Consider the following 136,439-nt stretch of genomic DNA (forward strand, 5'->3'; position numbering starts at 1 on the left):
TTTCCATATGGCACACTAATTATAACAGAGAAATTAGCCAAGACTCAGACATTTTGTAATGTATCTGTCCCAAACTACTGATTCGTAAGACCAGTGAAAATATCAGGATTTTATCTTTCTGAGACATTTTAATGTGGCCTGAAAGTCAGTTGGACAGTCCTTCTTTTATTAAAATAAATAAATGTAAAAAATCATTATGTTCAAACTTTGTACCATAAAATCTGCATGTAAATCGTCCCGTGTTGACCTGTGATGGAACGACCCTGTTAGTAATATCTCATCATTATCACGTCGACTGCTGTAACAGAAGAAGAGCGGTCCAGTGTCTCGGTGTACTTTTGTAACCCAGGGTGCTCCTGATACTCCTTCTGTGGGCTCCTTAAACAGTGCTGGCTGCTGGTTGGAGGCCCGGCTGCTCTGCATTAAGATTCAAGGCAGCGTTCCCGACAATCTGCCAATTTTGATAAACGGCTCAACATTTTCTCCAAATCCAGGACGGCTGAAGTCTACCCTCTCTTCCAGAGGGGATGAATCCGAAATGCTGACGATCTGACTGTTTTTGGTTTTTGTCAGAGATGAAAGTGAAAAGTAGGGAAATTTTGGAAATATATCCTTTTTGTAGCTCAAGAAGGAAAGACGCTGAATTCAGGGAATGCAGTTAATAATAATAATAATAATAATAATAATAACAATAATAATAATAATAATAACACCAACTTTATTTATAAAGCGCTTTCAAACAAAGTGCTGTACAACTATTTGAAACTAAAAAGATAAATAAAATAAAAGCGATACGGGTTAGACATTAAACTGTCATTATGTTGTTGTTATTATTATCTTACTATGTAGATTATAAATTAAAATAACACTGCAATTAAAACTGCTGAAACAGAATCAGAAACATGTCTGAGAGATAAGGACCCCCTTATCCCTTCCTCCACCCACGACCAGTTCTAGGTTCCCTCCTGCACGCCCCACCACTCTAAAAATCCTATTAACGGCCCTGCAAAGGCCAGGACGTGGACAGAGAGCAGCTTCCCACGCGAAAGGCCAATTTCTAACGTTTTCATGGTCGTGGTTTTACGCTGTCAGCCGTGGTTAACGTCAGGGAAAGACTGTGGTCCGATTTAATCCAGAAGAATGGGACTTTATCAGCATTTAGACAAAACCGCCTTCTTTCCATAACTTTACTTAAAGTTCTTTCATTTCCTAACCGCAGATCAGATTGTGGAATATGAATCGTGGCCTCGGGCGTGCAAACATCTCTCTGACTTTTACCCAGCGGCTCCTTTTACTGCCTCGGTGTAACCGTGAGAACAGCGACTCTGCTGCTCCTCTGGGGAACATCAGCGATGTGATGAAGCAGGTCTGAGTGCTGCTGCTTCTGATCTTAATAAAGTGAAGTGCTGTAAAACACTGAAGCTACAGCCGCTCTCCAATAAACCAATGCCATGCTGGATTTTCAAGAAAATATCCTGCACATGCACATCTTTAGGCAGGAATATTTCAGCTCAACATTTAAAGGAGAGAGTCACTCAATCATTTAATGTTGCTTTCGTTGCCGGGAGAGTTGCCCGGACCTGGTTTACGGTTACAGACGCCGTTAACTGTTCCCAGATGGCCCGCAGAGGTTCAGGTCCAGCCCGGGATCGGGACAGGCGCACAGCGTTAAAGGGCTTTTCCACAAACAGGTGAAGCTCTCACAGCGGCGCAGAGCTTCAGCTTAACCTGGATATCTTTTTCTTATCTGGCTTCGCTCACCCTAAAATCATCGGTGAGGCTGAGACGTCTCATGGGGTGCTTATCAGCTCGATAAATTAACCCCGGGTTTCCCACTCTGTGTGTGTGTGTGTGTGTGTGTGTGTGTGTGTGTGTGTGTGTGTGTGATAAGATGAAGTGTTTTTAGCTGAAAACTGCTACATGGATAACGTCTATTTAAAGCCTGAAAACACAAATCTGTCAGGGGACAGAGGTCCAGCTCATCATCGTGCATTCCTTTACAGTAAAGTGTAGATGTGTGTGCAAGACCATTTTACCCAGCTGACGTGTCTGACAGCAAATACAGAGCAAATTAATATTTTATAATAAGTCAACAAATACGAGGCTTAGGCGCCCTGGTTTGCATTATATCACTGTGTGAGCTCAGTGCGGCTCCAGCATGAGTCTGTAATCTTTTCCAGAGACGAGCTTTCTGAAATTTCCATCGCTGCTCATCGCTGAGCAGAGACGAGTGTCTGCTGCCTCCTAGTGGAGAAATCAGGGGACAAGCTGAGACGTTGTCCGGTCCATACATGACCTCAGCAGAAATGTGCCCTAATTTATAATGAATTACTCCAGGGATGTGTTCATATGGCGTTATTTTTGTGCCACTATTCTGAGCGCACGTAAAAAAAATTTGAGCGCACGTAAAACAAAAGTCTGCAGGTGCAAGTGTTGCATTTTGAGGAGAAATTTATTTTGAGCAAAGAAAAGCTAAATCTGACTGAACAAAATTCATTGCTGTGTGCAAAAACTGTATTTCAGTGTTTGCTATGTGTTTTGTGGCACAAATATAACGGTGTAGAGAAAGAGTTGAACGGCACGGGCAGAAATGTTGAGAGCGCGAGCAACATGTTGCGAGCGAGCGCAAATGCAAAAACTGAGTGAGAGGGGCTGCTGTTGTGTGTGTGTGTGTGTGTGTGTGTGTGTGTGTGTGTGTGTGTGTGTGTGGCAAAGTGTTTCTGCGCGGTGTACCAGGGGCACGAAGAAAAGTTGTCGTACCATAGGCACGAGGAGTGTGTGTGTGTGTGTGTGTGTGTGTGTGTGTGTGTGTGGATAATAGCAAACACGGAAATACAGTTTTTGCACGCAGCAATGAATTTTGTTCATTTAAATTCAGCTTTTCTTCGCTCAAAATAAATTTCTCCTCAAAATGCAACACTTGCACCTGCAATTTTTTTACGTGCGCTCAGAATAGTGGCACAAAAATAACGCCATATGTTCATGGGCTCATACACAGGTGTGCAAAAGTCGAACCCCTTCACTCCAGGAGAGTGACGTGTTAATAACAGAAGGATACCCGAAGTTCAGCATCTTTCATTTACAGTCAGCGACTCCTTCAGTTAAATATGAAAAGATTTCATTCAAGTCCATCATGGGCAGAAACTAGCAGCTAGTTAACAGTGAAGGTCTAAACTAAACTAACCTTCACCCCTTTAAGTTCAATATCATTGCTAAATTAGTTTAACACTAAATGATCTACTCATGAGTGAGTGAAGCCTCAAAAGCTGACTTAACAACTGAAGCTCCTTTTAATTCTGCTAGTTAGGCTCAAAATGGTTAACTAACTCATTAATTAGGCAGAACCAAAGTATCCACTAGTTACGAGTTTTGACTTTAAAGGTGAGATTTTAGTTCATTACAGCAAAAAAATCCAAGTAGGTAACTAGTAAAGGTAAAAATGATGAGCAACGAACTAGTTAAGCTCTTTTTTCACTTACCGGTAAAGTAGCAAGAAAAGTAAGGCTCAAAGTGTGCAGTTCACTGGAAAGGCCACTAGTTAATTAGTGAAGATCCCTAAGCTGATTAACTTGTTACTCTTTTAGTTTGATCTTTGAGATTACATACTACTTAACCTACAGTTAACTAGTATCTTTAGTACAACTTTGAGACAAATTGTGACTTTGCTCCCTAACTTGTCAAAATGCAGATCAGCTAACTGTGAAGGCAGCTATGTTAATTAGTGAGATGTTTACTAGTGAGACCCAGATGTCCACTTGTTGCGCTCGCACATATGAAATCTGTCCCAGGGTGTTTTCCCCGTCCTTTGCTCCGTTTTGCGATTTTGTTGAACTGGTTGAAGAAAGAAATCGTCCTGTGTCTGCAGCACGTTTCCCACATTTAAAATGTTGTGCGAGCGTGCAAAGACATTTGGACCATCTATGCTCCGCATTGCTCTCTATCAAAGCTGAAATGGCCAATCAGACGTGCAGCATGTTTCTCCTCCTGACCGCTCGCAGCTGCATGTGTGCCACATCTGCAGCTGACATAGAATCAGCGCATGCTTGAAACCAGAGCAGGAAACTCCCACCAGGAACAGGGTTTTTCATACTTTGTACCATCTAGACATTTACTTTTTAGTGAAGCTCAGAGAACATTGATGAACCTGTTTGGTGCACAGCGCCACCTGCAGGTACCGTCACTAACCCTTTGGGGTAGAGTGGTAGGAAGGATGTGCAGGTACAGAAATGGACTTTTGTAAAACCTCTTAAATGAATCAGCCTTTGTGTGGAACAACGTGACCATGCACAGTTTGTGAAGAGAGGCAGAAACGTGATCATGCTCTGGCCCTTTTATTATGGGACAGGACAGATGGTCTGATTGGAGACAGACGGTTGTGTTTGTGTTTCAGGAGGTTTCTCAGTCGGTGCTGTCAGTGTTGGAGTCTCTGCAGCTCGCAGACGGCTCGCTGCTCTCCACGGCGGCAAACTTCACCTTTCTGCTCGGCCTCTGTGGACACAGAGACACCAGTGATCATTGTCATCATCATCATCTACAGGGTTCCAGTATCCAGGGAACCTGGGAGTGCTGAGTGTGCACTGAAGAGCATTTTGTGAAGAGTTCTTACATTCAGCATCTTTGAATACCAGGATGTATCACTACAAGGACACCTGAGCTCCCTCCGTCAACTCACCTGTTTGTCTGCCGGCCTTCTCAGGTAACGAGAAATGTTGTCCAGGCGACGCTCCGTCCTCTCCCAGTCATCCAACCACAGCTGGCGGCGATACTCTGACTGGCGAGATGTGATTCGTTGGTAGATGGCCTGATTCTGATGGGTGACCAACAGAAGCTCGTGCTTCCTCTTGTTCGCATTCAGACTGGAAAAGATGAGAAATCAAAAGAGAAAACATGACACAGAGGACGCTGCTGTACGGAAACCCAGATACCCGTGAACGACTTCATCGTGAACACACCTTACCTCCTCAGGTGGTACTGGTTCCTGTGGTCCACGAGGCCTTTGGAGGAAAAGATGTCGGCTAGTTTGGAGGCCAGGAGGTGATTGTCCCTGTCGACGACTGACAGACGCTCATCCTGCAGCTGAAGCACAGAAACAGAGAGAGTGTGTGTGTGTGTGTGTGTGTGTGTGTGTGTGTGTGTGTGTGTGTGTGTGTGTGTGTGTGTGTGTGTGTGTGTGTGTGTGTGTGTGTGTGACCTGCAGTTTTTTCAGCTTGAGCTGGATGTGAGCTGGTGTCCTGTTGCCCTTGGTGTCCACTGCAGGCAGGGCGGAGTTCACCTGCAAAGGTAAACCCAGGTCACTGTGACTCACCGGTTTATAGTTTTGTTTTTATTGTGAAGGATAATAAAACCAGTTTTTATTGGCACATCATCCTGGGGGGGTGTAGGTGTTTTAGCATCCCCGAGTCTTCAATTGTGTCATCGTTCTGGTTGTCCTTGTTTAGACTTGTTTCACAGTCCTCTCTTCTTGCTCACGACCTGGTTTCTCTTCATAGTCATTCATATTTAATTCCTGCCTCCTGTGACTCGTTGTTAAGTCTCTGTGGTTGATGTTCTTGTGTTTTGGTTGTCAGTAGGACCTTTATCTTTACTCTGTGTTCAGTTTTACTTCCCGCTCGTCTCGTCGTCTTGATTGTGTCCAGCTGTGTTTCCCTGGTTACCTCACGCGTGTTGAACCCCTCGGCCTGTGTCTGTTGCTGTGTCCTGTTTCTCTGTGTTACTGGAGTTTTGTCTGCTTCTGTTCAGAGATGTCTTCTATCATTTCTATAATCTAACACATTAGTGTTAACTTTTGTCAGAAGCCTCTGCATCATCTCTCAGATTGAAGCTCTGTAAAATAAAAGCTGTGGCCTGTGGCCCCACCTCCTCCACCCAAGTTTCTGATTAATGTGCCATCTACAGTTTAGCTGTTTTTGGTTGAAAATGTGAAGGTCAGTTGATACGAGCTAATATTATGATAGTAACATGTGCAGACATTTAATGTCAATTAGAAAAATTAAACCAGTCAATTTTCACTTTGCACCAAAACCAACTCCGTTAACAAGCGAGCATTTGGCTGGAGTGTGGGGCCTCCCTGCTGCTGCGGAGTCGGGGCGGTCTGCTTCTCCCCACCGCAGGGAAAAGGGTAACACCACCTGGGTCTGGGTGCAGTTTCCCCCTCCAGGGGCAAGGGTACCTAGACCCGGTTCTTAGAGTACGCTTGGGGAGTGTGATTGTGCGTACAGTGTCTCTCTATGTCTGTCTCCACGTTGGTTGAGTGTTGAGTAAGTGCATATGAGAGCATGAGGGTGGGAATGGATGTCTGTATCTGTGTGTGCCTGTATGTCTGTGTCTATATGTCAGGTCGGGTATCAGACGCCACCTCTCTGGGGACATCTCAGGCCCTCCAAGGTTTGGAGGCCTATCTCCCCCCACCACTTCCCCTGCCGGTGGCGGACGCCCTCAGACATCGGTGCGTTGGTGGTTCTTTGTGTCCGGGGATGGGCGTCCAGGTACACACCGGCTCACTCCTTGGTGGCTGCTTATCGGGGCCTGGAGCCTGGGGCTCGCTCGGGCCACTTCGGGGGTGGGGTGCCCTCGGCCTCTCGGCCTGGGGCTCGGTCACTCTGGCGCAGCTGGCTGCCGGCGGAGCTCACGGGCACGTCACTGCAACCCCCCCTGGCTTCTGCTCCGCGGCTGCTGAGTGACCCCTCATCTGGGACTCTCCTCAGCTCTTTCTGGGACAGTGGCGCGGCTGCCCCTCTGTTGGTCTTCCTTGGTCTCTTGTGTTCTGAGGGCCTCTGGATGTCTGGAGTCTTGATCTCCTCCATACCTGCTTCATGCCCTGGAGGACGGGGCTGTGGCCCCCCCACACCCTCTAGCAGATCATTACATGAAGGAACCTTTTAAAAACAAGCGCGTCCATGCTCACAGGTGTACACACGGGTGCTCACACACACAAACTACACCCTTTTTGGCTCCTACCTCAAAGCACACTGTGCGCTGTCGATCTTACGTGCTGCACAATAATGTTTAACATTTAGTATTTACTGTTATATTCACATAGATCATCGTGATGTTGTTTATTGTATTGCTCTCGTTTTCTTCTGCTTGTTTTCTTTTTTCTTTCTCAACAGGTGATCCAGGTGATCGATAGATGGATTTTTTTTGTCTGCTTATTTAGTTGGTTTTTGTTTTTTTGCCCTTTATCCCCGTCCCTCTTCCCCGCTGTTTTTCCCCCTCTTCCTTTCTCTCTTTTCTTTTCCTCATTCAAGTCTGTCCCGTATCTAGCAAGTGAAAATAAAAAATAAAATAAACAATAAAAGGTGAATCAAATAGACCATTACGGCGAGGCTGGGATGGTCCATTTGGTAAAGTAAATCCGTTGGGCATCTTTCTTCGCCTTTAGACAATAATTCTGATGCAAAAGAGCCAAACGGGACAGGCAGAAAAAAACAAACAAAAAAAACAAGCGAGCACTTAAAGCAGAGGAGGTATGTCAAAGCTGCAGCTCCTCTACTGTCCAGCAGGGGCTCCACACTGAGTCAGTCCCCATAGACTTTCATGTTGAAACTTTACAGCAGGAATAACCGTGTTTATATCCTGATACCGAGCCCTAGTTTGGCCTCTAATCTAAACCAGTTTCCACCCGTCCTTCATTATCACCTCCATCTGTAGCTCCTTCAGTCCCACCTCACCTGAATCCAGCTCTGATGGAAAACCAGCACAGAGCCCTGTGTGTATCAGTGGCACCTTCCACCGTTCATCCTCCACCCTTCAGCCTCACCACCGTTCATCCTCCACCCTTACCTTCCTGCGGTGGTTTTCGTAGTTTATCTGGTCCCATCGCTGCTGCAGGTAACGGTTGGTGACGGGTTTCAGAGGCTGGTATGACTTGTGCATGTTTCTCAACTGGTGACAACCTGCAGCTCTATCCACCTCAGCAGGAGGTGTGTGTGTGTGTGTGTTTGCAGCCCTTGCAGGTTGTCACCATGGAGATGTACCCCTTTGTGCCATTGCAGCCAGGTAAGTTTCCTATTAATTATTACTGAGCTTATCCTCGAAACTATGCTGAGCACACACACACACACACACCTGGGATGACCGTGCTTACTTACACCAGCTGAGTTGTCTTTTAACTTTGTGTCTGAACACACGTCACGCTTTTGCATTTTGTTTATGCTTCATTTTGGGATTTCTGCTCACTCAGCTCTGGTCCTGACTTTGTCTGGTTTCCTTCCTTTTTTCACCAATTCTCCAAGTGGTTGCAGTAAGTTTGTTAATGGGGTATCACAAGAAAATGAGCCTATCATAAATAAGAACCAAACAAAGTCAGTCATGGACTACCTTAAAATTCATTGAGCTTCATGTGCAGAGGAAGGAGAAAGGAGGATGAAGATGGGGCTGCCAGGCAAGAGGAAAAGAAGAAGATCTCAAGGAGGTTTGTAGATGTAGTGAAGGAGGACTGGCAGCAGGTTGGCTGCTGGGATAGGAGGAGATGGAGGCAGATGATCTCCTGTAGCGACCTCTAAAGAGAGCAGCTGGGAGAAGAAGTGCTCAAACCACTGTGAGGCATCTTACAGGGGAGTCGGCTTGAATGGCTAAACATGGATTGTTGTTCATGTTCATCTAAAATCTACACAAAAGGTTAGAGCAGGGGTCGGCAACCTGCGGCTCTTTAGTCCTTTTAGTGGTTTAGGAAAATAATTTTTTTTTTAAGTATTTAGCTGAAGTGTATTTTATGTATGTTAGTTCTTTTTTAACTTGTAGTTCTAAATTGGAAGATTGTTGTGATATTGACATATAAAAATAAAATTATATTTTATTATTTTTTCATCGCTCAAAATAAGCGTCACACTCGCGGAAGCCGGTGTAGCCGCCGAAACGCCGTGCATTTATCGAGACTTTCAACCCCAGGCAGGCCAATTATGGATGTTCGGATCCACATTATGTCAGCAGCTCCACCGTGAACTATGTTAAAACAAACACCGCTCACGCCTCACAGACGACAGCTTACAGTCCTGTAAAGATGAGGTGACTTCGTACGGCCCCGATCTGCAGACGCTGTGCGCAGAGGTTCAGGAGCAGAAGTCCCGTTGTAAACATATCACGGCAGACCCGACGATGTTTGCATGAACACGCTTTGCAGCATCTCTTTATTGACCACTTTTCACACACGGTTGCTGTACGCACACAGCCGGTGTTAAAGCTCACAGCCCGACACACAACAACACAACAGCACAGACGTTTGTCGTGTCCAAATTCATGGGCTGCTTCCTCCTGAGGCCGCATTTGTTGACCGATTACGTCACAGCGACGCGCCGAAGGCTGTCCAAATTCGTAGACTCCTCCGAATGCAGCCGACAAATGCGTCCTCCTTCTCCCCGAATTTGAAGGATGGGTCGGGTGTGTCCTTCGTGGCCCACCATATCCCAGAATTCATAGCGCGGCCCAGCCAAACTCCAGTTTCCAACAATGGCGGCCGCTACTAAGTTTTGAAATTACTCATACTAATCTTTCTGGGTCACAAAATAAACTTTTAACATATTTTCAGGCGAGAAAGTAGCTGTGTAAACATCAAATATCTGCTCGGTTTATCAAGATATCGCATATTTGCAAAAGTGCTTCGACGTTTTCGGAGACGTCTGCTACCCACCAGCTCGATAGCGAGCCGGGAGCTCGAGGGTTACTGATGCGGCCGAGAACGGCACAACTCCCGGCACATCATTTTCAGATCACCGCGGACTTTCGCTGCTCGGGTTAAACGTAATATATAAGTCACTTAGACAACCCAGAAATGTTATTGTTGGGCTTTTTTCAGTGTTTTGTTTGTTCGTGAGTAAATCGGTTTGGCTGAGATTAAAGTGATTAGATTAGATAAAATAAAACTTTATTAATCCCCCGGGTGGGTTCCTCCTTGGTTTTTACACAGCTGACTAAACGTCAAACAGAAAACTGATTAAACAGAAGTATGAGACAGTCGAGAATTTACGCCAGTGTCCTGTTATATCTTAGATAGCAAGGAGCAGACGGCTCGAGACAGCGGTGACGCTAATCTGAAGGGTAGACCGTCCAATTTCACGGCCGTTTACTTCTGGCCTACCCGACCTTCTGAGGACCCGGCCCACGTAGACCGCGAAGGCCGGGTCCTCAGGAGGATGCAGCCCATGAATTTGGACACGACCGTTAAGGCGGCGAGGCGTGATTGCGGGTAGTGATGCGCGAATCATGAACGAATCGTTCAATACTCGAGAATCACTTTACTGACTCATGAATCATGATTCACAAGCCCAACTGACTCACTGACTCATCCCTGTTGCTGTTAGCAGCAATGTATCTAGCTTATAATTAAAATTGTGGAGAAAAACACAACATCCAGTATCGTAACAAAAACATTTCTGCTCTGAACTGGAAGAAAAAACCCTGAGTAGAAGCTCACATCAAGACAATATAGCTCCTCGGTTCACAGTAGCATCGCTCTGCTAACATGCTAACAGCACATTTGAGCTACTCACCCCCTCCCTCCTGGCTCACAGCTTCTTCTTCTTCTTCTTGGTTGGCAACCAATGTTAAGGCGCATTACCGCCCCCTGGCTCACAGCTCAGTGGACATTTAGATGAGAAAATATATATTTAACACATTTAAGGAAAATACTAATAAAATAAAAATAAACAAAATAAATGTTTATTAAGCAGTTTTGATAGGAAATTGCTTAATTTTTAGAAATGTTTTTGCTCTTTTTTGCTCTATAAAATAGTTGTTTTCTTTTAGAATCACTCATCTTAGCAGTAGGATTTACATGAAAAGAGAAACAAATTAAGTTTGAGTGAAAATGTACATTTTTTGCACTCTCTGGTCAACTGACTCGGTGAATCAAATGACTCAAAAAATCTGATTCACTTTGGTGAGTGACTCATTAAAACTCAATTCAGTAAAAAGAATCAAATTTACCATCACTAGTTGCGGGTGTCGCTCAGGTGCGTCCTCCTCCCCTGCAGCAGCGCTGCAGACCACGCCCCGTCACACACATTAACCAGGTAAAATACATATTTAGGCAGAATTTTGCAAATATCTATTTTTCATTTTCAGCACATAGTGCTTTTTTCCAATTATTTTTTTTAAAAGTCAGGTCAAGGCTCCAAAAGCCCAAAGGCAATATAACAGTTTTTGTTTGCTGGATCATTTTAGTTCAGCTGGGTGTTTTTGCTTTTGTTATATTTCATAAAGAGTTCAAAATGTGTTAATTACATAAATAAAATGTAATTTTCTCTGTAGCACTTCATGGATTTCATAAGCAACACACCTTAGTTGTTCACACAAAGCACAAAGGTAAAAAACAATATATACAGTGTTATCTTCATTTTACGTGTAAAAAAGTATTTGCGGCTCCCGGTGTTTTCTTTTGCGTGGAAATCGCATCCAAATGGCTCTTTGGGTGTTAAAGGTTGCTGACCCCTGGGTTAGAGCATATGGAACTACATCATGTAACATCCGTCCATTTTAAGTCACTGATCTGGGTCGTGTGGGCAGCAGATGCGCTGAGATACATAACCTCTCCATCATGTCCTGAAACCACCCTGGAGTCTCGTCCAGGTAGGACATGCCCAGAGCTCCTCACCTAGCAGGCATCCTGGTCAGCTGACTCCAATCAGTAACAAAGAGCAGCAGCTGTGCTCTGAATGACTGAGGTCCTCGCTGACTCCACGACTGCTGAATCCTCTGGAAGAAACCCGTCTATGCTGCTTCCATCCTCCAGACTCACATCGATGCCTCTGTCAAGCTCCTGCTCGTCTCTCCCCTCAGTCATGAATAGGACCTGAGATACTTAAACTCCAGGCATCCGCTCATCCCCAACACGAGCTGTCTATCCTTCTCTCTGAGAACCAAGCATGACCTCAGAAATGGTGGTTACCGTCCTCACCCCTGCACACATGTCTTCAACCCACCCAAGCTTGCGGTCATCACTTGATGAAGCCAGAAAGACCAGATCATCTGTAAAAAGCAGACCCTGAGATCACCAAGCCCGACACCTTTCACCCTGCACCGAGAAATTCTGTCCTCAGAAATTAGGACATGATGACGAACAGCAGCCCTGAATAGCAGCGCCTTTGGCTCCCACGCAGACTCAAGTCTCTCTGATACTGAGCTGACCACAAGTGACCACAGCTCTGACAGCCTGGCTGAGTGGTGTTCTTCTTCTTAAAGAGGGGAACCACCACCCTGGTTAGATAATCCAGCGGCACTGTTCCCGACGTTTAGAGCCGTAAAGAACATCCAGGCCAGGGGCTCAGTCACAGGTAGTTCTGCATCTTTGATGATGCAAACACAGAGGACTGGAGGTCCTTTTGGCTGCTTTACAACAGGAAGCGCGCAATTGTGGCTTCACTGGATCCAGACTTCCTGGGACTCTCCACAGTGAACGGTTTGGTTCACCTTTAACTTCTGCAGCCCATCTGAGTGTTTGGAGCGACCCCTGCTGGTCAGAGAAATGCCTCCTGGCCTCTTAGCTCCGGGCTTTAATAAGTTTCCCTTCCATTCACCTGTTTCTCTCAGCGGTCAGCTTTGGAAACCTGCTGCACAGCCGCGAGCAGATCGGGATGTAAAGCATGAGCAGAGCTGGAGTTTAAACTCTGAGGAGATAATGTGGATCCCTCCGCGGACTGCAGCCCAGAGACAGCACGGAAATAATGACGGCAGACAAACAGCTCTCTCCTTTTATTGAGCCGTCAGCTCCAGTTAAGCTGAAGGGGGAAAGTGTGCATCGGCCAGCGCTCTGCCTCTGAAGAGGATTGTGTTTCTTGGCTGGTGCGGCTGCTATGAAACCAGAACCTCAGTCATCTATTTCACAGCCGGCCGTAGCTGATGCTCTTCTCAAATCTGTGAGTACATAACGGTGCAGTTAGCTCTGCTGCAGCGTCACTTGTGTAGGAAGAGGCCTTTTTAAGGAGCTGAAGCTTTGTAAGGAGGAGCAGCAGGTTTATTATCAACAAGTCTGACAAGAAAATCGACCGACTTTATGAAAGTGCCTCTTACAGTGGGGCTTACGGCCACCTGTTTTCACTCAGCCTTCACGATGGATGGATTTGGTTTGGAGTTTCCCTGACGAAGCCCCCGCAGAGCTCCGTATCAGCTCCACGGGCTTTATCTGTTCACTCTATTTCTAATTCGCCACGCTGGCAGACTGTCACTCCGAATCACCACGCAAACATAATCCTGATTGATTCACAGTCTAATTTCAGGTGGCACGTGATTAACTCATCAATCACGTCTTCCCACACACTCCAAACACCCCGCCGAGGGGCAGAAGGATGCGGAAGCAGTTTTTTTCTCGCCCTTTATTTAGTCTGATGCGTGCCAGGTGAGGTGAATCTGTGGACTCAAACATGAACAATTTGCTGCAGTTATCAACGACAAAACTGCAAACCAATAATCAAAACAACTAAATAATTGATGCTGAATAACTGTTGAGCGCCAAGTAAGTTTACCTTGTGGCTCAGGAGCAACTGAAGTATTTGTTTGAAGTATTTGTGTGTTTTTCCAGTTTTCCTTTTTTTTCCTTGTTATGGCCACTTCCAGGTCTGCCAGGTTTCTAACAGCTCTCCTAAAAGGTGTCCACTGTCATTTCAAACATGTCTGTAGTTGTTTGAACCATCAACCAGCACAGATCAACAGGGAGCTTCTGGAAGTATGAAGCAAAGAATGTGCAGCTGAACTGAAGAATCCACCTAAGTAGCCGCTTTACTGTTGATCTGGTGAATAGCAGTGTTCATAACAGATCATCTGCAGAGGAATGGCTTATTGAAGAGTTTCAGTCAGGTTTCAGAGCTCATCACAGCACAGAAACAGCTTTAGTGAAGGTTACAAATGATCTTCTTATGGCCTCTGACAGTGGACTCATCTCTGTGCTTGTCCTGCTAGACCTCAGTGCAGCGTTCGATACTGTCGACCATAATATCCTATTAGAGCGATTAGAACATGCTGCAGGTATTACAGGTACTGCACTGCAGTGGTTTGTATCATATCTATCTAATAGACTCCAGTTTGTGCATGTAAATGGAGAGTCCTCTTCACACACTGAGGTTAATTATGGAGTTCCACAGGGTTCAGTGCTAGGACCAATTCTGTTTACATTATACATGCTTCCCTTAGGCAGCATCATTAGAAGACATAGCATACATTTACACTGCTATGCAGATGACACCCAGCTCTATCTGTCCATGAAGCCAGATAACACACACCAAGTAGTTAAACTGCAGGAATGTCTTAAAGACATAAAGACCTGGATGGCCGCTAACTTTCTGCTTCTTAATTCAGATAAAACTGAGGTTATTGTACTCGGCCCTGAAAATCTTAGAAATATGGTATCTAAGCAGATTCTTACTCTGGATGGCATTACCTTGGCCTCCAGTAACGCTGTGAGGAACCTTGGAGTCATTGTTGACCAGGACATGTCCTTCAACGCACATATTAAACAAATATGTAAGACTGCTTTCTTCCATTTGTGCAACATCTCTAAAGTTAGAAATATCCTGTCTCAGAGTGACGCTGAAAAACTAGTTCATGCATTTATTACTTCCAGGCTGGACGACTGTAATTCATTATTATCAGGAAGTCCTAAAAACTCCCTGAAAAGCCTTCAGCTAATCCAAAATGCTGCAGCAAGAGTCCTGACAGGGACTAGAAGGAGAGAGCAGATTTCTCCTGTTTTGGCTTCCTGTTAAATCCAGAATTCAAAATCCTGCTCCTCACATACAAGGTCTTAAATAATCAGGCCCCATCTTATCTTAATGACCTTGTAGTACCATATCACCCTATTAGAGCACTTTGCTCTCGCTCTGCAGGCCTACTTGTTGTTCCTAGAGTATTTAAAAGTAGAATGGGAGGCAGAGCCTTCAGTTTTCAGGCCCCTCTTCTGTGGAACCAGCTTCCAGTTTGGATTCAGGAGACAGAAACTATCTCTGCTTTTAAGATTAGGCTTCAAACTTTCCTTTTTGCTAAAGCATATAGTTAGGGCTGGACCAGGTGTCCCTTAGTTATGCTGCCAGGGGATTCCCATGATGCATTGAGTTTTTCCTTTCCAGTCACCTTTCTCACTCACTATGTGTTAACAGACCTCTCTGCATTGAATCATACTTGTTATTAACCTCTGTCTCTCTTCCACAGCATGTCTTTATCCTGTCTTCCTTCTCTCACCCCAACCAATCACAGCAGATGGCCCCGCCCCTCCCTGAGCCTGGTTCTGCCGGAGGTTTCTTCCCGTTAACAGGGAGTTTTTCCTTCCCACTGTCGCCAAAGTGCTTGCTCATAGGGGGTAAATGGACTGGACTGGTTCTTATATAGCGCTTTTCTACTCATCTGAGCACTCAAAGCGCTTTACACAACTTGTGCATTCACCCTTTCGCACAAGCACATTTTTCTAAGTGCTTTATAGCTAACATTCACACACATTCATACTCCGATGGATGCATCGGAGAGCAATTTGGGGTTAGTATCTTGCCCAAGGATATTTGGCACGTAGACTAGGGGAAGCCAAGAATCGAACCACCAACCTTCCGACCAGTGGATGAGCTGCTCTACCACCTGAGCTACAGCCACCCCATATGATTGTTGTGTTTTCTCTGAATCTATTGTTGTATGATCTACTGTACAATATAAAGCACCTTGAGGCGACTGTTGTTGTGATTTGGCGCTATATAAATAAAATTGAATAACTAAAACCTTTAATATGTTCTGTAAAGAATTCAACTCAAGAAGGTTGGAAGTCGTTCACTGTGGATACTGGGATTTGTGATGCATCATGGGATGAGAAGGTCCTTCGGTGTTTAAAGTCTTGAATCATTCTTCATTTCCTTTTATTTTGTAGGAAAATGAGAAATGGGTGGAGTGGTTTGATGACACCTGTGCAAACATGAAACTGCAATATCTTTGTACAATTCTAACAAGCTTAAAAGTCAATATTTGGCATGAACACCTTTTCTGTGAGGATCTTCAGGAACAGTTCTCCAGGCTTCTTCAAGGACATTCAAAGTTCTTCTTTGGATGCTTCTGCCTTGTGTTCTGTTCTCTGTCAGGATGATCCCACACTGCTTCAGTGATGCTGAGGTCTGGCTCTCATGGTGTTCCACTGGGTATTTATCTATCTAAGTATGCTTTCACTGCACTGGCAGTGTGTTTGGGATCACTGTCATACTGAAAATGAAGCTGCTGCACATCAGATGTTTCCAGATGTTACTGCAGGGTGGATTAGCACTCTAGCACCCACAGTTAGAGGTCATTTTTAAGTTTTGTGTGATGGTAGATGCCCCACGTCATCACAATAACACCATAACGTTTTTCAGAATCACACACTGCGTGAATAAATCTTGAACTCAGATTTTTACCAAAGATTTCAGCCAATTCCCTTCAATCATGTAGGTAAAGATAATAAAACACACTACACCGTTTTATTATGTCATGGTCATAGGTCAAAGGTCAAAGGTCAGGTTCACAAGAATTGGGAAAAAAACTTTTGTTTCCACTGGATCAACTCCAAACACAAAATAACTTTCTTTGTTTTAATGCTTTACAACATTATTATTTCAAAACATTATGTGGCTCCACAATAACACAAACATTCATATACTACACCAGATTACATATTACCGGTGTTGACATCAGCACAAAGTGTCTGTGAAGGTTCTCAGTCATCCAGGTCATCGTAGTCAAAGGAGCTTGCAAAGAAAAGCGTCTGGACTTCTTTAAGTTACTTGAAGACGTTTCACCTCTCATCCGAGAAGCTTCTTCAGTTCTAAGGTCAAATAACATCAGCACAAATAACCAATGAAAACATGCAGAATTCCACAAAGCAGGCTGATGGCAGCATGTTAAGAACATCATAAAGCACGTTTCATGAAGTTTCATGAAGTTTCAGTGCAGCCCCTGCCCTTCAGGGGGAGTTGCTCTCTGAGCTAGTGTAGGTGTGTTTTAATTATAAACAGATACTTAACCCAGATTCAGAAAATGACTGTGTGATTATATATTAATAATAGTATTATTAATGTGTAAGAAGTAAAATATGGCTTACTGTAAACCCGAGGTGTAAGAATGAAATACAAGCTTAAAACGGCTGTTGTGTGCGCATGCGCTGACTCCAGGTCCAGATCCAGCTGTCCGGGCTTTGGCTGCATTGTACTCAACAGCCATTTAGCCCCGCGGTGCTGTTTGTCTGTCTGCCGCTGTCTGTGCTTCTGTTAGTGGGAATATCGCCGATGTGGGAACTCTGGGAATATCACAGTGCTTCACGGAATGCCTGGAACTAGCTGCCCCCCCAGCCAGCGCGGAGAAGCGCCCGTTAAACGTCGCCGTTCGCAGCCGCTCTTCGCTTTTCTCCGGGATGTGACCGTGTGATGGCTGCGGTCCAGTGAGCTGGGAGCACGTTGACTGGTCCGCCTGTTTGCCCAGCAGCTTTCGGAGCTTGTCCTCATCGTTTCACCGGGATTTATCGCAACCTATGGAGTGTACATGAATATTGGTCGGACAGGGATTCCAATCGGGGTAAGTGGGGGCCTCGGAGGGGCACCCTGTCTGGGTTTTGGATCCACTTCTTTAAAACGCGGGATAGCCTGCTAGCTATCCTGGGGGTTAGCTCAGGAGGCTAACTGCCGTCTTTGTCTGGAGAGACCGGGAAGCATGCGTCCATCATCGGACACGTCCTCGCCTGACCCTCGCCTTTACCCAGCAGCAAAAATTAAAACCTCTGTATTAAGCCAGACATATTTGCGGATATATTTAACGGTTTGCGTCGCGGTCACGGGGTAAACTGTTCGCAGTGAGCTGCCTGTGATGCACAGAGCTTTTGAAGCATCGCTGTGATGTTTTTGAGCTTCTGCAGTATTTCATTATCTCCTGATGAGTGATTTGATCAGAGCTCTGGTGTCCTGTCAGACACTGTAGCCTGCTGCTTAATAAAAGCTGCCCCGTCAATGAGAAAACACCACCCGCCGAGAGGTGGTGTTCAACGGTTGTCCGATAATGGATCACGGGGACGCTGAAAGCGCCGCATCGGTAATTGTGTCCACCAGGCGACCAATAGGACGTCAGGTTACCCGTTACACGCACTGAGTGTGTCCTGCGTGCTGTCGGTGGGGCTGGGTCCAGCTTCAGTGGCTGCTGTGAGGGCTGCGGACCGTCATGATTGTTTTAAAGTTCAGCAGAGAAGGCTAAATTCTACCTGGCTGGGCTGAAAGTAGCCTGCGTCCGATAATGGATCTCGCTAGCATTGCAGCGGGCCACGGTGGGCCTCGGATTAGCTAGTTAAGCTGTGCTCGGTACCTGCGTGTTAATCGGTGCTGGAGGTGAAGCCCTGATGCCCCAGAGTGTGGCTGGTGACAGTTTCAGGGCTTTAAAGTCGCCGTGGGGAGGTGTTAGCGTGTTAGCTTTGTGCTAGCATGCAGCGAACTGAGCTCCCGATAAACCCAGCTAACATGAGCTAGCACCAGTTAGCTCAGGTGGCTCCGGGTTTAGTTCTAGCACGCATATCCTTCTTTTACCCAGCTTCACACACCCAGAACCGTACGACTTGCTGCCCCAAAGACACACACATGCAAATGTGCAGGAGGTGCTAGCGAAGGCGATGTTTGAAAGCTAGCCACATGATGTAAATACCCCCCTCAGATGGATTTTCTGGATCTGCTTTGTTTGTCACTGTGATGCACAGTTCCTAGAAAAGTTGTAGTTGGCATGAGTGAATTAAGCCTCCAGCAGCAGCACGATAAATGTCACATTATTGTGGTTGTGTAACATTAGGTGACTGCAGGCCTATAAATGTACTGTATGTGGGCTAACCTGCTGGACTGAACTCACTGTAGTGCTCTAATCTCGCTCTGAAGCAACACCTGCATGTGTGGAGACACACAAAAGGACACAGCAGGCGTTGCATCGTTATCTTTGTAGTAAGTACTCTGACACTAATGGGAGGTGTGTTAATCTGATGGGGAAATCAATAGATTAGGAGGTCGTGGCTTCTAATCTATTGATGTGTGTTCACGGGCGTGAATTCACCACCTTTGTTTTTGTGTCCTTAACACGAGTTTAACATGTGCTGATTCCTGCCCGTGTCCATGAAAGGAGCAACTTCCAAAAGTGTGAATCTGGAATTTATTCAACTCGTGATGATTGTCAGTGACTTTGGTTTAAAATTTAAAATACAGTCCGTACTGAGAAATTGTTCTCTGGGATTTCTGAAGGTCTTGCAAAGTTCTTCTTTGGACATTAGCTGCTTTTTCACTTCACTCATTTTAAATCCAGTCCTTGTACCTGACCATTTTCAGAGTCATGCTTTTTTGTTGTTATTGTGTTATTGTTTTGTTTTTTTGAGCGTTTCTACTCTGAATCATTCAAGCATAAAAGGGCTGGAAGGGTGAACCAGTGTTGTGTGTGTGTGTGTCTGTGTGTGTGTACATAAGACGCCTGAGCAAAGATAACTCAGATGTTTTAAGTTACAAATTAAAGCTCTTTGTTATGATAAAGATACCAGTTTGACATATAATAGCGTTTATGAAAACTTTGCACATCTCAGCGTGGTGTGCGGTGTTTCCTTAGGAATCGTAAATGGACTGATTCTTATAGAGCACTTTTCTACTCTCCCGGAGTACTCAAAGCGCTCTATACAACATGTCACATTCTCCCAGTCACACCCATTCTCACAAGAACTTTCTCTATACTTAGTGCTGTCTAACTACACACACACACACACACACATTCATACTCCGATGGATGCATCAGACACAACTTGGGGTCAGTATCTTGCCCAAGGATACTTGACATGCAGACTGGAGGAGCCGAGGATTGAACCACCAACCTTCCGATCAGTAGGTGATCGGAAGGTTGAGCTACAGCCACCCCTGTGAATGAATGTGAGAAAACTGGATAAGTGGAAGCAAAAAAAAGGTTTTTAAAAACTCTTGTTCTTAAGAAAGAGGGACAGATCCAGCAAAGACCTGATGCAGGCCCTGAGAGATGCATCTGGACCTTCAGCTGATCATCTACTGCTCACTGAAGCTTCATCAGAAATGGTCTCAGTGGCAGGACGGCTCTCAGGAAGCCATTCTTAAAGAAGTAAAGCAGGAGGCAAGGCTGAGGTGTGAAAGTTACACAAGAACTGGACTGAAAATGGGTCTGATGGAGCGAAAGATACAAATCATGGTCCGTATGTACGGAGGTGGTCAGGAGAGAGGTCCGACAGTGAGAGTCTGCAGCCGTGTGTGAAACACGGTGGAGGCTCTGTCGTGGTTTGGCCTGCTGTTCAGCCGGTGCTGTTTGTGACCGTAGAAAAGTACCGTCAGTTTGATCCACCCTGCAGTAACATCTGGGAACATCTGATCGGCAGCTGCTTCATTTTCAGCAATAATGATCCCAGACACACTGCCAGTGCAGCGAAAGCACACCTGGACAAAACACACACAGTGGAAGTCCATGGTGGTTAGGTGTTAGGTGGTTAGGCAGGCCTCTTCCATTACTAGGTTTACCCTGGGGCTTCCTCATGCCCAGCTGGAACACCTTACCCCGGAGTTGAGAGCCTCAACTGGCTCCCATCGATGTGGAGGAGTAGCAGCTGCTTGAGAATAACTCCTCACCCTATGCTAACACGTTGGAGGAAGCTTATTTCCACTGCTTGCATCCGACGTCTCGTTTTGTTTTTTGAAATGACTAGCATGGCCAGTGCTGACTAGTGATAATAGTGACAACTAGCAAAGTAGTCCCACACATCCCTGCTACATAATCTGCTTTTCTTGATTAGTTCCAAATCAAACCAACTTTTTCTCGATGCAAAGTCTAAAGAAGACGGCCGGGCAGTTGCGATGTTGCGTCTGTGACACTGGAACAACCGTAATTTTGGAACCAGATGGTTTTAGGTTGGAAACTAGGGGTGTGTTTTGATAATCGATTTATCGATTAAAATCGATTCTGGCTTGGATAACGTGATATCCATCCATCCATCCATCCATTTGCTACCGCTTATCCTTTTCAGGGTCGCGGGGGGTGCTGGAGCCAATCCCAGCTGTCATAGGGCGAGAGGCGGGGTACACCCTGGACAGGTCGCCAGTCTGTCGCAGGGCCAACACACAAGGACAGACAACCATTCACACTCACATTCACTCGCACATTCACACCTAGTGGCAATTTGGATTATCCAATTAACCTATCCCCACAAACGTGATATCGATTCATTAAAATCCCGAATCGATTTTTTTAATATTAATTTATTTTGCCCGAAACGCCAGAATCTCAGGTTAAACCTCACATTTCAACAACCACCAAATAGCTAAAACAGTAAATGAGAGCAGGAACACGGCTTCTGCACAAAGATGTAAACACAAACCGCGGAGCCGCCGATGGATCAGAATCAGTGAGATGTCGCCTTTCTCACCTGACGGCACGGACACGGTCGGGGCTGAAAGCCAACAGCTCGCTGATTCTGATCTGTCGGCGGGTCGAGCTTTGTGTTTACATCCTTTTTGCGCTGATTCTAAAGCTGTTAGTTTGATCTCTCTCCAAACAATATTGACTGAACCAGCAGCAAAAGAAGATCCAAACTATGCTTCACATAAACATCGTCATGAATTCACTCTGACTTTTGCTGTTTTTCTTCCACCAGGATAAAATCACACTACATGCACAGCGCTCTCTCTCTCTCTCTCTCTCTCTCTCTCTCTCTCTCTCTCTCTCTCTCTCTCTCTCTCTCTCTCTCTCTCTCTCTCTCTCTCTCTCTCTCTGTACTTCAAGAACAGTTTCCCGTCTAAAAATCTGTTTTCTGCATTATTCGCTTGCTTGTTACGCACAAGTCTACCGTTGTTTACAGGCTGTCGGCCGATGTTTTTTTCCCTTTTACTTACTTCTGAAAAGAAAACCTAATTTCTGCCGTTCAGCAGGCTTCTGAACAAATGTAAACTTTTTAAAATCATGCAAAATACAAAACGCCGTGTCTCTAATAAAACCGCTGTGACTTCAGAGGTGACGTTCATATGCTGATTAATGGTTTTCTTTTATTTTTGATGTACTGCAGAATATTTTTATAAAATCCCAGGCCAGGAAAACCACCTTCATGTGTTTCTGTGTTTTATCTTCAGCTGCTTTGACACAAAGGCCTCTGCTGTGATGCTCACACCTTTGATAAAGTCTTGCGAGTGTCAGCTTCCTTTTTATAGATACAAAAATATGTAAATGTGCTGATCTGGATTATAATATTTCTGACTGTCTGAGGCAAAATTTCCCAGATTTAAATCGAATCGAATTGAATCAAATCGTGGATCGAATCGATTCTAGAAATCAGTGACGATACCCAGCCCTAGCACCCTATGCATATAAATTCACCATATATATCCTGCAAAAATGTCTATGCCTATGCCCTATTGGAAACCCCCATTGAATTCATTGTCGAGGCAAATTAAATAATATCTTATTTAAAGCATTAAAGTGTATATACGTACTACAATAACGGTTGTTTTGCAAGTTTTTCCTGGTGAGATTTCAGTGTACGATGATGCACAGCCGGCCCACAGCGAGTGACTTTTCCCACTGTGTTTGTTCACAGCCAAAGTCCTGATTTATACAAAATCACCGTTGACGTAAGTCAAAGCCGTCAGGTAGAAATTTGTAAGCCGTGTGTGGCTAAAGTTATCTAGGGGAAAAAACCCTTAGACCACAGCATGAAAGTGGGAGTTGTATTGTTTTTTCAGTGTGTATTTAACATGCAGACCTATTCTAGTAACCCCTGTCCTCATTGGTTATCTTGAGCAGGGCAGTTACTGCTCTGTTGCTGACTCTCAGACCTGATAAGCTGATGCTTCACAGTAAACAAGGACCCAAAACATGCTGAGAAAGCAACCAAAGAGCAGCCCAAGAGAAAGAAGGGCAGTAGTGTTAAATGTCTGAGTCGATCAGCGGACTTCAGGCCGGCTCGGCATCCAAACAGAAGACGCCACCGTGGACAGAAAGACCCAGAAACGGGCAGCAGCTGAGGCGCCTGCAGTAAAGGTCTGTCTCTCAGGGAGGAAGCATGTCGAGTATGAAGTGTATTTTCTGACTGAAGTCACTTTTCGCTGTAATGTTTGAACACGTTAACGGTTAAACAGGATGCGGGTGTTTCCACTTCTGGCTCTGACAGTTGCATGACAGAGCTCTGCAGGCGAACCGTTCTGTGTTTAGTTTGTTTTCTGGCGGTTGTCGCGTCGGGCCCAGGAGGCGCCGCTCTTCACTTCACCCTCATCACCTGAACTGTGACTAAACCGATGAAGGTTTGCACGTGCGGTTCAGAGATGTTTGATTCTTCAAAGTAAGTAAGGAGGAGTCACAAACCCGTCCTGAGTCTAATCTTAGAGACAGTTTGGGTGCATGAAACGTGGTCGTCCGTGTGCAGCATGTCAACAAACAGCCAAGCAGAGTCAGCCTTCCAAACTGTCCACAGAAAACAAAACAGACACTGAGTAAATAACTGGAAAGCAGGTGGAAAATTGTTGGAAACTACAAGGAAAATTATGAAAGGAACAATAATCAATGACTAATCTAAAATGACTGGAAGCTGTTCAAAATTAGAGGAAATTATGAGAGAAACACAGCAAATGACTCATTAACATCAGAAAGGAAAATATGAAAAATGATTGATGGACAGGGTTGGATGACTGAGAACCTTCACAGACAGGCAGGGTTGGAACAAACTGCTGTAAAGCATGGAAACGACGACACGTGAAATTATTAGAAAGAACAAGAAAAATGTAAAAACAGCAGGAGCTGCTGCGGCTCGCCACGGCTCCGCTGTATTAGGACCCATAATGTCAATCGGTAGAAATCAGGCGTGGACAGCAACAGGGCTGGAACCGCGTGGGCTGACCTCTGACCTGTACCGGTGCGCTCACCCTCACGATCTCGTGTTGTGTTGGGGATGTTTTGTTTAGCTTGAGGTTGAACCTTTGGCCTCGAGGTGTTTTTAACCACATGGTGTCGTCACGCTGCTCAAAGATGTTTAAGAGCTTCTGTTCCTCAGTTTGAATTTCAGGATTTTGAATGAACCCTGTCTGTGGCTTCATCTGTCAGTATAAGTTGGATTGTTTTTGCCAGCTGTCCCTCACAGGAGCACTTTGTGTTATCGTCATCATCAGTGTCCTCAGCACTGTGTGTCTGCTGTAAGCACCTCAGCGTCTGACCTGTTTTCACTGGCTGTAAATCCCTTTGCTCCACTGCAGCCACGGTTGGGTGTTTGCACCGTGTCTTCACATGAACTGGCTGTTAGCTGCATGGGAGTTTTTCTTCAGACTGCCAGACATTTTTGTTTCTTAAATGCAGAGGAGAGGATAATAAACAGCTGAAGCACTTGTAGATAAATGACGCCTGAATCCTGCTTTAATGGCCGTGTAATCATTAATAATTGTGCAAGGAGGATTCTATAAGAACATTTAAAGCTCGTAAAGTGGAAAACATCTGGACTAAACTGAGTATCGGGATTAATGTTGAATATGTCGTGACCGATGTCCTCGTGGGTGCTGATATCAGTATCGATCAGAGTTGGCTTGTCTTTGTTTTTGGGGTCAAAATGTGCATTTATTTTATTTTTATAAGCCAAATGTAACTTGGCTTGAATAAATGAAACCTTAATTAAAAAATGTTTTACGTCAGTGACAGATTTTGTCGTTTTCTCTTACTGGACGGTCAAACTTGGTGCTGTGTGGTGCAGCATTGATGCGACAGCATGTGAATGCAGAGCCAGAGTTACTGATACCAGTAACTATCTTATAAAGGCAGCTGTAGGCAGAGCACCGCGTCATGATTTATGAGCTGAATCCCCGTCAGTCTGAACACATATGAATGATCACCAAGTCAGTTTTACCAATATCGGTGCCAAACCGGTACTTTTGAAACGGTGCCGGTGCTTAAACGGTGCTCGAACCGGTGCTTAAACAATGGGGAACACAAACTTTGTCCTAAAGCCTCTCATGTGTAGCTGGGTTTTTTTTTTTTGTAAAAAGATAACAATGTTAGCCTTTTCTGCAGCTTTAGGGCATATATGGTTTCACTCTATCAAACAAGAAGACAGCCGCATGTAACTACGACGGTGTTTGCTAGTTCACCTTACATGCATTAATGTAATAACGTGGTTAGCCTCCTCAACGTAAATTACACACGAACAACATTAAACTACTCACGCAGAGAAGAACGGCTGCTGCTGCATCATCATCCTCATCATTTCTGCTACACTGGCAGGGCTAGGGGCCAGGACTCTCCTCTTCGGGTTCTTGGGGGATGTTGCTAACTCCGGGTCTGATAACAGGCAACACACCCGCACTCGGTGTGAGGTCTCGCAGCAAGCTATCAAATACGGTGCATTTCTCGGCCTTTGCACAGTATCAGCTTAAAGCACTTGTTGCAGGCTGCTGAGTTTGCATCTTTTGCTGTGAAGTACAGCCAGACTTTGACCGCTTCGCCTTGGGCATTTTTAATCTGTAGCTCTGCTCTAAAAGAACGTACGTACTAACTAGGGCTGCCACGGTTAGTCGACTAGTCACGATTACGTCGACTATAAAAATCGTCAACGACTGATTTAATAGTCGACGCCTCGTTTGAAGCTTTGTAAGATCACAAAAGACGCAGGAATAAGTAGTAGGATTTAAGAGTGTAATAACGGACTGAAACAGAAGATGGCAGCACTGCATGTACAAGGATGCCAGCTGCCGTTAAACCCCGAAGAAGAAGAAGAAGCTGTGTCCCAGAATTCATAGCGCGGCCCAGCTCAGTTTACAACAATGGCGGCAGCTAGTTAGTTTTAATATTACTCTTATTATTCTTTCTGGGTCACAAAATAAACGTTTAACATATTTTCAGGCGAGAATGTAGCTGTGTAAACCTCAAATATCTGCTCGGTTTATCAAGACACCACATATTTTCAAAAGCGCTCCGACGTTTCCGGAGACGTCTGTTACCCACTAGCTCGATAGTTAGCCGGGGGCAAGGCTCACTAGAGCCGTGAGAACACCGGACTCCCGGCAAATCGTTTTCAAACCCACCGCAGTCTTTCGCTACTCAGGTTAAACATATATGAGTCACTTAGATAACTTAAAAATGTTATTGTTTGGCTTTTTTTATTGTCTTATTTGTTCCTGAGTAAATCTGTTTGGCTGAGATTAAAGTTATAGTTTTTACACAACTGAATAAACATCAAGCAGACAGCTGATTATCAGAAGTGTGAGATGCTCGAGAATTTACTCCGGTGTCCTGTTATATTTTAGATAGCAAGGAGTTTATTAAACTTCACTGAAACAATCTGCAAATTTCATTAAAATTTAATAAACTATCATCTTGTCTTTATTTTTAGTTAGCACAGACCTTAAACACTTAAAGCTGTAAGCTAATGATAGTTATATAAGAGCAGATGCTGCTGGTGCAATAAGCTGTACGTTTTACGTCCAATGGATGATGATCTGATTAGTCGACTAATCGCAAAAATAATCGCTGACTAGTCGACTATCAGAATAATTGTTTGTGGCAGCCCTAGTACCTGGGCCCACCTACTATCCTTGGAAAGGTTAAATGATTGGCTAGAATCCAAAGTGTGTGACATCTCGGGAAAATAAAGCACCGAAATGTGCGCTGCTTTTCGGTCTGGTTACTACCGTTTATGTCAGAACCTACCCATCCCTACACCTGGAGTGTGAATGTCCATGCTCACCTCTGTTCAGTATGTCTTCAGTGGAGACTAGAGCAGGGCGATATGGCCAAAAATATTTGTCACGATATATATTTGAACATTTTTGATAACGATATAATTGATGTGAGACAGTATACAACTCCACAACTTCACTAGCACAAAAAAAACCCATCCCTTTATTTTCACTTAAACAAGCAGCTGTTTTTTATGTACATTAAAGCTATATAAACATTTAACAGTGCAAATGCAAATTCCTCGCTGAAAGTTTAACCAAAAGGCATTTCCAGTAGAAATGTGCTGACATATCCTGAGCATAACCATGTATAATATCCACTGAAGTTAAAAAGAGGAGCTTTGCAACATGAAACTGCAGTGTGACAAATAAAAAAGTTAAATATGTATTTTTTGGACCGTAAGGTGCTCGGGATTATAAGACACATTAAGCGAAACAAAGCAGTCAGATAAATCTGCTGTTTAGTTTTCTGTCTTTATTTATGTTGGAAGTGGTAGCAGAGCTGTACCTTTGAATTTTTTCAGAAATCTCTCAGTCAGAACATGCTATATCATGCTTAGGTAACTAGCAAAACTAGCGAGCTAACTTCCTGCTAACTTCTAACTCCGTTAAGTGTAATAAATTCTGTTTTCATGGATGCCTGGATGTTAAACTTAATTGTTACACCTGATAAAGCAGCAACGCTGATGATTTTATTAAAGATGAAAGAATTTAGACCGTTTTTAACTCTTAGTGTTCGTTTGACTTTGGGACCTGAAGGGGCGGAGTTTTGGACCCAGATTACTCCGTGAAGCTCCTCACTACGGCAGCCGTAATGCTCTGACAATCCATCAAGCAGTGCGGCTTACCAAAGCTGTACTAAAACATTTTTAACAGATTTCTGCAGCCAAAATCGGTTCGAGGTCAGTAAGCACAACCAGAATTCGTACATAAGGCACACTCTCGATTTTTGAGAAAATTAAAGGATTTTAAGTCCTTCTAGTGTGGAAAATACGTTATACAGAAGAAAAGAATATATCGTTACCGCACATGCTTCAAATTATATCACGATATGGATTTTAGGCCATATCGCCCAGCCCTAGTTTTACCGTTAAATCACAGATAGATGCAAAGTATGCCGGCCGATGTGGGGGCAACGCTAGCTTTCCCAGCCTCGTCTTCCTCCTCCTGCAGCGCTTCACAGAGGATGCCCGGCAGCCTGTTAATCACCGCGGCGTGGATTCAGCCTGTGTGGGACGTGTAGCGTAGAGAGCGACGCCCGGGCCAAGTTTCCGTCAGAACGGCGGGTTTGATTCTGTCCTGCTGCTGGGGAAAAGCCCGGCTGGCTGAGCTCTGTGCCGGAGCCAGAGCTTCTCAGGGTGGATTTTCACAGAAACAGGCTCCTCTTTCTCTCCAGCCGCTGGAGGTCTCGCCACCTCGCCGCCTTTAATTAAGTGTGGCATTGGAGGCAGTTGAGCAGAAAGTCTGATCTGAGAGGAGCCCGGCGGTATGAATGCCAGCAGCTAATCCACTCAGTCATTTTTGTACAGGCAGATTAGGAGTCTGTGCAAAAAATGGTGTTTGCTGCCTTTGGAGGTGCAGCGTGGGTAACGTCACAGCTTTTTAATGTGAAGTTTGATTGTTTTTACTGATAAAAAACAAACAAACAATCAGCCGTAGCAGGAGAACAGATGGCTTAGCCTTTTCAGGGTCTCTGTAGATCTGACAGGAACCTTTCTGTCTCCAGAAACGTCTTTCAGTTACTCCTGGGTGATTCCTCGCCATTCCCAGGCCTCCAGAGAGCCCCACGGCCAGCCAGGACCCCCGGTAGGCCTCCAAAGCAGGGCTTTCCTAGCTTTATTAATCAGTTTTACACTCAAACAAACGAGAGAACACGTCAGAAATGAGAGGTTAATTAAGTAACAATCAGCTGAGAATGACAGCCCAGTGAGCATCAAGGACAAACCTCAGAGGTCAGATATTTATTTATCCACAGGTCATCACGTGTAAAATAGATTTCGTTATCTTCTGTTTTTGAGCCATGCTTCTGTTTGCTGCAGTGCGTTTTGATTTGCTCTCCTTACACAAATTCACTGAGTCGCTGAACCACTTGTCGAGGTGGGAGTCACCCCACATCCCCACGATGTTATCGCAGTACTTCAGTCACGATGTGACATTGTTAACATAATGTAAAATGTTAGAATGGCGAATGTTGCATTAACATATCTTGAGATTTATCACTTTTTTCCAACAGCAAGTTACGTCCTCAAAGCTAAACATGGTTAGCATCTGTTTGATTCCTTAACATAAGTTTATCTCAGTGGTTTTGGTTTTTTGTCGTCAGTCAGCGATTGAAAGAGGCCACGTTTGTGATACTACAGCAGTTAACTGCTGAATCAGTGAACATCACATGTCTGTTGTTGTCTACATGCACAGGAAGTCACATTTAACTCTTCCTGTTCTCCAGGAATACAACCGGGATACAACCAGCTGCCGAGCCGAGTCGCCTTGAGTTGTGCTCGGTGACAGAGCCTCATGTCCGCACGCTGACCGTCTGTCTGCAGATGGTTCCCGTCTATCAGGCGACCTGTGCAATCCAAGTGAGTGTGACTGCAACGATTCATCAAGTAATTCCAATTATTTGATTGTAAAAAATTCTCTTTGCGTTTAAGCCGTTTTATTAAAACGAGCGTTTCTCCCACATCTGCTAAAAGCAGAAACGTTTTTATGAAACACTGAGAGCACAACAGCAGCAGGGACGACGGCGCTGGCACAGTTTAACGTGGGGGCGGAGACTGTTTACACACCACGTACTGTCACGCTGCGTTGAGGCTGAGTGAAAGAAAACAGCAGCGCTGTTGCTGTGATCACCATTAAAACCTTTACTGTGGAAACGTGAAAGCTTCTAAGTTTAAGCTTGATGAAGGCTGACGGCAGGCTGCTATTTTACAGAGAGGCAAACAGGGGTGAGTCTAAAGGGGGGCGTGGGGTGCCCGGCTGCTGTAACAGCAGCATGAAAACTTCGCTAACGTCAGAAAGCCTGCCAAGAGACGGTACAGGTCAGTTTTTATGCCGTAGTTTTGACTGCATATTTGTTTTATTTTATTTGACCTTTGACTCTACTTGACATTATTTATATATTTTTGCATTTAAGAAAATGTTTTTAATATGGTGCATAAATACATCCAAAGGTTTAGTAGTTGTTTTGACAGATAAAACATGGTTTTGGGTGTTTATTATTGTTTATTAATAAGACAAAAGCATTTCTCTTCCAGTAGGGCTGCTCGATTATGGCAAAGATGATAATCACGCTTATTTTCACTGACATTGAGATCTCGATTATTTGACGATATTTATTTAACAATAACAATGTTTTGAATAATGACTTTAAAGATTGTCAAAAAATAATATAAAATAGTGCAAATACTGATAACAGTGCAAATGTTTGCAATATAAGAAATAAATGAAAAATGTAAACATCTGTGTTTAGTGAACTTTGCAGTGTTGCTCTGTGGTGCAGCTACGACACCGTAGCAAAGTTTACACACTGTGTCTACTTGATCCACGTCTGACTCGAACCCATAATGTTTCCAACCACTGAAGTTTTTTCACCTCTCTTTTCAACCAACAGCAGTCACTCTCCTCTCCAAATAACTTCTGCTTAGCTTTCCGAGCTTCCCTCGGTCCTCTTAATCAGCGGTCCCCAACCCCCGGGCCTCGGACCGGCACCGGTCCGTGAGTCGTTTGGTACCGGGCCGCGAGAGTTGAGGCTCAGGTGTGAAATGTATAGTTTTCAGGGTTTTTATCGGTTTTCAGCGTTATTTTGTTATCGTTTTTATCGTTTACTCGGTTTTCCTGGGTCTTTTCACGTGTGTTATGAATAAATCTTCTCTTTTTCGGTACCGGTACTAGTTTTATTTTGTTGTATTTATCCGCCACACCTTAAAGGCCGGTCCGTGAAAATATTGTCGGGCATAAACCGGTCCGTGGCGCAAAAAAGGTTGGAGACCGCTGCTCTTAATTGTTGTGACGCGTGTTCGAAATGCAGAGAGGTGCGCTCGATTTGCCACACGGAGCAGCGCGAGAGTAAAGCAGGAGGGAGGGGCTAATAATCGGCTCAGTCATTTTTAATGATCGTTGAAAGCCCAGATCGTAATCGAGATTAAAATCCGATTAATTGAGCAGCCCCATCTTCCAGTTAAGTGATGGGGTAATCGATGGTTGAATGTTTGTCAAACTGAGACTCTGTTTCTGTTTTATAGTAATATGTGACATTTGCAAAATAATCACTTGGTAAAGGTTTGAACTGAGTCATGGATGGAGGAGCGTCTGATGGCTCAGCTTTTGGAGTTTGGCACCGGCCTCGGTCGTGGCGTGTTCGGCTCGCTGTTGCTGGTGTTTTCTCAGAGCAGTTGAATCATTAGCAGCAGGATTATGTCCACAGCTCCTGTCTGTCCATCTGCCTCCTCGTCTCCTCGGTTAGTGTGCTTCGTAGCACTGCTGCCAGACGGGTTAAAGGTTAACCAGTGTGTACAGTAGAGCACAGAAGTATGAATCCCAGGAGTTTCTCTAAATGCTGCGGTTAGATTTTGAACTAAACGTGAGCTCGGTTCTGTACTGCCATCCACACAAACCTCAGACACATCCATCACTCTGGTTTTTGTTGGTTTCTTATCCTCGTGGACGATTTTTGAATCAGATCTTTGTGAACTTGTGGAAATCCCAGTCAGGCCTTGATCTGGATGAATTTCACAACGACGTGTTTGTTTTGGTGTTTGGTGGGTGGAAACGCTGCTTTGAAGGGTGGATGTTTCTCTGTGTGTGCTCTTGCAGGTGGGGGCAGGTGTGGCGATAATAAGACGAGAGTTATATTTCCTGAATGCAGGTAGCAGTCACTGTGCCTGAAAAAGGAAGGTTTTATCACAGCGTTTATCAGGAGGTACTGTGATATTCATAGTATGTGGTGGTATTATTATTATTATTATTATTATTATTATTATTATTATTATTATTATTAGAATAAATAACATTTTAATGCCTTCATGGAAAATGTAATAAACACCCACAGAAACAAAACTAATCTACCGTTGGGCCTTTTTACAAATAATTATTAAGAATAATGAAACGCGCCTCACAGAGTCGGGACTGAATCTCATGCAGCTCTGAAACTAACTGCATTTGGACAATTTAGTGTGCAGGTAAAAACACCTGTGAGCAACAGGTGAGACATGCAGTTAAACTCAGAGCATCCTCAGGTGGAGCTCACCTGAGAGAAGCAAGGTGGAGCTCGTCTCGTTCCTCTTTGATTTTGTCCTCCGATGGGTGTAGATGAAGTAACTTTTACTCTTTGATTCTTCATGATGCTGCACGATTTAAGCAGAAGTTGCTTAAACACTCCGGAGTTCACGTCTTTGCGTCTGTGAGGAGGGGCTTTAATAATTGGACGCTTCATCTGCACGTTTTGAATGTTCAGATGTGGTTTTCTTTAAATTATTAATTTAAATGATCTGTGTAAGTTTGGAACACACTGATTTAAAAACAGAAGAGTTTCCATTAACAGTTTTTTGCCTGCAGGTGTGCAGCTGTTAATTTTTACTCAATAACTGTATAATAAGATTAACCTTTGTAAAGACTGCTCGCCCTGCAGCATCCTGTAGGATCACTGCAGAATCTGTTTAACGATCTTTAACCTTTAGAGGCTGCACGCAGGGCGACGTGCGCAGGCTGCAGTGCAAAAACAAGGCGGAGCAACCCACAGCTGTGAAGCTGTTTGTACAGTTTGTTTCTTGAACAATGGTGTAATTGGACAGGATGAGTATTAATCAACAGGCTTCAGGAGTACCAGGGAAACGGTCCGCTCTGCTGGACTTATTTTCCTGGGTCGTCTGCAGTGTGCCGCCCTCCTTCCTCCTGCGGAAACGACTTCCTGTTTCCGTAAACGGTGCTGGGACTCGAATAAATCAGCTGCGGCAGCGGTACGGTACCGTGGGCGTTCACGTCACAGATATTTCAGTGACTAATAAAACGAGCGCTTCAGCCCGCCTCCTCTCCACATATGGACTGATCAGACATAAGCCTTAATTAGCCTCAGGGTGGAGTTGGTGGGGCTTTAGGATGTTAACATTGCACCGCCTCCTCCCCACATCTGCTCCCGCTGCTGTGTATTGTCAGAAGGTCAGGGGTCAACGAGCTCCTGTCCTGTGATCAGTGGCCTGAAGGAGGCTTTAGAGCAGGAGGTGTGCATGTTCTCCCTCAGCGCGCCGTTATCCTGACGAGTAATCGTCTTCGTGAAGTAACAGAACCTGACAGCAAACAGGAAGTCGCAGCCTGCAGTGGTGCTGAGATGCTCTGTGGATCAAAGATGAACCTGAGACTCAGATCCTGAATAAAACATTTGGTTTTAGTTCATGTTTTCAGCTACATCTCTTCTATGAATATTCTAAAAATGATCAAACCATTAAGCTTAATTCTTGCACTGTTTTTTCCTCGTTGTGAATCAGGTGCACCTCCTTATTGTGTGATCTTGCTAAGCCGGGGCGTTGTCCTCGCTGTCACTCAGGGCCTTTGTTTCGCAACCTCGTGATTCCCACCAACCAGCGAGCGTGCAGACGGGTTCAGGCTTTTTGTGCTGGTGTAAATCGCTGTGAAACCGCAGACGCCCTCGTTGGAGGCTGAAACAATCCAGACTTGACATCTGACGGTTTGGTTTACGACTAAATTTCTTCCTCACACGTGCCTTTGTTCCCCGGCCTGAACAGTGAAACTGGGATGAGCAACTCGAAATGTAAAGTTGTTCTCTTCCTGGCCTTCGATCATAGTGTTGTCATCAAGTTAAAAATAACTTCTGAACTCTGTCTCAGGAGGCGGGGCTAAGCTAATCTAACCTGCTCTTTTCTGGTTTGTCTCACCTGTCCTTCCTGCAGGAGGCGATGCGGGGAGCCGGGTGGAGGCGTGGGGTCCGGCCCTGAGGAGGCGTCCTGCGGCTGGGAGGAGCGCGGCCCTCCTGCAGCCCTCCTGTGGCGCTCCGGGACGCTCCTACTAAGATGTCCCTCAGCAGCGGCCCTGCAGGCGGGAAAGGTGTGGACTCCAACGCGGTGGACACGTACGACAGCGGTGATGAGTGGGATATCGGTGTTGGCAATCTGATCATTGACCTGGACGCCGACTTAGAGAAGGACAAGCTAGAGATGTCGAGCAGCAAGGAGGGAGGGGGCATGGCGGCCCCTCCCAGCGCCGTGGCAGCTTTACCTGACAATATAAAGTTTGTTAGCCCTGCGTCCGCCACGGCGGGCAAAGAGAGCAAATCCAAATCCAAGCGCAGTAAAAACTCTAAGGAGAGCGTGAAGACGCCGCACTCAGACGGAGCTAAAAAAGAGGTTCAGGGCCGGGTCCCCGGGGACCTGCCGCCCCAGAACGCCAACTCTGCCCCGAGCAAGGGGACGGACAAGTCAAGTAAGCCCTCCCGCATCCTCCCCGTGGTGAAAAAGGACAAGGACGGGGTGTCTGGGAAAAGCAAGAAGGAGAAAATGGAGGCGGGAGCGGCGAACGCTGAGAAAGAGTCCTCGGTGCTGCCGTTAGGAGCGCCTCGAGGCGGACCCTTCGAGGGCCAACAGGCCCCCGAGCTCGCTACGGCCGAGCAGCTCGGGAACACGCCGCTGGACTCAGCCGGGATAGGCCAGGCCGTGACGACGGAGCAGGAAGAGGTGGATGGGGGCGACTGCCGAAATCTGAAGAAAGCGATGGGTGGGGAAAAGGTAAGAGGAATAAAGCTGATGCCTGAACAAATTAAAATAATCGTGTCTCCTTGTTGTTGATGGAGCCCACATGCTGTGAGTGGAAGCTGCACACTGAACATGATGTACGTGAGCGTCGTGTTCGGTGTGCTCCTCGTGGTCAAAGGATCTAAATGTGCTCACTTTTAGCTCTGAACAAAGAACCAAAGCAAACCAAGCGCTGGTCACTGCTGACCCGGTCGGCCGTGGACGAGCTAAAAATGCCTCCGTGTGAACCTGAGCTAAGTTAAACTCGGTCTAATCTAACCCAGTTTCTGTTTTTAGATAATCCCACTGTTAAAGCTTCTGCACTAAGACCCGTGTCGTCATTAACAAAGGAGTCTTTGGACCTCTCTGTTCTGCCGCTGATCATTTCACTGCACTGGCAGGTGTGTTTTTCAGGGCTGATTTCAGGTAAACACACTTCTGCTTCACAGCTAACTGGACTGTTCATCAGAGGTTAAACCGACTCTTTTAAGAAAAGCTTCAGAAAGCTTCAGCTTTGGGGCTTGTGTGGTTCCTTAAAAAGCCTTAAATTCATCCATTTATTGGAGTTAGTGTGGGGAGTAAACTGAGCCTGCCAATTCAAGATTAAACTGCGATTAAAGGTTAAAGTTGCAGTGGATTGAAGTCCTGAGTGAGCTGTTAATTCAAGATTAGATTGATCGTGTCGTACGGTCAGGGCAGCGTTTAAAAGATGGACGCCTTTACTCGAATTCGATTTTTAGGTTTCCTGTTTGTATTTTTGTTGTCTGGATGCTGGATTCAGTCTAAAAAGCACTGGCACCAAATTCCCCTGAGAGGAGATGCTGTGGGGGCCTCACAGGCCTCACAGACACGATGCTTAGAGCAGCGCGATATGGCCAAAAGTATTTATCACCATATACATTTGAAAATTTGCGATAACGATATAACTGACACGAGACAAAATACTTTACAACTCCACAACTTTATTAGTGCAAAAAAACAAACATCCATCCATCTTCTTCCACTTTATCCGGGGCCGGGTCGTGGGGGCAGCAGCCTAAGCAGAGAAGCCCACACCTCCCTCTCCCCAGCCTCCTCCTCCAGCTTATCCGCAGGAACACCAAGGCGAGATATAATCTCTCCAGCGTGTCCTGGGTCTGCCCCGGGGCCTCCTCCCGGTGGGACATGCCCGGAACACCTCACCCAGGAGGCGCCCAGGAGGCATCCTTGTCAGATGCCCGAACCACCTCAGCTGGCTCCTTTCGATGTGGAGCAGCAGCGGCTCTACTCTGAGCCCCTCCCTGATGGCCGAACTTCTCACCCTATCTCTAAGGGAGAGGCCAGCCACCCTTCGGAGGAAGCTCATTTCCGCCGCTTGTATCCGCGATCTCGTTCTTTCGGTCACTACCCACAGCTCGTGGCCATAGGTGAGGATAGGGACGTAGATCGACCGGTAAATTGAGAGCTTCGCTTTTACTCTCAGCTCCCTCTTCACCACGACGGACCGGTGCGGCGTCTGCATCACTGCAGCCGCAGCACCAATCCGTCTGTCGACCTCCGGCTCCCTTCTCCCAAAAAAAACCTCCATCAATGTATTTTCACTTAAACAAGCAGCTGTTTTTTATGTGCATTAAAGTTAAATAAAAATGTAACAGTGCAAATGCAAATCCTTGCTGGCAGTTTAACCAAAAGGCATTTCCAGTGGAAACTGGCCGACACATCCTCAGCATAACCATGTAGAATGAATAACGACGGCCCGCTAGCACGCGCTACCAAACATAGTGCTTTGTTGTGTATCAGACAGACCAAAGCTAAACCAGTGAAGCTGCAGCATTTTTACAAACCAGTTCAGGTTCATCCGTTTCACTCAACGATCCGCTTTCGCCCTTCTCATTCTGCGTCGCCGCCGTGCTTTTTCCACCATGTGCGTATGAAAACAAAAGCACTGCGCATGCGCGTTTTACCCATATTCTATCGCCATGTTTCATTTTCTTATCGTTGCCCAACGTTATACCGGTGTTACCGTGAACGGTATGATATGACCCAGCCCTAGTCCAGACCCTAAAGCCTGATTCCTGTTAAACTCAGTTTTATTTGTATGGCTCCAAATCACAACAGCAGACGTCTCAAGGCGGTTTATGCTGTCAGGTGAAGACTGTGCAATAAAACAGAGAAACCTTTGAGCAAACGCTCCTCGTCTTCACTCCTCAGGCTAGCGCTTTGTCAACCCACCGGCCAGTGAGTGACCCGAGGTTGTGTCGGGTCCCTCGTCAGCCCTCTGCCTCCGTCTGAGATCCAGAGAGAGGCCGATCTGCCTGTGGCCTTGAAAGGAATGTGGCTTGTAATAAATACTCCGGCTGAATGAGGAGGAGCAAGGATGGTCTGTGGCCAATAGTGGAGGTGTAACCCCGCCCCCTGTCATTCTGTCTTTGAGAGCTAGTCTGAGGTTTTCCTGCTCCTCAGGGGTTTTCCCTGCATCCAGGCAGCAGCTCTCATTCTTAAAGAAGAGGGCGGCGTGGAACGCCCTCATCGTCGGCTCTCAGCACTGTCACATTTACCTGAAAACCAACGTGTATGTTCCAGGTGGGTCAAGGTGGGACTTTAAAACCATAATTAAAAACGGCTTCCTCTCAGTTGGGGATGGCTCTGTGTTTTGGCAGTAGGCCACACCCCTAAGCAGAGAGACAAAGTAAGGCGTGAAGTTTAAATAGACATTTAACCTGCTGTCAGACAGGAAGTGGAGATGTTCTGCACCAGACTTCATTCACAAAAGCTGCAATTTTACCTCAGAGAGAGACGGTAGATGTTTGAGTGCTGCCTTGATGGGCAGCCAAGGATTGAAAAAGGTCAAAGGTGCTGTTCCCGTCACGGGGAATAAATGATCTTTATTTCTTTAACGTGATAAGTGGTTCTCTAAACATTACGTTGGATTTCCTTCCAGCTCTCCTGTGTTTGCACTCACGTGTTTGATTTCTCTCTCGTCTTCTCTGTCCTCCGTCCAGATGGAGTCTCCAGTCTCCACCCCAGCTCCTCCCCCTCTCCACCTCCTCGGCTCCGTCCCCAGCAGCGGCGACATCTCGTCTCCCTGCGAGCAGATCATGGTCCGCACGCGCTCGATCGCCGTGAACACCGTAGACGCGGCGCTGGCGACCGAGCCGGAGTGCCTGGGACCCTGTGAGCCGGGAACCAGCGTGAACCTGGAGGGCATCGTGTGGCAGGAGACGGAGGACGGTGAGAAAAGAGTTATCACAGTAGATGGCTGCGTCGTTTTATTTTACGTGTGTTTATTTGAAGAACAAAATGAGCGCTCATCAGAGGCTCATCGCAGGCCCGAGCTCGTCTCAATAATCCGTCTGAGGGCTTCAGTTCAGTCAGACACATCAGAGGCACTCGCACTACCCCGACCTGAACATCGTTTCCCATTCTGCTGAAGAAGAGCCGTGCACACGAGACTGGCAGGAACTTCCCACAACATCAAGCCTTCGGTTGGAACAATGAACCAAACAAGAAGCGAGAGACTCTCGGTTTCTGCAGCAAACCTTTACGAGCTGCGACGGCGAGCGGACGCCGCGCTGTCTTCCTGTCAATCCAAATTATTCCAAAAAGAAAGCTTTTCTGCACCTTCACTCCACCAAACTCCCGTTAGATTAGAGAAAAGGTGCTTCATTGATGTTTCACTGACCTCTCACTGCTGCTGAGCCTCATGCAGCTGCAGTGGTACCAATAACTCAGCCACAAAAATGAAATGATTGGTCCATCAGTACATTTTCTTTGCCTTTGGCTGTTGCAGAGAAAACAAACACCTTCTGATATACTTTAACAAACACATGCATCAGTTTTATCAGCTTGGGTTGAACGTTCATGACTCCACCCCTCTGAGCAGATGATTGGAGATGAATCTGAGCAGGTGTGATGTGCGTGCAGAGCTGCTGATGCTGAGCCAGTGTGGAGCTCTGTGAAAAGATCAGGTCCAGTTTATTGTCTGGATTACGGCCCTGCTGAACAGTCGTACATCTCAGTTTTTATTCAGTGAGGTCCTGTGAGCGCGTCTGCACGTCCTGCGGACGCCGAATGCAGGGTGGCGTGTAGCTGGAGGAAAACCTGTGTGGAGGTGATAGACTCGGGCAGGAAGCTGTTCATCAGCAGCGCTCTTAGATGCGCTCCTGTTAGTGGAAAGCTCTGCTGAAGTACTCGATCTCACTCTTTAATTAGCTCCACTGTCAGCCAATCACTGATGTGGTTCGACCTCAGAAACCCGCCGAGCGTGACGCTGGTATGAAAGCGTTCGACATCTGCGTCCCAGCCGGGGAGGAAAGTCACATCTACACGTCTGCTTCCTGCTGCACTCGCAGCTTCCGTGCTTTGATACAGTCATGTCAGCACATCGAAGAAAGGAGCTGTAGGTGTGGGGAATTACTCTCAGGACTCATTTGTTAAAGTGGAGACCCCACAGGGGGAGGAGCTTAACTCCTATCCCTTCATCCTAATTGTGGGGTCAGAAAACCTTTGGCTTTTTAAAACCAACATAAAATGATGTTTGTACTTCAATGTGAAGTCTTTTGTTTTGTTTGTTTGTTTGTTTTTAATAACTGCGCTAGAGATGGACCGATGGGTGTCGGTCCGATACTGACGTAAATTACTGGATCGGATATCGGAGAGAAATAAAAAATGTAATCGATCCATTAAATATCAAAAAAGCACCTCACAAAACTTGCGACACGGCGTAACTCGGCTCATAACCGTAGCACGTCGCAGCAGTGTGGTCACGTGATAGAGCGGCTGTGTGTATTTGTAGCCTCGCTACCAAACCTGCATTTCATCTCCGAGGAAGTTCTCCCAGAGAGAAGCAAAGCAAGTGTGTAAGTTCATCTCTGAATGTTTGTAAAGCATTCCCACGTTAAGCTTAACAACCGATATATGGAGCGACTGCCTCTCTCTCCCTCTCTCTCCTGCTGCTACTTCAATCATGAAACTGATCAATGATCAGCTGATCGGCTTTTCTGTCGCGAGTCCGTCTCTCTTGTTTGTTTTTGGTCCACTTTGCACCAGAAAGAGGAAACCAGCGGCTGAACAACAGCAGCACGTTTAAGCTTGATAAGCTGCTGTTAGAATTTATTTAATATTACTTTCTACACCAGGATCCTTTTCTATGCAGCTGACGGCTGGTAACTGTGCAGGGGCGGATCTAGCAAAGTTTAGCCAGGGGGGCCGATAGGGCATGAACAGGGAAAAGGGGGCACAAAGACATACTTTTCTTTCTTATTCTCATTTAAAATGTCCAGCTTTTAATAAATAATTATCTGAATCTTACACCCAAAGTTTTAATCTGATGTAAAATATATAGAAGTCCATCACTGTATATAGTAACCGTTAAGTCTAATATACCCTAGTAAGCTGTAGTACTTTTTCCTTTGGGAACCATCTGTGCAGTTCTGTTGAAGAAAGATGTTGAATCTATTTAATTATTCTTGAAAAATAATTTATTTCTGTGCATTTTTTTTTTCACACTGCATCAAATTAAAGTTTATTACATCGATTAAGCATCATGAGGTGGAGGGTGGTTCCCTATTTGTTTTTTTGTTTTTTTGCAACTAATAGGAGTTTGCAACCCTATTAGTTAGGTTGCTTAATATTTCTGCTAAGTACTCTTTAAAATACCAGAATATGGAGGATGGAGCAGGTTTAAGTTTATTAGATTGATCAGTTTTGCTGAACTATGAAATATTTTGTTGTATTTTTTACATACAGGTGTAACAGAATAGCTTTAGTGTTGTTGTTTATTTAAACTTGAGTATGAACTTATACAAAAAGCAGCAAAAACAGTTTTATTGATTAAAGAACACTGTATCGGATTCATATCGGTATCGGCCGATATCCAAATTTATGATATCGGTATCAGACATAATAAAGTGGTATCGTGCCATCTCTACACTGCACGTCGGCCTGCAGTTCTGAGGACGGACTCGATGGCTCTGAGCGAGAGCGAGGAGGACGCCAGTCATGGTGAAATGTGGGTTTCACATCATTTCACTGATTCCTGCAGATTTGCCTCATTTAAGTCCCAACACGTTTTAGGCAGGTTAATAACATTCAGCCCAACAGTGCACAAGTGTCACACCTGGCCAACGTCTGGAACATCTGCAGACAGGCTTTTAGTGCTAGCTAAAAACGTAATCTGCATCAGCTGACGAGGAACTGGCTCATAAAAGCACCTGAGGGTGTTACACATCCACCAGCATTCATCCGCAGAGAGGCCTCCAGAGTAAGTCCGCAGCCCCAGCTTCTAATGAGCAAATCAGCTGCTTGGATGGTAAAACAGAAAGTCCAGAGCAGCCGAGAGAAGACTGCGACAGGCGCCGAGTGAAAAAGTGAAAGCAATGTGCAGGAATCCCCCCTGTAAGTTTGAAGAGGGAATTCCCACCAACTGAAAGCTGAATTTCAGTGCCAGCGGTGCAGCTTTTTTTCTTGGTAGTAGCATAGCATCTTTATTTATAACCTACTTTACATCCAACAATGTTGGCCAAATATAGAACAAAGAGAAAACAGTTTGAATTACATATAGAATATCTTAAAATTAAAAATAATATAATTAATAAGAAACATATTAAGAGACATCAACAAGTCCTGCTGTGCTGAAAGCCAAGGTAAATAAATATGTTTTAAGACGTGATTTAAAAACAGATAAGGAAGGTCCTGTCTAACATGTAAAGGCAACTCATTCCACAGTTTTGGTGCTGCCACAGCAAACGCCCGATCCCCTCTGAGCTCACGATTAGTCCTGGGCACGCTCAGGAGGAGCTGGTCTGCCCACCTGAGGGACCGGGAGGGTGTGTATGGATGAAGAAGCTCAGAGAGGTACAGAGGGGCAGCATTGGACAGACATTTAAAAACAAATAAAAGCAGCTTAAAATGATCCTAAAATGCACGGGCAGCCAATGAAGTGAATATAAAACTGGGTGATATGCTCGCATCTACGAGTGCCGGTTAGAAGACGTGCAGCAGCATTCTGGACTAGCTGCAGTCGAAGAACAGAAGATCGACTCACCCCATAATGAAGAGAATTACAGTAATCCAGCCGAACGGTTGCAAAGGCACGGATTACTGTTTCAAATTTCCAGCTGCCTCAGATGAAAGAAACTAGACCTTACAACCGACCCGATCTGGCTTTCAAGCTTAAGTTCAGGATTTCGGGGTTTGCAAATCAACACACGGAACAGCAGCGGAGGCAGGTCTGAATGCCATTACTTCAGTGTTAGAATCAGCGATTTACAGACGACCCATCTTTCTTTTTAAGAGGAACATGAATCTGGCAGTCATCTGCAGAACAGTGAAAAGAGCGTCTGTGCTTTCTAAGAATTGAGCCCAAGGGAAGTAAATAAAGCGAAAGCAGGATAGGGCCCAGAATGGAACCCTGCGGTACTCCATGAGACAGCAGAGCACGGGAGGACTCGATTTGTTAAGTAAGACCTGAACCATTTCAGAACCTGTTACACCGACACACTGCTCCAAACACGAGATTGAAATTTCATGGTCTACAGTGTCAAATGCAGCAGTTAAATCGAGTAAGATAAGAATGACACTTTCACCAGAATCACATGATAAAAATATATCATTAAAAGTGCTGATTCAGTGCTATGCATTGCTTTAAAACCGGACTGGAAAATCATCTGAACATTTTGTGCATTCAAAAACGGGACCAATTGGTTATATGCTACTTTTTCCAAGACAAAAGGGCAGCTTAGATATTGGTCTAAAGTTTTCAGCAGCGTTTGTATCTAGCCCAGGTTTCTTAAGAAGTGGTTGCACAATTGCATCTTTGAAATTCTTTGGAACCACACCTGAAGTAAGGCTGCTATTTAAAATGGTTAAAACAGTTGAACCTGTGGTAGAAAAAACTTCTTTCAGAAAACGGGGAGGGATGGCATCGTAGGGCGAGCCTACAGGCTTTAGATGATCCACCACCTGCTGTAGCTGAGCAAGAGTAACCGACTCAAACTGTTGAAGGACAGCCGAGCAAATTGGAGGATCAGAGGCGTCAGATGTGGGCAAAATAATCCGCGCCCTAGCCGAGGCTACCTTCTTTATAAAGAAGTGCAGAAACTTTTCACACATTTCATGTGAAGGCTCAAAACTGAGAGCAGAAAGAGGGCTTAAAATGGTCTCAATTGACTTAATCAATATATGTGGTTTCTGATAATTCACCATAATAATGTTTGCAAAGTGTTTCCGCTTTGCTGCTTTTACTGTAAGTTGATATAAGGCCCAGCGCTCTCTTAAATTTTGTAAAGCTGTAAGAAATTCAAAACTCAAGTTGAGTTTAACTGAGCCGCTGGGCCAAAACACAGTGCTGAAAGAACCGAGTAGCTCAAAATGTCTCGTGTTCATGGTTTGCCTGTGTGTTGTTCTGCAGGTATGCTGGTTGTGAACGTCACCTGGAGGAACAAGACGTACGTTGGAACCCTGCTGGACTGCACGCGGCACGACTGGGCGCCGCCGAGGTACAGAAACGACTCAGGCTCACGCCGTTCGGCCGAGATCTCGAGTATAGAACGAGCTCGTTCTTGCTATGCTCGGTCACCACCGTGTAAACACGAATGTAGAAACGTGTCAGGGAAAAATATACAGATGAACCTGTAGTGAGACACGATCGTACTTTACGTGGTCGATACCTGCAGACGTAAACACAGTGAAAGGCAGGTAAACAAAAACAACTCACATGGAGACCTTCCTTTATTATTGCTCATTAATAAGACAAACGTAAGTCTTATCCAGTTACTCGATGGAGTAATCAATACTCGATTACTGATAATGGACAGCTGCGGCTCTGTGCTGCACGGTGGTTTGTTTGAGTCAGCTGTGTGACACCTTTGTAAGGCTGCGTAAACCGGGGTTACCTTTGGTACAGGTGAGGTCAGGTGTGTCTTTCGGCTCGCTGATGTCCACCTCTGTGTTTTTAGGTTCTGCGAGTCTCCCACCAGTGACGTGGAGATGCGGAGCGGCCGCGGTCGAGGTAAGAGGATGCGTCCCAGCAGCAACACGCCGTTGAACGACAACAGCAACTCGTCGGACAATAAAGGCAGCGGCAGCAGTAAGACGCGCGGCGCCGCGGCCAACAGCAAAGGGCGGCGTGGGAGTCAGACGGCTGGCTGCGGCGAAGACGCCAAAGCCAGCCCGTCCTCCGCTAAGAGGAAGACAAAGCCCGCCTCAGACATGGACCCCACCTCCAGCTCAGAGGACACCAAAGCGTCAAAGCGCATGAGAACGAACTCGACCGGCGCCGGGACGCCTCTGCCTGGAAGCAAAGCCGATTCCCTGCCGCCGCCGCAGCTGGACCGGACCTGCCCCTCCCCCGTCCTCATCGACTGCCCCCACCCCAACTGCAACAAGAAGTACAAGCATATCAACGGACTGAAGTACCACCAGGCCCGCGCCCACAACGACCATGACGTCCGACTGGACCAGGACGGTGACAGCGAGTACGGGGACGACCCCGCCCTCCATCCCGAACCCGCCTCCTGCAACGGCGCCGCCATCTCGCCTGCTCGCTCCACTACACCGAAGGGTCGGGGCTTCGATGCCCCCTCCCCCTCACCAGGCAAGCTGACATCAAAGGTTAAAAAGAAGACGAGCGAGGCTGAGCCTGAGGTGACGGACGGCGGCGAGGAGGGGGCGTGTTTGACTGACGAGGCCAGTAATGACGGCATGGACGACAGGAAGGTCAAGAAAATGACGGCCGGGGGGAAAGCTGAGAAACTGGGACAGAAAGGCTTGAAGCTGACTCGCCCCGCTGGCGCGCCCGGAGTTCCCTCGCCATACTCCCTCCAAGCATCCTCCCCCGCTCTGGGCTCAGTGGTACAGTCCGTACCCAAAAGCCCCCAGCTGAAAAACGTCCAGCCTAAACCCGCGCCCCTCACTGACCCCGCCTCCAGCCCCGCCCATTCCAAGGACAAGAAAAAGAAAGACAAAAAGAAGAGGGACGGCGGAAAGGAAGAGGACAGCCCGAAGGCGATGGGTAAGGCGGCGAGGCCAGAGGAGGGCAAGAGCCCGTACTCTGAGGCGTCAGACGCTTTGCTCAACGGCTCCTCGGAAGCTCAGCAGAGCCGGCTCGCCAGCATCAAAGCCGAAGCCGACAAGGTGTACAGTTTCTCCGACAACGCACCCAGCCCGTCCATCGGCGTGGCCAGCAGGATGGAGGCCGGCCTGGCGCCCACGCTTCACATGACCCAGAACGGAGCCGACAACACGTCGGTCAAGACCGGTAGCCCCGCCTACTCTGACATCTCTGATGCTGGGGAGGACGGCGAGGGTAAGGCAGAGGGGGTAAAGGTCAAGCCAGAGCCTGACCAGGGACCTCGTGAGGGTGCCAAGAAGGCGCTGTTTCCCCCTCAGGCGTCCAATAAAGATTCGCCGTACTACCCCAGCTACGACGCCTACTACTCCCCCACCTATGCCAACCCCAGCCCGGGACCAGCGCCTGCAGCACCACCTCATGGTGAGATAGCACAAGTGAAAGTGAAGAAAGAGGAGGAGCTGGAGGTGGGAGAGGAGGGAAAACTGAAGGAGGAGCCTCAGGAGGAGAGAAAGGTGGAGCCAGGGCCTCCGCAGCCATCAGTCATCCAGCAGCGCTCCAACATGTACACCCAGCCGCTCTATTACAACCAGTACTACGTCCCTCCCTACTCCTACTCCCACGAGCAGGCCTACCACGCCCACCTCTTGGCCTCTAACCCTGCCTACCGTCAACAGTACGAGGAGCAGCGACAGCGCCACGCTGACAAGAAGGCGGAGAGCAAAGAGCGCGAGGCTTCCGTGAAAGAAGAGTGGAAGCAGAAGGCATCGGTACCGCCCACTCTGTCAAGGGCGCCCAGCCTCACGGATCTGGGCGCCAGGGGAGGCGTGAACCCAGCGAAGCCCAAAGAGCCCGCCACGGCTTCGGAACAGGCCAAGTCGGTCATCATGGCGAAGGGAGAGGACTCCAAGGCGCCCGCCGCCCAGCCCGAGGGTTTGAAGATCAAGCTGAGTGAAGGAGGGCATCACGGGAAAGAAGAGCCAAAGTCAGGGGTGGAGTCGGGCCGAGCAGCGAGCGTCGAAGCTGCCATGTGGTACAGACAGGTACAGGTCTTCCTCCCTCTGTCACGGCACGTTCCACCTCGCTTGTGTTTTAAGATTGATTGAGGTTAGTTTGATGCTGATGAAGGTTTCTCCCTCTCCGCAGGAGCCCGACTCACGTCTGTGGTCCTACGTCTACCCCAGCAAATACTCGGAGGCTCCGAAACTTCAGGAGGACGACAGGTGGAAGGAGGAGCGGGACAGGAAGGTGAAGGAAGAGAGGCCGCGGCCCAAGGAGAGCCTCCAGAAAGACGAGGCGGCGGAGGGTAGGACACAGCTGCCCCCCGAGGAGCTCCGCGGGGGCGGGAAGGAGGCGCGCCCGCCTCACATGCAATTCCCCTCGCCGCTGGCCCAGCATCAGGGCTACGTGCCCTACATGCACGGACCGTACGCCTACAGCCAGGGCTACGAGCCGAGCCACCCCGGGTACAGAGGCATGCCCTCGGTCATGATGCAGAATTACCCAGGTGAGAAACTCAAACACGACATAAAGCAGGCGCAGCACAAAGAGAGCGCGAGGGCGGCGAGGGCTGGAGAGTGAAAACCAGCGAGGAGCGCGAGTGTTTTGGGTTGACCGAAAATTAAAAGCCACGTTTCTTTGTGGTTTCCGAGGGACGAGCGAGTGCCAGCTGTTGGTTTTGGTTTCTGTTTAGGCTCGCCGGTAAACCTGCCAACTGTTCACGGTGATAAGACTTCAGGAAGCCGAACTTCAACATGCAACTTCCTCTAAAATCCACCAGTTTTCACTTTTTTCCACATTTCTGTGTAAACAAATGAGATCCGGCTGTTTTAGACCAGCCGACGCTTCAAATTTACTTCTGTTCATTTTCATTCACGTTATTAATATAAAATTAGACGACTGCGACGCACGGCCCCAGATGATCAGACTTTCACTGGCCCCCGAAAGAAGCGTGAAGCTTTCAAAGCGCTGTAGAGGAGTCGATGCTGAGAGCTCGACCGAACTCTGACAGGTTTAAAGATCTTTAAGCTGTCTCGCCACTGCACGTGTAATCCTGGCTACGGTGGCCACTGTGGGACAAACATGCTGGTCAACAAAGACGCATCAAAGTCACTGTTACTGTAGCCTGTTGTAGGCTCTTTACCTCACACTGTAAGTGGCCTTGTGGAAACGGTTGTTGTGATCTGGCGCTTTAGACTGAGGTGAGAAGGAATAGGATGACATTTTGTTAAGGTGGCGTTGTGTCTTTCCTTCCTGTTGTCATGTGTTTGGTGAAGGAGAAAACACTCGTGTTTCATATCTGCAGTCTGAAGATGCAGGCATGGATTTAAACGCCTACGATTTCTCTGCTCCTCTGCCTTTGGCGTCATGCATTTGTGGGCGGTCTCTAGCCACATACATAAAATGTGATGTTTGGATCCATCTCAGCCATTGTGTTCAAAGCTGGTGGGGGTAACACGGAGCTCCGGTATTTTTAGTGGATTCATCCTGAGTTTGTTGGAGAACACAGTTACACACTAATCACTAATTACTGTACCGTTAGAGCTGCTGCCGCCACGTCATCATGTCGAACCTATGTTTGAACCTTTATGTTCAAACATAAACATCATGTTGTTTGTTTATGTTTGTCTTTCCAGGCTCGTACCTGCCAGCCAGTTACTACGCCTCCTCATACGGCGGGAAGGTGGGGGCGGGCGAGGACGGCGAGAAGCCCTCCAGGTCAAGTCCGTCTGTGAAGCCGTCCAGCGAGGCCAAAGCTCTGGACTTGCTGCAGCTGCACGCCAGCCAGTACAAAAGCAAGTCGCCGTCCATCCAGGACAGCAAGACGCCGCATGACCGAGAGCGGGAGAGAGAAAGGGAGGGCGACCGGCCACGCTCCTCGCCCTCGCAGCGCATCATGCAGTCCCATCACCACCTGGGATACCCTCTGTACGACCTGTCTTACCCCTCAGGTGAGCCTCGCCTGCTGCCTTTAGATCCTCTTTAGCTCAGGTGTTCTCAGACTGGAGGACAACCTGCTCAGTTTAGTGACCAGCCACACAGCCATGGTGATGTCACACAGCCATGGTGATGTCACACAGCCATGGTGAAGCTGACCTCCCATGATTCATAGCTGGAAAGGGATCCTCTGAGCCCGCCCACTTCACCCCACTGAGCCTGCAGCTGCTTTTAATGAGTGGCGTGTGCGAGTCTGTTTCAGTTCTGACATCCTGTCTTTGTTTCAGGCCTCTCGTCCTCCGCCATCGTCGCCAGTCAGCAAGCGTCCGCCCCGTCCATGTACCCGCCCGCACGGAGGTGAGAACGGTAAGACACACACACACACACACACACACACACACACACACACACAGCAGTTATGTGTGAGTACTGCGCAGGTGCTCATCACATCCATGAACATGCTTGGACTTCTGTGCCGCTCCTCTCCACCTGTACTGAAATTCACCTGCCCTGCTTCAGGCGTCTCAGTGCAGCAGCTCCACCTACTGGTCAGAGCAGTGAATCTCAGTGTAAAAAAACAGAGTTACTGAACAGGACATCAGCCTCCTCATCATCATCACCTTCTTCTTCTTTGTTTTGATTTCAAGCCATTCCCTGGTAAAATCTACTGACCCGTGATCTCCTCTCACTTTCCACAGGCACACCTGATTGGCCAGCCTCTACGCCTCTCCGAGTCATGTGACTGGATCACGTGAAGAAGCGTTTCTGTTTCCGTGACATCAGTTCAGTGGTGTTCTGTGTATGTTTGATATCTCTGCCTGGACGTCCAGCCAACTGCTCCGACCCTCGCTGGACCGGATCCTGGTCCCTTTGGGTTCTGCTGGTTCTCGGCGGTCCCGTTGGCCAACAGGTGCTGCTGGGATGCAGAGCTCACAGTGACGTACCTGCAGGGACGACTGGGTGACCTCTGACCTCTTTCAGAAGGACGGGCTCAGCTCCGGATGACATCACACCGTTACCTGGATGCGTCTCAGCTTCACGTGAAATAAAGAGAACACTGGATGAAGGAGGGCCGGCCAATCAGAGGGCAGTATTCAGACTGCTTCCTTGTACTGACTGAGTGACAGGCTCCTCCTCCTCAGTGTGTAGCTGTAAACATGCTCTGTGTGTGCGTGTGTGTGTGCGTGTGTGTGCGTGTGTAAATACTGTACAGAGGAATTATTTTAAAGAGCTGTTGGATGATGTTGGATTTCCTACTCTTCTTTTTGTCTGGTAGTCTCTGCCTCTGTTTTTCTACTGTTGTTGATCTGATATTAAACCTGTAGCTGGTGGAGCAGCGCTCGAGCTCAGTGTCCTCATTTATTCCCTGAAAACACCACAGAGAAGCTGATGTTGTGAAACGTCTTCAGGTCCTGGGATGATGGGAGGCAGGAGGGATTCGCTCAGATTAAAGGGTTCTTCTTTCAAAACAAAAAGCTTGCAGACTCTGGTTTCATTGTGTAGAATAAAATATTTCCTGGTTTAAAAACGTAAAACAAACGGAGAAATGTGCTTATGGATGTGGATCCATATATTATTCACTTTATTCAGTAATATGTGGCCTTGTTAATAAAGAGCTGACCTGCCTAATGTACTGCAAAGCACATGCACATATAGTTCAGGATCACTGTAACCTCAGTGGCTTTTAATAAACTTTATTTTGGAGTTTCATATTTTGATTTTGATTTTTCTAACCATTCACATTTATTTAATGTGATAAATTAAGTTTTGGGCATGTGTGTCACTATGGTATAGATGAATACATGAAAATTGCAGCCTCCCATTTTATCTTTGTGCTTCAAGTCACTTTCTTTTGGGGAAAACTACCGTTAATGTCTGTAATATAAGTTCCGCCAGCAGAGGGCGCTCGGTGTCTTACGCATCAGTAGCCGACACCTCGCTAGAAGAAGAGTGGTGCCGAGCTGCTGTGTCCCAATTCAGGGTCCGCACACTTGAAGTACGCGTTTCAAGTGCGATTACGTCACCGCCACGCGACGACGGCTGTCCCAATTCGAAGTTTTTTGGGGGGGTTTTGTTTTGTTTTTTTTATTTGCTCAGAAATGTACAACAATTATGGCAATCTCTACAAAGATTCTATTTTCCCAACATGAAATAGTATCAGAACAGGCTGAACTCCAACATATAGAAGATAGATAATGAACAGGAAGTACAAACAACAACAAATAAATAAATAAAATCAAACCCCAAACAGAATCAAAGCAAAGAAACAAAACAAAACAACAACAAAAAACAAAGAAAAAAAAGACATTATACCTTAGGGGTTTTCTAGCAGATCTAGTTCAATAATCATATGATTCAGAACCAGAGCTTGTTTTTTGTCCATAAATTTAACAGATGAGAGGAAGAGTTCTTTGTGAAAAGTAAAAAAGGACGGCTTTGTTTTCAGAAAACGACATTTGTCAATGAAGAATTTCTCCATAATAATTATTACATTTAAAACATTTTCAAGCTTCTTTTCTTTTCTTAGAGAACCAAAGATAATATCATTTTTAGAAAATTCAAGTAAGTTTGGAATCTGTGGAAAGAGCCAGTAGTGCACATCGTTCCACAGGCTTTACAGGATATACAACCATAAAATAAATGTTCTGTTGATTCAGTATCCCCATCACAAAAAGAGCAAGAATTATTATCAATAGCAAAGCGACGTCTGAGAAATTCTTTGGAAGGGTAAATACCAGAGAGGATTTTGTAGTGGACCTCCTTAGCTTTGGGAGGAATGGGAAGTTTTAGGTAATTTTTTCTGATCTCTTTCTTTTGATCACCAGAGAACAGATGTGAGATGGAATTTGGGTTGGATCTATAAGGGAAAAAACATTAGTAAATAATTCCCTAATGTGGGAGTTTTTTAGACTGTTAGCTGTAATGTTACGCCCATTTACCAAGAGTTCAGGGAGGTCAGGGGACCTGCAGTCAGGGTTTTGAAAAAGATTATATGCTGTACATAGAATGTTTTGAGGGGTAGCCTTAGTAATTTTTTGAAATTCTTTGTTATTTATTTGCAGATTATAATTGGTGGTGAAATCTTCTAATAAAATTTTACCTCTATCATTTAACAAATGCATCACTGACCAGATGCCCTTATCGTACCATTTTTTTATAAAGATTGATTTGTTTCCCACGTTTATGTAGCGACAGTTCCACAGGGGAGTGTTGTGTGGGCTGTAGTTATGTTTGTATATTAATTTCCAGTATAATAAAACTTGCTGGTGAAAGGAAGAGAGCTTTATGGGGAGTTTTTTTATGTCAAAATCACATCTAAGTAAAAGATTAATCTTCCTTAATCCTTAATAGTCGTTTTTGCTGAGTTCTCATCGCTTCGAATCACGTGTCCATACCACCTCAGGCGGGATTCGAGCATCTTTTGAACTCGAGCCACAGTCCACCGACCTGTCATAAATACGCTGTGCTCTCCTTTATGTTTGATTTAATTTTGCCCCTCACCCCCCAACCAGTCATGGCAGAAGACCGCCCCTCCCTGAGCCTGGTTCTGCCAGAGGTTTCTTCCTGTTAAAAGGGAGTTTTTCCTCTCCACCGTTGCCAGAGTGCTTGCTCATAGGGGATCATTTGATTGTTGGGGCTGAATTTTTGGATTTCATTTCATTGGCTTGAACTGAAAAACCTAAAAATTCAGGTGAGGGCTTCACATAGTGGAGAGCACTACATTTGTTAACTGCACTTTTATTTGTAGATTTTGTAGTTCTTCCTACTACAAAAACTACAAATGAAAACAAGGCAGTTAGCAGCAAATAAATAAATAAAACACATTTAAAAAAATCTGCTACTGCTCTGTGTGTTTACTTCAGTGAACACTGTATGTTTTTGTGTTAGAAGATTATAGATTGTCCAAAATGTCCTACAGCTTGATGTTGGTGGGGTTCCAGAGGCACCAGCAGCTTCAAATATGTGTTTGCTGCTTTGTAATGGCCTTTTAGCAGCTGCTCTCTTAATGGGATGTATTTGTCCTGCAGAAAGCTTCCTCGTTGTGCCTTTATCTGCACCAACCCGTGTGTGCTCTGACTCAGCCACAGATCTCCTAACGTTGTGGTGATCACGATTAAGTTTTCATGAAATATCTCAGGTTTTCACTACGTGTCCAAGGCATTTAGCTATTTCACACTTTTCAGCAGCAGAGAGATCCTTTTATTTTTCCATATTGTTAACTGTCAGTTTGTTCATTTCCTCAGTGTTGGAGTGAAGCACAGCCGTTTCTAAAGTGTCTGCAGGCACTGACGTGTCCACAGACGTGTGGATTTGTGTGCTGCTGTGTTCACTTGTGTGTTTTTGTGCACTCGGGAGGACGGTACCTGTCTCGTCGTCATCTCGTAGACAAATATTTGACGACGTCTAGAAGAGAAGTCTGAGTCGCCGTCCAAACGTCTGCCTGCAGCACAACCTCCGTCTCTCAGCGCTCGGCATGCACGCTGAATAAGAGCCCTCAGGTGAACTTCTCTCACCTGCATAAACACTTTGCATCGGTTTCTCGGCTGCAGGTCCATGAAGGCACTTTTGGAGGAATGTTATGGTCTGACCTTCATCCTTCAGCTCACTCTGAACTCTCTGAGCAGCTCTCTGGCGTCTCTGTGAGGACCTGCAGGAACACTTCTCCAGACTTCTTGAAGGACATTCAAAGCTCTTCTGCCTTCTGTTGATGATGTTGATGACTCCACACTGTTTATGTCCTGCTGAGCTTTGTGCTCTGGGAATGCCAGACCATGACTGATAGTGTTATTGTCTTATATCTCACGTCACTGCTTATATCTGAAGTCCTGCTGGCAGAAATGCCCTTCAGTCAGAAAGGTTGATGGTCAGGATGAACCTGGACACTTCTTTGCACACGTGTGTGTCGTATCTTTTGCATGATAAGTACTGATAGAGACAGACGTGAGTCCGTATTCATATTTCTTGCAGCCTGTTAGCACTGTACCTCCTGCCTTTCCAAACGGCTCTTCTGTGTTTCTGTCTCATCGTTCTGCTGATGAACATTTGTCGCCCACCGTGATCTCAGCACGTCGTCCTGGTTCTGGAGAGCAGACGTGTGTTGATCTGAGTCCTGTGATTTCCAGTAGTGATTTATTCCCAAGACAAAATCAAATCGTCCTCTGCTGCCGTGTTGTTGCACAATAAAAATGATGCAGCTGTCAGAAACGGTCCGGCCCTGGTTATTGTCTCAGATACGACGCTCGTCTTATCCTGTCTGCTTCTGTCGCTTTCCTTCATTTACTTCTTGTTATTTTCCTGAAATGTGCTCCAGAGTGACAAAAATATGTGCTGGAGTTTATGCTGCACTAAAACCTCTGTGACATCGTTGCACTCACTGCTAACAGGAAAGCCAGAGGAGCAGACACATCCCAGCAAAACACTGATGCAGCTTTTTCACATTAAACTGAAGTGATATGAGATACAGTCCTGATTAAAGCTTTAAGACCACTTGAAAAATGGCAAAAATCATATTTTGCCTGGTTGGATCTAAATAAATGTTGTTACTAAGAAAATGTTTTATTCACAAATGCAGACGTTTCAAAGCTCAACGACATGATTTTGAAAATGAGAAGAGATATGAAGTGTATGTTAATCACAGAATCATAATTCATACATGATTTCACTGATAGTTAATTATGTTTAACTGCTCAGCACTGATCAGAAAATAACCAGGAATAAGTTTAAGCTGTTTGATAGATCAGCAAATATGATATAGACGAGCTTCACACAGAGTCTGTGTGTGTGTGTGTGTGTGTGTGTCTCTGTGTGTGTGTGTGTGTGTCTCTGTGTGTGTGTGTGTGTGTGTACCAGCTCCAATTATAGAGCCAGCATTCCTCACTAGTTTGTCTCCTCTCCTTGCATCCTTGTTCCTGATGATGCCCCCCCCCCCCCAACAGACTGCAGCAGCACGCTTCCTGCAGCAGACTGAGTGCTGCAGATGTGAAGTGACATTTCTTAAAGAGAGGCTCTGACCCTTTTGAATTCCACTGACAGTCCTGAATGTCTGACCATCAGTTTGTGCCCTGAAGTTCAAAAGCACTCCAGTTATGCAGCAGCACCACGATCAGCAGCAAGTCCACCTCTCAATGAGTCCAAAAACAGATGAAGTGTTTGGAGTGGCCGAGTCAAAGTCTGGACTGAAATCAGACTGAGGTGCGTCAGCGTGACCTTAAATATGTGTCTGAATTCCAACAATCCTCCAAATAAGAGTGGACCAAGATTCCTCCACAGTGATGTGAAAGACTCACTGCAGGACCACAAACACGTGACTGCAGTTCCTGCTGCAGAGGGTGGAACAACCAGTGATTAGGTTTAGGGGGCAGTTACTTTTGCACACAGGGCAGGTTTGGGGAGAGTTTTTCGCTTTATAAATGAAACCATCATTTAAACAATACTGTTTGTATTATCTTTATGATCTTTGTCTAGAATGGAAACAAGTTTTATCATGTAAAACATGTATCAAACAGACCTTCTCAGCACTACACACCCACTCTCCTGTTGGCATATGTCTGCTGTTTCCTGTTCACCAGTGGATCAATGGATTCATGTAAATGTTGAAATGTGAATGACGGCCATGAGAATAATCTAAATGTACATCCACCACATGGTCAAATATTACTGAACCGGTGGGCCAAACCAGGATGTCGTAAGACTCACGAGTGCACGCTGTGGCAGCTCGTGAGTTTGATTTCCTGTTCATCGAGTTTATACAAAAACATTTTCAAACTTTGAGTGATCTGATGAATAAATACAGGTTATTGATGAGGCAGGTGTTATTTTAAAGGATAATAAAAGATGATTAACTTTAACATCATCAAATATTAATGACCTTTGGAATATGTAACAACAAACCTCTGACAGCCGTTAGTTACAGCACTGCTGACATTAGCCTGCATGTAACGACTGCTTGCTGAGAAATCAAGAGATCAGGTTTAAAATAGTTTACATTTTAAATCCCCTCTCACTGATTACTCCCTCAGAGGCCTCACACACGTCGTTCTCGGCAACCACAATCTGAAGAACGGTAAAATCATCAGAAAGTAAAAATTGAAAACAAAATCATCCATGAAAATTACCAACACGTTGGACTTGGTAATGACATCATGTTACTCAAGGCAAGTCCATATTTATAAGAACAACAGTTTCATTTGACGTGTTTGTGGTATAATTATATTTTTAATAAAAGCTTCTATGTGAAAAAACATGTTTCTATTTTTACTCCATGCTGTGTCTCCAGCTGTCTGAGAAAGTTCGATTAGACCACAGAGTACAAACAATTCAGCTTCCTGCTGAAATACACCTACAAGAAAATCACGTTGTCATGTGGCTGGATGGTGAACCTGTTGATGAGTGAGGGTGGTGGAACAGTGGCCTGGTCTTCCTGCCAATGTTACCTGTGCAGGTGGATGTAAGACAACCAAAGGATTCTGTCAGGTATGTTTTCTGTGCTTTCAGTGGAAACTTGTGTTCTGTTGACAAACGTATAAAAAAATAATCTGACAAATTAAAATCCTCACAGGGTGATTCTGGTGGTCCTCTGGTGTGCGACGGTTTGGCTGTTGGTCTCGTTTCCTTCAACTATTACCGTAACGATAACTACCCCGATAAACCCAACGTCTATACGGACATTTCAAAGTACCGTAGATGGATCGACGAGGTTCTGCACCAGAACCCTAACCCAGAACTTCTGGCAGGTCAAGTAGCACAATCTTTCACGTTTTGTTGCAGGAAACTTTCCACCTTTCCATGAACGGATGTAAGTTTTTATAAATGTCTTATAAAGAATTTTAGTTTCACTTACTTACTCGGGTCATTTTGCTTCCACGTTGGTTATTTTATTTTGTTTTTCTCTTTGTTTGATTTTTTTTTTTTCTCGTGACTCTCAGATCCTGTTCATCAGCTGTGGAGGGTTTTTGGGTCTGCCACTTAAGGACACACAGAGATATCCACTGAACGGATTTCCACATCTGTTCGTTTCCTCATCATCACAAATGCCTCTGAAGATAACTGAAAAGCTTCTGCTTGATTGTATATGAAGAAATAAAAGGCAATATTACAAAGAGTGTTTTGTTTAATGCTAAAAAATCTGGTGGTTTGGAAGTTTGTTTGATTTCTGATGCAGTGCACTCGCTTGGCCACACGGCGGCGCTGTTGAGTTGTCAAATAGCTCAACAGAAACATTTCAATGATGTGGAGTTTGTTTTTCGTTCGTGCCGTTTACAGATGTCCACTGAACGCATCACGTGCAGGCTGGGATGATGGTGGTTTCTAAGGAAACCATCCCTGACTGTGTTTCAGGGAAAAATAAAAAAACATCCACTTTAAACACCTGACGGAGGGTTCAGGTTAACATGAGGTGTCTGACTCACCTGTGACAGGTAAACCTGAGTGTAAGAGACCCACAGGTGCATTAAGTCTTCAGGAGGTTGAACAACAAGAATTTAGTCTTCATGAATTCACAGGCCTCCTTTAAGTCATGACACCAAAGCACAGCTTTAACTTCTGTGCAATGAAACACACCTGTGTCCTGGAAGTGATGTCACAGTGGCTGTTTCTTCGCTTCCTGTTTGAGGTGAAGGCACCTTGACGACTTGTTAGGCTCATGAAGATTTGACCTCTCAGCCCGGCGTTTCCAGCCTAAAAGCTGGTGTCCCAGCCTGGAGGAGGTCCTGAGGGTCATCATGTGGGTCGAGGTGTGATGGTTGGGATGGACTCACCTGGGATTGGGTCTCCTCCTTTACTCAGATTCCTTCTGCTGAAGGAATCAGCCGTGACCTGCGGAGCTGAGAACCTGCTGGTAGTTTGAATTCACTTTAAAGCTTATAAACTTTTTTTCATCATTTTAAAAAAGTGCCAGCATGTTAAAGCTGCACTCAGGGAAAGAAATGTGACTGTGGTTGTTTAATCCAATCACATCAGTCGGGGTTGGCTCGTCATACATCAGGAGGAGATGCCACCCCACTCCCCGCACCTTCTCTAAACACACCTGGGCATCAGCCCCTCCAACAAACAGAAATGATTTCCAACCAAAGATGTGATGATGTCATCAGGTGTGTTTCAGAGACAGTGGGTGATCCAAACAGGTGAGACGCAGACAGGTAACAGGTGATAATGACGCAGCAGAAACATCAGGAACATCTGTGTGGGGTTGGATTAGAAACCGACAGAGAAACGTTTTTAAATGTGCCTCACGAGTGAAACCCGTTTAAACACTCAACTTTCATTCATTCTTTACTTTGAAAGGCACTTCCGCTCACTTCCTGCACACGCTGGGTTGAATGCTGCCAGCGTGACTGCGCAGCTCGTGCACAGAGAGAGGGGAGCGCCCTGTGTCGGTGCTGAAGGACGGACTCAGGGACCGACACCGGACCGACCGGGACTCCGGCGGACGTGATTGAAGACCGCATAAGCCTCGCAGGTAAAGGTGAGTCTGTGCTAGGAGTCACGCGCTCGTGCTGCGGGGATTTGATTTCTATTGTTGAGTCTATTGAGATCTTATTTTAATATTTTCCTTCATAAGTAATAAACTGCTTTATATGCAGCTGCTTTGTTTTCATAGGTGTGCGTTAATAGCACGTGCACACGTTAGTAATCACATTACTGCTGTAATAAACCGTCTTTTATGGCTACAGACTGAATGAAAGCTTTAAATGATGTTAGATATCAATGAAACATCTGATTGAACTTTATTAATGTGAGTTTGATCCACGTGAACGCGTCAGGCGGAGGTAACTCTCCACCCTCCTCCACCTAAAATCTATTTAAATAAATAACTCACCAAAAACCAGCAGCTATGTTACAGACACCACCTTATATAAAAGATGGATGTGGCCACAGACTGTATATAAAAGATGGAAGCATCAACAGACTGTATAAAAAAGTAGAAGTAACCACATGACATCACCCGTCTGTGAAGCCTCCGTTTAAGCACCTTGACCTGACTTTTGTTTCCACATGTGATCGTTCACGCCTCAACACAAAAAATCCACCAAACTAAGCCAACAAACCCCGGGCCGTTTCACAGAGGAACTATTTTTTCTTTCTGTCTACATCCGCCAACCAAAGAAGCGAGCTAACGGGTGCTCTCGGGCTCGTCCTAAAGGGCGCTGAAAGAAATGTGTGAATTTCATTTTTATCTGGAAAATAAGGATAAATTTAAAGAGTTGATTTCTACACAGAGACAATGCTGCTGGGATGTTAAAGATATGAAGAAATGAAGGAAAGAGGGAATGAAAAAAGTCAGGAAGGATGGAAGACAGGGGAGGGAGGAAAGAAGGAAGCTGGAGGGAGGACGTGATGACGTAGGAATGATCTTCAGAGTAAAAGTTTAAAGTGATAAAGTCGCAGATTTTCTGGGAAAAACTGATTTTGAGCTCATTCGAGAAGCACCCATCTTCAGCCTGATCAGCTGTGCTTGGTTTGCAGAGGATGAAGTAATCAGATTACACTTCATTATCAGATTATCAGTAATATGATTGGATCCCAGGGTTATTCCACAACTTTGAGGTTTTACGGTCAGAGTTGTTCCCGCGCTGCGTTTCTCACAAAGAAAACCGTCGGCCTCTGAGGTGTCGTGTTTTACATTTTAAATAAAGACTCAGTGAGAAATACAGATAACAGCAAGTGTAATTTCCACCTTCATGAAAAGCTTTGCACAGAAGCTCAGGAGGGTCTGAAAGAAAGAGTGATGAGGATTTTATTAACATGACTAAAAGTAGAAACAAGGAGCTCCTTTTGTTGCTGTGAGGCTGTGGGGTTGTTGTGTGAGTCGGCCTCGCTCTGCAGCTCCTCACTCAAAGAGGTGTTTTGTTTGTGGTGCTGGACACACACACACACACACACACACACACTGAGGCCTGCAGGGGAGGTGCTGCATGTTAATGACAGCGAGGCACAAAGTTAATGCAGCTGCAGAGACAGAAGCTCACTGTCAGTGTTGGTCTGCAGGACGAAATCAGGCCCAGAGCTGTTTAAATGTCTCAACCTGCAGTTTGTTCTTAATGACCAGCAGGGGGCGACTCTGATAGCAACTGCAAAATTGCATTTGTCCCGTCTTCCTGGTCGCGGCAGATGGCCCCGCCCCTCCCTGAGCCTGGTTCTGCCGGAGGTTTCTTCCTGTTAAAAGGGAGTTTTTCCTTCCCACTGTCGCCAAAGTGCTGCTCATAGGAGGTCACATGATTGTTGGGTTTTCTCTGCAGTAGGGCTGGGCGATATACTGAGTTTTTTAAAAATATCGATATATTTTTATACGAGATATAAGATGTGACACTATCCTTTATATCGATATAGTCTATGTTACGTTATAATTATAGTTGTGGAGCCGCAAGTTTGCCTCTCTTTCGTCCACTTTTGTCTCAACGCAACGTTACTCGGCCTCGCCTCTCCTTCACTGACCACAACTCCCCCTCCTCCCCCATCGCTTCACATCTTCTTCAAATCTCCGTTAACGAGTTACTGCGCATCGCCCCGTGCGTGGGACTGGACGGCGTCAACGTGTTAACGAGCTAACCACGCTAACGCCCAGAGGTGCTGCACAGCCTAAAATCCTTTCATTTTCTCAAAAGTTGACAGCGCGCCTTATGTATGAGTTCTGGTTGTGCTCACTGACCGCGAACCGCTTTTCTGTGGAACACGGCGCTCAGCAATCTGTCAAAAATGTTTGAGTACGACTTTGCTACGGAGCCGCACCGCTTGATGGATTGTTGGAGCATTACAGCTGCCGTAGTCAGGAGCCTCGCGGAGTGATACGCACTGTGCTTCAGCGTAATATTACCGTACTGTGTGTGTATAAGGACCATAAATGGCACCTGTTCAGAGACACGGTTACGAAGAGGATTTCAAACTCCAGGCTGTCGGTCACGCAGTAGAAGTTAAGAACAGAGCAGCTGTGAAATCTTTGTTATTACGCTCAGCGTCTTTGTTTACATTTTGGCTGCACAGTTGTGAGCTTTTTGTTATGCACAAAAACAACATTGTTTTCTTTTATTTATGGAGCATGATTATTTAATAAAGGCTCATAATTTATTTCTGAGTCATTTTTTCTTGTACATCTACGCTGTATGTTAATAAAAGTGCCTGTGTGACATCTGGGACACAGCTGTGACTAAGAACTCTGTTTGTTCTTACTTTATGGCTTAAAAATAAATATCGAGATCTATATCGTATATCGCCATCCAGCTAAAGAATATCGAGATATGAATTTTGGGTCATATCGCCCAGCCCTACTCTGTATGTATTATTGTAGGGTCTACCTTACAATATAGAGCGCCTTGTGGCGACTGTTGTTGTGATTTGGCGCTGTGTAAATAAAGTTTGAGTTAGCGTGTGACTCGAGTGGCCAGCAGAAAAACTGCTCTGGATTAGCTTCATGTCTCAGCTGCATTTTTGTTGAGAAATGAGAATAAAACCTCTTTTGTGCCACTGCTGTGTTCCACATGAAATCGGTTTGGTAATAACTGTAATACCGACGGCCCGCTAGCACGCGCTACCAAAAATAGTGCTTTGTTGTGTATCAGACGGACGAAAGCCAAACCAGTTCCACTGAAGTTGCAGCATTTTTACAAACCAGTTCTGGTTCATCCGTTTCATTCAACGATCTGCTTTCGCCCTCCTCATTCTGCGTCGAAAACGAAGGCACCCCCACCCGCATGGGTTAACATGCGTTCGTCGTGGTGTGCTCGTTCTCACCCAGACTGTTTCATTTTGGTCTCGTCTGACTGAATAAACAGCTGTTTGTATTCACCGAGCTTCTCTTCAGGTTTCGTCTTTCAGGCGTGTACCTTTTTGTACCTCGAGCTTTGCTGTATGCAAAGTCTTGCACGCTATCGGAAACACCACTTTCCATAGATAATCCGGAAGCTCGGTCGGTAACACTTAACTGTCCTCTCATCAGCGTGAGGTTTCGGAGTCATCATTCGATGACACGGCTCTTCCTGTTCCTCCTAACCACCACTGCTGCATGAAACCGCCCGATTACCAATCTTTGTTTTTAGAAAGACAAGCTGTTGTTCACATGGGTGCAGGGTTTCACACAGAACCTGCAAACTGTTGACAAAATGCAAATTAGGGTCCAAATTTTTAGATAAAACAGCAGCTTAAAGGAACAAGCCAAACCACATCCAACAAATTAAAAAGCGTCCTTTTCAGGAGCGTAAAAACCCTTCACCCTCAGAGCGTGAAGCTGCAGGGGTGCTGAAAGTCTGAGACCGAAGCACGATGTGCTCGCTTGAAGAGGAAGAGTGTCTGCCTCGAGTGAAGGAGTTTAAGTATCTCAGTTTTATGTTTGCAAACTGCATCGATCGATCTTTCGCCACCTGGGCCGCGACTGAAAGAATAAGTGGCAGAAATGAGATTCCTCTAAGGGTCTCTGTGCTCTGCGTATACATAATGTCACCATAACCAAGAAAACTTTAAAAAGTTTCCTGTGTAAGTTTTTCTCAACTGATGAGTCAAAACAAGCCATGTTTAATCAATCAAAGCTTCAGTTTTTTCATTAAGTACCAGAAGAAATCTGAGCATCCAACCGAAGACCTACATGTTCTTAGAACGACACTCTTTCAATAAAATCTCCTCCGAGGGTGTGAATACCAACATTATCTGCGATCTATGAGTGATTCCTGGAAAACAACCTGAATTTGGTTTTGTTAGCATTAAGAGCCAACTTCAGACGGCACAGTAATGCCTGCAGCTGCTGAAAGGAAGCCCCTCGGCAACCTGATTCAGAGGTGAGCCAGCCGAGTAAAGTATGCTGTCTGCATAAAGGAGCTTTCTAGCTGTAGCCATATTCTTTCTTATATTATTCATAAAAAAGGAAAATAAAACAGGGTCTACAGCGGAGCCCTGGGGGACTCCTTCATCTTCAGGAATCTGTACTACATCTGAGTTTATCTCCTAACAGCAGCTCAACAAACACAGCAGAGTGTCCTTCCCGTCCACTGTCCTTTGTTACCATCAGAGATGCTGATGACCCAAGCTCTTCATAGATCCTGGTACTTAAGGTCCACACACAAAGTTTGGATTCAGACGGCAGTTGTTCAAATCTGAGAGGTCAGAGGCTGCTTTCCAGATTTTAGGGATGATATTATTCTGGATACTCAGATTAAAAATATGAACAATAGGCTCAGAAGTAAAGTCAGCTGACTCAGACTGTCAGATGACTCGCAATAATAGAAATATGTCTAAAGACAAACGGGTCCTTCAAAGATGGAAAAGACATCGAGTTAGGTTTAGAGTAAAGGGCGACCGCAGAAGAGACAGAGAGAAGAAACATCCCTCCGCCTTCAGTGATCTGCAGGATATGGCGTCCTGATGCTCGGAGAGGCAGGTGGTGAAGTTTGAATGTGGCTTTCGGGGAGTTTTATTTTCTTATCGTTTGCATAGATGCAATTCACCAGGAACCACGATGAGGAAAACACAGAAAGAGCTGCTCTGTGTGCAGGTTGGAAGTTTGAAGGCTTCGGCGTCAGCGGTCGGCATTCAGACAGTTTCCTTTGATCGAGCTCTTCATGCTCTGAAGAACTGACACAGGTGATGATGACGATCATTATTCTTACACTCTGCTGGAGCGGCTTTGCATGAGTCACAGTTCAGAATAATCCTTCTTTATCTCATGCTGCCCCCCCTTCAAAGACAACTTTTTTTCTGATTGGCTGGTCCGTGTAAACAGCAGGTTTGAATCTCAGATGGGTGGAGCCTCTCTGTATGACATCACACAGATGCAAGAGTAGAAAAAACTGTGATAAACGTGTTCAGGCCTGCAGGAGCTCGTCAGGAGTCATGTGACAGGAAATGAGGAGAAAGAGGAGAGTAGCACTTTTCCGGTTGTTGCACCAGCTGAGGTGTCTGACTCCATCATCCTGGGGAGGGGAGGAAAAGGAGGAAGAGGAGGAGGGTTCAGCACCAGCTGTCAGCCGAAGCAGGTGAAAGAGCATAAGCATCACGCCTGTTACCGAGGCAACTGTAGTGCGATCCCACCTCCTTCGGTGTCACGGGCATGTTTGCACGGGTCGAATCAGCTGCATGATGGTGGAAACTTTCACTCACATGTGTGCGTGTGTCATATCTGAGAAAAACTGTTTCAAAAGCTTTTCTCCCCACAGTGTTAAACCCTCATCTTTGTGTTGCAGGACCTAAAACACCAGTTCATCCATCACATAAACTGGCCCACAGTGCTGCAGCTCCTGACAGGGGTCTCCTCCTGTCCCAGCATCCTCCTCTGTCACACCAGTAAACATAAAAAACTGTTTTTGGACGTTTTGTGAAAATGAGGAAGTGATTGTGCTGATGTGATGCTGAGAGGAAGTGTGTTTAATGTGAAATCTGCTGATAACTCGAGCAGCGCGTCGTGTACAGATCCACTGTCTGATTGACGCGGTCCTCCCATCGCCCACCTCTCTCTGCCTCTGAGAGAAAATAAACTCTGAACATTAGAAACATTAGAAACATTAGAAACATTAGAAACTGCTCGTGTTTGTTTGTTTGAAGGATAAAAGTGAACCCATATGATTTCATTCTGCATCAAGCTGCTTCCACCTCTGCTCATATCGGTCAGTGAGCCCGCAGACGCCATGACGAACGCGCTGAAGGAGGCGCACGGCAACAGAAAGGATGCCAGGGCAGAGGGGCACTCTGGGAAATGAAGTCACTGCAGTTCTTTTCATCACAATCTGATTTTTGCACGTCGACGATGTCGGTGTGAGGCTGCGACCTCGCTGACTGTGTTTCCACACACACACCGCACGTGAGAAGCCATCTTCCTCCCCCATCGTGCTGTTGCCATGGCAGCACAGGCGTAACGTGTGGTCCTTCAGATCGAAGGTTTCCTCTGCAGCTCAGCTGACCAATCAGAGCGCACCCTCATGTACACACAGTCCGAATCCTGGATGATGTATCATCTGTGATCTGCCTCACAGGTGCTAATATGATAGGAAAAGTGCGTTTTTCCTATCATAAAAAATGAGATCCTCTTACCTTTCACAATAAAAGCCCTTAACATATACACTGTCAGAGGGAACTAATGAAGCCACTTGCTAAAGTAATTTCTGCTGTCTGATTACTTGTCATGAAATAAAAGCCTCTAATAAATAAAGAGGTTTTGTTGTTTTGGTAAAGACTATCAACAAAAATAAATATAATAAAAATTGTTTGTTTTCTTTTAAAAACTAAAATAAGACTAAATAAGACATGATGGCGTGTTTGTGTGCGACAGCTGCACAGGTTCGTTTGATGATTAAAACTCTTGATGCTGTTTTTCCTCCTGACTTTCCAGGGTGGTGATGATGATGTCAGAGCAGCTGGAGCTCAGTGATGATGTAGCTGTCCTGCCCCCCCATGAGGTGGAGCCCCCCAGGGAGGAGGATGGACCCTGCCCCCTACCCTTCAGGTGAGAAACTGCAGCTTGTTCCTGAGCCAGTGTGACAGCTGGTGGAGGCTGAGGACAGGAGGACGGCCGGACGCTCGCTTACACTCAAAGTGTGAGCAAAACAGAAGGAGGAGCCCACAGCCTCATTAGTCCTGACAGAGTGTGTGTGTGTGTGTGTGTGTGTGTGTGTGTGTGTGTGTGTGTGTGTGTGTGTGTGTGTGTGTGTTTGGCAGCAGATTAAAGCTGAGGAGACGTGCAGGAGAGACAGTCGGCAGTGAGAGGAAGCCTCAGTGTCTCTCACTGCGCTCTTATTCCCGTCACGTATGAAGCAAGCTGCAGTCACAGTCTATGTGTGTGCGTGTGTGCGTGTGTGTGTGCGTGCGTGTGTGTGTGTGCGTGTTTGCACCACGTGCAATCAGCTCACGTTTCCAGGCAGCAGAGAAAGCCGGAGAGGCCAAACGGGAGGAAAACCCCAGAAACACTCAAAGGCTACGTTCACTCTGCAGGTCTTAATGCTCAATTCCGATTTTTTGATCGAATCCAATTTTTCTGTCTGCTCGTTCACACTACAAACACAATGTGACAGCAAACGCGCTCTAGTGTGAACGCTCAAAGCACCGCATGCGCAAAAGAAGACGTCACACACAACGCGCTCTGTTTAGACCCAGAGCAACAGTATTGTTTGACTGATGGCCTTAATATAAAGACTTGTTTTGGACTATTTATTTATTTTGCTTTAAGTTATAAAGTTATTGTGTTATCTACATTTGGCCTAATAATGATCCTTGTTGCTGTTTTAGAGGAGCGGTGCTTCAAAGGATAGCTGCAGATTTCTGTCAGAATCTGCAGATTATACAGTACAAATAAAATGTTCACGTTTCTCCAACGTTGTCTTCCCAGCAGTTTCACCGGATGGCCAGGAAGCGTTCACGATGTCGGGTGCTGATAATTGCCGTCTGTCTTGTGTCAGTGACGTAAAAGACGGATTTAATGTGACGTGACCATCAAACAGCAGTCGCTTTCTAAAACATCAGATATGTATCGGATTCAGGACCACATATGAATGTGACCCAGATCGGATTTGAAGATATCGGATTTGTGCCGTTCACGCTGTCACTCCATGATCGGATAGATGGGTCACATAGAGTCAAAGAAGTCGGATTTGATGCGCTTTCGCCTGCAGTGTGAACGCAGCCTAAGATTCACTGAAGCTTTCAGACTAACGATCGTCCCTGATATAGATATAAATATGAAGATGATTGTATCTCCGGCCCTGAGGTGGCTCTTCATGTTAAACATGACCAGAGTTCGATGAGCCTGCAGTTTGTACAGTAATCCTGCAGGCCGCTTGAACACTCAGTTTGTCAGTTTTTTCTGCACTACGATCTCTGTGATGTCAGAGAGGGTGTGGTTGTTACCGGAACCACCAGTAAACAGAAACAGCTGGAGGAACAGTTTGCAGGTCCGTCACATGATCAGGTATAAAAAAAACATCTTAGAGAGGGAGAGTTTCACCAATATGCCAAAAACTGGGATGACCAGAAGTCGGCGTGGCGTCCACACCTGCAGGTTAAAGCTCCATCACGCAGAGAAGAGGCCAGATGTGATGACGGAGGCGAAACAGCGCCATGTCGGGGGACGACCGTGGCTCAGGGGATTGGGAAGCTCATCTGTAACCGGAAGGTTGTCAGTTCGATCCCCCTGCTCTCTGTCCTGGTCGTTGTGTCCTTGGGCAAGACACTTTACCCTACCGCCTACTAGAGATGGACCGATCCGATATTACGTATGGGTATCGGTCCGATACTGACGTAAATTACAGGATCGGATATCGGAGAGAAATAAAAAATGTAATCCGATCCATTAAATATCAAAAAAGCACCTCACAAAACTTGAGACACGGCGTAACTCGGCTCATAACCGTAGCACGTCGCAGCAGTATGCATCACGTGATGGAGCGGCTGTGTGTGTTTGTAGCCTCGCTACCAAACCAGCATTTCATCTCCGAGGAAGTTTTCCCAGAGAGAAGTAAAGCAAGTGTGTAAGTTCATCTCTGAATGTTTGTAAAGCATTTTAGCGTTAAGCTTAACAACCGATATATGGAGCGACTGCCTCTCTCTCTCTCTCTCTCCTGCTCCTACTTCAATCAATGAAACTGATCAATGATCAGCTGATCGGCTTTTCTGTCGCGAGTCCGTCTCTCTTCTTTGTTTTTGGTCCACTTTGCACCAGAAAGAGGAAACCAGCGGCTGAACAACAGCAGCACGTTTAAGCTTGATAAGCTGTTGTTAGAATTTATTTAATATTACTTTCTACACCAGGATCTTTTTCTACGCAGCTGACGGCTGGTAACTGTGCAGGGGCGGATCTAGCAAAGTTTAGCCAGGGGGGCCGATAGGGCATGAACAGGGAAAAGGGGGCACAAAGACATACTTTTCTTTCTTATTCTCATTTAAAATGTCTCACTTTTAATAATTAATTATCTGAATCTTACACCCAAAGTTTTAATCTGATGTAAAATGTATAGAAGTCCATTACTGTATATAGTAACTGTTAAGTCTAATATACCCTAGTAAGCTATAGTACTTTTTCCTTTGGGAAAGTACCATCTGTGCAGTTCTGTTGAAGAAAGATGTTGAATCTATTTAATTATTCTTGAAAAATAATTTATTTCTGTGCATTTTTTTTTTCACACTGCATCAAATTAAAGTTGATTACGTTGATTAAGCATCATGAGGTGGAGGGTGGGGGGTGGTTCCCTATTTTTTTTTCTTTTGCTGGGAGTTTGCAGCCCTATTAGTTAGGTTGCTTAATATTTCTGCTAAGTACTCTTTAAAATACCAGAATAGGGAGGATGGAGCAGGTTTAAGTTTATTAGATTGATCAGTTTTGCTGAACTATGAAATATTTTGGGTGCAGTGTACTTTTTACATACAGGTATAACAGAATAACTTTAGTGTTGTTGTTTTGTTTTAACTTGAGTATGAACTTATACAAAAAGCAGCAAGATATTAAAAAACAGTTTCATTGATTAAAGAACACTGTATCGGATTCATATCGGTATCGGCCGATATCCAAATTTATGATATCGGTATCGGACATAATAAAGTGGTATCGTGCCATCTCTGCCACCTACTGGTGTTGGCCAGAGGGGCCGATGGCGCGATATGGCAGCCTCGCTTCTGTCAGTCTGCCCCAGGGCAGCTGTGGCTACACCTGTAGCTGCCTCCACCAGTGTGTGAATGTGAGAGTGAATGAGTGCCTTTGGGTGGCTAGAAAAGTGCTATATCAATGCAATCAATATTATTATTATCATTAATTTCAGGATAATGTTCCTCAGTGTGAACATCTCATCATCAACAGAAATCTGCACAGACGAGGCTGATAACCTGCGATCTTCATGCAGCGCTGCATTGAAACCAGACTCAGTTCTGTGTTGGAGCTCGGTGCGTGGCTCAGGATCCGTCATGATCGAGCGTCTTTGGGCTCAGAGTCCTTGTTTTATTTTGAAGGTGTGCTGAACTTTGATGTTGGTGGTTCAGTTTTTAGTCCCAACTTTGCTGTCAGGCTTCTGTTGGTCTGACGTTTATGTTCGGATCTCTTGGCTAGTCTAACCGTCTCCACGTCCACCTTTGTCGCTGTTTGCGATTCCTTGTTATTTACTTCCTGTTTTATTTTGGTAGGGGCCATCTTCTGTATCTTGCGTTTCCTGTGGTTGATCAGCATTAAAGCTGAGTTTTGAGTTTCCTACGGTCTTCCGCATCTGCCACATCACCAGACGTCGGCGTGGCGTCCACACCTGCAGGTTAAAGCTCCATGACGGAGAGAAGAGGCCAGATGTGACGATGGAGGCAAAACAGCGCCATCTCCTCTGGACCAAAGCTCCTTTAAAACTGATCTCTGACCCATCCAAACAAGGACGCCGCGTGAAGAGGAGAGGGGTGTAAAATGTGGCTTTATTCTTTTATTTAAGAAATAAGAAGTCGTTTGTTCCTTTGTTCCAGTGGGTCTCACGGAGCCTCGTTTTTGAGGGAAATCTAAAAGCGTGTCGACTAAACCCGGCTTGGCACCTGAACAACAATTTTCTAATCTGTTGTGCGGCGTGAACACGTCCTCCTTTCTCTGCCCCACTTTCCCTGCACGCTCCAACAGTTTGCACAGTTACTTCTTTTATGGTGTTTTCAGTGGGAGAGGGAAGCGTGCCAGTCTGCCTCGGAGCTGCAGTGGCCGATGGCAGTCGTTAATAACGCTCATCAGCATCGCTCGCGGTCAGACCTCCTCCTCAGCTCCTCATTTGTTTTCCTCTTTGCATAAACCTCACATGGATTCACCCCTTCCTGCCCACAGTGCATTTACATGAGCAGGAAACCGGACACGAGGAAGCGTGTGTGTGTGATCAAACTGCAGAGCTGGGAGCTGTGTGTCAGAAGGTGGATTGACACCTTCGGCTCAGCTCTCCACGCTGATGTTTCCTCACTCTTCATGGTTTTCACGTGACCGGTCAGACGTTTCTTTCCTCACGCCGCCGTCAGCAGCCGAGCAGGAGTTTATGAAAACATGGGAGACGACAGACGCGACAGGTAGAGACAGACTCTCAGCTTTGGGTCGGAGAAAAACTTCCTCCCATCAATTTGAATCAGAAACTATGTGAATTTTCGTAGTTTTCCCAGAAGTCAGTCGTTGGTGTGGTGACGATGATTTTTAATGATTTGTCTGTGATTTATCTCTGAAATCAGCCGCAGACCTCGTGTTTGTTCAGTTAGTTTGGGATCGAGGATGAAAATCAGCTGACAGTGAAACTCCTGTTTGCATAAAATGACTGAAGAGGATCATTAATGACGTTAGAGCGTCTGCAGATGTCCGTCAGACACGAGGGACGCGGTGGGTTTGAAACGGTGAGGTGACCTGAGGGTCAGGTGTGTCGCTTCCATCCGAATCATCTTCTGCTGCTTCTGATCAGCCGAACATCTGTGACCTCCAGAGTGTTTACAGGTGCTCGGGTCAGTCCTCGCCGTTTGACACACCGGCCGTCACTCGGCCCGCGGCTCATTTTCACCCAGCACAGTGTGTTTTATCTGTGGTCACATTTACTTTCTGCTCCACTTTGCACTTTGCATGATTCACAGTTCAAAATAATCCTTCTTTAACTCAGAAACAAGCTGTTTTAGCTCCTCCCCCTTTAAGTCAAGTTTATTCTGATTGGCTGCCCCTCACAGATAGCGTTAAAGGCCTTGTTTCTGACAGAGGAGCTGGAGCTGCACAGAACGTGGCGATGGCTCCTCACGAGCCTCAGCCGGGCTCGCATGAGTACATGCAAATGAGCAAAACGTGACCAGCGTCACCATCCGGCGCTGTCGAGGCCTCGGAGGGTCGCACGGGGCCGGTCAGGTGTGTTGTCTGTGTCTGTAGATGGTGGAGGCCACAGTCAGCTGTGAGTGGCTCACTGTGGAGATAATTATTCTGCTGCTGGACACCAATTAGAGTCCTTTGTTCTCTCTGTACAAATAACTCTGTGTGTGTGTGTGTGTGTGTGTGTGTGTGTGTGTGTGTGTGTGTGTGTGTGTGTGTGTCCTGCAGTTAGAACAGGAGGCTGCAGGAGGGAAACCTCACCACTGTACTCTGTGCATAAATCAGCTTCTAGACTGTGAGCAGTTCTTGAGCCGGAGCGCTGACGCGCTCTTTGGCCGGGAGGTTAAACCTCCGTGTGTGTTGCACCGTGATGACACGTCGTGCTGCGATGTGTCATGAGAGCTTTGAATTTACTGTCCATTCATGTCTGTTTGGATGAGAGACGCCTCTCCCTGAAGATGCTCACAGACAGGCAGTACAGTAGTTTTCCAGGATTCCTGGTTTCTGCACAGAGATTATCCCAGATAGCACAAAATCAGTACGTGGAAACTTACTGATAATCAGTTAATGCACTCGATTAACTGATCATCAGCAGGTGAGAGCACCTCAGTGGAAGCAGACGCTTTGGAGGTTTGCAGGAAAGACGTCAGCGGTGATCTTAAGGAAGCAGCTGTTTCTCCTCGTCAAGAGTTACGAGCTCGTTTCCAAACCCTCTGAACGGGCCTCCTTCACTAATATTTGCGTGGAAATGTTCTGACTCTGTGTATCGTTCGTAACCATCAGTCCTGAGCAATATTATCTCCATAATGCCCCGCCCCCATTTCTCTGTGTAAGGAAACAGGTGAAGCAGAAAAACTGGTGAAGATAAGCTGAGAGAGAAGCAGCTTTGCAAAGTGTTTCTACGGGAGTGACGACCGTTTAACAAATAAAGGAATAAATTAGTGCTGAATATGGTTTCCCCTGAGACACGGTGGCTCAGATAATTGATCCTGTAAGGCAGGGCTGGGGAACTCCAGACCTCAGGGGCCGGCTCCTGCAGGTTTTAGTTTAGATTAGTTCATTGCCAGGCGTCTGGAGAACTTCATGTGATTTAAATCAGCGTCTAAAATCTGCAGTCCCGCCCCCTCCGCTGTAAGTGATGAATCCAGCAATGGTAGGAGTCATTTTCAATGAAAGATAAGAACATTTAAGACATGATAAGGTAAGGGTTAATGGAATATGTTTAATCTGACTGGGGCCACGGTGCGAACCCTGAACACCGTCGTGGTGAAGCGAGAGCTGAGCCTGTTCAGTGTTCACTGAAGGAGGCGGTTGGGGGCGGTGGTGGAGGGAGGAGGAGCCGAGTGAACCATGAGCTCCTCTGAATACCAAAGAGCTGCCGCAGAGCTCAGAGAGCTGTGCATGAATAAATGCTGCAAACATCGATGAAGCGAAACAACCTGTGAAGAAGAGTGGACCAGAACTCGTCCACAGTGATGAGACGGAGCGATGAAGTCACACAGGAGCGATTTGTAGTTGTGTGCATTTCCTTCTAATCCAGTGTGTTTGTGCTCTCTGGGACTAAAAGGAGAACTTTTGGTATTACTGAGCCGCTCCCAGTACAGAAGCTGCAGTTTGTGTTTGAGTCTAACCGAAGGTGCTGCTGTGTCCCGCAGGCTGCAGCTGATCGACGACTTGTCCTACGAAGACGTGAAGAAGTGTTACAGAGGATCGGTAAGTAAAACCTGCCCTCGCACAGAGCAGCAGGAGGTTCAGAGGTCCAGAGATGACAGCAGGGCAGCAGGAGTCCTGCAGGAGTCTCCATGGGGACAGGGGTGTGTTTGTGTGGGTGTTTTGTAGGCAGGATCCACGTGAGTGGACAGAAAAGCTCAGGCGACCATCAGGAAGCAGCAGCAGCTCTAGTCCCAAACATTTCTTTGGGTTTATCCGTTAGTTTAATGTTTTAGGACCAACGAGGCAGGATCAGAGAAGACGATGGAGATCTGGGTGTCGAGCTGCCGCTGACTGTTGTTTCAGTCTTTGTTGTCTCAGACAGGAAGAGGAAGGCAGGAAGTCTCCGTGGGGCTCGCAGAATAAAGCCGTACAGGTGTACGGGGGCAGGGCGGTGTGTACATGATGTAACGTCTGACCTACATGCGAGGAACCCAAACAATGCTCCAGAAACACGCCGCTCGGTTTGTAGTCAGCTGAGCTGGAGGAAGCGCTCAGATCTTTTGTTTCAGGTGATACAAACTCAAAGCTGTTTCCCGATCACGCCTCAGGAATCAGCGTCAGCCTGTTGAAAATAAAACACGCACCAGAAACGGGATGGGGTTGAGCTTCTGGGATTATCCCGGTTTTCCATAAATAATACACCATGAAATAAAACAACTTTCTGGGTTTTTCCCACTAAAATTATACAGTGAAATAACTTCCTGTTATTTCACTATAAACCATAAACAATGTCCTTTTATTTCAGTGCTTGGCTTATTAATAACAGGAAGTGACAGGAACGTCTCGGTTTTCACTATAAAATGAATTTCTGACATAAATGTACCATTAAACAAATAACATGAACCTATTTTTATTACAGATAAACTATCCAATAACAAATATACTGTAAATAACAGACAGTATGATGTTTGTTTGAATATAAAGAACATTTATTCATAAATATACTAAACCAGCTGCTCCAATCGTAAATATTCACTCTAATAAAAATAAACCTTTATTAAACAGGCTGCTGGTGATAAATCACTAATGTCACAGAGACAAACTAAATCACATTTTTCTGTTTGTTTTCATATGTAAATAAAAGGTGCCATTATATAACCATAAAGATTTTCCTGTTTTATTAAATGAAACTATAAATATGAATATGTAGCTGAATAACTGAAGGTTTCCTGATTTGTTTTTTCACTATAAAGAAAATGTTTCAGAAATGTTTCAAACTATAAAATAAGTGAACTATAAAAGCACCGTGTTAATGTGTTTTTATCGTTAGAGATATTTGACATATCTGCCGTTAACTATAAAAACACAAACTCTGCGTCTCCTCCGCTGTAGACAAACAGGAAATGAGCTGCACGTCCTTCAGTCGTGATGGGAAACCTTTTGAACCTGGTGTTGTAAACGCTCTCCATGCAAACGTGTAATCGTGTGTTTTTGTGCGTCCACAGACTGTCAGCAAATACAACTCTCAGTACCACAAGCTGTTCCAGGCGGTTCCTAAAGAAGAAGTCCTGATGAAAGGTACCGAGTGCAGCACTCACCGCCTGCTTTAGCTCACATGTGGTCGTGTGAAACCGTCAGCACGACACTCTGAAATCATTATTCGTTCCTGTCAACGGCACCGCTCGTAAATCTCTCAGGGCGCTGGATCCAATCCAAGTCTGTGATCGTGTCGATAGCATGTGTCCAAAGCAAATGGCAACAAATTCACCCAAAAACGCCTGAAACAGAAGAAATGAAAGTAGACGCCCCGGGGTGACCTCCACCCAGTGAACTAGACAGAAATCCCTCAGTAAAGAATGCCGTGAGAACAGTTTCTGCTTACCCAACCGATGTCTGATCTAAACTGTGTCCTGACATCTGCTCATCTGTCTGTCGAACGATCTCAGTCGGTTTACGCTAACACGATCCGCTCTCGCTGCAGCGTATTCCTGCGCTCTGCTCAGAGACATCCTGCTGCAGGGGCGACTCTACATCTCCAGGAACTGGCTGTGTTTCTACGCCAACCTGTTCGGCAAAGACATCAAGGTGAGCGATGACATCACCTGTCACATGGCCACTTTGAATCAATTCAGTGAATTAATTTAAAGAAATCCCGTTCGGGGTATCTGTCATGGAGCAGGTGGATCCGGTGCCCAGGGTTGGATGTCTGACCTTCTCAGGTTCAGCTTTAGGCGCCTCTCACCTGAGAAGCTCTGACTTTGTGCGTTTGTGTTTCCCGAGGCAGGTGTGCATCCCGGTGGTGTCGGTCCGGCTGGTGAAGAAGCACAAGACTGCGGGTCTGGTGCCGAACGGCCTCGCCATCACCATGGATACAGGACAGAAGGTATCCCCGCTGACCTGTCCAAGCATCATGTGATTAATGAGCTTTCTCTTTGCCTGCACCAGATGCAGAGTGATGACATCATCCGCTCTGCGCAGTCAGTCAGAATTATTCAGGCATTTCTGATCTGCTCTCAGATTTTCTCAGAAATGACTCCGAGATTCGTTGAAGCGCCTGTAGAGCGCGCTCTCCTCTGCCACCGCTCGCACGCCGAGCAGGCGTTTGTTGGAGGGTCCGCGCTCACTGCTGATGGACGGGAATGTGTCGCTGTCTCGCCTCACAGGAGTATGAATTATTTAAAGGCTTTTGACCTCTTAAGCCCCGAGCCTACCTGATCTCCTGCCTTTTGCCGCCGTATCAGGGGGCGTTGGGGCTTAAGAGGTTAAGAGTTCGCCTGTTTCTGTGAGATTTAAACTTTAAACATGATCGTGTTGTTCCGATCAGTTATGTTGAAGATGGAGCTGAAAATGAAAAACCGTTACGAGCTGCGAGTAGTTACCTAAACATGGCATCGCAGATACAAGAGGAGGAGGAGGAGGAGGAGGAGGGCTTCTCTGATTAGAAGAGGATGGACGGATGAATGATGGTTGGATGATTCGATTGGTGGATGATAGAGGGATGGGTGGATGCTTTAAATCTGTGAGTGGCTCCTGCTGCTGGAGTTGGTTTAAATGGAGGGCTCAGAGGGCGGCGCCGAAGCTACGGTCCTGTCTGGACCTCGCTGCGATTGAGCGAACTCACTCTGACCGCCTTCTGTCTTTGTCTCCGTCCTCAGTACGTGTTTGTGTCCCTGCTGTCCCGAGACAGCGTCTACGACGTCCTCAGGAGGATCTGCACCCACCTGCAGGTCGGTCCACATTCAGCTTCCTGGTAACGAATGTTTGATTCTGGCTCACCTGGCGTCCTCTGTCTGTGCTCAGGTGAACGGGAAGAGTCTGAGTCTGAAGCAGTACCTGGAGGAGCCCAGCTCGCTGTCCATGGTAACGGCCTCATCGGCAGCTTCTCTGCTTTTTACAAAGGTGTGTCTCTGAACCTGCGTCTCTCTGTCAGGACGAGTTTCCAGAGGTGCTGAAATGGAGACGGAAACCGTCGCTTCCCGCCGTCTCCTCCTCTCTCCCCGATTTGCTGGGAAACTCCACCCCCAGCCTCGCCGCCACCACCACCTTCAGTGCTCACACGCTCACAGGTAGTCCCGTGCATCCGCCCGCCCACATTCAAAGGTAATGATGTGTTTACCCGTGTTCTCTGTCTCGTGCGTGTAGACTGCAGCCTGGAGACGGAGAAGATCCTGCTGACGGAGCCGGTACCTGAACTGGGCCACGCAGAGTACCAGCTGCTCAGACTCTTCATCCTGCTGTGAGTCAGATCCAAAACCAGCATACACAGTCGGTTCTTTTGTCTGCCGATTGGATCCAGAGCGAGGAGGAACCTCCGGGTTTACTGCGCTTCTTCACAGGTGTGTCAGGTGTTTTTTACCTGTCTGTCTCTCTCAGAGTCTTCCTGCTGGTCCTGTCGTCCTGCTATCTGGCCTTCAGGGTTTGTCGTCTGGAGCAGCAGCTCAGCTTCCTGAGCAGCCAGCCGACGCTGAGAGAGAGGTACGCACCTGTGCAGGTGTATTCTCAGAAACTTTTCCCCTCACAGAGCCAAGACTTCAGGGTTTTAAATCTTCCATATTTGTGTAAATGATCCTTTTAAATCAGATAAAATCAACACAGCTTGATGCTCTGTGGCTGCATCGTGGAGCACATCCATCATGTATTCACAGAAATTTGCATGCGGCTTTTCCAGGTGTGGAGAAGTGCCCTGCTGGCTGGCCAATCAGAAGACAGGAACCTGATCCTGCAGCCTGTCAGCGTGTGAGGAGAAAGTCTGCTTTTTATAGAGTTAGCTGTTGGTGGTGGAGGAGAAGGCTCTCAGGAGGAGGAAGGAGCTTCAGCGGCTAACATCTGACCCCTGCCAGCACCCGGTTAACATAGAGATGTTACAGTAGTCAACACACGCAGCAGACTAACCTTTGACCTCTGGGACAGAAATGTCGGCGTGTGCATTGCTGGGTCAGTCAAAGGTCCCGAGAACTGAAAATGTGTTGTAGGATACCGCACAGAAGTGTTCGACTGTTTTCCATCACATCACCATCAAGGAGGCGTCTGACTGGCCCTCACATCCAGCCTCGCCTCACCGTCAGCTGCTAGAAGCTGGAGAAAAGCCCAGATCCAAGCATCACGATCGAGCTCAGACCCTCATCACAGGACTCAGCCATAAACTGTATATAAAAGATGGACACAGTTACTGTAATGTTTCCCGCCTCCATGTTGGAGTTTTTAAAGCAGAGATGCGCCCCCCTGAATCCCTCCCCCCTCCCCGTGCCCCCTGACTCTGAACGTTGTGTTAAATTAAACCTGAAATCAGTGACTGATGTTTGTGTTTCCTGAAGCCGACTGCCCCCTGCTGGTCATTAGAAAGAATGCAGGTGTGAGGGACCGCGTTGACGTCACAGGATCTGCTGTCTTTTATGTACAGTCTGTTGACTCGTCACATAGCTCATGTGACCTGGGAAGACGTCGGGATCCCGAGCTGAAGAAGGAGAGCTCAGGGGTGGACGAACAGCTTACAGAGGCGCGCAAACACCTGAGTCGACCCGTCAGGTGATACACGATGAGTAGTTACACATGTTAGGAAGGTTTCCTGCCATTAATCATCTCCTCAGTGTTACTCAGCATAGACGCTCAGGATTAATAAACTCTCACATCACTGCAGCATTAATGACAAAAGGTGTTCCTCATTATTTTCTAATATGCACACAAACAGTATCTGACGGCTGGAGAACCTCGCTGCTCACCTTTGCATTCAGAACTGCAGCGACTGATTTCTCCTTTGAGACACGGCGACTGCACCATGATGACATCACCATGATGACATCACGCTGGATTGCTGTGTTACATTAGAGCTGTAGCATCAAGATTTGAATGTTTTTCTTATCATGCAGAGAACCCGAATCCATCTTTGTTTAATAATATTCGATCAGGCTGATTTGCTGTATGATGTATGACGAATGTGCACAAAGAACAGCCGCCAGAGGTGGACGTCTTTTTAATAAATCATGTAAACAAGCTGAATTTACTATTAAAGCTGATATTTTCAAATGCGCTGTGCATTATTTCATGACATTATTATTATTGCTCGTGCAGCTCGTTCTGTTGCTGCTCATTTTCAATAATTCCAGGAAAATGGTAAGAAACGGTTTAGTTCATGGCATATTCTATAATCCCATTTTATTATTTGGTTGTAGAAAATCATAATTTGTGAGGTGAACATGTTTGAAAAGGCTGATTATTGACCTCTGTGACGTATGGGAGGTGTAATGGCCTCAGATTTGTAAATATAGTTTGGCCAACCTATAATTTCAGATTCAAAAATAATTTTTTAAAAAAAAGGTGTTTTTTCTGTTAAAAAACAACCCATCAAAAAATATGGTTTGTCTCTTTTTGTGAGATATTTTAGTAGCTATGTTCTGCTGGTTGGTGCAAACCTGCTACAACTACTGCAGGAGTTTAAAAAAAATACTTTTAATAAATTAAAAACTCATGCTGAATACTCATCCAGTTTCAGGTAAAACTGAACTTATATAAACTAGAGCAACTCCCTCCATTCTTTTCACGTTAAAATTCAATTTGTTACTAAAGCAATAGATTGAAACCTTGTAAGTTCAGTAAACATTTATTGTTATTGGAAATCATTTGGTAACAGCGTGGTCTGCCTGATATCCTAATTATAATTGATTTCTTATTTACTTTGTATTTTTATTGAATATTTCTTTGATTTTTTTTTTACCATATTTATCAAATTGTATTTGTGATCTAATATTAAATATTTGTTAATATTCATATTTATGTTTTTTTTAATATTGACACTAATGTCCTTCCATACTTGGCCTCCTGTTTTGTGGGTGGAATTCGGGGAGATTCGGCGGAGCTCGGCATACTTCGGGCTAAGGTTGTGGCGGGAATCTAGCGGATTCAGCAAGCTAGCAGACTATTTTAATTCAGGTTTGTTTTTATCTAAATAAAGGAGAATTAAAACTAGAACTGCTTTTCGGATTTAGTTCAAATTGAGCCTTGTCCGCTAGTTCGCTTGAAACTAAACAGATGTTATTAGCAACATTTTTTAATTCTTTAATACCTTATTAAAAAGCTAATTTTATTATTTAAGCTAACATTAGCACTGGGTGGTTTGCCAGCTTTCTTTTTCGTTGTGTAACATTTGGCAGCAGTAAAAGCTAGGAGGATGGCAGCAGCCAGGAAACAGATGAAAAAGAAACTCCTGGAGGAGAGAGCAGATAAAAAGGCTTTTGAGTTTACTCCTGAGGCGGAGAAGAAGGAGCTGAGTGGCTCTGAGGATGAAGTCAGAGAAGGTGAGCTGGGTCACCCAGATAACTATAGGAGCTGATTTTAAGGTGTTCAAAGTAAAATATAACCACTTTCTCATGATTTAAGATGAAACTCCAATAGTGGACAAGCTGGTAAAGAAGAGACCGGCTGACTTTGAGGAGGAGGCGGTTCCCTGTGCTATGGGGTATTTATTATTTCTTAATTAATAGTTTTGTCTTTTAAAATAGCTTCTATAGTTTCCCCATATAACAAGATCATGTTTTAAATGTCATGTTTGATGAGCCTAACAGTCCAAAACCTGAAGATATGAAGCTTATTGTTATACTATTAAGATGAAAATGTTCAAATTTGATAAAGTTGATAATGAAACCTTCATTTCATTGAATTTAATGTGTGTTTAACGCCATCAATCTTGGCATGTTTCCTCGTTTTATGTCCAGAAATGAGGTGCAGTCCATGTTGGAGAAGTTTGGAGGTAAGAAGCGGTTTGTATTTAATTTGTTATTGGAAAAATCATTAGGCGTAATGTCATCTTCGGTCCCTGTTAGACTGCTCATGTGTCAATAAAACACAACACAACATATTTCAGCATTTTGACCAAAGAAAGTATGAAATGGTTTACAGAAAAGCAGCGGTGTTTCCTCGTGTTTTATTAGCACAGTATCACATATCTGTTTGTCCTCCCAGCTGACATCAGCAAGGTGATGCAGGCCAAGAAGAAACGTCTGGAGTGTCTGACAAAGAACTACATGAAGGGAAGCCAACACAAGCTGGAGCAGCTGTGGAACAACTACCATAGCCAGAGGTTATTCCTGCTCCCTCCACTTCAAACACTCAGAGAAATGGTTGAAATTCAGTCTTAGAACAGTCACCACATCCTTTAAAACGAGCTCCAGAATCACGTCACGACTTCCTGTGTGAAAGACAGGGAAATTAAATCTCTTTAAATATCCTTCAAATCGGAGTTTTTGTCATTTAGTGTCACCAAAAGATGCATAACTGAGCATGTAGGGAGACATTTACCTAAAAAATAGTCATTTCTGGATTCTCAGCGACTTCACGGCAGCATTGACGCGACCAGGGTGAAAAGAAAATTAGGATTTTAAAATGTCTTTAATTTCCTTATGTTTTGTAAAGACTGTGAGAGCCAGAAATAATATTTAAACCTGTTCCATTTTAAAACACTGTAAAAGACTGAAAACAAGAAATCTAAGTGAAGGTGACACAGGGTTTTTTTTTCAAACAGTTAAGTTTGAAAAAGAAAACGAATAATTAAAAAACATGTTCAATTGTAACAGTTATGCAGTTAATTAATGAATAGATCAATTAAAAGACTTGACTTCTCCAGTTTATGGCTGACAGTGAGCTCGCAGCATTATACAGGCTTCAAATAAGCACCTGTACAGTGAAAGGTTGGCTGGTCAGCCTTTTAATATCAGCAGATGCAGGAGCTGGTTTTTATTCCGGGACATCGCTTCGCTCTCTCGCATAACTTTCTGTTTAACTGTTTTTGTTTCTCAGAGAACATTTGTGTTATGAAAGCGAGGCGGCGCGCTCGTCCCGTGAAGAAGTGCCGTCTACAGAGCATAAACAAGAAAGCTTTAGCCTCACTTTCTCTGTGGGTGGTCGTTTCACTTTTAAATAAAGGCGCCTGTTGGCAGCTCTGTAAAGGCAGCGGGCGGGTGTGACCTGTCACAGACGGTTTCCTGCAGAGCGTTCTGGCCTCGGCCAGGATAAACATCAGCTCAGTCAGAACACTGCAGCTCAGCTGGCTGGTCCCGAGCCTGTGTAAACACAGCACTGTTTGAAAATTTCAGAAATGCGTCTTCAAACTGATGTCACAAAGGTCAGCCAGTTATTTGATAACTACATGATTGGAAATCATTTCTGCTGTGTTTGCAGGCAGAAGATGACGCAGCAGTATTCCCAGCAGGTGTCATCAGCGCTGCAGCAGTGGGAGACCGAAGCCCAGCGAGCCGAGGAGCAGGAGGAGAAGCTCAACGTCAGTCCCCTCCTTTCACTTTAACTGTTTTAGCCTCACATACTGCACACCGACGGCTTCAGGTGCTTCACCTGTGATGGCCATGAAGAGCCATCGCCGACGTAGACTCTTCCTTTCTGTCTGCAGAATCTGTTCCGGCAGCAGCAGAAGATCCTGCAGCAGGCCAGAGTCGTGCAGAACCAGAAGCTGAAGACCGTCAGAGAGCTGTACGAGCAGTTTGTCAAGGTGAAGCATGTCAGAAGCAGCTCAATGGCACCTCTGTCCCGGCCTGCACACCAACTCTGTGTTTTTACTCAGAGGTCTCGGGAATACCCACACCTGTTTCTCTCTGAAGTGAAATATGTCAAAAACAAGTCCACGCTGCACAGCTACAGGGGCCACGATAAGCAGAATTTAAAGGGTGACACACCTGCAGACGTCACTGATCACCTGAGGATGTGTTTCAGTTTGGATTAAAGCTGTGGTTGTGAAAATCTGCCTGAACTGCTTTTCTGTTTTTTGTTTGTTCTGTAGAACATGGAGGACATGGAGAAGAGCCACGAGTCTTTCCTGCAGGGGGCGCAACAAGAGCTGAGAAAGGAGATGGGCTCCCTGCAGAAGAAGATCCTCATGGACACGGTGCGTTCAGCCAGCAGCAAAACATCACATAAGAACAGGAAAGGGAAGTTTATTCATTAGTAGTTTTTTTCTAAATAAAAGCTCGCAGTATGAATCTGTGAGTGAAGAAGAAGAAGAGTGAGGTCACACACAGGTTTCTGCCGACTGTCTGAATGTTCAGGACAGAGAAACGGGAGACGTTCAAAGGGCCAGTTTGATATGAACTCAGACTTTGATCTGATGGGTGATGGAGTTTCTATCATGAGCTTTATTGGTGTCATTTATTTATGTTTCATTTCTCACAGACTCTCCTCACACGAAGTGATGAGCTCGTCACGTTTGTCTGTAAAGAGAGCAGCAGAGAGACTTTTAGCTCCTGTCTTTGCTGTTCCCTGAAAACGTTAAAAACACTGATAAACACGGGTGCTGACTCTGTGTGTTTCCACAGCAACAGCAGGAGATGGCCACAGTCCGCAAGTCCCTGCAGTCGATGCTTTTCTAGGCCGCCGCCCTCCGCAGGCTTCAGTTCTGCTCGTTCCTTGCGGTTCTCACAGGTTTCATTAAAACATGAACTGTTCTCGCCCGAGTTCTGATTTCACTGCTGGGTTTGTGGACGAGCGGCTCCAGGCTGAGCTCTGTGATGACGCTGCAGTTTCGATTCATCCTTTTATTCTTTGCTCCTGAAGTTATAAAAATAAAGAACGTGTTGGTGATACAGCGACAGCTTTGATTACTCTGCTTTTTATTCTCCTCATTACTCGTTTGTTGTGTTAAAAAGCCTTTCGGCAGCGTCCTGAAGCTGAATGTGAAGAATTTGGTGTTGACTGTGAGGCGAAACGAAGGAAAGCTGGAGCTCATCACTGCCCAGGAGGAGAGGGCAAAACAGCACTCAGCTTTTTAAAATATTTTCATTTGTTCATTTTTTCCTTTTATTTATTTTTTATTTGAATTTTTTGTTCAATATTTGTTCATTTTTATCTTTAAAATGGTTTAAAATGTTTTTGTCATTTTGCCTCAGCAACTCACAAGTTTGGGTTTTCTTTCATATATTAAACTCTGGCTTTTTAACCACATAGAGAGGATAGAGTTTTAAACAGTTTTTGAACATCTCACATGGGGTGGGGAGGTTCAACAGACGCTTTTACCTCCGCTCGCCGGCCTCATCATCTGCTGACCAGGAGAGAAGCCCCCTGTGAAATTCACACCAGCCGACCCTAAAGGAAATCCAGGTGTATTGTACGAGACCACACCCACCCCAACATCACCTGTTCGTCTCCCCCTGCCCTTGGGAAAGAGAGTGGTCAGTCAAGTTCAGATCACAGCTTCACTGATTCTCACAGATCAGCAAGAACTAAAACAGAGTTTGTGGTAAACATTAAGCTTTTAATGACGAGCTTCTGTACGTGGGAGTCAGTGGAGTCAAGTAACAAAGACCAAGATATCACTGACTGACTCTGCTTCTCCTTATTTCCTGTTTCTGTATGTGCAGCTAATCCCCGAGACTCCAGCCAAAGCAGCATTTCTCAAATCTGAATCATGCAAAGCTGCTTTAATAAAGTTTTTATGTAGCTCAAAATATTTTCCTCTCCACAGCTTTGATTTATTAACAAAAATACTTTAATGTTGCCCAAAGGTTTGAATTTTTTTTTAAATTTATCTAAAACTGAAAGTCGTCCGGGCCGCTGGGGGGACTCTTGGGTACTTTTCCCGGTGACACCGGAAGTTCTCGCTCTTATTGTGAAGAGAACTTCCTGTTTTGGTCCAAGCAGCGGAGTACCGTTAACGACCCGAGAAACAGGCGAAAGTTTGATTCTTTGGTTTTTGGCTGCGTGAGTTTTGGTTCTCCGGGTTCGTGCTTGTTCCGGACGGCGGTGAGTTGTTTGCTCGCGCCTCTCGGAGCTAACTCTCCGATCTGCGCACCGTGTTCGCTAAATGCGCCTCCCTGTGCTTTGTTCCCACTCAGCGGCCTGACATGAGTCTGAGTCTCAGGTGATTCGAGTACCAGGTATTTGCTGGGGGAAGAAGAGGAGAGCATGGAGGGCAAGTTAGCGGACAGCCCGTGTTCATCGGAGCCGGACAGCCCGGGGGTGCTGAACCGAGGCTGCCTGCTCGACTCGGACGATGTCCCGTACCCCGAGCTGCCCGTCATCGTCCCGGAAACCCCCAGGTACCCTGCACCCGTGGCACGTTAGCACACATACAGGAAATTACACGTACATGTAGTCCGAGTTCTTGGAAGCTGCAGTAACAGCTGCTCTGCTGAGAGTCTGGGGCTTCCCTGTATTTGTGACCTTTACTCTGGAGAGTACACACACTTCCTGTCTGTGGTGCACCCTTAAATGTATGGACTCCGTGAGGAAGCTTCGGCCTCTGCTCACACGGTGAGCCGGCCTCTGTGACCCGCTCTCGAGTGTTTATTGGTCCCTCGCATGTGATCGCTTTCAGGCCAATAGCACCACCAGGACTTTCCTCGTAAACGGCAACAACAAACTGCAGCGATGACAGACAGCAGAGGAGACCAAGCAGGTCCAAACAGTCTTCTGCTGCAGGGACGCATTCACACCTGCCCCGGCCCAGCAGCTGCTCCTCTCTCTGCACACCAGAGTCCGGGCAGGCTGAAATCTGCTGCTGTGTGGAACCCAGTAATAAAGCAGCACAGCCCAGCTGGATGCTGATCCCATCACTCTCAGTTAGAAACCAAAACACTGCATGTGTGCTGACTGCTCAGCAGCTGTGGGAGTCAGAGACACCCTATTTAACTCCCTGTGCTGACAGGTCAGCTGCTGTTTACAAGCCTCCCAGTGGAGGACAAACCCTGTTCGTATAACGCTGGACTGCAGTCAGCTGAGTCTGTTTCACTTTCAAACAGAAAGTGGACTGTTTGCAGTTACGGGGGTTTTCCAGTAGGAATGAAAATCTATTCTTGGAAACACTTTCTGTTTCCTCAAACTATCAACAGTTGGTAGAGGTTTTCTCATTAAAGACGACGTGACTAACATAAGGAGAGGGCGACTCTGCTCGCTTCATGTAGCGGCGGTGGTGGTGGTGGGGGAGGGCAGGCTTTAACTGGCCAATTGTGACCCGAGCCCGAAATGGGCTGATGATGAAACTGAGCGAGGGCACGACTATCGGGACGGGCAGCGATGTGTCACACACTTTGACTCATAGATTATAATTTAGCCCAGTGTACACAGGCTCTCCTTAAGTTATCACTGATGATGACCTCACAGTGGTCATGTGACCCTCGAGACGTTCCAGCCCAAAGGTGACCGTAGTTTTTCCTTCTTCACACGTTCACACATCGTGACGGCATCATTAAGGCTGTACTTTAAAGTTCCTGTGACTGACCGTGTGACTGTAGACATGAGGTCAGAGGTCGGGGGTTTCCTTCGGCGTGGGGATTTTAGATAAGAGTGCAGCTGGGTGGATGCGGGTTGCAGTAAAAAGTTCTCAGATTAAAGATGTCTGAAAACGTAAGTTTTGTTCCTGCAAACAGGAACACACAGATATTTACCGCCAGGGTTTCGGTATTTATTTACTTTGTGTGATGGACGTGTTATTTTGGTGTTGAGGTGAAATCTGTCTCTTTGCTCCAGCCCGCAGCTCGCCAAGCGGCGGAGGCGTCGGCACGTCGTAGAAGAGCGTTTCAGCCCGGTGAGTCGCCGCGCCGCTGCCTGACTGAATCCCTTTGTAACCAACTCTTCATCGCAGACTCACAGAGTCATTTTATTCCCCTCAGGTGCCGGTGGACAGCTCTCCAGAACCAGATTGTCTCAGCCCCAGCAAGCGAGCTTTTTCACATAGTTCTAAACGCCGGCGGCTGGCCAAACAGAGCGCCGGCTTCGTTCCCGCGTCCTCTCTCAGGACGTTTGCTTTGGGCAGCTGGCTGGAAGCCCCGCGGTCCACTGCATCCTCATCGTCCTCTTCGTCTTCTTCCTTTTCGTCCTCTTCCTACCTCACTCCGGTATCAGTCCTTCAGCCGAGACCAAATGAGACGAATACTCTGGCGTCACCGTCACCACCTCCAGCAGCGGCGTCGAGCTCCAACTCGCTGTCCTTCCTCACCGAAGAGGAGAGGAGGTGGCTGAACGGCGATGAAGGCGGCACCTCTGCAGGTACGAGGGTTCGGCTGTCGCGCTTCCTGCCTGAATCTGAGCTTTACAGAAACGTCTCTGAAGTGATGGCGTTACTCTCCACCAGACTCCATTTAAAAAAAACAGAATTTAGCCTCATAGAAGACGGCAGCTGTTCTCCTGCTGCTGCTCAGCTGACTTTGTCTTATTGTGCAACTTCACATTCACAGTTTAACATCCAGACGTCACAGGAAGCGAACAGAAAGTTAACGTTTTGAGGTAAAAATCGACGTTTTTTCACTGGAGTCTGGTGGAAGTTGGCGGGTGTTTCTGTGAACAGATGGAGAAACCTGTTTATGAGGAAACTCATCAGCTCGAGTCTGATTCGTCAGACAAACTCTCAGTGATGTTTCTGTCGTCTCTCCTGCAGCTGCAGTGGAGCAGATCATCATCAGCGACGATGAGGAAGCCACCGTGCGTTCACTACAGATGGAGGAAGACGAGGCGCTGGCCCGCAGCCTGCAGGTAGAAGCTGACCCGGACAAAAACGCCTCACCTGAGGCAGAGCGGACAGGTGTTCACATTTCCTTTTCGTCCTTCAGGCTCAGTTTGACCGAGAGGAGTCGGATCTTCATGGCAGGCACCAGCATCATCACCACCATCACCTTCATCAAGAGAGCCACCACAGGGTGAGACACTCAGAGTGAAGGAAGTGTGCAGGTACAGGGTTTGGTTTGTGGGCTCAGGTGTGACCTTCTCTCTGCAGTTTTATCCCTACGTGGAGCCTCGCTGGATGTCTCAGGTGCTCGCGGCCGTCTCTCCTCTTGTGGGGCTGGAAGAAGGTAAGGAACGAACCTCAGCGGAAAGACATCGGTGATGATGTCACTGGCGTTTAGAGCAGCGATTAATCGAGTGTTCGCAGGTAAACAAGAGCCTGCTCACACCTGATTGGTCAGTAGGAGGGAGACTGAACATGTGATCTGTGACCTCCTGATTCTCCAGCTGTGTTTAGAGTTTCAATCAGTTTGCAGTCATTTTGCTTCTTCTGATGCAGCTGATGTGTTTCCGCAGACCTGATTGGTCAGCGTAGAAGACGTGGGCAGGGCAGGAGGCGGAACGGCATACCCGACTTTTCAGACGACCTTCAGGGAAACGACTACGAGGTGAGGAGGCTCGGAGGACTGATGGAGGAGGGAGGCCTCACATTTGTTTGAACTGAAGTGTGCTGCGACCTGATCTAGGTCAGCTCCACCCACCGGTTACCTGGAAGTCCGGGACAGCAGAAACAAATCAAAGCCTAACTCTGTGTTGGTGTTAGAGGTGTGGCGATCATAACCACTGCTGAGCATCGGCAGCCTCAGCACCTGGGAGCGGTTTAGCAAGAACACATGGGACACGGAGTCCTGAAAGGCGATTGGTCGACCAGAGTCAGCTGAACTTGGCGCCTTGTTTGTGGCTCAGCTGCAGAAAGCTTTGATGATCCAGTCGAAGAGCCGCTTGATTCTGATTTAGTTCCCATTCCAGAAAAACACTGTGTTCCTGTCACATCAGTGTTGCAGTCGTCTGTGTGCAGTATCGCTCCGTCACGGCATCTTTGCAGGGGGAGGACACGTAAACCAAAATTTCTGGCTTTAACTCGAACCCCGCTTTACTTCAGTTTTATTTACACAGCACGCAGTCACCACAACAGTCACCTCAGGGTGCTCCGTGCTGTACGGCAAAGGCCCTGCAGTAATACTGAGAGCACCCAACAATCATATCAGAGGTGGAAAGAGTACTAAAATATTTTACTCAAGTAAAAGTACTATTACTTTGCTGAAATTTTACTCAAGTACAAGTAAAATTACCTGTCTAAAAATTTACTCAAGTAAAAGTAAAAAGTAGCTCATTTAAAATGCACTCAGAGTAAAAGTTACATAGTTACTTTTCTGTCAGCAGGAGGACAGCCGCTTCTGAGTAGGGCAAAAAAGACAATGGGATACATCTCAAAGTAGTTGTTTTTTAATTAAAAGAAAAACTTTACAAATTAAAGCGCAGTGGCAGCTAAACTGCAAGTCTATACATCAAAATTTATAATGGTCACCAAACCAACCGAACTGTCAAAACCATATAATTCTTTTACATGTGAATGTGTTTTAAACTGTCAAATAAGAGAACAAGTACTGAATTGAGCTGTACGGCAGCTGCTATAAAAATGTGTTTTCATTTTTTAAACTTGGCCCTGCTCTGTTCATTTTGAGGAGCAATTCAATTCAATTCAATAAAACTTTATTGATCCTGAAGGTTGACCCCGAAGGAAATTGGGTTAAGGTTGCCGACCTTTGCCAGCGTCATCTTACCCTCCGACCATACATACATTACACAAACATCACATGGGGAAGACAGGTCAGAGAGGTATAACGATGGAAAATGCACCACGTGAGGAAAGATGAGGAGAAAAAAATAAGTCCCCCCAGACTGAAACACCTCTGCACAAGCACATGTTATTCTTTTGCCTGCAGTGTGAACATATGTGGCTTAAGTAAGAAAGTAGCCGCTTCTGTCTTCTGTCTAATTTAACTAATTTTTTTAAAATAAATTATTATTATTAACAAACAGGAAAAGTGAACACATTTTCTTTTGGCAATTTACCAATCAAGTAAAAATATTTTAAGTCGCGTGGACAACAACGTGCCCAATAACAGCTTATGTCTTAACTTAATGTGATTAACTTGAGCACAGCCTTTTTGCTAAAATAAATGTACAAGTTTCATTTAACTTACCTCTACATGCTTGCGCAGGTTTGATGTGGAATTTTTAAAAGCTGCTAACTCGGCCTCTCTGGGCAAACACAGCTTACACTGCATAATAAAGCTGTTGCCTTTCTTGCACTTGAAGCCGAAATGGTCCCTTAAATACAGCCAGGGGTTCACATCCGTTTCTTCGAGTTCAGGGTCAGCAGAATTCGACGGGGCTTCTTTTTTCACTGGATCCGTACCACCGATGTCAGACTCCATCTTTATCGTGACCCAACGCCAATTTGTTCTACTACCCATCATTCCCTGCAGTATTTCCGAAGCGCAATGTTGTTGTTTTTTTTTGTTTGTTCTTTTAATTTACTCAGTAACGGGTGTGATTGAAAATGTAGCGAAGTACAATACTTTTTAAAAAATATACTTTAGTAAAAGTAAAATTACCGACTTGGAAAATGACTTTAAAAAGTACAAATACACAAAAAAACTACTCAATTACAGTAACGCAAGTAAATGTAATTCGTTACTTTCCACCTTTGAATCATATCCCTATGAACAAGCGCTTGGTCACAGTGGGAAGGAAAAACTCCCTTTAAACAGGAAGTAACACCCAGTATAACCAGGCTCAGGGAGGCTGTCTGAGCGGGGGAGGAAGTCGGGAGAAAGACGCGCCGTGGAGGCCGATTTTATTCTCACACTCTGTCCTGAATCGCGCGTTCCGCGTCTTCCGGAGCCGATGATCGTGATATTCAAACGGACGTTAAATTATTACAAACGTTTTTCCTGTCATAAATCTGTGCGAACATACGAGTCACCGTCAGAGAAGCGTGACCCCTCTGCTCGTCTTTCAGGCTCTGCTGGAGTTCGAGGAGCGTCAGGGCGCCGTGGTATCCAGGAAGCTGAGTCGGCGGGAAATCCAAAGGTTTCCCACCAAGGTGTTTCAGGGATCCAGCAGTGGCGGCGGGAACACGCAGTGAGTCTCTGAGCTCGCGGTTTGTAACACTGAAAACAAACGAACCCCGAACCTGCACGCTAACACATCTCTGTGCTGATTGGCCGGCAGGTGTCAGATCTGTTTCTGCGACTACAGCGACGGCGAGAAGCTGAGGATTCTGCCCTGTTTCCATGACTACCACGTCCAGTGTATCGACCGATGGCTGAAGGTACTCCGGGGGATGCGCCGTTCGCGCTCCACTGTTTTTAGAGCCCCTCCTTAAACGCCGTCTCCTCACCTGTGTCTCCCCTCCTCCTCAGGATAACACCACCTGTCCTATCTGCAGAGCCAACCTGGCTGACGGAAACGCCGTGGCCCCCCCCGACCTCTGACCTCGTTTCTACAGTTTTCTATCGGAGCAGACGGGTTCGTGTCTCCTGAAGGACGACTCAGACTTCTGTTTTTTTTTAGTTTTTTATATTTTTATTTAAAGGTTTGTCGGTGCTCATGTGACCACAGGAATAAAACAATAAAACCTCGCAGCGAGTCGCATCTTCATTTATTTAGTGACGAGCAACCAGTGCATTTCTTAATGTTTCATCTTTTTATGTCTTAATTGTGTTTGTTTTATTTTTTTAAGCCTTAGATAGTTTGTTTGACATAATTTTGACTTTTCGTAAAATATTAATATTCTCTGTAAAATAATTTTTAATTTCTCCTCTGAACAAAAATCAGAAAAGCTGCGACATGTTGCAGCAACAGCATCAAACTATTTTATTTAGTCTGCTTTGTGTTGATGTGTCTGTTCCTTTAAATGTTCAAAATAATACAAACTATGTTATTTAGATCATATATTTAATTCAGTTCTATTTTATTTACATAGCACCAAATCATGACAACAGTGCCTCATGGTGCTTTATGTTTTATGGTAAAGACCCTAAAATAACGCACCCCAACAATCAGATGACCCCCTGTGACCACTTTGGTGACTGTGGGAACGAAAAACTCCTTTTTAACAGGAAGAATCAGAAGGCTCAAAGTTGTGAATCGTGAAGCCTTTACTCTCCACCAGACCAAAACCATGAATTTTAACCTCACAGGAAACGAGCCGCTGTCTCCTTTTCTACTGTGGATTTGTGTTTTTCTGTGACTTTGGCTTCTCGGTGGGTTAGTTTGGATCAGCAGTTTTGTTGGATCAGTGTGGAGCTGATAATAAAAAATACATGTGAAACTTTATTATCCAACTATGACGGTTACAGTAGACGCAACAAATCCAGCCTCAGCCATTCTAGACCTCAAACACAGATATATAGTGTATCCTTTAACTTCTGTCAGTTCCCACAGTCTCATCAGGTGAGTGGATATCAGTGATGGTGAGTTCAGGTGAAGTCCTGGGTGTGAAGCAGAAATATGAACGAGTTTTAATTGTGTTGGTGAAATGAACTCTATTCTTCTCTCATTAAACGTCAGAGCCGCTCAGATCTAATTAAAGAGTGGGCGGGGCTTGTCACACGTCACGTATATGTATATGGGTTGGAGAGCTTCCCTTCCACCCAGCGTGTGCCTCTAGTATCAAATGCAGACCTCCAGGCAAGGTAGGTGCTCTGTGCTCTCCTCTGTTGTTCTTATTATGGTTATTATAGTAACTATAGTCTAAACTAGCAGCTTTCATTTTCATTCGTATGATTTCACCGCTGCGTCATGAATCAGCTTAAATCACAAACTTTTACTTTCACTTCCTCGGCCGTGACAGCCGGATCATCCGGATCCTTTCCCCCTTCAGCTTTTTATGAAAGCGCTAGAAATCAGAAATCAGGGAGGAAAGTGTCGCTGGCTGAGAAAGGATTCGGACCCACAGAGTCAGACTTCATCCTGCAGTTACACTTCTCTGAGAGACGCTCGGTTTGGGGCAGATGTGCCGATAGACACACCCCTGCGCTACCGGAACATCCAAACACCGTCAGTCCAGGGACGTGTCCGGGGACAGGAGTGCATGGGGTGGCACCCTCCCTGATCACCAACCACCAGGAACATTTACTCGAGTTCTTCACTGAAGTCACGTTATTGTATTGAATCCAAGTATTTCAGTTTTACTGAGGCAGATGTTACATTTCCGACACTTTATTTTCAATTTTCTTATTGGTTCGCTGATCAACTGCATTATTGTAGTTGTAACTGGGTCATAAATTACATATTGTTATAAACCGTTCCTGTTATATCTGACTTTTAGGACCTTCAAGCCTGTAGTTGTGTTCATTATCAGGAGCCCCCCCTCCCCCTCATCCTTCTTCTTCTTCTTTGGTGCAACCCTATAAATACACTGTACCAGTGGCTTCTCCCCTTTTCTACAATTCCCCTGTGGGAGAGGTTGGTGTCATTTCTTTCCATGTGTGTTATAGGCACAGTCAATGCTAGCATGGAAGTTGTGTTGGGTTGAGCTAACCCTCTCCCCCACTGTTAGCATTTGGTTGTAGGAGCTGGAGCGAGCAAGTTCATGACTTGGAGGTCTTTGTTTCGTTTACCTTTTAATGTCAGACACAACGCAGGAACACACCGGTGACAGTAGCTCGAGCCCCATGGCAATATACAAGCAATTAGCTGCTGCAACATCAGTAATCAGTCATTATAATCCAATAATATCCATAGTGCTTAATAAATGATTGAAAAACCTCCTGTAAAACAAGGAAACACAAATATTTTAGAAATCTGACAAAACTGTTTAAAAATAAACCATTATATGTTCATTTAACACCAGACTGTTCAGTAAATTATTATTAAATAATATTTTTTCATATTTTTATGTAAAACTGTAAATGTTAGAACAGAATAGCCATTTATTGTTAATGTACATGTATAAATAAAATATATATAACAGAAAGCAGGACTAATGAGCAACCAGGAAATCTGCTCACCTGCACAGAGAGCTGCAGGTGAGCAGATTTCCAGGTGAGGGAGAATCTGCTGTTTTTATCTCTGGGCTCTTTGCACAGATCCATGGTGTTAAAAACCTGCATTTGTAATCAGTGACGGTTTTCTGATGAGTCCTTTCTCCTGCAGCTGTACTGGAGCAGTTAATCATCATCATCATCAGTGACGATGAGGAGGTCACAGCAGGTGGAGGAAGACGAGGCGCTGGCCCGACGCCTGCAGCTAGAAGCCGACTCAGAATTTGGTAAATGTCATGGCCAGTGTTGGTCAAGTTACTTGAAAAAAGTAATCAGTAACTAATTACTGATTACGTCCTGAAAAAAGTAATCCTATTACTTTACCGATTACTTATTTTCAAAAGTAATTAATTACTTAGTTACTTAGTTACTTTTTAAAAACACGATTTGCAACCTGAATAGGTGATAAAGCGATAGATCTTTCAGCCCAGTTCTACTTTTTCTGCATAATCCATCATACAAAATGTAATCAAATGGAAAAGTCTCTTTTTAAAACTTGTTTTATTAGTTTTAATCTTTTAACTTTATGCATCAAGCAAAAATTTAATTATCTGCAACATTCACTGACTGGAAGAAATTAGTTTAACATTTAAACCTATTTTCTGCACATTCCAGCACATAAAATAAAATATTTTGTGTGTTTACACTCAGTCTTTCAAATAGATGAAAGTAAAACACAGCAGAAAATAAATAAAGTCACAGACTAGCGGTCCTGTTGCTCTATTTCCACCTGTAAAGCAGGAGTGGGGCAGGCGGAGGTTTACCCTGGTGCAGGTGTGCCGCAGCGGTCAGTGGAAGAATCCGCGAGTTTCTCTGTGAGTTTCCCATCACCTCGTAGCTACTCGGAGCTTGCTTGGAAGTTTAGGGGTTATTTTCGCTGTAAAAAGAAGTTTTCTTCCCACGCACAACGGACACTAATGTTTTTGTCACTTTTTATGGAATCAAACTCAAAGTAAGGTCAGTACTTCCACGCTTTAAACGCTGCACGCTCATACTCTCTCCGCACTCGATATATGATCCATTGTTGATCTGCACACAGCTGTTGTCACGAACGTCGCACTCGCTTACGTCACTGTCATGAGACATTCTCGCAAAAAAATCACGGTTTTAGTAACGCAGTAACGCAGCGTTCCTACGGGAAAGTAACGGTAATCTAATTACCGTTTTTGCAATAGTAATCCCTTACTTTACTCGTTACTTGAAAAAAGTAATCGGATTACAGTAACACGTTTCTTGTAACGCGTTACTGCCCATCTCTGGTCATGGGGGTGGTGACTTTATGTAATTCTATAGAATTTGCCAGCTTAGACGGGCATGACGTCGGTATGAGGACATCATTCAGTCCCATCGAGTTACCCTTTGAATATTTCACGGTTTTAAACTCTGACTCAATAACTGATGAACTCTTAAGTCTTTCAATCTCTTCTCCTGCAGCTGGGGTGGAGCAGATCTCCATCACTGAGGAGCAGCAGGCTGCGGTTCGTTTACAGCAGATGGAGGAAGATAAGCTGCTGGCCCGACGGCTGCAGGCAGAGGACGACTCGGACATCGGTATGTGTCGGTCTTATCGGGGGCGGGGGGGGGGCGGGGGGGGCAGACCTGCTGTCGGTCTGCTGCTTTTGTAAGTGAACCAAAGAAAATGCTAATGCTCAATAACTCCTGTAACTGCTATGAATGTCATGTGACTGTGATGCTCGCCGTGAGCATTTATACTTATATATTACAACTTCCTGCCACACTGTCTTTCACAAATGAAACACCGAACTAAGACTTTTCACACCTTTGTTCATTTTTTGTATTTGGCGACGTGTTCCTGATGAGACAAGCGCTCCGGCTAAAACAGATGGAGGATGACCATGAACCAACTAGGCTCCGCCCCTAACCTGGTCCTGATAATCTAGACTAGGAACAAAACAAAAAACAGGACCGCCGGTTCCTCCCAATTCAGCCTGTACTTAAAAAAACAAACAAAAAACTGTAAAAGCTGCAGCTGGTGCTGACGGAGGTGAAGGGCGACCATGCACCGTCTTCTCTGAAGGCTCGCCTTCAGGAACCAATCAGCAGTAAGAATAAATCAGAGAAGCTCACACAGGGCCGCTGCTTGTCTGCCTTTTGCAGTGGGGAGACTGCAGCCCCCTCAGCCCCCCTCCTTCACACGGCCCTGTCCATGCTGTCCTGTAGGGAATGACTGTGATTGGCTGTGGTCACGAGTCGATTTGCATTTTATTAAAGATAATTTTTAATTGGTTCTTTATTTTTAGTTTTTTGCATTTTAAATATCACTCGATGGTGCACGCGTCTCTGGGTCTAGCTTCTTTGGCCTGGATGGATTCTGTGACGAGTGGTTTCTCCCGCAGCTGTGGTGGAGCAGATCTCCATCAGCGAGGAGGAGGAGGCTGCAGCTCGTTCGCAGCAGCTGAGGGAAGACGAGGCGCTGGCCCGACGGCTGCAGGTGGAGGACGACTCAGACATCGGTACGTGTCGGCGTTACACACACACACACACATATGAATATTGGAACCCTTCTTTCACTGCTGCTTTAGTTTCAGCGTCTCTGACGGTTGTTGGTGACACAAACAAGCTGAACCGATCCTGGAGTTACTCTGCTCTCAGCATCAGGAACGTTAAAGTTCCCGATGCTTCCTAAGCTCCACTTTTATCTTTCAGCTTCTCCAAAATTTCCAAATCAGCCAAGTGTGTTAGACAGGTGGAGGAGTGAGGTGAGGGGGCGTGGTCTCCTCCTGCAAACTGAAAAACTGTTTGTGCATTTTCCCTGTTAATTTTAATGGCAGTGAATCCCAAAAATGACACCCACAGTGTAGTTTTCACAGTAGCAGTTTGAGCTTCATGAAGGCTTTGAGTTTTTCTTTCCTGGGATTTTATTCTGTCCTCTTTCATCCTGAGTTTTTGTCTTCGTCACAGGATTCGTGGTTCTCTCTAATGCCCCGTCCCAACAGAACGCCTGTAAAACCTCTGGGCTGTTTCCGTTTCATTTGAAGCAGGAAGTCAGAAATTCCTATTTCCAAGCAGGATTTTCACATTGGGAAGGTGGAGCATTCCCACCAACCTGGATCTCTGACCTCCATGAATCAGTTTTAAGCTCTGATGGGTCGTCATACATGTTGCTGATGATTCAAACGGCTGCAGGAACACGCCCACCCTCCACATTAGTTATTATTAGAACAGTTAACATGCATGTCACTCCTGCTGTCACACTTTGTCAGCGTGGTGTCTTTGAACGCAGCACGGAGGCTGTTGCCTCAGCAGCTGCACCCTCAGTGGAGGCTTGTCTGATCCTTCGTTTCTTCTGCAGCTGCGGTGGAGCAGCTCGCCATCAGCGAGGAGGACGCCATTTGTTTCCAGCAGGCGGAGGATGACGAGGAGCTGCAGGTGGAGGCCGGCTCAGACATCGGTACGTCAGCGTTACGTTAGGCTGTGGTGAGTCGGTGAGTGAAACGGGCGCTGCTTTCAGGCGCTGCTCGGTAATCGCTGTTCGCCGTTCACTCGCAGCTGCTCGATGAGCAAACGTCACTGTTCCCACTTCCACGCTTTGCATACAGGGCGGGATTCCCACTGTGGAAGAATGGAGCGCTTGATTTTCTTTTTTTCTGATTGTGTTTTATTTTGTATTTATTTTTTTAAATGTTTTGCCTTTTTAAATATATATCCTTCATTCATCATCATCTTCATCACTACTGTGATGTTGTGGCACGGTGGTGTGGTGGTCAGCAGGGTGTGCTCACAGTGAGAAGGTTCTGGTTCTGTTCTCCGGTTCTCCCACAGTCCAAACTATTATTATTACTATATGATGATGGAGTCTGTGACGAGTGGTTTCTCCTGCAGCTGTGGAGGAGCAGATCTCCAGCAGCGAGGAGGAGGAGGAAGAGGAAGAGGATGCGGTTCCTTCACAGCAGGTGGAGGAAGACGAGGCTCTGGCCCGAAGGCTGCAGGCGGAGGACGACTTGGTGATCGGTACGTGTCAGTGTTGGGGGCGGACCTTGAGAACGATGGGGAACGTCGGTATTATTGAAACATGATTGGCTGGTGGTGGTTCCAGCCTCCTGCTGAACCTTCAGCGTTCTTCTGATGCTTTGTTCTGCAGCCGCGGTGGTGGAGCAGCTCGCCGTCAGCGACGAAGAGGAGGGGGCCAGTGGTTTACAGCAGGTGGAGGATCACGAGGCGCTGCACCGACACCTGCAGGTGGAGGCAGACTTGCACCAAACGCCTCACCTGAGGCAGAGCGGACAGGTGTTCACGTTTCTGTTTGTTCCTCCAGGCTCGGCTGGACCGAGTGGAGCACAACAGACACCGTCACCACCTCCATTATCACCACCTCCACCAGCATCCTCTTCATCGCCTCCACAGGGTGAGGCAGCCAATCACAGTCTGATCGTGGTTTTAATATTATCAAAAGTGGTGCTGCGTTCAGGAAGCGTGCGACGTTTTGCTTTGATTCGCTGACCGAGCCGTGACCTTCTCTCTGCAGGGTCGTCCCACAGAGCGCCGCTGGATGATTCAGGTGGCTCCCGGAGAAGGTAAGCACCAAAAACCAAGTACTACAGAGATGTGGTATAAATACATGCAGTACTTCAGTCCAATCAGGTCTTTGGAGTATTTGTAGTTTTTCTACTCGCTCCTGTTAAAGTAAAGATTTTTTCTCTCTCTATAAAAACTGAACAAACACAAGCTGCTCAAACCTGACTGACCAATCAAACGACAGCGTAGAAACCTGACCAATCGAACGACAGCATGACACTGTTGTAGAGCTTTAATCGGTCTGCTTCTGCTGATCATTCCACAGTTCTGATTGGTCACGGCGGGAGTAGGGACGCCACATCTGATGACGCTGAAGGAAACGACTACGAGGTGAGGAGTCTGGAGGAGGGGGAGGAGTCTGGAGGAGGGGGAGGGGTCTGGAGGAGGGGGAGGGGTCTCGATCATTCTGCAGAGTTTGTTCACTCAGGGACAAAAATGCCGTCAGAATTTGTCTTTGGAGCTTTTTTTCCAAAAAGTTGTTTTGAACTTGAATCTTTTTTCTTCTTCGTGTCAGCAGCTTCTTCTTCTTTAATGTTTCATCTCAGACTTGGTTTGTGATCTCTTCTTTGCGTTCCTCCTTCGAGTTACAGTTAAGCTCTTACAGTTAGACGCTGCAGGTATTCAACGTGGACCAATCAGGGCCCAGATGTCAGAGTGTTGACGCCTTTGCTCGCCTTTCAGTCTCTGCTGGAGCTCGAGGAGCATCACGGCGCCGTGAGGACCAATCAGCTGAGCGCGACAGACATCCAGAGGTTTCCCACCAAGGTGTTCCAGGGATGCGGCGGCAGCGGCGGGAACACGAAGTGAGTCTCCGAGCTCGCCATTTGTAACGCTGAAAACAAACAAACCCCAAACCTGCACGCTAACACGTCTCTGTGCTGATTGGCCGGCAGGTGTCAGATCTGTTTCTGCGACTACAGCGACGGCGAGAAGCTGAGGATTCTGCCCTGTTTCCATGACTACCACGTTCACTGTATCGACCAGTGGCTGAAGGTAACGCCGTGCTTGGTTATACGGAGATGACATAAACTCGGAACGCCACCTGACTCTGTCTCCTCCCCCCCAGGATAACCCCACCTGTCCCATCTGCAGAGTCAACCTGGCCGACAAAGACGCCATCGCCCCCCCGACCTCTGACCTCTGACCTTGTTTCTACTGTTTCCTATGGGAACAGACAGGAAGGAGGGAAGGAAGGAGGACTCACGCTTGTTTTTGTTTTGAATACTTTAATTTAAAGGTTTCACTCGGTGGTCATGTGACCTCAGGATTAGAACCGTAAACCTCAGAGCTGTTCGTGTCGTCACCGTTCGGTCGCCGTTTAGTCCTCGTAGTAGCGCTTCTTCATCGCTCTGTACTTCCTCAGGTAGTAAAGCGCCTCCAGCTCCCGGGCCACGTACTCGCCACGAGCAATCAGGGCCTTTATTTGCTCGGGGTCCTCCACCGCCTTGTTCCTGGCAAACGCCGCTCTCAGACGGTCCCGGAAGTAGTCACCACCTTTGGGGTACTCCCGGCCGAGGTAGAGGAGCTGCAAGGAGGAAGAGGATGTGTTAGCAAAAATATGTCTTTATTTTTACTAAAGGGCAAAAAGGCGGCCGATGTATGACGGCACATGATGATCACACGATCTCAAAATCAGCACAGGTCTTAAAATCACTCTTAGACTGACACACCTCCAGAGGCCAATATGTTTTATCAGGACGAGCAGATGAACGCTCCGAGGATCCACGGGCGCTTTTAGTGATTCACTTTACAAAAGGTGAATCTGAAATCTTGTCACATAGTCTTGCTTTGTAATTCCTTCAGCGGCGCTCCCTGCAGAGACCTTATCTTAGTCTAAAGCTGATAACAGAAAGTGTTTTCCTAAAGAGAGTCAAAGGTTTATCTGCAGATAGCTCTGCGGTCATAAAGGCGCCGCTGATTTCCATCCTACACGCTTCCTCATGCATAAAAACGCTGATTGTTACAGTGTCTCACCTTACTTTCTAATTCACTCAGGAACTTAAATGAGTTCATTTAAAGCTCTGCAAAGTCTCATAATTAAGTTTGATTAAATCCATTATCTGACCGGGCGACCGGCAGTGGCACGGCTCTGCAGAGAGGGCGGAGCTCCTGCGTGAGGTGGACACAGGAAGTCTTTAAACCTTCACCATGAGGGATCACGAGTGCTGGCATCTTATTTTTTGCATTTATGAAATAAGAAAGCGCCGCCTGCTGCCTGTTTGTTTAAACTCACTGAGTTAGTTTTACCAAAGAAGTCGCCCCATCTCAGGTCACCACATTTTTACAGTTCACAGCAAAAATCTACAGTTTCCATCTGATCTGCCTGAAAGTTTTAGCTTCATGCATCAAATACTTTTCTACATTTTTACTCCTTAAAGAAATGAGCCACCAGGCTGTCTTTAAAAGCTCTTTGCTGGGCCGATTCTGGCCCCTGGGCCTTATGTTTGACACGCCTGGTCTAAAGATGGCCACAGCACATCTTATGTCACGTGTGCAGTTGGTTTCACTCAGAACCCGTTAAAGGGGCGGGGCTACAGAGGGAGGCGTGTTAGATTTCTGTGTTTTGGGCTTTAATGTTATTAAAATATTGTGATGGTGGGCTGCGAGTTTGATTGTTTGTTGGTTTTCTCTGCTGATGTTGTTCGCGGCGTAACGACGGCGCTGCCACTGAAACGTCCACTTTTTCACCCTTTAATAAACATGATGAAGTGTCTTCAGAGTGTTTCTGAGCAGATAATCTCAGCCCGATCCGATAAATAAGCTTTAAATATATCAGAACACCATTTCAGCGTCATTCTGACAGATGAATAAAGACCTCAGTGCTTTGGTGCAGACACTACAGGTGGTGCACGCAGTGTTGCATTCTTTTAATGCCCAGCAGGGGGCGACACTTGCTGCAGCGCCCTCTGTAAACACTGCTGACATCTTCACAGATAAACATGAAGCTTGAACATTTTGGTGAGGCTCAGCACCGCTTTGCATGATGGGAGATTTGAGAGGCAGCTTTGAGCCTTCAGATCTGTTTGAGGTCATCTCATCATTACGCACCTCCGACGGGTCACAGTGGCACCGACGGATCATCTTAAAAGTAAATTAACTGTCAATAAATGTTAACAACATCATCATGGAGTCTTTGCTGACACCGCCTGAAGTCTCATCATCCAAACTCCGATTCTGACGTTTACAGCTGTGAAAACAGAAAATCTAGAATATGAGACTCGCTGGAGGGACAACGTGTCATCACAATGCTCCCTCTAAGCTGCGCGCGTGCGCAATTGCGCACTGCTGGCGCGTCTCTGCGCACAGAAAATCTGCGTTGGGCACAAAAAAATCTAACCTGCACTGAAATTAAAATTAAAACTTTAACAATCCTGTTCTGCAGTGTTAGTCAGTGAGTGACTGGCTGCTCCCGTATGGGATCAGAACGATGCCACCTTATCCCAAAGTCCAGCCAATGATGCGATTCACATTCGTGTATACGCAGCTAATCAACGTGGCTGACAGGCTATGACAGCGTCCTTATGTGCGACACCGGTGTTTTAGCAAAGCGGCTGATGTGGAGTGAAGCCACGTTAATGACAACGTGTACAACCATTGGAGATGTGAGCAGGACAGACGAACAACTGATGGGAAAAGTGTGGACTTTATACCAGTTTTTAAATTGTGTTGATCGGCCACGTAAAACCAGAGTTATGATAAAATATCTGCAATGTTTGTTTTTCTTCCTGAATACTGTCGTTGTTTATATTTACTGCGGGAAGAAACGGTAAAAACGGCGTTTTATAAGGAAAACGCTCGAAAGCCTGTGAGCAAAAACAACACCAAAAAAACCACAGCCTTTCCTATTGGTGGAAAAATGTACCATGTCAACCAATCAAAGAATGATATGGCAACAGTTGTTTAGGGAGGAGGACGTTTTAGGTAACTATATAATTAATTGCCCAACATTGGTCATTATTTACTGTATTTTGCAGACAGAGTTACAGACTCTCTCCCAGACCACAGACTTTAGAGTTATTTTTCCTTCCAACAGTGTGAACATGCTACAGGTCATGAACAAGATTGTTTTGAATTTTCATTGTAAGTGGGCTAAAGCAGTTAATTAAAACTAGTCTAACATAAATGTAAACACTGTAATTTGATTACTTTAATAACCATGTAACTTGGATGGATTGGATGCTGGCGTGACCACAGTGCACACGTCTGCTGTTGCTCACAGTGTCCAAGGGGACGCTCAGGGAGTTTGTGTGTTCGCTCAGACACATGAAACATTAGAGGGAACATTGGTCATCGAGTTCTTTAAAAATGAATTTTCCCAACACTCACGTTCTTGTACAGTCGAAACACTTCAGACCTGAGTGGGTTGGCCATCGTCCTGGAGGACAGTCCGAGCTGAGAAAGGCAGAATAAAAGCAAACTTCAGATTAAAGAGGTTTAACCTGCTGCTCACGCTCAGTAACTGCTGAGGATTCAATTCCATGTGCAACACAAAGAAAACTGCAGCTCTGCTGACGAATCAACAAAAGAACCATCGAACCAGATCAGTCGCTTCACAGGAATCACAAACAGCGTTAAGGCTGAATGACGCACAGTCAGATCTGAAGCCATCGGCTCCGGATCGGATGGCCGACTGTCTTTTTATCTGTCACAGCCGAAGCACTACAGGCGCCAGTGTAACAGTAAAACGCAGAAACGTTAAAAATAAACAACAATAAAGTTGTTTAATAATTAAATGTTAATAATAACAATAAAGTACATCTTGAAGGTACCTGCTAACCTATTGTTCCCATGACGTTTGGGACTAGATGATGACGTTTATGGCTTTTGGGAGGCCAACAAAGAAACCGATCTTACACCAGAGTCCACTGACAAAAACGCGGATTTTCACCTGACAGAAAAAAGAAGTTTCTATTCAACTTTGCGTGACTTTACTGTTTCAGTGTTTTCTTGTGATCCGAACTAACTCACTAAAACATCAGAGTCGCTCCGTAACACAAACTAACGGACCAGTCGAGGCCGCTGCAGACGCACAGCTCCGCCCTTCTGTGACGTAAAAATTCAGCTTTTGTGAATGGAGTCTGGTGGAGAGCGACCCGGTTCACTTCGCGGTTAGCACATAACCCACAGCGGCCCATCCAGGTGTGCAAAAATTGGCACACCAGCACGTGATCTGTAGTGGGCGTGGCCGCCGGCACCTGCTGCAGGTAACACTGACTGTGGGCTTCCGCGTGTCTCTGCCTGCAGAAGGTCTATAACGTTAGAAAGTACACGCAGTATCGCAGTACACCGTTAGATTAGACTAAAACACGTTTAACGCTCAGCTCGTGACGTCATAAATACTATAAACAATTACAGGAACATTTGAGGCTCGTTGGTCTCAGTTTTGCTGCAGGGTTTGAATTCCTGCGTGAAGTGGATCAAATGAAACGTCACCTTCAGGTGATTCACGTCAGGTAAGCAGCGCTAGCAGGAAGCCAACTTTGCTCTGAGCGGCTGAAAGAGAAAAACCCGACAATAAACTAACCGAGCCCGAGCGGATCAAAGGTCACCTGCTAGTCTCGCGCAGGGTTAAAGTTCCCGCGGTGAATCTGTCCGTTTCCCCCGCTGCTGTTGGTCTAAAACAACCCGCTGAGCTCCGGGTTCATCGCCGCGGAGCACGAAAACTTAAAAGTCTGTGAACTTCGTGAGCGTGCTGCGCGCTCACAGGCTAGCAGGTAAACAACCAAAGAGTGTGAGCGCGCAGAGAGAGTAACCCCACCCCGACACGCTCAAACCGCCGGCCCGCGAAAAGCCAAAGAACAAACACACATTTCACTAGAAACTACGACCGCATATCACCGTAAATACTACATATCACCGTAAATACTACATAATACCATAAATACTACATAATACCGTAAGTACTACCTCACACCGTGTTACTTACTGATCATTAAAACTGTGATAAACACACCAAAGGTTTTAGAAAGATTCGGGTTGATTTCTGTGTACATGAAAACACACGTAATTTTTTATTGGCTGTAAACTTTTTCTTTTTATTCTTCTTCAGACAAAAGTTTCTTACTAAAACATGATGCAGGCACATGTGAACCGACCGCCTTTCAAACTCTTCCAGGCTTTGACATCAAAATTCATTAAATTACAACAAAACAGGGTACATAAGTGTTCACCCTCATCCCGACACACACACACACACACACACACAAGTTCATGTTGGACCATCTTCAGGATGGGAGGAGGCAGCCAGAACGAGGCTCCAGACGGTCAGTAGTTGGCCCTGAGCCGGCGGTTCTCCTCCCTCAGCCTCTCGATCTCCTCCACCAGAGACTCGTTGACGGAGTATTTCTCTATCAGACTGTGGATCTCAGTCTGAAACACAAACACAGAATCATAAAAAACCAGAAAGTCACATCTGACCATCAGAGGAAAGCTTGGACGAATCTGTCGTACCAACTGGATGTAAAACTGTCGGATCATCTCCACCTGGAGGTTGATGATGTCTTTGTGACAGGCGTTCCTGAGGAGGAGAAGCTTGTTCATGTCCCGCTGCCATAAAAACTCAAAAACACCAAATCAATCCGCCTCTGAAAATAGTCCCCACAAAAAGGCTAGCTGATTTTTCTCTGAAGAGAGGTCAGAGGTCAGACTGACCTGAACTCCTCCAGAGTTTCGTGGATCATGTTCTGGATGAAGTGGATCTGCAGGGAGGTGAGGGGAGCAGCTCCGGCCTGTCCAACCACGTCGGCGATGTTCTGAGAGAGAGACGAGGAAACGGCAGCCGACAGAGCCGGACCTGAAGGCAGAGGAAACATTGGAATCTCCCACACAAGCAGCTGACCCTGAACTCAGCGTCCAATTCACAAGCCTATTCCTACAGAGTCCCACAAACAGTGAACTAACCACGGTGATATCGGACCTTAGTGGGAATTGAACCCTCGGCCTCAGAACTGCTGCTGCCCGACTCTACCTGCTGCTGCAGAGGTGGTGGGTGGAGCTCCGTGGACAGGTGAGTCGTAGCTCAGGTGAGCCTGAATGCCATTGGCTCTCCGGAGGCTGGGCTCTGGCGTGAAGAAGGGCGGGGCCAGCTGACTGTGATTGGCTGACTGTGACATAGGGGGCGTGGACTGACTCTGTGTCTCCAGACTGGAACAGCTGACTTTGTCAGACTGAGACAGATCAAAGTTCAGTTAGGTGGACCTGCGTTGTCACAGGTGTAGAGGTTAAAGGTTAAAGGTCATCACCTTTCTGGAGTCACACAGTTCTCCAGCTACAGCGGTGTTTGGCTCCTCCTCTTTGATAGCCGGAGGGGTCTGGAAGACGGACAGCGGGCTGTAGCTCCTCCCCGCCGAGGCTGCGAGCGGCGTTCCCAGTGGCGTCTTCCTGTGAGAGCTGGGACCTGCGTGAGAGTCTGAAGCACAGTGCAGACATTCTTTAACCTCCAGGTGACCTCACCTGGACCTTTAGGCATTTTAAATGGGCGTTGAACTTGAACTCTGACCTTCTCTGACTGGAGAGAAGATGTCCAGGCTGGCCCGGCCTGTTAGCTGCTGACCCTCCCCATCTCTAGACATCACCTCCAAAGTGGTAACTAAGGAAAAAGAAACACAGCGTCAGGATTAGTCCGACGGCAGCGTCGCTTCAAATGCATCTGGTGACCTCCTCTCGTACCCTGTCCTCGTCCAAATGGGGTGTTCGCGGTGGTCCCGTGGGTAAGCGGGTCTGGAAGAAGAAGGAGAGTCACGACTGAAATGGATTCAGTTAGAGGTGATAACAGAGAATGGCTGTGAAGGTTCTCAGCCATCCAGGTCATCGCAGTCAAAGGAGCTTTCAAAGAAAAGCGTCTGGACTTCTTTGAGTTGCTTGAAGACGTTTCACCTTTCATCTGAGAAACGTCTTCAAGCAACTTAAAGAAGTCCAGACGCTTTTCTTTGAAAGCTCCTTTGATAACAGAGAACGCTGCGATTTACAAAAACAAGGCAACGTTAGTGAATGCAGCATCGGATTTCAGCCAATCACAGGCTGCCTCTGACCTTCGCGAGCAGGAGAGAAGATGTCCAGACTGTTTCGTCCCACGCTACTGAACTGCTCCGCCCCCTGCTGGCCTTCAGCTTCCCGACACATCCCGTCCACAGCAGCGCCTCCTGCTGAACACGTGCTGTAATTACGGCTTTATCATCATCAGACAGGACAACCGTGATTGGCCACACTGCCACAGGAGCTTCAAGCTCACAGTTGCCTTATTTATCTGTGTGGGAAAAACAAAACGCGCCCACACACGCGTCCACAGTGACCTACGGCGTGAAACCCACCTGTGTTTGTCACCTGTCTGTTGGGGGCAGGGCCTGTGCTGGCGGTGGGATCTGGTTGGCTGCTGGGGAGCTTGGTGGAGGATCTCTTAGAGCTGGAAGTTTTTGAGGAGCCAATTTTACTGGACTGAGACAAGAAAGAGAGAGAAAAGAACCCTGCAGGTTTATACACTCTGAAGGAAAAATTGATATTATTCCCATCTTCCATCTGAGAGTCCCGAGGATAGTACCTTGTGTTTGCTGGCGTTGCTCTGGAAGCGCAGGCAGGTCACTGAGGTTTTATGGGCCACTGTGATCCTGGTGGGGGCGCTGGAGTTTCTCAGGTCGTACTGGTAGATCTTCCCGTGAGTGGACCCGACCACCAGCCCAGTACCGTCCAGAGTGAAGTCCACAGCTGTCAGAGGACTGTCCACGCGGATGGACCTCAGGACGCTGGAGATGCAGACGAACACGCCGTTAAACACAAAGTGGAACAGATTTTATCCACAGATAAAGAGTGGGCTTCAGCTCATGCTGCTTTCTTATTGATGCTGTGCTTTGGTTCTGGACTGCTGGACAGAAAGTTTTATATTAACATAGGATAAAACACGATGAGACTCATTTTAAAGTCTAGAAGTCTTCTGCAGTCTCCTGAAAGGAAGACAGGTGAAAGACTACACCTCCTCAGAGCCCGGCTCATTCTCAATGAGCTCGAGAGCGCCCTCTATGGAACAGGAGCTCCACAGAGGGCGTAACAGCCTTGTGACCGAGCAGGTCCCGGGACGTCCAGGACAGAGCGATCGGACTCACATCTTGCTGGCGGTGTCGTAGCAGACGATCTTCTTGTCCAGGCCGACGCTGACGACCAGCAGGTCGCTGGTGGGCGAGAAGGCCAGGCCGGAGCCTGGGGCCTTGTGGGCGCCGTCGAACACGTGCAGCTCCTTCTGGGTGTTGGAGTCCCACAGCACCACCGTTCCGCTGTCAGACACGCTGCCCAGCAGGGAGCGCTTCACCGTGGACAACCTCAGGTCGTGGATGGGCTGGAGATCAACAGATTATCAAGCAGTAATACCAAACATTCCTCTGCTGTCTTTTAGTTACAGTCTTTACATACACAGACTCTTACTCTGAACAGAGTGAAGCATAAAAACTGAGCCCCTCCTCCACTCTCTGGTTAACTCTGAGCCTGCAGAGTTCTTCTTTTATTAAAGACTTTATATAACGTGATGAGGTGAGGTAAATAAACTGAAAGCACGCCTCCACCTTTTGGCTGCTCCCTCTTTGTCCTCCTTCACTACAGTCATATCACCAACTCACAGCTCACCTGAGCGGCTGCACATGAACAGCTTCAAAGAAAATCTTTAAAAAAAAAAAACGATATGAAAGTGGAGGTCTGACCTGGTTGCTGCCGTGGCCGAACGGCCTGCTGGACAGGTTGGTGGTCAGACTATGGAGGACTAGGTCGCCGCTGGTGGAGCCGGAGGCGACGTAGCTGTCGTTGGCATTAAAGGACACGCAAGTCACCTCCTCCTTATGGTCCTGAGAGAAAAGGAGGCCATGTTTATCCCGCTCAGAGGTAAAGGAACCCGGAGGTGGCGTGAGGTCCTACCTTGAGGGAGCGGTGCAGTCTCTTGGTCTTCAGGTCCCAGATGTGCACGCAGTGATCGAGACCTCCGCTGACCAGAAACTGAGACGAGGAGCTCAGACACACCCGGGTCTGCTTTTTCTGAACACAGGTACAAACCAGCACCGTTACACTTCACAGAGGCCGAAGAGCTCTCAGTGAGACACTTACCAGACTGACTCGGCTTTCTAAAACTACACAGCATAACTAAAATCTTTAGTTTCCCTCTTTTCCCTGAAACCTAAACTTCACTAAAACACCTGGGAGAACAGCTGGTATCATATTTCTAAAGCTCAGTGTTTTGGGAACTGAAGGAGAATTTGGACCCAGAGACAAACAATAACGTCTCAGGCTTTATTCTTCTTTTACCCCTCTGCAGTCTTTAAAGAGCTGAGACTCACCCCGTCGGCCAGCTCCACCACCGGCACAGGAGTCGACTTGAGGCTGGAAACGACCAGCTTGTCCCCACTGCTGCTGGCGCTGACCAGGTACTGGTCTGAGAGAACTGGTCAAGGCTGATTCACAGATCTAAAGGTGATTTATGCTGCTCACTCTGACAGGGCAGCTCTGCATGATTCACAGTTTAAAATAAGCTTTCTTTGTCTCATACTGTTCATGACCTGTCTGAAAGAAGCTGCTTTAGCTCCTCCCCCTTTAAGACATTTGTATTGTGATTGGCTGCCCCTTGAAATTAAACCGCCAACTGAGATCATAAACTCATCAGGAAGTGCTTACTGAGCTCAGGGTGACCAAAGGTGTGTATACAATCAGACAGAGGAGTCGCCCCCTGCTGGACATGACAAAGACAGCAGATTTCCATCTTTCATATCCAGGCTGTGGTGACTTAGTGACAGCAGGATACTGTTGGAGCTCCAGCAGGCCTGAGCGACAGGGTGGCTTGTGCTGTGTGGGTTAAACTGCTCCACTGGCGCCATGGAAACCGCATCCCAGATCTTCACGCAGTCTCCGGTGGACACCAGCCGTGTCACCTCCTCCATGGTAACAGCTGGAGAAAATAAACACATGCACAGAGAGTTGTATCCTCGCAGGCCGTCACTGTTAGTTTTACAGCTCATCATTGCTTTTGTCAAACTTGCACAAACAACATAATTGTAAAGTTTTCCATTAAACAATGATCAGATCTACATGACTATAGAAGGGAAAGGAAAAAACAGCGATATAAACACAGGAAGATGGATCGGATTTACTTTTTACTTTTTGGCTTTTAGAAACCGACAAAGCCAAAAAATGTGCATGTCTACTTTTCCCACTGAATTCAAAACTAGATTCTATTTAATTTATTTTCGATTGTGTTTATTTCCTTTACTGTTCAGCGCTCTGAAACCTGGTTTTAAAAAGTCTTATAGGAATGTGTTGAAAAGCTGGTGCAGTAACTCCAAGTATCAGGCAGTAAAAGTACACAGTGCTGAAGTATTTCTGTGAAACCTTCTATCGGATGTTCGTAGTTTTTTGGTCTCTGTTGTAGTTTTTCTACACAGTTAACTGCAGGCAGACGGACACGTAAAGCTGAGTCTGACGCCTGTGAGGACTTTTAACGGCTCGCAGGCTGTTTTTGGTCCCTCAAACAGAAATTTTATCGACTTTGTTCCGTTAACTTGAACCTGCAGCTACAGGTAGCTCATGCTAACCGACTAACAGCTTGACGGCTTTAAAGTTAACAAATAGTCGCGAGGCGAGCGGAAACTGCCGGGAATGTTTTCGCCTGACCCTCAGAGTCTGTAAGATTAACTATACTTACCCAGAAAGAGTTTTTAATCACCGAAAAGTCGAAACTGAGTTTGTTTTGGAGGCGCCCGCAGCCAATGAACCGCCACTACGGAACACCAGGAGGGACAAACGGTGGAAACGGGATCGTACTTCCTGTGTTTGTGTTAAAGTCTAATCGAAATGTACTAAATATACAATATCAAACCAACAATTAAAGAAAAACACAGAATAAAATAAAAAATAAATTTTTGTTATATTTTATATGAAGAAAATAGGCATATAAAAAAGTGGCTTTATGAAGAAAAATAAAACAAAAACAAGTTTAGTAAATATTAGTGATGGGATTTCCGGCTCTTTTTAGAGAACCGACTCTTCCGGCTCGACTCACTAAAACGACCCGACTCTTTCGGCTCCTAACCGGCTCTTCAGGTTGTTTTGTTGCTTTAATTAAATTATTATTAACAACAATATGAAATTATGCACAAAAGGAATTACTAATGTAAAAAATGTTGTTTTATTTATATATGTTTATATATGTTTATATATAAATATATATAAACGTAAAAACTCCAAAACACGTAAAAACCCCATAGCACGTACAAACACCGAAGCACGTACAAACTCCAAAACACGTACAAAACACAACACAAGTGCTCCAGGATGCTAGTGGCAGTGTTGAGCTTTTGTTACCTAGTGGCTACACAAGCCAGCAAGTACCAACGACCTGATTTGGTGTGTGGTAGTAACAGGTAAATGAACTTTTTTAAAAAAAAAATTATTTGAATATATATGAGTGCTTGTGTATAAATACACAAACAATACACATATGCTTTCAATTGTGTAATTTAAGTGATCTGCTCTGTTTTGGAAGTTCAGTTAACGCTAGAAATGTGCTTTGGAGTTTGTAAGTGCTTTGTCTGTAGGGGCCACCGTAAATATACTTTTATTTATTCACTCCACATAAAATGTGATAAATAAATCATATAATACAAAAACCAACTATTTACATTTTAAACTTTTAACTATTTAAATTTTCAGCTTTTTCCTTTTAAACAAATTTAAAGGGAAACAACACAAAACACTACAAACCACAGCACAATTAAATATAAATTAAAATATGAAAACAAAAAGAACATGCACATTCTCTGTCATATGGACCTGCATGAATAAACTTTCTGAAAATAGTTGTGGATGATTACTATACCTTTTCTAATGTGACGTTGTTGTTCCTGGCTCTCTTTCTCTCTCTCTCCCTCCCGCTCTGTTCCTGTGCTACTGCGAGTGTAACTACCGCCCCTCCCCCCTCTGCCCAGCGCAAGCACAAGGCTCGCGTGCGGAGTGAAGCAGGAAAAAAGTGCGAAAGAGAGAGTATGGAAGCCCGTTTCCGCCACTAAATAAAAACAAAACAGCTAGTATCCATAACTCGAAATTTCGAGTTATTTTCTCGAAATTTCGACTTATTAACTCGAAATTTCGAGAAAACTAACTCGAAATTTCGAGAAATATAACTCAAAATTTCGAGTTACTTTTCTCAAAATTTCGAGTTAGCTCTGCCAATCAAAAATATACGTGAATGAGGTCGCTTTCTTGTTACCCGGAAGCATATGGCGCAGAGGAACGCGCACTCAAAAACGGATCCCAACAAACTGGCGCTTTCGCGAGTACGTTTGCTGATAGTAACACCATGTGATTCAGCTAATAACACAGGGATTTCATCATTTGTGAAGCCAGGCTGAAAACACTCAGCAATCTGTGCATTCACGACTGGATGTAATACCGGTAGCTTAGCTGTAGCATTTGTAGCTGAGGGCTTCAGCTTCCGGGTAACGAGGAAATGACGTCATTCACGTAGATTACTGATTGGCAGCGCTAACTCGAAATTTCGAGTTACTTTTCTCAAAATTTTGAGTTAATAAATCGAAATTTCGAGTTAACATGTCGAAATTTCGAGAAAGTAACTCGGAATTTCGAGAAAATAACTCGGAATTTTGAGAAAATAACTCGGAATTTCGAGAAAATAACTCGAAATTTTGAGTTATGGATCCTTTTTTTTTTTTTTTAGTGGCGGAAACGGGCTTCCATAAGAGAGAGAGGGTGAGATAATGAAAAAAAAAACCACGGCTCACGTCGTTCACTTCAAAGAGCCGGCTCTAAGAGCCGTTTCGTTCGCGAACAACACATCACTAGTAAATATAAGTTTCTACCGCATAATTATAGTATTATTATGAAATTCTTAAATGTTTTGGAATTATCTTAATTACTGATACCCTTGTAGTTTATTGTATTTTTATTGTATATATTGTATAATTTATTGTTTAAAAAAGGCCAATAAAAAAATCGCTCAAAAAAAATTCAATATGATCAAACCATAGAAAATGTAAAAAAAATAAATAAATACACAAAAAGGAGCTTGAATTTTTTTTAAAAAGATATATAGAAATTTTAAATTGAATTTTTAAAAAAGCAGAAAAAACAGAAAAATTTGAAAGGAATACAGTAAAAATGAAAATAAAATATTAGTAAAAAATTATATACTAAAATAAATTATTCAAGTAAAACAAACAACAAATGTAATTTGGTAAACTGGCTTCATATGCAAAATATTTCAAATTCAGCAAAGAAAAAACAATAGTGTATTCAAGACGTTTCGGCAGTATTATACCCCATAATTGTATTACTATCATGAAATCTTTAACGTATTTCATTGTAATTTATTTACTAAAATCATTGTAATTTATTGTGTAAACACAACCTATAAAAAACATTCATTTATATAAAAAATACAACATGACCAAAAAACAACTAATTGAAGTGAAAAATAAATAAATACAGCAGAACAAAAACTAAACATACTATAGTGTATTTCAGAAATTTCGACAGTATTTTTTATTTTAGTATTTACTACTCGTCTTAACAATGTTCATGTCAAAGTTTCCGCCACTAAAAAAAATTGCCATTCATAAAATTTCAGGTTCGAAAAATCTCAAAGTTTTCACTTCATTCAAAATGTCAAGTTGTTAACGCTAGTTCCTCAGAAGTTTGAGTTAGTAAGTTGCAATTTGAAGATACATAGTTTGAAGTTTTGTGATAATAGCCTGATAACTCAAACTTCTGATTACCAAGAAAATGTTTTGTTTCGTTATTTTTCTGCCAGTGGCTTAAACAATCATCCATACAGTGGAAGAATAAAATGGTGGGAGCTGCAGTTACACACATTCACCTATGAGGGGCAAACTTGTGTTCCAGCTATTCGTGGAGTCTACCACTATAGAAGCAAGAGAAGAAGAAGTCTCCCGCCCCATCCGCCTGTTGGTTTTAAACCGAGGCGGGACGGTGCTCGGTTCACTGCGGTCCGCGGATTTCAGGCAGGAGTGTCGGCTTACTGTAAAACCCGCTGCCAACATGGTGAGGACAAAAGCCGATAGTGTGCCCGGATCATACAGAAAAGGTACGGCAACAAGTTAAAGGCATTCAATCAGAATTTAGGTCTTTAAAGCTTGTTTGTAGAAGAACACGTCTGTTTTGTAAGGTAGTCTGGCTGGCAGGCGGCGCTGAGCCAAAGCTGGTAAAATCATACAAATGTAGTCTCGAAGAAGAGTAGTTAACGTATTATATTTATTTTTTACACTAAAATAATTGAAATTTAACTGTCAGCTGAAGTTTGTGTGTAAATCCACCGCACGGCTTCCTAAAATCAGCCTCCCGCCAACACGGAGGCTGGTCTGCTGCCCTCTCGGGTTCTCCGGGAGAGGCGAAGATATTTAAATTAAAACATTTAATTGTCGTTTTATCATCTGAGTCAAACGTTCTACCTTAATGTTCTCATTCATCTCACGAGGTGTCATCTTTAATGACCCTTTCCCAAAGTTTGTACGACGTTTACTGCAAACTGGCGCCAGTTTTGAGCGCCGCGGTGCGTCTTTGTGCGCACGCCTCACAAAAGTCCATTCGCATATTAAATAATTAACGCGTCTCTCTTTACCATAGATGCCACGCGTGTTACCGTCCATAATGGATGCATGTTTATTAAGTTCTGGTGAATTTGGCTTACATTTCTTCCAACACCCAACGGATAAGAATTAAAATTTAGACCTGCTCTGCTTCCTTAAAGACCCAGTTTAAATAGCAGTGAACTGCTCTCATTCACTCTGCAGCTATTTTAGGTTTTTAACAAGCTTTCTTTGAACTTTTATTTAACATTCTGCAAATGAGACTTTACTCTCTTTACGTTCATTTGGCTCAGCTTTGGTCCTCGGTGAACTTCTACTGGTTTCTTACTGGATCCTTCATAATCAGCTGGTTTCATGTATTTCATTTGCAGCTGTTGCAGCTTCTGCCCCCCGGAAGTCTCTGGGTGCCAGTTCATCCAACGCCGCCTCCAGCAGCCAGTCCTCCACACCTGGTCAGTCCTAGTTTCACCACACACACACACACACACACTTCACGTACTGAGGCTGCTGTGATTGTTGTAACTTGCAGCAAAGACCAAATACGCCGGTGGGAACCCTGTGTGTCCTCGTCCCACCCCGACCTGGCAGAAGGGCATCGGGGACTTTTTTGGCGGTCCCCCCAGGAAGATAGAGAAGGAGAACAGGCGGCCCCAGGAGGTGGAGGATGATGAAGAGGCCGGAGGCAGCGGGATGTCAAAAGCCAGCAGGAAGTATGTGTTGTGCTTTATTTTAAACCTCTTCAGGGAACTTGCGTCCCACCTCCCAAACTCCTTTTAAAACACACACAAAATGAGAGATGAAGCTCAGCCGAGGTTTGCTGCTGTGTGGTGAGCCGTTAGTTTCACCTCAGATTATTTCAGTGTGGAGCTGTACCTGCTGCTGTGATACGTGGGCCAGGCTAGTTTGATCCGCTAAAACACCAGCTGGGTGAGATGACGGGGGAAACATTTGAATGAATGCTGTATGAAACGGAGGCCAGTGTCAACGGGAGCTGATGCTTTCCCATACCCAAAGAGCGTGATCCAGAGTTTGGATTGGCATGAAGCTTTATATGATCACTTATGGATCAGGAACCTCTCTGTTCAGAGGCCGGTTTCTGAGGGTTCACCGGAAACCTTCAGCAGAGTCTGCAGCTATCAAATGTAAAAACGCAGAGATGGAGTGCTTTTATTTTGAAAAATGAAAGTATTTTAACTCTGCAGGTTTGTTTTAAAAATTATATTCCCTCATGTTCATTGAATTAAAGCAAACGGCATCAAGTGGTACCAGGAAACTCAATGTCCAGTTTATTAGGAACACCTGTAGCCATGCTTCTCAGCTGATTTTTGTCCCAAAAACACCTCAAATACAGCAGCTGACAATAATCGGATTATTTCTTTTCCTCAAATCGTTGCTTTTATAGCTTCAGACTCGCCTGTCTGGACTGATCTGCAGCTCCTTGTAGGTCTTGAAAGTCATTAAAAGTTAAAAACTCATATTAAATAGTTTTAAATTGATCAAAAGTGAGACAGCTGAGACTGTTTGGTTCAAACATGGGCGAGTAACTGATTGCTGCATGGATGATGCTAAAATCTGAGGAGAGGCCTCAAACTCGCTGCTGACGCCGCTCGACTGAATGACAGATTTTATTTATTCAGGACGTGGCGTTTATGTTCCAGCGCCCTGTGGGAAGTTTGACGCTGATGTTGATCAGTTTGGTTTTTGTCCGCAGAGCCCGGCCGCTGCCCGCTGAGGATGAGTACGACGACTGAAGCCTGGATCGGTCCGACTGCTGATGTACATCTGTATATAAATTCTGCTCAATTCACGTTGTATAGTTCAATGTTTTTTTACCTACAGAATGTCTGTTTGAGATCATCTGGATTTTGTCTTTTTTACTAATAAAACTTGACTGAAAACAACATGGCCGTCTTTGGATGAGGACACTGACTCGAACAGTCCAAAACTGAGCTTTTATTTATTCTGTCAAGATACAGATCAATGCTCCTGATTAATCAGTTTGATTAATAAAAATCAGATTCCTACAAAACCAGAACACAAACTTTAAACACAGCTCTTCTTTGTCTCCTCTTCATCACTGTTCGCGATTGAAGCCGAGGAACGATCAGCGTTCTCAGGTTAACGGTGCAAGGACTGTGAGTCCGTCCATGTCCAGCTCCACAGAGTGGACGCTGAAGTCTCCCAGACCCTGAAACACACCAGAAACCATCAAAACAGGACAGATGGTCAGGAATTACTCTGTTCCGCCAAAGCAGCTTAGCATGATTCACAGTTTGGAATAATCCTCCTGTATCACACGGCCCTTAGAAAACAAGACAATTTAGCTCCTCCCACCTTAGGCTTTTTTTTTTTTTTAAGCTTTCTCTTTCTGATTAGACGCCTCTGTGACATCATCCAGAGTCAAGAGTAGAAAATAAACTGTCTAGATCAGTCCACACTGAGCTCATTATAAACTTTGTTTTACAGGAGCAGCTCTGACATGTTTTGAACTCAAGATTTTAAACCTGAATTAAGCTTTAAAACTAATGACAGGGTTTATTTGAGGCCCCAGTGGGTTGTGAAGTCATCTTTCCTGACTAAAGGTCAAAGGTCAACTGCTTTTGTAAAAGCTTTGCTGAACAAACCGTCCCGTCTCCTGTAAAGAGAACCTGTGAATGTGTGGGTTTATTAAAGCTGAGCGACATCAAACGGAGACATGTTGGACTCGCTGCTCCGCCGTGTGGTTCAAAGTGGTATTACATGACTGTACAGCGTAGCACTGACTCAGGTCTTGTATTTATGTTTGTTCTATTCATAGAATAGAATAAATTTGACCTCTGACCCTGACCAATTCTTACCGGCATGTTGTTGAGGACCTGCAGCACCGCCTCCCGCTGTCGGGGCTCTCGAGTCAGCAAGTAAAGGAAGCCGCCGCCTCCGGCCCCGGCCAGACTCTGGCCCAGGACCAGCGGCCTCAGGGCCTCCATCATAGCGCGCACTGACGCTGGCTCGCAGCCCGGGGCCATCAGCTTCTTCTGCTGCCATGAGCGGTCCAGACACTCCCCCAGCCTGGACAGAGAACCTGTAGAGGAAGTGGTCATTTAGCCTTTCTGAAACCCACTGACGTTGGGCACACTGCATTCTGGGAAATGTAGGAAATGTCCCACTGAAGCGGCTCACCATCCACGCAAGCCCGAGCACACTCCTCTGAATTACACACCAGCTGCTGGGCGTTCTGCACCATCGACGGCAGGCGGCTGTACCAGCTGCGGACCACATCCTGCATGCAGGACACACATCATCATCACCATCTTCATCTCAGCAGCTTTATCCTAACCCTGAAGGCTCTCTGTTACTCGGAGTCTTGTCACATTCGCTCTGCTTGTTTTTACCTTGACGAGTTTCACTTTTCTCCTCTTTTACTTCATGAATCGACTTTTGTTTTTAACTTTTTAACATGAAAGAGGAGCTGAGAGTGGAGCAGACAGGAAAGAAAGGAGAGCCCACTCCAACAGATCCACCTCCACCCTCGCCTGCACCTCCATCCCCCTCAGGAGAGAGATGTGCAGACTCCGGCCAGGCAAAGCTGCTGCCCCTGATGGCTCCGCCTTCATAGATTCTGGAGACAGGAAACCTCAACCCGCCATCTGAAGCTGCTGCAGTTTGTCTGCCAGCCCTGTATCAGTGTGGAGGATGCCACCACCATCATCATCATCATCATCGTCATTATTGTGATGTCTGATCAGTCCTGGGAACAAAGACGTGCAGCTAGACAACCCGACAGGTGGACCGCAGTCTGAGCAGCACAGGTGATTTCCAGCCTCCAGGTACATGCAGCAGGATGATTACAGGAGGGTGGAGGACAGATGTGAGCTTAACCATCCTACGGCTGGACTTCAGGAAGCAGGCTCCTTCCCCCTCTCTCCCCCGTCAGTGGGTGAGGAGTGCTCCTAACCTGTCTTTAAAACTCCTGAGGAGCTGCACGTCGTGGTGCTGCCAGTGTTTTTTAAGCAGCAGAATTAAGGAGCGTGCTCGTACACAGAGAGCGTCTCATTGGTTGATCCTGAAAGTACCCACCTGCAGCAGATTTCGGGCCAGCCGGGTCTTCCCGGTGTAGACCAGCAGGAGGTGCTGCTCCAGAGCAAGCGAGAACTCCTCAGGAAGACTGAGACGCTCCACCTGCACCTGCAGGGGGAGGGATGCTCTGGATCGACCCACCTTTACTCCGCCTACCAGACCGCCCACCTGATCCTGCCAGCCTCCACCTGCAGGAGGAGGAGGAGGAAGATGAGAAGGAGCAGGAGAAGGTGTTTAGTGATGAAGGGCGTGACAAACCTGTGGTAAGAATCTGCTCCAGGTACAAAACGGCGTGGATCAGGGAGTCCGTGTCGTAGGTTCGCCTGGTACACCTGTACACCGCGGCCAACAGCGCCCCCGCCAGGATGCTGCTGGTACCTGCAGAAAGAGGACCAATCAAAGTGCTGAACTCCTCCATCACCTACAAGCTCTGTTTCCTGTTTCTCACCCAATCCCGATCCTGTCGGCAGCTCCGACCAGCTGTGGAGCTCCACCCCTCCTCCCCACCGCTCCATCAGCTGATGCCCCAGAGGATGCTGGGAGGTCAGGGACACCAGCCCACTACAGACACACACCGCCTTCAGCAGCGCTCCTGTAACACACAGACACACACAGTCAGCTTCCCACTTCCTTCCTGTTGTCCCAGTTTAGCCGGTAAACGATGTACCGGGAGCGTGAGGCTGACTGTAATCCTTCAGGTCATCCAGGCTGTCGCACGCCGTCTCCGTGGAAATCCCACTGCTCCGCCCTCCAGTGTAGCTGACCAGCAGGAGGCGGGGCTCGGAGATGCGACGTGCTCTAGCACCAATAGGACGCTTCCCGTCGACCTTCACCGCAACGTTTGTGACGGAGCCCCCGTGCTCGAATGCGATTGGTGGAGTGTCACTCCAGCCGCCTGAAACACAGATACAGGGTCAGCGTCTAAAGGACCAACTGCCCCTGAATGCACCATGAACCTTTATCCAATAACCTGCTAAATCCAGCCTAGCTGGACACTCCACTTCCTGCCACTGTCCAAGGGGCTGGACTTTGCCCTGTCCAATGGAGATGAATCTCTGAGATGACATCACAGCCTTCCGTAACAGCACCTGTCCGGCGCCTTCGTAGTGCCGCGCCGCCCGCACCAGCAGATCAGGCCTGTGGGAGGCAGCAACACCCAATGCGTTTACCATCGTTATATCAGCCAGACCATGTGACACAAACAGTGCAGCGCCCACCTGCTGAGCCAGTGCTGCCGCTGCACGGTGAGTGCGTGGACTCCGCCCCTCAGGTCACCCTCCTCCAACATGGCGTAGGCGGAGCTCCAGGCTTCATTAGCCGCTGGCCCGCTCCTCAGACCTCCCTGCCCGCCGGCCATGCACACCAACACGTCCGCGATGCAGGAGAGACAGCGGGCAGCCACGCCCAGATCTGCTCCGAGCTCCACCCCCTGCTCATTGCTCCCTGCAGCGACTGAAAACAAACTAGAATGACCAAAGGAACCTCAGCAAGTTTCCTGAAACTGGCCAATCAGAAAACGTATTTGATACACAGAAGGAGGAGCCAAAACTGCCTGTTTCTATGGTCCCATCATAGAGGAGCGGACACTCACTGCTGTCCAGAGCTTCCAGCAGCGCCCCCTGCTGGCCTCCCAGCACAGCGGCCCTGAAGCAAGGCAGCAGGCAGACGTCCGAGCGCCCCCTCAGGGCGTCGGCCACACGCCGCCTTCCCACCAGGAACAGCAGCTCCTCCCTTCGCTTTAGCTCCGTCTCCTGGTGGGTGAGCAACAGCACCTCCTTCAAAGAAAGCCTCCACGCCTCCCTCCACCCTCCCAGGCAGCCGCCCCCCCCCAGCAGCCAGGCCACGCCTCCCTCTAGACCCACAGCACCTCCTCTGGGGTGGAGGACTGGGAAGAGGCGAGCCTCCAGGAGGGAGCGCCGTTCTCCTCGAACCCACAGCTCCTCCGACCTGAGGACACGCACAGAGACACAACCACACGCATGTGACATTTGTGGAGGTCAGGAGGTCAACGATGTCATTAATATGACTAACATACTGACATAAAAACAAAAGCTTTCCATCCAGAAGATGCGCATGTCTCAGCTCAAACTACATCAAACAGATGAAGTGTAACTGTTTCTGAACTAAAACCTGAAGCTGTGCAGCCGAGGACACGACGTGAGTGTTGGGAGGAGGAGGAGGGAAAGATGAAGCACATCTGGTCAGGTGGGAATTCTTTTACCTCCACAGTTGTAGTTCTTTCTTGATTAGACTAATCAATCATATTTTTGTATTTTTTAATTCTTTTATTTTATTTTTTTTTATAAATCTCAGCATTTCCTGTATGTATTTCCAATTAATTTCCAGTGTTGAACAAGCATAAATTATGAATTTTTTAATGAGGCTTTTATTGTGAAGTTCTTCATATTCAGGAGAACTTTATTTCACTTAAATTCAGTTTCATTTACATAAAATGTAAATGATGGTGATGGCAGCTACATTGTAACTGACAGAGGCGAGGCTGCCGGACACTGGCGCCACCAGTAGGCAGCGGGGGAAGTGTCTTGCCCAAGGACACAACGACCGAGACTGTCCAAGCCGGGGTTCGAACCGGCAACCTTCCGATTAAAAGACGAATTCCCAACTCTTGAGCCACGATCGCCCCACATTTTAAGATAAAGAACGGCTCGGGGGGGGCAGCCGTTTAAGGGACCGGCTGTGGGTGAGAGGTGCTGAGTCTTACTGTATTCCCGTCCTGCTGTAGAAGTTGTTCCACGTCTGGTTGAGGAAGGAAGCGTTGCTGTCGTCAGAGGAGATCTGAGGAAGAGGAGGAGACATCAGATAACACTGGAACGCCACATACGCCCTGAGGAGGAGGCGGCGCAGGAGAATATAAAGATCTCCTGTGTTTTACCTCCAGGTCGTCGTGCGCTCCCATCACCGTGTAGACGTACAGCTGCAGCTCCCCCAGCTCAATCCGATGTCCCTGGATGATGATGTCACTGCTGAGAGGCAGGAGCCGGACACTTGGTGAGGTCGACAGCTCGAGACCCGACAGCAGACAGCCTGTTGGGACGTCCAGAGGACCCTGACGGTCAGACGGTGGAAATGTTGACACGTTGTCTCCATAAAAACACTGACTTCCTGCTTCTGATCTAACATGTCTGGAGAAACATGCAGTGTGGAAATACTAGACTCAGCTCTCAGGAGAGTGCAGTCAGAATACAGTCTGGGTCTGAAACTCCTCCCCACCTGTAGGTGGCAGTGTTGCACCACTGCTCCTGCAGCCACGGAAACGGCTCCCTCCAAAACGCTATTGATCACCCGACCTCCTTTGCTCAACGCGTCCTCGTTCTGATGAAACAGGAAGTGGAGCAGAGTTAAAAGCTTGTTGATCAATCAACAATGGAGGCCTGACCTCTGGTGGCCACAACATGAACTGCAGTCATCGCTGAGCTTGCGTGACATTTGTCTCACTAAATGAACCCTCCGCGAATTTTCCGCTGATGATCAAATCTGTGGAAATAAGCTGTCGTCCTTCAGTCAGAAATCATCCCACATCACGTATGGAGGGTCGAGAGAATAAACAATTCAAAATATGAAGTCGTTTTATTTTGAAAACTTATTATTTTGCAGTTCAGAGAGATCCTAGATAATGGTCGTGTCCAAATTCATGGGCTGCATCCTCCTGAGGACCCGGCCTTTGCGGTCTACGTGGGCCGGGTCCTCAGAAGGTCGGGTAGGCCGGAAGTAAACGGCCGTGAAATTGGACGGTCTACCCTTCAGATTAGCGTCACCGCTGTCTCGAGCCGTCTGCTCCTTGCTATCTAAGATATAACAGGACACTGGCGTAAACTCTCGACTGTCTCATACTTCTGTTTAATCAGTTTTCTGTTTGACGTTTAGTCAGCTGTGTAAAAACCAAGGAGGAACCCACCCGGGGGATTAATAAAGTTTTATTTTATCTAATCTAATCACTATAATCTCAGCCAAACCGATTTACTCACGAACAAACAAAACACTGAAAAAAGCCCAACAATAACATTTCTGGGTTGTCTAAGTGACTTATATATTACGTTTAACCCGAGCAGCGAAAGTCCGCGGTGATCTGAAAATGATGTGCCGGGAGTTGTGCCGCATCAGTGACCCTCGAGCTCCCGGCTCGCTATCGAGCTGGTGGGTAGCAGACGTCTCCGAACACGTGGAAGAACTTTTGCAAATATGCGATATCTTGATAAACCGAGCAGATATTTGATGTTTACACAGCTACTTTCTCGCCTGAAAATATGTTAAAAGTTTATTTTGTGACCCAGAAAGATTAGTATGAGTAATTTTAAAACTTAGTAGCGGCCGCCATTGTTGGAAACTGGAGTTTGGCTGGGCCGCGCTATGAATTCTGGGATATGGTAGGCCACGAAGGACACACCCGACCCATCCTTCAAATTCGGGGAAAAGGAGGACGCATTTGTCGGCTGCATTCGGAGGAGTCTACGAATTTGGACAGCCTTCGGCGCGTCGCTGTGACGTAATCGGTCTACAAATGCGGCCTCAGGAGGAAGCAGCCCATGAATTTGGACACGACAAATATCCTGGACACCGGGTATCCCAGAATGCATTTCAAATGAAGTCACAGGTGCATATGTACTGTCCCTTTAAATAAAAACATTAAAAGAAAAGACGCTTGGGACACACAGCAGGACAGAGACCGTGACATAATTCATCAAACTGTAAAATAACTACATGTTTTTACAAAACTTCGTAATGTAGTTTAATTAATTAACGACACATTTAAGCAATTAACATATAAAAATATTTTAATGTGTTTAACATGTATTTCCAGTTTGAATGAATTCACTTGTCATTTTCTGATGCATTTATTTCATTTTGACAACATAGGGAAGCTGGAGTCGGGGAAGCGCTTAGTTTCTCACATGACCACAAAAACAAGCACCAATTATACAATTATTCATAAACTGTACATAAAGGATGGAGGCAGGAACAATCACCTGGATATGCGAGAGCGTGTTTCTCCCCGTCCAATCGCGGCTCAGTCGGTCGACATGCGCCTTCCCAGACAGAGTCAGGTAGTCGTAGCGACCGCCGGGGACGTACACTGTGAAACGAGGACATGTCAGCAGGCAATGGCGGCATAAAGAAAGAGCGAACGGAGGAGGCGGAGAAACTGACCCAGACTCAGCGGAGCTCCTCTCAGGATCCTCCACAGCTCTGCCCTGCCGCTCCTCACCACCGCCCCCTGCAGCCCGACCGCTGAACTGCAGCCGGCTCGCTCCTCGCTCACAAACTGATCCCGAGTCAGATCCGAGCAGAGACACTTTAACACGTCCAGGAAGAGAGACACCTGAGGAGGAACCACAGCGAGGAGTCACATCAGCATCCACCAGGAAACAACTCGGGAATCTTTATCGCTCCAGCTCGTGCCGCTGCTTTTAAATATGGACGACAGGACGTTAAATACAGCCGGCCATCTGTCGGAGCAGGTAACTCTGTAACGCCTTGAACGCAGCACGTCTCGTCGTGTGAGGGCCCCATCGTCACGCGTGATGGATCTGAACTTTCTACGGTTAGATGTCTAGTAGCCATGACGATGACTGCGACTCACCCGACAAACAAAAGTCGTTACAAAAAGACCAACATCGTCTCCACGGTGATTCACGCCGCTCAGTGTCGATGTTTCAAACCGGGATTTTGATCTCGGGTAAACGAGTACAGGTCAGAGGTCATGTTAGTCCTGTGGGCGGGACTCACAGTCACACACTTTATAAAATCAGCATCGTAACTCAAACTTTAGATGTTTTGTTAAAACTCATATTTCTCGATTTAGTGAAAGGATTTTTTTTTACTTTATCATAATTTTTATTGGAACTCGTAATTGTGACTTTTAATTTTTAATTACAAATCATTTCACTTCATTTTTACACAAATATAATATCATATATAATATTTTGATCTATTTTTTGAAGATCACATCAATGCTTGGGTTTTGGACTTTCATAGTTTCATGTATCATATATTTGGGGTTTAATTTCATATATTTAATTTATTTTAATCCAAAAAACATTTTTTTCTTTCCATTACACAACTTCAGCAACTTTCTCGTATTTATCTTTTTTTTCCACTTGAAATTCTGATCCTTCATCATGACATCTCCAAGTCTTAGTTCTCTTCCAGACCAACTTCCCTGGATGACAAATACACGTACCTGGAGGGGCGGAGCTCCAGAGTCCAGCCCCAGGTAAGTGCAGCCGTCCAGAGGCGGCGTGACGTGAGTCTGCAGTAACTTCTCAGACACGGACCTGCTGAAGAAGACCGGACCCGACACCTGCAGACACACACCTCACCATGAGCATAAACCAACATCTGCAGAGTGATTATTAAACACAAAGGCTCAAAATGACATTAAAAAAAAAAATCACAATTATATTAAAATGATTAAAAGAGTAAAATGATCAGTCTTAAAGTATTCGGCCGTGGAGAATCTGTCAGTGACTTTGTGATGTCTTTCAGTTTGAGCCTAAATGGCTTCTCCTGGAGAATTAAAAGGTGTGTTTGATTTGAGCTAGAAGACGCACCAGTGGCACTTTCCCATCAGGCATTGCAGCGCGCTGGATCTGCTCTTTGGTTCCTCGATAGATGATGTCTCTGACTCGTCCCTGACGGAAAACAACATTTAAATATTAAAAAGAGAAAAGAGGAGAGCACGTGGAAAAAAGGTGTGAATGAACTAAGTGAGCACCTGTGAGTCGGACAGGTAGACCCCATGATTGGCTGCATAGGTGATGTCACCAGGTAACGCCAAAACCCGAACACCTGAGAATCCGTCCCAGGACAAACCTGACCAACACGAAAGCGTGACGAGGAGGAGGGGGATGGTTCGATTAAATTCATGACGTTTCCAGGATCACCGGGGCTTCGACCCTCTCACTGTGCTCTACCAGCATGCAGTAGTACTGTATGTGTGCACTGAGAGAACTGTGTGTGGCACACTTACCAAAGTCAGGAGGGACGGCGAGGATCATGTCGGTGCTGCAGACCCAAACACCGGGAGGAGAACCGGGACAGATCTGAACGAAAACACAACAGTGTTCAGCGATTCAAGGCAAACTGAAGTGGCCCCGACACACAACCCTGCAGCATCCCACGTTTAAAGGGTCTTTCTGGGGACGGTGTGGAAGCTCACCTGGTTGCTGAGGCGGTCCAGCAGCAGATCCAGACAGCAGACTGGAGCCTGGACCTTCTGATCCGGCTTCTCTTCGGGAAGCCAGCAGAACGCTCGGCTGCAGGAGCTCCAGGGAAAGTCCCGACCCTGAGGACCGATCGGAAAAATCAGCCGCGGCACAAAAACATCAGAGAGGCGCTGCTGTCTGACTCACCGTGTGGAGGATGAGGATGTAAGCGTCATCCAGGACGTCGGCAGTCACCACCTGAGAGAAAAACAGGTGATCGCATAAAGGACATGTGACAGTTTGTCTCCTGTTGCAGTGGGAGGAGCTAAAGCAGCACGTTTCAGACTGAGACACAGCTAAGACCAAGGAGGATTATTCTAAACTGAGAATCACGCAGAGAGAAATGATCAGAGGAGATCATGTGCTTTCTAGTTCAAAACAACGGGCACATCTTTGGGTTGTCTGGTGTTTGCAGGGTTGTGGTCACTAAGGATCAGGTGAAGGAGAGCGGCTGAGGACTCACTGTGTGCCCGGCTCTGCTGCTCAGGTGCTCCGCGGCCACCAGCAGAGCGTTCAGCGTTGCCCCGCCGCTGCCCAGCGGCTCCTGGCGGTCCCTGACGGTCAAAACCAACGCACCTGCAGAGAGGACACCCCGCTGCTGCCTCAGCTCCAGCTCTGATGGACACACAAAAGTAGAAGTGAGATCATAACAAAGCCAAACTCTCACTGCAAGCAGGAACATTTCCAAAACAAACCTCTTTGGAAGGAGTCTATAAACTGAGTGGGTGTCGCATGATTTTAGAGCAAACAGCTGCACCTCAGTGGCTCTACTGCAGCTCAGATTTATCCAACACAGCTCGGACGCTGCTGTTGGAAAGGTTTAGATCAGCTGACTGAGATCAATACACTATCATTGAACTATGACCAAGCTAATTTTAGGATATTTGGCAACAGGCAAAAAATAACATTTTATGTATGGCAATAAATCATCAGCGACACAACCTCGACAAAGTCACTGTCTGTTCCTAGTAAACTGGCACTATCAGTGTCCACCAGCGCTGACAGGGCCAGAGTAGGCGACATTTCCTTCGGGATTGATAAAGTATTTCTGATTTTGATTCTGATTGAAGGAAATTTAAAACTGCTGGCTAAGGGTAAACGTAAATTCAGTAAAATCATAATTCACGTCGGCAGTAATGACACCCGGTTACGCCAATCAGAGGTCACTAAAATCAATATCGAATCGGTGTGTAACTTTGCTAAAACAATGTCGGACTCTGTAGTTTTCTCTGGTCCCCTCCCCAATCAGACCAGGAGTGACATGTTTAGCCGCATGTTCTCCTTAAATTGCTGGCTGTCTGAGTGGTGTCCCAGAAACGATGTGGGCTTCATAGATAATTGGCAAACCTTCTGGAGGAAACCTGGTCTTGTTAGGAGAGACGGCATCCATCCCACTTTGGATGGAGCAGCTCTCATTTCTAGAAATATGGACAAATTTATTAAACCCCCCAAAATATGACTATCCAGAGTTGGGACCAGGAAGCAGAGTTGCAGTCTTACACGCCTCTCTGCAGCTTCTCTCCTCCTGCTACCCCCCCAAAAACCCATCTCCATAGAGACTGTGTCAGCTTCCAAAAAGACAAAAAACAAACTAAAAACCAGCAACAAACAACTTAAACATAAACAATCACAAAGAAAGAACAATACAGTATCCACATCTGAACCAAAGAGTAAAACAGTGAAATGTGGATTATTAAATATTAGGTCTCTCTCCTCCAAGTCTCTGTTAGTACATGACTTAATAATTGACCAACAAATTGATTTACTCTGCCTTACAGAAACCTGGTTGCAGCAGGATGATTATGTTAGTTTAAATGAATCAACACCCCCGAGTCATTCTAACTACCAGAAACCTCGAAGCACAGGCCGAGGGGGAGGTGTGGCAGCAATTTTTCACACCAGCCTATTAATTAATGAAAGACCAAGACAGACTTTTAATTCATTTGAAAGCCTGATGCTTAACATTGTCCACCCCAGCTGTGAAACTCAGAAACCAGTCTTACTTGTTATCATCTATCGTCCACCTGGGCCTTACACAGAGTTTCTGTCTGATTTCTCAGACTTTATATCTAATTTAGTTCTGAGCTCAAATAAAATAATTATTGTGGGTGATTTTAACATCCATGTAGATGCTAAAAATGACAGCCTCAACATGGCATTTAGTCTGTTATTAGACTCAATTGGCTTCTCTCAAAATGTAAAAGAACCCACCCACCACTTTAATCACACTCTAGATCTTGTTTTAACATATGGCATAGAAACTGAACATTTAACAGTGTTTCCTGAAAACCCTCTCCTGTCTGATCATTTCCTGATAACATTTACATTTACAATAATTGATTACACAGCGGTGGAGAGTAGATTTTATCAAAGTAGATGTCTTTCTGAAAGCGCTGTAACTAAGTTTAAGAATATAATCCACCCACTGTTATCATCTTCAATGCCCTGTACCAACACAGAGCAGAGCAGCTATCTGAACGCTACCCCAACAGAGGTCGATTATCTTGTTAATAATTTCACCTCCTCACTACGTACGACTCTGGATACTGTAGCTCCTGTGAAAACTAAGGTCTCTAATCAGAAGTACCTGACTCCGTGGTATAATTCTCAAACACGTACCCTAAAGCAGATGACTCGTAAGCTGGAGAGGAAATGGCGTGTCACAAATTTAGAGGATCATCATTTAGCCTGGAGAAATAGTTTGCTGCTTTATAAGAAAGCCCTCCGCAAAGCCAGAACATCTTACTATTCATCACTGATTGAAGAAAATAAGAACAACCCCAGGTTTCTCTTCAGCTCTGTAGCCAGGCTGACAAACAGTCAGAGCTCTGTTGAGCCAACCATCCCTTTAACGTTAACTAGTAATGACTTCATGAACTTCTTCACAAATAACATTTTAACCATTAGAGAAAAAATTACCAGTAATCATCCCACAGATGTAATATTATCTACAGCTACTCTTAGTACCATTGATGTTAAGTTAGACTCTTTTTCTCCAATTGATCTTTCTGAGTTAACTTCAATAATTACTTCCTCCAAACCATCAACGTGTCTTTTAGACCCCATTCCTACAAAACTGCTCAAAGAAGTCCTGCCATTAATTAATGCTTCGATCTTAAATATGATCAACCTGTCTCTAATAATCGGCTATGTACCACAGGCCTTCAAGCTGGCTGTAGTTAAACCTTTACTCAAAAAGCATCTCTAGACCCAGCAGTCTTAGCTAATTATAGGCCAATCTCCAACCTTCCTTTCATATCAAACATCCTTGAAAGAGTAGTTGTCAAACAGCTAACAGATCATCTGCAGAGGAATGGTTTATTTGAAGAGTTTCAGTCAGGTTTCAGAGCTCATCACAGCACAGAAACAGCTTTAGTGAAGGTTACAAATGATCTTCTTATGGCCTCTGACAGTGGACTCATCTCTGTGCTTGTCCTGCTAGACCTCAGTGCAGCGTTCGATACTGTCGACCATAATATCCTATTAGAGCGATTAGAACATGCTGTAGGTGTTACAGGTACTGCACTGCAGTGGTTTGTATCATATCTATCTAATAGACTCCAGTTTGTGCATGTAAATGGAGAGTCCTCTTCACACACTGAGGTTAATTATGGAGTTCCACAGGGTTCAGTGCTAGGACCAATTCTGTTTACATTATACATGCTTCCCTTAGGCAGCATCATTAGAAGACATAGCAAACATTTTCACTGCTATGCAGATGACACCCAGCTCTATCTGTCCATGAAGCCAGATAACACACACCAATGAGTTAAACTGCAGGAATGTCTTAAAGACATAAAGACCTGGATGGCCGCTAACTTTCTGCTTCTTAATTCAGATCAAACTGAGGTTATTGTACTCGGCCCTGAAAATCTTAGTAATATGGTATCTAAGCAGATTCATACTCTGGATGGCATTACCTTGGCCTCCAGTAACACTGTGAGGAACCTTGGAGTCATTTTTGACCAGGACATGTCCTTCAACGCACATATTAAACAAATATGTAAGACTGCTTTCTTCCATTTGTGCAACATCTCTAAAGTTAGTCCTAATAAACTGGCGTCATCAGTGTCCACCAGCGCCCCCTCAGTGTAACTCAAGCTCAAAGAGCATGTACTGCGCGCATGCGCCTCACCTCTCTGGAACGCGTAAACGCTGTCTTTATGCTGGCACGTCAGCACCACCACGGTCCACCGGAACCCGCAGCTCTCCGACATCCTCACACGGTCACAGCTAACCCGGGCTAACCCAGGCTATCACAGCAGCTACTGCACGGCTCACTGCCGCCGGAGGGGCGGGGCTAGCCAGACCTGTTCCGGTTAAACAGGTGTCCGTGAAGGATCACCTGAGGCTGAAACCTTCAGGCTGAAACGTCTGAAGCGGCTTTTATGGTACAGGCACAGGTCAGCCCTGCGAGAGTATCCGGTCCAACCCGTTTGAGGAGTTGGTCGCACTAAAACACCCGTTTCCTCTCTGCGACCGCCATCTGCAATTCTGCGCTGTTTGACCGCCCGGGCTTCCGTAGGCAGCAACCTGTAGTGCTTGGTTTCAGCACTGGAACCTCCCGGTGCGGCGGTTACTTTTAATGATACAGGCAATAGAAGTTGAAAGAAAAAACCAAAAACCCCACTAGTGTATAATATTTCAAAGAAAAAAAAAAAAAAAGTAAAACTTGGAGTAAATAAAACACTTTAAACCGCGGGACACCCCGGAGTAAAAACCGAGCACCCGTTTTAATCCAAACCCTCTAAACAATTCAAGATATCAAAAGATATAAAAAAAAAAAAAAAAAAAAACACTCAAAAATGAACACTGAAGTTTTTTTTTTTTTATTATTGTATTTAATAAATGCAAATTAAGATTTACATACAAAGAACACAAACATTAAAAATACTGTAAAAACAAAAGAAGTTTTCTGACTAATGTCTCGTCCACTTACAGTTTATTCATTCAGTGATTATCTGGGACTGCTCACTCACTTTTATTCCCAAGTTTAAATAAAGAGCTGAAACATCACATTTATGAGCCATGACTTCGACCCTGGGCCTTTTATCTCCCGGCGGCGGGCACACCTCCGTCTCCACTGAGCCAGCAGAGGTGGAGGCAGGCGGCTGCTGCAGGTTCTCGGGGATAAACGTCAGGAAGACAGCAGCAGTGGTTTGAATGCCCCGAGCCCGCCGTCCAAGGAGCATCCAGACCTGCAGGTTTGGGGACCCTCAGTCTCCACCCACCTGTAAACCTGCCCCACCCAGACTCCACACTTTACACACACTGTTGCTGTGGTAGCAGGACACGTGTGAAAGTGGAATAAGTCAAATCATCTCTATCGATGTTACTGCTCAGTTTGAACTCCTAAATGTCGAACTTCTCCTCGCAGATGCAGTGCCCGTTCTCCTCGTAGTCCTCCCGCATCACCACCATCTCGTCATAGTCGGGGTTATGAGCCAGCAGCTTCCCGCCCTCCCAGGCGTAACAGACGGGACTGCGAGATACAAACACAGCGTTAAAGTCTCCGTCATCGGACAGCAGCATCCGCAGGTCGGCTAACCAACCACGTTTACTCATCTCTAACGCCACTTCGTGAAGATTTTGAGGCTCTGAGGATGAGGAGCACTTACTTTGCAGGAAACACGACAGACACGGGCAGGTGGGCGGGGACCAGCGCCCGCAGCTCCGCCTCCAGCCGCTCTCTGAAGCCGGGAAACAGCGTGTTCCCTCCGGTCAGCACGACGTTCCGGTAGAAGTGCGGCTGCATCTCTGAGGACAGATTCACACGTTTACCAAAACGCTGAGCTGCTGTTCCTCACAGCGCCACCCGCAGGCCGTCTTTAAAAGTGTCAGAGTACTTTATTTAACTGTCACATTCAGGTTTTATTGGTCTGCAGCTTTAAAACAGAAACGAGTTTCTGCTTTATGACAGAAAAATGATGAGTAGTACATCTACACTTGATTTATTTTGGATTATGAGATTTTACGTTTACACTTTATTTTGATTCTTATTGGGCAGCGACAGTGACGACGGACAGGAAGCTGAACGTCTGGTGGTTTTGATTAAATATACTTTTATATGATTACATTACTGTATAATTAAATTATTTTATTTATTAGCATTATTATTGAAGTTGTATATGTCGTGTATGTGACAGGAATGTGGGAAGAGAGCAGGACCGACATGCAGGCTGGGAATCGAACTGGGTTTTCTTCTCTAAGCTCACAGAATCCGTTTCATTCATAAATCTGTGTTTCGGTGACCCCGGCACGCCGCCGTGGATCAACCACTGACCTTCAGGCAGCGACTCCACCGAGTGGACGATGGCCTCTGGGATTCCCATCTCCTGGATCCCGATGTCGGACGGGTGGAAGAGCATCTCGGGGACGGCGAAGCGCTCGTTGGCCAGCCTCAGGATCTGCTCTCCTGTTTTGTACTTCCCACTGAAGACCATCTCCTCACGGGGCTGGTGAGCAGAAACACCAGAGAGCCACGAATGTGTCATTCACACACACACACTGAAGATCCTGCCAAAATGAGGACAAAGCCACGTGACTGGATCACAGCGACACGCTCTCACTGACAGCGCGTTAAGACGAGCTCTCCTGCTGAGGGTCTCTCACCTTGCAGAAGCCTTTCTTAATGGAGCTGAAATCTGGAAGCACGTAATCCCTCATCACCGTGTTCTCCTCGCCCTTGGCCCTGACAAACCACAGCAGGTGTCCAGCGTTAACCAGCAGCTGCTGTGCATTTACACTCTGACACAGGGACTCACAATCCAGCTGTTAACGTAGGACTAACGTAGGATAAAACACTGAAACCCTGTCACACTGTAGAGTCCCAGATCAGGATATGAAGCTCAGGCTAAAGCTTGCTGCTTACTGGGCGATCTCCATGTCCTTGTAGAACTGCTGCGAGACGTAGCACACGTCCTCCTTCACCTGGTTGATCACGTGAGTCTCGTCCATCACATGCAGCTGACTGTAAAAACAAACAGGAATCATTTTACTTTTTATTTAATTCTTTAAATCTGAACGAGTGTGACGAGCTTCCTGTGTTACGGCTGCATGGACCGTCATCAGCTAAAGAGTCACCTGAACACTAAACACCTGTTCAGAGGAGGATTGCCGAATCAGAACCAGAGGCAGCGATGGACTCCACAAGTTACTCAGATCTGTCCCCACTGAGGTCTGGGAGAGACCCAGACTGTCCCCCTCAGATGACAGGAAACTGTTAGGATGTTCAGGAACACCCAGGATCAAGCCTGCTGTGGACTGGAATCTGCTGGAACACCAGCATCACTGTCTGCAGTGAAGCCAGTCTCACATCTCCATGGACCAAGAAAGAAGCTCCTGCTCCAAAATCAACGAGCTCAACTGAAATCTGCAGCTGCCCACGTGGACGAGCCAAACGGCGTCTGGAGAAAAGTTTGATGGTCGGACGAGACAAAGGTGGAGCTGATTGGAGGAGCAAAGGTGAGGCTTTCAACCCTGAGAGCACTGCAGCTGTGACGCATGGTGGCGGTAGCGTCACGCTCTGGGCCGTGGTTCTGGTACATTAGACAAAGTGGATGGAGTGATGAAGGAGGACGGACTCCAAAATCTGCAATTACACCTCAGATCAGCAGCTGGACACAGTCGGGTGTTCCAGCAGGACAATGATCCCAAACACACATCAGAACTGGTTTTGGATAAAGCAGCTTAGCATTAAGCTGCGGAACAGAATAGAAGCTACAACTTCAACCCTGCTGAAAATGTGTTTAAAGGCAGGAAACCAACCAGCATGAACTCTATTAAAGATCATATTCATCAGAATTATGAAGAAGCTTGATGATAACATACACACACACACACACACACACACACACACACACACACACACACACACACACACACACACACACACACACACACACACACACACAGTGTGGATCAGAGAAAGTTGAAAATAAATTGACACCTGTGTTTTAAAGTCATTAAGGATGTCTGTGCCACAATTATTCCACCCGAGAAAAAGAACAGTTCAATAAAAGCCCAGAGTTACTCCGGCCGAGGTGCCGGCGTCACAAAGTACAACGACTTACCGATAAGAGATGATCTCCTTCAGGTGATTGGTCAGCAGCTTCCCTCCCACGTTGATCCTAAAAGGAAAAACAGGCATCAGGTTGCTGCTGTTGGTGTTATCGCTGCTGCGTCTGCAGGGTCGCGTCATCTAACCTGCAGATGCCCTCCTTCATTTTCCTGCTGCGGCAGTAGGGGGCGACGTGGGTGAAGGAGAACCCGGTGTCCACCACCATGCAGCAGAGCTCGGAGGGGTTTGTGTGGAAGTAGTGATGAGCACTAAGAGAGCCGGCTAGAGGAACAAAGTGGGAAATCATTCAAAGAAAGCTTCCCTGACTGCCCGAAATCAGCAGCTCAGTTTTACCGTTTTTTACAGTTTACGAGCGCCACTCTTACTAAAACGAGATGCCAGGCTTTTATTCTGAAAGTAACAGGAAATCTAACAGGATGAGGACTCACCATTGATCCTGAGTGCCGACTGGAACTGGTACTCCTCAAACAGGATCTCGTTCATGGACTCTTGAATGGAGGTGAAGTTGAAGTAGGGCTCGGTGATGACGACGCTCGTGTCTGCAAAATCCACCTGCACCCAGAAAACAGGGTCAGCCTCCACCACAGGAAGAGCTCAGTCAAACACACCACAGCGATGAGGGGTGGAGTCACCTTAAACATCTCCTTTCCAAACAGGTGGTCCCACACCTTCCTCTGGACGTCCCAGTTCACCAGGTAACCCTGAAGACACGAAGAGAAACGGTGGAAATGAGACAGTCTGACGCCAGGCCGAAGCTGCTTCACCCTTACGTGACTTCACCTTCTGGAAGGGGAGGATGTAGAAGAGCCCCGAAGGATCTTTGATCTCATCCAGCTGGTTTGCAGTGAAGGTTTTTAACCTGGACGTCTTTGAGCGAAACTGGCAGTTTGGGATGACGCTGAGAGGGACAGAGAGAAGGTCCACGTCAGGGCCGCTCATTATTCTACCAACCACATGATTTTTTTATTCTCATACATTTGCTCATTTTTACTCTAATTTTTTTAAATGTTTTTATTGCAACTGTTTCCCTTCATAAATTTGGCAGTTTGTTTCATTCCACCCACCAAATTTGCAAATGTTCATTGAAACATTTTCATGTTTTTTCTTATAAATCTGCTTATCTTGTAAATGTGACCATTTTTTCTCTTAGACATGTACAAATTTATATTTTTCTCAATTCCCTCATGGATTATAGCTTTGGAAAAAAAATTGTCCTTATGAAATTCAGTGTGTTGTGTCTTCGCCATCATGTACAGCTGTATGCAAAAGTTCGAGTAAATTCTTATTGATTTTGTTTTACGTGACGCACACTGGAAAAATAAGCCTCCCCTAAGAGTTAACTTAATAAAAAAAACCTTGCAAAAAAACTATTAGAAATGTATAACACCCTTAGCTGTTATACATTTATAAGATGACTTTGAGAGTTTATATTTGGTCTATAAAGAAAAAAATAAGAAAGCGTTTTTAATGAAATACATTTTATTCCTTAAACTGAGAGATTTTAAATAGAATCTGGCGTGAGGGTTTGACTTTTTTACACAGAGGTTAGGTCGCTTAAAGTCTAAATTATTTTTACGCCTCTTCAGTTTAATTATTATTATTTTAATTAGCCGCAACGTTAGCTGTCATGCTAACATCTCACCTGACTTTCTCCTGGCTGTATCCGATCTTCGCCGTGTACGCTCCGTTATCCAAAACTAATGTCGCCATTTCAGAGGCGGAAATGCTCACATTAAATGCATTTATAAACTCAGATTAATCCAGAAATAAACAAAAACAAAACGCATTTCACATTTTCAGCGACAATCCGCCATTAGAACTTTACGAACTCCTTCGGTCAATCAAATTTGTCGTCCTCTCGGTTTGTGGCGGATGGACAGCCAATCAGATCTTCACATCTTAGCCTTTATGCTTCTTTGCAGCTCGACCAGCCAATCAGAAACAATGTTTTTGACTGTGCTTTAAAAAAAATGTTCGGGTGGAAACAGCATCTTGCTTTTGTTCCGCCTCCTTTGTTCCGTTAACTTTTAGTCTCTTTTGCCCTTCAGAGTGGAATTAAATGACATTAATCGGAAGTTATAAACAAAATAACCGCCCAAATACGACTTTTCCTTTAAACTAAGTGCATTTAGTTAATTATTGTCTTTCAGCATAATGTTGATGTAATTTATTTGAATATTTACATTTCATGCCACTATGGAGGCTTGGGACACACGACACGGGAGCTCCAGTTTTTGTCCGACATGTCAGCTTTGTCAAACTTTATTCACCTCCATACATCAACTGAGCATATCGCGCCCAAACACAACAAGAACCCCTCCTCCAAACTTGGGTGTGAGTGGAACCATGTAGTGGGTCGCCACACCACATTTTTTAATGTTTCTAAAATCTGCACAATCACAGAGAAAACCCTTTTTCTTCTTCTTTTGCTTTCAGCTGCTCCCTTTAGTTTTCTCAGAGGACCATCTCCTCCTGTTCCAGCATCCTCCTCCGTCACTATATCCACGAACCTTCTCTGAGGTCTTTCTCTTTTCCTCCTGCCTGCCAGCTCCATCGTCATCATTCGCTGTCTAATACAGGGGTTTCAAAGTCACAGCCCGTATACTGACATGAAGAAATATAACGCAGTTTGGTCATTGAAGTGACTTTTTTGTTAGGGAGGATTTGTTTGTTGTTGAGTGAAATGTTAAAATGAGTCTTTTAAAAAGCCAAAAATGATTGAATATGAAGGCAAAACGAGCAGAGAGCACAAACATGCTGTTGGTTCAGTGACAGAGTCACAAACTCATGCGTTTATTTGGTGGTTCAACAAAAGGCTTCAGTTAGTTAAGAGTGAGGAAAAATAAATCTGAATTCACGTTTGCGGTTTTGTCTTGTTATACAATATTTGAAATTTAAACAAAACATTTTAGAAAATATTTCTGGTTTGTTTGTTTGTTTTGTACTACTTGCACACTAAAGTGGCCGTCCAATGAGACGACAGCGGCCCACAGCTCATTTCACTTTGACACCCCTGCTCTAATATCTCCATCCTGTGCAGCCTTCCTCAGCTCTCCTCGGATGGTTGACCCGAGATATTTGAACTCTTCTACTTCTGCTCCTTTCACGTTAACCCCTCCCCTGTCTCCTTCTCATTCACACACACGTCTTTCATTCCTCTTCTCTTCAGAGCACGCCTCCACCCACACAGGCGCTCCTACGCCTGCTCTCAGAGACTCCTGCCTGACCTCACCCGTCTCAAACAGGAGGGGGCTCAGAGCTTCAACCCATCTGTCCTGCACCACCCTTCCATACCTCCAATATAAAAACACAGTTCCTCTCTTGGGACGTTTTTGAAAAATTAGAAATCTCACTGAAACACACCCGAGCTGTTCACGTATGTCTTTCACCCTTTGCCCACAGAGGTTAAACAAATGACGGCGATCACACTGAACCGTCAACTTTTCACACTCCAACTGTCATGCAAACATAAAACACAACTGAAGCATAAATCACGTCTGCAGGTGTGTCGAGCCGGCAGGTAGGCAGGCACTGACTCGCCGCTTTATGCTCCTGAATATTTAAACCATCACCTGGGAGTGGATCTTTATTCTGTGCAGTAATAAAATGATTTCCTCCATTATTTCATGCAGAAAAGACAAACTGGGGACAAACAGCTTCTTTAGACTGTTAACAAACACCACACACACGTTTATTGTGTTTGCACCCATAATTCTGTTGTACGCACAAAGTGCTATTCTATTGTTTCCCGAAATGAAACAAAGCAGAAAATGAGGTGCTTGATCCTTTCTGATGCTTTTTCTCCTGCTTCAATCCTCGAAATGAAATCTGTCGTCCACGTGTGAGGACAGGACGCTCTGATGACTGTGTAAACTTCACTCACCTTTTTACAGGTAGCTGTCGTCATGTTTGTCCCTGAGTCACATTTACTCACAAAGAAAAACAATGAACAATGAGTCTGCTGCTGCAGGATGTGACTCAAGGAAGTGTGAAATTCTCTGTTTGCCGAGGCAGCAGCGTGAAAGCGTCTGAGAGAGTTTGTTCTTCAGTTCAAGTCAACTTTATTCATATAGTACAAACCCACAACAGTGGCCTCAAACACCTTTTATTGTGCAGTAAAGATCCTACAATAAAACAGAGAAACCCAACAATCAGACAGCCCCCTGTGAGCAAGCACTTGGTGACAGAAGGAAGGAAAAACTCCCTTTAAACAGGAAGAAGCTTCAGGCAGAACCGGGTAACCTCCATCTAGCCTCAAAATCATTGTCTTCCTCCGGAGTCAAAGCATCAGCATCTTCTTCATTCGCTTCCTTTCATTTTTAATGTAAACAAACCAACAACCACGAAACATCCCACACGTGCAGACCCACAGCCCAGCAACTAATTCACTTTGTAATAACCTTAAACTCAAGAAAGGACACAATAAAAATAGAAATGCACGTTCAAAAAAGTCCAGAAACCTCCCCAGACCTGTGTGTGATCCTGGCTGGTTTGATGTCACCGGTCTCTGTCAGAGTCTGTCATTCTTAAGAAATCAAAGCAACACTTAAAACAATAACAAAGAAACAAACTGGAAGGTGCGGCCGAGCTGCTCTGGGAGGACTCGAAGATAAAATCTGGAGATTCTGGTTCCAGTGATGGTGCCTGCAGCGCTTCAGGAGAGGCTGGATGTCAGAAACCTTCAGGAGGTCATCCGCTCTCTTACTGCACAGCTCACCTGGCTTCCCGTTTTTTTTTTATTCCCAGCAGCAGACGGAGACAGAGTCCAGCTTCCATGAAAGCCTCACACAGACAAGACAGAGCAGGTGGGTTCACCTGGATTTGGTTTGCACAACTTGCTGGTCCCAGATCAGTCTCTAAATCACCGGCCGTGCATCCGCAGCCTCGCCCGTCACTCCAGGTATTTGGGGACGCAGCCCTCCAGCCCGATCATCTCGGGCCAGCCGTCGTATTTGTTGGTTGCCGAGTCGCTCTTCACGTGCTGGAAGAGAGAGAGCGAGGAGGTGATGAGGACAGTCTCTAACATGCTGAGCAAGGTTACAGGCCGCACGGCGCTCTCCTCGGCTTCTACAGAGCCTTTCACGTCTGACACGTGTGCTCAGGCTGAGCCTGGTTTGTCTCGTTGTTGCTGCTATAGAGCACATCTCCTCCTAAAGACTGGCTAAGAGCTCAGACACTAACAAAAACACAACAACAAAAAAGAAGAAGTGGAGATCAGTTCAGGATGGTTGTGATTGGTCAGGACTCACAGCCAGCATTTGGGCCACCTCTCCACTATCAGGGGAAACCTGATACCTGCTCCCTCAGGGATCACACCTACGTCCTGGGTCAGGACCCTGATCCTCACCATCCCACGTGAGCATTTAATGCTTTACATGCACGAGTGCACACATTTCCACGATGAAGCCAGAGCAGGCTCAAGGCCTTCAGACTAATCTACCTTCTCAAAGGTGCTCTTCCCCGTTACTCCTTTGCCACCAACAAACACCCAGTTGTCCCTGTATCCCAGCGAGTGGATGCGAGAGCTTCCCAGTTCAGCAATCAGATTCTTGAGCTCGTTGTTTAACCTGCAGAAACACACAGAGGGTGGAGCAGTGCGTTAACAGCTTCGACACGGGTGGAGGCAGCGCCTTTCACCTCAATATGAAGACAACACAGAGACTGAGCTGACAGCTGAGACAAAGCCGGAGCCTCAGAAACACAAACTCCACCCCTGCCTGGAAAAGCTCTGTCCCGTTTTATAAAACGGACGAACACGGAACACGATACAGCATCCGTGCTGCGTTTGGTCCTCGATTACTGTGCAAGAACAAGAACCCAGAGAAGAGTCTGAGCTCCCGTCAGAAGTGATCAGAGGAGGAGACTCTTACTTTGTTGAGGGTTCGTCGTAGGACGCCATTATAACGATGGAGCCTGTCTCGATGCTCTTCAGTAGCTGAATGAACGGTTTCACATCTGCAACACAAACATGATAAAAGCTCCGCCTCCAACCACTGACACGAGTCTGCTCGGGTTGTCTTCACTCACCTCCGCTGTACATGTTATAGTGATCCGTCTTCAGGACTTCTCCCATTTTACCTGCCAGAGAAAAACGAAGGTATCACCTCACACGGGATCAGGGCAG

General features: G+C 45.9%; 12 protein-coding genes, 1 long non-coding RNA gene and 1 pseudogene across 25 annotated transcripts in view; 8 read left to right on the top strand and 6 right to left on the bottom strand.

Annotated features, from left to right (window-relative positions):
• Positions 1-4,196: 4,196 nt before the first annotated feature.
• LOC146384625 (sperm axonemal maintenance protein CFAP97D1) lies at positions 4,197-7,941 on the bottom strand. The gene is made up of 5 exons (XM_084936625.1): positions 7,783-7,941; positions 5,192-5,272; positions 4,958-5,076; positions 4,673-4,856; positions 4,197-4,488 (listed from the first exon to the last, which is right to left on the bottom strand). Exons 1-5 carry the CDS (start codon positions 7,873-7,875, stop codon positions 4,399-4,401), a joined length of 567 nt encoding a protein of 188 aa, XP_084792751.1. The 5' UTR covers positions 7,876-7,941; the 3' UTR covers positions 4,197-4,398.
• Positions 7,942-12,400: 4,459 nt separating this feature from the next.
• LOC146384626 (uncharacterized) lies at positions 12,401-15,696 on the top strand. Its single transcript, XR_014800898.1, has 2 exons — positions 12,401-13,447; positions 15,136-15,696. It is a non-coding gene; the product is annotated as an uncharacterized LOC146384626 (long non-coding RNA).
• A 1,403-nt stretch (positions 15,697-17,099) lies between these two features.
• znf609a (zinc finger protein 609a) lies at positions 17,100-48,728 on the top strand. 3 transcript variants are annotated; one of them, XM_084936628.1, is made up of 10 exons: positions 17,100-17,505; positions 29,107-29,239; positions 33,563-34,393; positions 37,381-37,609; positions 42,789-42,876; positions 43,336-45,490; positions 45,594-45,954; positions 47,084-47,398; positions 47,672-47,750; positions 48,083-48,728. In XM_084936628.1, the coding sequence occupies exons 3-9, from the start codon at positions 33,683-33,685 to the stop codon at positions 47,743-47,745; spliced, it is 3,933 nt and encodes a 1,310-aa protein (XP_084792754.1). In that variant the 5' UTR covers positions 17,100-17,505; positions 29,107-29,239; positions 33,563-33,682; the 3' UTR covers positions 47,746-47,750; positions 48,083-48,728. The 3 variants fall into 3 exon arrangements, with proteins under 3 accessions (XP_084792754.1, XP_084792752.1, XP_084792753.1); XM_084936626.1 differs by having other exon boundaries at positions 47,672-47,741; XM_084936627.1 differs by lacking the exon at positions 29,107-29,239 and having other exon boundaries at positions 47,672-47,741.
• A 5,336-nt stretch (positions 48,729-54,064) lies between these two features.
• LOC146384628 (kallikrein-14-like) lies at positions 54,065-63,061 on the top strand (annotated as a pseudogene).
• gramd2ab (GRAM domain containing 2Ab) lies at positions 56,699-76,305 on the top strand. 3 transcript variants are annotated; one of them, XM_084936630.1, is made up of 13 exons: positions 56,699-56,847; positions 62,549-63,334; positions 63,691-63,804; positions 70,785-70,842; positions 72,288-72,360; positions 72,764-72,867; positions 73,067-73,165; positions 73,938-74,009; positions 74,083-74,142; positions 74,213-74,348; positions 74,425-74,518; positions 74,656-74,757; positions 74,951-76,305. In XM_084936630.1, the coding sequence occupies exons 3-13, from the start codon at positions 63,698-63,700 to the stop codon at positions 74,997-74,999; spliced, it is 954 nt and encodes a 317-aa protein (XP_084792756.1). In that variant the 5' UTR covers positions 56,699-56,847; positions 62,549-63,334; positions 63,691-63,697; the 3' UTR covers positions 75,000-76,305. The 3 variants fall into 3 exon arrangements, with proteins under 3 accessions (XP_084792756.1, XP_084792757.1, XP_084792755.1); XM_084936631.1 differs by lacking the exon at positions 62,549-63,334 and having other exon boundaries at positions 56,699-56,841; XM_084936629.1 differs by lacking the exon at positions 62,549-63,334 and having other exon boundaries at positions 56,700-56,847.
• Positions 76,306-77,075: 770 nt separating this feature from the next.
• Positions 77,076-80,867, top strand: sycp3 (synaptonemal complex protein 3). Of its 3 annotated transcripts, none has more exons than XM_084936633.1 (9): positions 77,076-77,208; positions 77,430-77,573; positions 77,656-77,734; positions 77,991-78,025; positions 78,238-78,355; positions 79,453-79,552; positions 79,679-79,777; positions 80,066-80,170; positions 80,598-80,867. In XM_084936633.1, the coding sequence occupies exons 1-9, from the start codon at positions 77,076-77,078 to the stop codon at positions 80,649-80,651; spliced, it is 867 nt and encodes a 288-aa protein (XP_084792759.1). In that variant the 3' UTR covers positions 80,652-80,867. The 3 variants fall into 3 exon arrangements, with proteins under 3 accessions (XP_084792759.1, XP_084792760.1, XP_084792761.1); XM_084936634.1 differs by having other exon boundaries at positions 77,433-77,573; XM_084936635.1 differs by having other exon boundaries at positions 77,162-77,208; positions 77,400-77,573.
• Positions 80,868-81,869: 1,002 nt separating this feature from the next.
• LOC146384631 (uncharacterized) lies at positions 81,870-88,427 on the top strand. The gene is made up of 11 exons (XM_084936639.1): positions 81,870-82,020; positions 82,113-82,316; positions 83,746-83,803; positions 83,889-84,264; positions 84,653-84,747; positions 84,825-84,911; positions 84,989-85,064; positions 85,294-85,385; positions 87,806-87,927; positions 88,018-88,117; positions 88,209-88,427. The coding sequence occupies exons 2-11, from the start codon at positions 82,183-82,185 to the stop codon at positions 88,278-88,280; spliced, it is 1,212 nt and encodes a 403-aa protein (XP_084792765.1). The 5' UTR covers positions 81,870-82,020; positions 82,113-82,182; the 3' UTR covers positions 88,281-88,427.
• Positions 88,428-88,534: 107 nt separating this feature from the next.
• Positions 88,535-98,082, top strand: LOC146384632 (uncharacterized). Its single transcript, XM_084936640.1, has 13 exons — positions 88,535-89,483; positions 90,946-91,060; positions 92,268-92,384; positions 93,191-93,307; positions 94,147-94,245; positions 94,677-94,805; positions 94,936-95,033; positions 95,110-95,199; positions 95,320-95,368; positions 95,635-95,699; positions 96,051-96,172; positions 96,263-96,362; positions 96,436-98,082. The coding sequence occupies exons 2-13, from the start codon at positions 90,985-90,987 to the stop codon at positions 96,511-96,513; spliced, it is 1,140 nt and encodes a 379-aa protein (XP_084792766.1). The 5' UTR covers positions 88,535-89,483; positions 90,946-90,984; the 3' UTR covers positions 96,514-98,082.
• On the bottom strand, positions 96,576-101,068 carry lyrm5b (LYR motif containing 5b). Of its 4 annotated transcripts, none has more exons than XM_084936642.1 (3): positions 100,894-101,068; positions 99,696-99,761; positions 96,576-96,894 (listed from the first exon to the last, which is right to left on the bottom strand). In XM_084936642.1, exons 2-3 carry the CDS (start codon positions 99,738-99,740, stop codon positions 96,688-96,690), a joined length of 252 nt encoding a protein of 83 aa, XP_084792768.1. In that variant the 5' UTR covers positions 99,741-99,761; positions 100,894-101,068; the 3' UTR covers positions 96,576-96,687. The 4 variants fall into 4 exon arrangements, with proteins under 4 accessions (XP_084792768.1, XP_084792767.1, XP_084792769.1 ...); XM_084936641.1 differs by having other exon boundaries at positions 100,919-101,064; XM_084936643.1 differs by lacking the exon at positions 100,894-101,068 and adding an exon at positions 100,803-100,881.
• Positions 101,069-101,185: 117 nt separating this feature from the next.
• On the bottom strand, positions 101,186-107,137 carry nedd1 (NEDD1 gamma-tubulin ring complex targeting factor). 3 transcript variants are annotated; one of them, XM_084936636.1, is made up of 16 exons: positions 107,038-107,137; positions 106,141-106,284; positions 105,680-105,774; positions 105,264-105,380; positions 105,053-105,193; positions 104,465-104,694; positions 103,906-104,107; positions 103,679-103,802; positions 103,400-103,513; positions 103,038-103,088; positions 102,868-102,957; positions 102,611-102,777; positions 102,337-102,535; positions 102,021-102,162; positions 101,820-101,886; positions 101,189-101,738 (listed from the first exon to the last, which is right to left on the bottom strand). In XM_084936636.1, exons 2-16 carry the CDS (start codon positions 106,274-106,276, stop codon positions 101,634-101,636), a joined length of 1,980 nt encoding a protein of 659 aa, XP_084792762.1. In that variant the 5' UTR covers positions 106,277-106,284; positions 107,038-107,137; the 3' UTR covers positions 101,189-101,633. The 3 variants fall into 3 exon arrangements, with proteins under 3 accessions (XP_084792764.1, XP_084792762.1, XP_084792763.1); XM_084936637.1 differs by having other exon boundaries at positions 101,194-101,738; positions 103,400-103,510; XM_084936638.1 differs by lacking the exon at positions 103,038-103,088 and having other exon boundaries at positions 101,186-101,738.
• Positions 107,138-110,304: 3,167 nt separating this feature from the next.
• Positions 110,305-112,880, top strand: pclaf (PCNA clamp associated factor). Its single transcript, XM_084936648.1, has 4 exons — positions 110,305-110,454; positions 111,328-111,408; positions 111,486-111,666; positions 112,668-112,880. The coding sequence occupies exons 1-4, from the start codon at positions 110,409-110,411 to the stop codon at positions 112,705-112,707; spliced, it is 348 nt and encodes a 115-aa protein (XP_084792774.1). The 5' UTR covers positions 110,305-110,408; the 3' UTR covers positions 112,708-112,880.
• A 9-nt stretch (positions 112,881-112,889) lies between these two features.
• On the bottom strand, positions 112,890-126,775 carry fcsk (fucose kinase). The gene is made up of 23 exons (XM_084936646.1): positions 126,371-126,775; positions 122,699-122,850; positions 122,383-122,433; positions 122,190-122,315; positions 122,001-122,073; positions 121,746-121,843; positions 121,582-121,662; positions 121,212-121,331; positions 120,179-120,350; positions 119,998-120,104; positions 118,244-118,345; positions 117,906-118,079; positions 117,735-117,808; positions 116,604-116,959; positions 116,230-116,464; positions 115,983-116,149; positions 115,680-115,907; positions 115,461-115,604; positions 115,271-115,390; positions 115,013-115,200; positions 114,116-114,215; positions 113,794-114,017; positions 112,890-113,144 (listed from the first exon to the last, which is right to left on the bottom strand). Exons 1-23 carry the CDS (start codon positions 126,450-126,452, stop codon positions 113,070-113,072), a joined length of 3,249 nt encoding a protein of 1,082 aa, XP_084792772.1. The 5' UTR covers positions 126,453-126,775; the 3' UTR covers positions 112,890-113,069.
• A 266-nt stretch (positions 126,776-127,041) lies between these two features.
• Positions 127,042-132,189, bottom strand: actr6 (actin related protein 6). Its single transcript, XM_084936647.1, has 11 exons — positions 131,958-132,189; positions 131,096-131,213; positions 130,948-131,016; positions 130,744-130,867; positions 130,441-130,576; positions 130,308-130,364; positions 129,107-129,205; positions 128,848-128,926; positions 128,519-128,690; positions 127,854-127,992; positions 127,042-127,717 (listed from the first exon to the last, which is right to left on the bottom strand). The coding sequence occupies exons 1-11, from the start codon at positions 132,023-132,025 to the stop codon at positions 127,588-127,590; spliced, it is 1,191 nt and encodes a 396-aa protein (XP_084792773.1). The 5' UTR covers positions 132,026-132,189; the 3' UTR covers positions 127,042-127,587.
• Positions 132,190-133,480: 1,291 nt separating this feature from the next.
• Positions 133,481-136,439, bottom strand: part of LOC146384638 (protein FAM3C) — an 18,579-nt gene continuing 15,620 nt past the window's right edge. For both annotated transcript variants that reach the window (XM_084936653.1, XM_084936652.1), the window contains exons 7-10: positions 136,343-136,393; positions 136,186-136,270; positions 135,756-135,882; positions 133,481-135,296 (exon numbers count right to left, since the gene is read on the bottom strand). In XM_084936653.1, coding sequence (XP_084792779.1) covers positions 135,207-135,296; positions 135,756-135,882; positions 136,186-136,270; positions 136,343-136,393 — 353 coding nt within the window. In that variant the 3' untranslated portion in view covers positions 133,481-135,206. The remainder of the gene's footprint in view (positions 135,297-135,755; positions 135,883-136,185; positions 136,271-136,342; positions 136,394-136,439) is intronic.

Source organism: Perissodus microlepis, chromosome 7 (genome assembly GCF_051167445.1).
Source record: "Perissodus microlepis isolate ML-2025 ecotype Zambia chromosome 7, ASM5116744v1, whole genome shotgun sequence".
NCBI lineage: Eukaryota > Metazoa > Chordata > Actinopteri > Cichliformes > Cichlidae > Perissodus > Perissodus microlepis.

Coding starts and splice junctions, on each gene's coding strand:
- lyrm5b (XM_084936642.1), bottom strand. CDS start 99,740: ATGGCCAACCCACTCAGGTCTGAAGTGTTTCGACTGTACAAGAAC. Junction 96,895..99,695: donor TGTTTCGACTGTACAAGAAC/GTGAGTGTTGGG, acceptor TCCTCCTTGCAG/CTCCTCTACCTCGGCCGGGA.
- gramd2ab (XM_084936630.1), top strand. CDS start 63,698: ATGATGATGTCAGAGCAGCTGGAGCTCAGTGATGATGTAGCTGTCCTG. Junction 72,361..72,763: donor AGAAGAAGTCCTGATGAAAG/GTACCGAGTGCA, acceptor CTCTCGCTGCAG/CGTATTCCTGCGCTCTGCTC. Junction 74,519..74,655: donor CTCAGACTCTTCATCCTGCT/GTGAGTCAGATC, acceptor TGTCTCTCTCAG/AGTCTTCCTGCTGGTCCTGT.
- znf609a (XM_084936626.1), top strand. CDS start 33,683: ATGTCCCTCAGCAGCGGCCCTGCAGGCGGGAAAGGTGTGGACTCCAAC. Junction 42,877..43,335: donor CACGACTGGGCGCCGCCGAG/GTACAGAAACGA, acceptor CTGTGTTTTTAG/GTTCTGCGAGTCTCCCACCA. Junction 45,491..45,593: donor CTGCCATGTGGTACAGACAG/GTACAGGTCTTC, acceptor CCCTCTCCGCAG/GAGCCCGACTCACGTCTGTG.
- pclaf (XM_084936648.1), top strand. CDS start 110,409: ATGGTGAGGACAAAAGCCGATAGTGTGCCCGGATCATACAGAAAAG. Junction 111,409..111,485: donor CAGCCAGTCCTCCACACCTG/GTCAGTCCTAGT, acceptor TGTAACTTGCAG/CAAAGACCAAATACGCCGGT. Junction 111,667..112,667: donor ATGTCAAAAGCCAGCAGGAA/GTATGTGTTGTG, acceptor TTTTGTCCGCAG/AGCCCGGCCGCTGCCCGCTG.
- actr6 (XM_084936647.1), bottom strand. CDS start 132,025: ATGGCGACATTAGTTTTGGATAACGGAGCGTACACGGCGAAGATCGGA. Junction 131,214..131,957: donor TACAGCCAGGAGAAAGTCAG/GTGAGATGTTAG, acceptor TGTCCCTCTCAG/CGTCATCCCAAACTGCCAGT. Junction 128,927..129,106: donor AAGGACATGGAGATCGCCCA/GTAAGCAGCAAG, acceptor GTGGTTTGTCAG/GGCCAAGGGCGAGGAGAACA.
- LOC146384625 (XM_084936625.1), bottom strand. CDS start 7,875: ATGCACAAGTCATACCAGCCTCTGAAACCCGTCACCAACCGTTACCTG. Junction 5,077..5,191: donor TCAAGCTGAAAAAACTGCAG/GTCACACACACA, acceptor TCTGTGCTTCAG/CTGCAGGATGAGCGTCTGTC. Junction 4,489..4,672: donor GAAGGCCGGCAGACAAACAG/GTGAGTTGACGG, acceptor CTGTGTCCACAG/AGGCCGAGCAGAAAGGTGAA.
- sycp3 (XM_084936633.1), top strand. CDS start 77,076: ATGTCCTTCCATACTTGGCCTCCTGTTTTGTGGGTGGAATTCGGGGAG. Junction 77,574..77,655: donor TGAGGATGAAGTCAGAGAAG/GTGAGCTGGGTC, acceptor TCATGATTTAAG/ATGAAACTCCAATAGTGGAC. Junction 79,778..80,065: donor TGTACGAGCAGTTTGTCAAG/GTGAAGCATGTC, acceptor TTTGTTCTGTAG/AACATGGAGGACATGGAGAA.
- LOC146384631 (XM_084936639.1), top strand. CDS start 82,183: ATGGAGGGCAAGTTAGCGGACAGCCCGTGTTCATCGGAGCCGGACAGC. Junction 82,317..83,745: donor ATCGTCCCGGAAACCCCCAG/GTACCCTGCACC, acceptor TCTTTGCTCCAG/CCCGCAGCTCGCCAAGCGGC. Junction 85,065..85,293: donor TCTTGTGGGGCTGGAAGAAG/GTAAGGAACGAA, acceptor GTGTTTCCGCAG/ACCTGATTGGTCAGCGTAGA.
- LOC146384632 (XM_084936640.1), top strand. CDS start 90,985: ATGAGGAGGTCACAGCAGGTGGAGGAAGACGAGGCGCTGGCCCGACGC. Junction 94,246..94,676: donor GGAGGCCGGCTCAGACATCG/GTACGTCAGCGT, acceptor TTTCTCCTGCAG/CTGTGGAGGAGCAGATCTCC. Junction 96,363..96,435: donor GTATCGACCAGTGGCTGAAG/GTAACGCCGTGC, acceptor CCTCCCCCCCAG/GATAACCCCACCTGTCCCAT.
- fcsk (XM_084936646.1), bottom strand. CDS start 126,452: ATGTCGGAGAGCTGCGGGTTCCGGTGGACCGTGGTGGTGCTGACGTGC. Junction 116,960..117,734: donor TACAGCAGGACGGGAATACA/GTAAGACTCAGC, acceptor GCGTGTCCTCAG/GTCGGAGGAGCTGTGGGTTC. Junction 113,145..113,793: donor AGGTCCTCAACAACATGCCG/GTAAGAATTGGT, acceptor GGTGTGTTTCAG/GGTCTGGGAGACTTCAGCGT.
- nedd1 (XM_084936636.1), bottom strand. CDS start 106,276: ATGGAGGAGGTGACACGGCTGGTGTCCACCGGAGACTGCGTGAAGATC. Junction 105,775..106,140: donor GGCCTGCTGGAGCTCCAACA/GTATCCTGCTGT, acceptor CAGTTCTCTCAG/ACCAGTACCTGGTCAGCGCC. Junction 105,381..105,679: donor TGGTGGAGCTGGCCGACGGG/GTGAGTCTCAGC, acceptor ACCTGTGTTCAG/AAAAAGCAGACCCGGGTGTG.